Source organism: Heterocephalus glaber, unplaced genomic scaffold (assembly GCF_053883595.1).
Source record: "Heterocephalus glaber isolate CG9 unplaced genomic scaffold, H.glaber_assembly_v1.0 deba00000281, whole genome shotgun sequence".
Taxonomy (NCBI): Eukaryota; Metazoa; Chordata; class Mammalia; order Rodentia; family Bathyergidae; genus Heterocephalus; species Heterocephalus glaber.
The window spans coordinates 5,989,343-6,133,521 of record NW_028258139.1 but is presented as its reverse complement, the minus strand read 5'-3'; the positions used below and the strand labels follow the sequence as shown (position 1 = coordinate 6,133,521).

General features: G+C 35.5%; 1 long non-coding RNA gene across 6 annotated transcripts; it reads left to right on the top strand.

Moving 5' to 3' along the window:
* The first annotated feature begins 77,183 nt into the window (after positions 1 to 77,183).
* On the top strand, positions 77,184 to 143,053 carry LOC147830197 (uncharacterized). 6 transcript variants are annotated; one of them, XR_015440679.1, is made up of 6 exons: positions 77,196 to 77,352; positions 78,289 to 78,481; positions 107,506 to 107,612; positions 130,291 to 130,382; positions 133,563 to 133,652; positions 134,309 to 143,053. It is a non-coding gene; the product is annotated as an uncharacterized LOC147830197 (long non-coding RNA). The 6 variants fall into 6 exon arrangements; XR_015440681.1 differs by lacking the exons at positions 130,291 to 130,382; positions 133,563 to 133,652; positions 134,309 to 143,053 and adding exons at positions 108,249 to 110,222; positions 115,366 to 121,446 and having other exon boundaries at positions 77,184 to 77,352; XR_015440683.1 differs by lacking the exon at positions 107,506 to 107,612.
* Positions 143,054 to 144,179: the final 1,126 nt, after the last annotated feature.

The following is a 144,179-nucleotide window of genomic DNA, read 5'->3' as shown; positions in this document are numbered from 1 at the left end:
AGTTCATTGGTTGATGTTGGGTTGTTTAGAATTTTTAGGTCTTCTTCATTCAACTTTGGTAATTTATATATATCTAGGAATCTGTCCATTTCTTCTGTGTTGTCCATCTTATTGGCGTATAGGTTCTGGAAGTAGGTATTGATGATCACCTGGATTTCTGCTGGGTCTGTTGTAATTTCACCCTTTTCATTCCTAATTGCATGGATTTGTGCCTTTTCTTTCCTTTTTCTGATAAGGTTGGCTAAGGGTTTGTCAATTTTATTGATTCTTTCAAAGAACCAACTCTTAGCTTCATTGATTGTTTGTATCATTCTCTTATTCTCCATTGCATTGATTTCTCCCCTGATCTTTATAATTTCCTCCCTTGTATGAGCTCTGGGTTTGTCCTGCTCTTCTTTTTTTAGAAGCTTGAGGTGCAGCATCAGGTTGTTTAATTGGGCTCATTCTGTTTTCCTAATATGTGTATTCACTGCTATGAATTTCCCTTGTAAGACTGCTTTCATTGTGTCCCATAGATTCTGGTATGTTCTATTGTCATTATTGTTTAATTGAAGGAACTGTCTGATTTCTTCTTTAATTTCCTCTGTGACCCATTGGTTATTCAAAAGTGTGTTGTTCAATTTCCATGTTTTTATGAAATTTTTCCCATTTCTTTTGCTATGGATTTCCATTTTCATTGCACTAAGGTCTGATAATATACAGGGGATAAATTCAATTTCTTTGCACTGACTTAAACATGTTCTATGTGTGAGTATGTGGTCTATTTTGGAGAATGACCCATGTGCAGCTGAGAAGAATGTGTATTTTGATTTTGTGGGGTGGAAGACTCTGTTAACATCTGTTAAGTTCATTTGTTCAAGAGCTCGATTGAGTTCTAGTATTTCATTACTTATTTTTTATCTAGTTGATCTATCTATTTGTGACAGAGGGGTGTTGAGGTCCCCTACTACAATTGTATTCGTGCCTATATGACTTTTCATGTCCACTAGTATTTGTTTTATATAATTGGGCACACTAGTGTTTGGTGCTTAGATATTTATGATTGTCATCCCTTTCTCCTGGATTCTTCCCTTTACAAGGATGTAGTGTCCTTCTTCATCTCTCTTCATCAGTGTTGGTTTGAAATCTACTTGATCTGCAAAGAGGATAGCTACTCTTGCTTTTTTTTGGGTTCCTGTCACATGGAGTATTGTTTTCCACCCTTTAACTTTCAGTCTATGAGTTTCCTTTTGAATTAAGTGTGTTTCTTGTATGCAGCATATTGTTGGATTTTGCTTCTTGACCCATTCTGCCAGTCTATTTCTTTTGATTAGTGAATTGAGACCATTAACCTTGATGGTTATAACTGAAACGTATTGACTTGTCATTGCCATGAGTTTTCCTTTTTGTTGGGTTCTCCCCCTTTACATTTAATTTCTTGTCATACCAGATGAGTTCATGCTGCTTTGCTTCCTGGGGTTGTGATCCTCAATGTCTGTTCCTAGGATATTGTGTAAAATTCTTTGGAGTGCTGGTTTGATATTCATGAAGTTCCTCAGGTGTTCTTTGTCATGAAAATATTTTATTTGTCCATCAATTTTGAAAGATAGTTTTGCAGGGTATACCAATCTGGGTTGGAGGCTGTTTTCTTTTAGGGCTTGGAATATATCACTCCAAGCTCTTCTTGCCTTGATGGTTTGTGTTGAGAAGTCTACTGTGATTCTGATGGGCTTTCCTTTGTATGTGATTTGTTTCTTTTCTCTAACTTCTTGTAGAACTTTGTTCTTCTGTTGTGTTTCTGGAATCTTAACAATGATGTGCCTATGTGTAGATTTTTTTTGATCAAGGCTCTTTGGAGTCCTATATGCCTCACTTATCTGTATGTCAAGTTCTTTCCCCCTCCTTGAGAAGTTTTCTGCCATTATTTCTGTGAAGAGATTTTTTTATGTCATCTGTACTCTCTCCTGTTTCTTCATTGACTCCAATCAGTCTTATGTTATTCTTCTTTGCATCATCTAGCAGCTGCTGGATTGATTTCTCATGTTCCCTTATAATTTTGAAGCAATTTTTTCCTGGTCATTAATTGCAATCTTATCTTCTATATCTGAAATTCTGTCCTCACATTGGCTCATTCTGCTGTGTAGACTTTCAATGGAGTTTTTCATGTCCTGGAAATCTATTTGCATCTGTTTTATGGATTCCATTTTTTTCCTATGTTGGAATTCCATCATGTTCCTGAGCTCCTCTCTAGATTTATTAATCATGTCTTGCAGTAGGGGCACAATTTCTCCTGTTATCTGAGAAATTATTTCTGATTTCTTTTTTTCCGGATCCCCTTTTGTTGCCAGTTCAGTGGGTCCAGGTGGTTGAGTATCAGAGTGTTCCATCTCCTTTCCCTTTGGGGTTGCTGTAGGTGATCTGGAAGTCTGGTTTTGAGACTTATTTACCTGTTTTCTCATTTTGACTGGAGGATGGGTTGGGGTGCTGTTGGCGCCCACATGGATTACCTCTTCTAAGCTGGGAGACTTGGGACAGGGGCAGGGAGTGGTGGTAGGGATGCTAGCCCAAAAGCCCTTTCCTCTGGGCTTGGAGCAGCAGGAGGGCTGCTGGCTGGGAAGCCCCTTCCTCTGGACCAGGAGCAGTGGGATGGCGGCTCAGAAGCCCCAACCTCCGGGAGTGGCAGGACCCAGTACTGTGGTCTGGTTGTCCGGTGTCCTCTGCATCTTTGTGGTGTGGAACCAGGTGGCTGTACAGAGGAGCAGGGGGTGGAGGGTGTCCAGTGGATTGCTGCTAGGGTGCAGGCTGATTTGGCGTGTTCCACGCGACCTTGGTTCAGTGTCTGCAGACCTGCCTGTCTGAGTGTTTTATTTTCTTACTATAACATATTTTGATACAATCTTAATCTGTTATTTATATTGGTAAATGTAGTAAGTATTATGTCTATATACAGGTCATTCAAAAATTATATATCATCATTTTTAAAACAAATACTAACGGACATGAAAAATCAAATAACGATTAATACAATAGTAGTGGGGGACCTCAATACCCCACTGTCACAAATAGATAGAACAAGAGGCTAGGGATTTAGCTCAGTGGTTCTGCTGCCTGCCTCACAAGTGCAAGGACCCAAGTTCAATCCCTGGTACCCAAAAAACAGAAACAAAACCAAAAAACAAATAGAACAACTAGACAAAAATTAAACAACAAAATACTAGAAATCAATTAAACTCTTGAACAGATAGACTTAACAGAAGTTTACAGGGTGTTCCATGCCACAAAATCAGAATACACATTCTTTTTGGCTGCACACTAGCTGTTCTCCAAAGTAGACCACATACTAGCTCAAAGAACATGTTTAAGGAAGTGCAAAGGAAGTGATCTTATCCCCTGTATATTATCAGACCATAGTGGGATGAAATTGGAGGTTCATAGCCAAAGAAACTGCAAGAATTTCATAACAACATGGAAATTGAACAAAACACTTCTGAATAACCAATGGGTCACAGAGGAACTTAAAGAAGGAATCAGATAGTTCTTATAATTAAATGACAATGACAATATAACATATCCGAATCTTTGGGACCCAATGAAATCAGTTCTATGTGGGAAATTCATAGGAGTGAACACTCATATTAGGAAAACAGAGTGAGCTCAAACAAATAGCCTAATGCTTAACCTCAAGCTTCTAGAAAAGAAGCGCAAGACAAACCCAAAGCTTATGCAAGGGAGGAAATTATAAGGATCAAAGCAGAAATCAATTCAATGAAGACTAAGAGAATGATACAAAAAAAATCAATGAAGCAAAGAATTGGTTCTTCAAAAGAATCAACAAAATTGACAAACCCTTAGCCAACCTTATCAAAAAAAGGAAAGAAAAGGCTCAAATCCATGCAAAATGAATGAAAAATGTAAAATTACAATGGACCCAGAAGAAATCTAGAGGATCATCAATAGCTACTTTGAGAACCTATATGCCAATAAGATAGAAAACACAGAAGAAATGGACAGATTCCTAGATACATGTGAATTACCAAAATTGAACAAAGAAGACCTAAAAATTCTAAACAATTCAATATCCATCAATGAAATTGAAAATGTGATTAAAAACTTACCAATGAAGGAAAGCCTGGGTTCTGATGGCTTCACTGCTAAATTCTACAAGATATTAAGAGAAAAACTACTGCCACTACTGCTTAAACTCTTCAGTGAAATACAAAAGGAAGCAATACTCTCAAATTCATTCCTGGAAGCAAGCATCACCTTGATCCTCAAAGCAGAGAAAGACCTAACCAAAAAAGAGAACTATAGGCCGATCTCACTAATGAACATAGATGCAAAAATCCTCAATAAGTTACTGGCAAATAGAATGCAGAAGATCATGAAGGAGATCATACACACTGACCAAGTGGGATTCATATCAGGATGTAGGGATGAGGATGGTTCAACATACACAAAACAATAAATGTAATACACTATATTAATAAAGCCAAGGACAAAGACCATATGATCATCTGAATAGATGCAGAAAAGCATTTGACAAGATCCAACACACATTCATGATAAAAATCCCTCACAGAAATTGGAATAGATGATCTCTATCTCAACCTGATTGAGACTATGAAAAGCCAACAGCCAATATCATTCTAAAAAGTCAAAAATTGAAATCTTTTACACTAAAATCAGGAGCAAGACAAGAATGTCCACTCTCACCACTCCTGTTCAATATAGTTTTGGAAACATTAGCCACAGCAATTAGACAAGAGAAAGAAATAAAAGGAACAAGGATAGGAAGCAAAGAAGTCAAATTGTCATTATTTGCAGATGACATGATTCTCTATATAGAAGGCCCCAAGATCTCCACCAAAAGTTTTCTAGACTTAATAACTGAATTCAGTAGAGTAGCTGGATACAAGGTCAACACATAAAAATCAATAGCTTTCCTGCACATGAACAACAGATTCACTGAAAGAGGAACTGGAGAAACAACTCCCTACACAATAGAATAAAATAATAAGAATAAAAGTAAAGAATAAAAGACCTAGGAATCAGCATAATTTGAATTGATTTTTTTTCCACCATTAACTTTATTGGTACATTTTAGGTATAAAATACATTTACCTGCATCACTGAGATCTTGTTCCATCACATGAGTATCATGGTTCTCATTTTTTTCTCCCTTCCCCTGCCCTCCCTTCACCCCCTCCACCCCTCCCCAGTTGCAAAGATCCCGTTTCCACTTTTTTCCTTTTCTCATATTTTTCCCCTCTTTCCCCTGCCTCCCCACCTCCCCCATCCCCCTAGACCTTTTCTTCCTATTACACAGTATCAATTACACATTTTTAAAATTAAAATATCAAGACCTAGGAGACATTACCACAGATTTTACAGAATTTAAAAGGATATAGAAAGCATATTTCAAAAATCTGTTTTGAAATAAATTTGACAACTTCTAAGAAGTACCTTGGAAGACAAATTAATGAAACTAACTCTGGAAGAAGTATAAAATTTGAATAGTACCTATTAAAGAAAGTATATTCCTAGTTAGAAAACCTACCTATATGACAACAGCAGGCTCATATAAATTTTAATTGATAAATTATATCAAATATTTAAAGAAGAAAAAAAAGGAACTCTTCTCCGCTCATTTAGGAAATCAACATTGTGTTAACCCTAAAACTGGATAAAGATAATAGAAGAGAAAAATATGAACATAGATAGAAATTTGTTTAACACAACAAACTATTAGAAGTCATATCTGGCAGTATGTAGAAAGTGGTTTTGTTATAGGGAAAGGAGAAAGCCATATGATCCTGTCACTAGTTGGAGAAAAAGTATTGGACTAAATTCCACAGCTGTTCATGGTAAAAACTATCAGGAGACTAGAAGTAGAATAGAATCTTCTCAAGAGATTAAAGACATGCACTCCATACTTCCATTGAGAATGCCTTATATGAATGGAGAAGAAGCAATGCTTTCTCCTTAAGGTGGGGAACAAGGGCAGATATGCTTACTCTTTATCTGTCCATTAAACTTTGAAACCTAGGCCCAACCAAAATAGTCTGGCAATAAAGTGACACAATTAGGATAGGATTGGCAAGACAGAAGCAAAATCTTTCTATGTAGATGAAATGATCATCTACAGAGAAAATACTAAGAAGTCTCTAGGAGCCCCTAGAACTTGTATTTGAATTTAGCAAGATTAGAAAACACAAGGTATATATAAAAATTCAGGTCTGTGTACACTTGCTATAAATGAAGAATTGGATATTGAAATTTAAAAGTTATGCAGGAGTACAAAGGACCTAGAAAAGTTAAAAAAAGAAAAACCCACAGTGTTGGAAGACTTTTAGTACCTAATTTTCAGACTTCTTCTAAAGCTACGGTAATCAAGGTAGTGTTGGTGTAAGAAAAGACATATAGATCATTGGAATAAAACAGAGAATCTGGAAATAGAACCACACATATATGGTCCACTGAGTTTTGAAAGATTATTTAACATTAGCATTTTATAGAATATAAACTCAATTCAAGAGTGGAGGAAAAGATAGTGTTTTCAGCAAATGGCACTAGAACACATGTATATAAAATATTAACCTCAACCCTTTATTTCCATACATAAAAATAACCTGAAGGGATCTATGAACCTAAATAAGCCTAAAATTATAAAACTTTAAGAAGAAATTATAAGGGAAAATGTTTATGAATTTAGGGTAGGCAAGAACTACCTAGTATACAAAAACCATGATGTATTAAAAGAAAAAAATTGATAAATGAGATTCCATGAAAATTTAGAACTTTAAATGACATTTTAAAAAGATGATTGGTTTGACATTAAAAGATAATCTAAGGTAAATTTAATGAATAAAATGAAGTGGATGCTTATATAAAGAAGGTAAGACAAAGCTCACATTTGGAATCTAATTATAACAAAAAAAGTTATTTAAGCAATTGCAATGGTAAAATGGTTTTATGGTTATTTTAATGGCTATAGTCAAGCACTATATAAGCTTCTCTATAGCAGGTAATTCAGATTAAATATTTTCTTCTCTTAGATGGGGACATGAGTTTGTGAGAATTTATACACAGTGCCATGCATTTTGACTTCCTCAATTTGTGATGTAATAGTTTTTAACAAGATTATGTAAAGAGAGCCAGCCTGAGCTTTAGATAACTAAAACGTGTCAATCTCAAGTTTCTTCCAGATATAAACCCTACTGGGGCATTCAGTCTATATAAAGTTTCGGAGGAAAGAAGTTCCATAAGATGCGCTGCGGAGGCTTAGTTTTGTCTGTTCAGGAAGATGGGGGCGGGGGATCAAGAATAATTCACCGGCTTTGCGTTTACCACTTTTATCAAACTAGGAAGATCTACATGGGAAACATCTGTGAGTGTCCCTTCCTCAAGGAACTTCAAGTCAGATGAGAAAACAGACATGCAAGTGGGTGATATTCCTTCTGTGGCTTGTGTTTATCCACTTACCTAAGCCAGAAGCAAAAAGCATTACAGATGAGTCCATTTTGCCCTCACATTTTACACCCAAACTCACATCAGTTTACACAGATGACCATTCTTTGATGAAAAATGTGCCATTATCAAACCCTTAGTGTCCCTATTATTCTTTTCCTTTTTACTATCATTCCATAACTTGTTGTATCAGGTTCTATTTTGTACTCTGAAAATGTCTCCATTCATTTGCTCTTGCAGGCTATTACCCCCACCAAGCGGTCACCAGTTCTCCACAATAAAAACGAGTAACTGATTTTTAAGTGATATGCAAAATTACAAATGTTAAGTGCACAGTTAACAGATTAAAATATGAACATATTCTTTTAAGTTTGTCAACCATATTATTAAAATCATATATACTCACAGTGATATTTTTATGTTTCTTACATTGTTTGATGTTTGTTAAAATTCCCGAACAGACTTCAACACTAATTTTTGTCTGCTTCTTTTCTTATTTGATGTTTATCAAAATTCCCAAATAAATTTATTGACTTTCCATTTTATACTATTAGATTTTATTTTACAGATTTTTGAGGTGGTACTCTTACATACATCCTAGGTGAGGATAATGTATATCTTCTTGTTATATTGAAATTTATTATTTAGGGAATATCACTCTAAAATTTTTCTCAAAGGAAAAAGTATCCATCCATCTAAAGCAATTGCTACACGAGCTTCTGTGGTGACATCTACTTAATTACCTTGGTACTGTACTTGCCATCTGTCATAAGTAGTGCTTTTTTCCTTACAGTATATTTTGTCTGATATTAGTGTAGTGACTTTGTTTCAATTGGATAAGTTTTCAAAGTACCTTATTCTAGTCTGTTATTTCAAAGTCTCTGTGTCTTTATATATGTACTCAGTCTCTAGTAAGAAAAACATAGAGTTTTCTTTGACATTATTTAATTTTAATTCTATCTAGTCTGATATTGTTATATTTTGATTGGGTATTTAGTCCAATAAAATCAAGTGAACCAAAATATATACTAATATATTTGGTTTAAATTTAAAGTCTTATGATTTTCCTTTTGCACCATACTGTTTCCTTTATTTTTCCTTATTTGTCTTTAAATGAATTTATATAACATTTATTTTTATTGTTGTTGTTTCAAACTTAAACATATTCTTATGCATTCAGATAGTACACTCCTATGTTATATTTTCCCCTCTGTTGGATTTTAGCTATAAAATATTTGTAAACTTTTAGTGTTTAGCTTATATTTTACTTTTTAAATTAGATGTTTTAAAATTTAAAAGATTGGAAATCAGCAAAGTTATGTTCTGAGACCACAAAATATTAAGCTAAAAAAAAATAAGTGGACTATAATTGAAAAAATCCATTAAATATTTGTAAATAAACAAAAGACTTTAAAAACTTTATGTTCCAATGGAAAGTCTGAAGATATATTTAAAAATGTTGTGAATTTAACAAAAATAAAATCTATCAAAGTTAATGGAGGGCAACAAAGTCAGTGTTTATAGAGAAATTTGAAAATGGTTTTAGAAAAAGATCTAAAATATACAATGTTGATAATTTTAGCTTCTGTCTTAAGAAACTAGTGGAAAAAGAACACAAAAGGCTAAAGCAAACAAGAAGACTAGCTTATTAAGGATATATTTATATCATATATGTATATATATATATATAATACAAAGAATTCTTAAAACTTTAAAGTAGGAAAATAACTCAAAGAATAAACAAATATTTTGAACAGGCACATGATCAAAGACTACAGATGGCAAATATGTAGGTGAAAAGGTGTTCAACACCACTTGTCAATCTGAAAATGCAAATTAAAATTTGAGATACTACCACATATTTACTATAAAATCTAATAACTCCCAAATCTGATATCACTGTGTAGTATGCAGTATAGTAGTAACTCTCATTCATTGTTGGTATGAATTCAAAATAGTTCCCAATCTGAAAAACATTTTAGCAGTTTCTTACAAATTTAAACATATTTGTAAACATTCAGACAATTGGACTCCTTTATGCAACTTCTTTAAAAACTATGTCTACAAAAAATCTACATATGAATGTGAGGGAGTTTTATTCATAATCATCAAAAGCTGAGAGCAACTAAGATACCCTTCAATAGATGAATGAATAAATGAAGTATGGATATTCATAATTGAATGCGATATAAAGTATAATGTCTAATACTCATAATGGAATGTGATTTAGCAGTACAAATAAACTTATTAGGCCATGCAGAAATATGAACCAGCCATAAATGAGGTAGATGAAAAGCCAAAACCTTTTCTGAAAAGATTGCATACTGTGTAAACCCATTTATATGAAATTTTGGAAAAGTTAAACAGATTAACAGTTATCAGAATCGGGGGAAGGATTTAAATTGGCAAATGCAGGTGATTTTTTAGTCACTGTGAGACTATTACAAACTTATGAAACAATCTCATAAAAAGGAATCAGAGAGATAGTGCTAACCTAAGATTTTGTAAACAATGGGGTCTGGAGGGTGAAGGGGTTAGAGGATAGTACCAAGCACTGTATTTTAGTAGAAAAACTTCAGCAAATGGTGCTAGAAAAACTGACTATCCACACGCAGAAGACTAAATCTCGACCCATATCTTCCACCATATACTAGACTAAATTCAACATGGTTCAAACTTCTAAATAGTAAAACACCAACAACCTGCTGGAAGATAAAATAGGCAAAACACTTAAAGTCATAGATGTAAGCAAAGAGTTTCAAAACAAATCTAACTGCCCAAGTAATAGTGCCAAGAATGAACAAATGGGATCATTTCACATTAAAAAGTTTCTACAAAGAAAAGGGAAAAACCAACAGAGTAAAGAGACGACTTACACGATGAGAAAAAACATTTTTGCCAGCTATTCCTTGGGCAGAGGACTAATATCTAGAATACATGAAGAACTCTAAAAAATTAAACTCCCTAAAATAAAAAATCAAATCAAAAAATGGGCAGTTAAAATGAATAGACATTTCTCAGAAGAAGAAGTACAAATAGACAATAAATACATAAAAATGTTCCACATTTCTGGCCATTCGAGAAATGAAAATTGAAACAACACTGAGATTACATCTTACTCTATAAAGAATGACTATCATGAAGAAATCAATTAATAATAAATTCTGGCAAGGCTGAGGGAAAGGAATCCTTCTACATTGGTGGTGGGAGTGTACATTAATACAATCTCTATGGAAATCAGTATGGAGAGTCTTCAAAAAAGTAAAAATTGAAATTCTATTCTATTTTATCACAGCTATTATCCTACTAGGTGCATTCCTCAAACACTCAAAGACATCATATTACAGTAATACAAGCACACCCATGTTTATAGAAGAAAAATTCATAATAGCTAAATCTTGGAAATGGGATATAGGTCCATCAAAAGATGAATGAATAAAGTGTGGTGTTTATACACAATGGAGTGCTACTTTACCTCCAGGAGTATGAATTTGGGTCTTATGGAGGAAAATAGATGAGCCTTGGAGCCTTGGAATACTATTAGGTAAAATAAATCAGACATAAAATTTTAAATATTGAGAAACCCAAAGTATAAATAAAACAAAGAACAAAGTAAAATACACTAATAAACAGGGAGTGATATCTTTTGTGAATAGGAAGAGGATGAAAAAATAGCTAGAAGGAAGGGAAATGAAAAGAGTTAAGATGTGTCGTGTACATGCGCCAATTACCCACAATAATTGTATTGGTTTCTAGTACAATTCCATAGCTAGAGGGACCATGGCTCCTTGTGAAATGGCTCATCCAAGACTGGGCATAAAGTAGACAAGATGAGTCTGTAGTACTTTTCTTGTGCCAGAAAGCAACAAAGTATGAAACATGTACACCTACATATACACACAAAATACATACAGAAACATGCACACAGTTACCCTAGTATGTGAAGGGAACATAAGAGCCAACTGAAAGAGTTCCCAATGACCAAAGCTAAAACAATTTGAACAAATGCAAATAACACAGATTACATCCTGTATTATAAAATGCACATATTAGATTATAACAACCTATGGTATAAAATAAATGCCCCTATGTGTATACATATATACATAAATATACTTATGAAATTAATTAACAGGAAAGAACAGATATATCTACAATATAGAATTTTGGATAACATATGTAAATACTCTACCCTCAGGAGATGGGGCAGAAGTTCCCTTTCATTCAGCGTGGGCTGTGCACATGACTTGATTCAAATGTGGAAAAGAAAAGCAACTTCATAGTTCAGGAACCCAACAAACTTTTCCTCAAGCATATGATCAAGTTAAACATGAAAAGTGATTTGTACCCTTGATGTGTTTTGATGAGAATGTCACTTCATATCTGTGATCATTCCCCCAAAGCTCCAGTCAAGCCATGTGACAAATGCTAATTAAGGGACATGTCACAAAATATCTCACTTGTACTCCCTACACTTTCATACCATTAAAAATAAGGATAGCCTGAGCAGGTAAAGAGCCTAGGAGTACCCTGCTGATACATATTGTCTAAACTTAACACAATACTTTAGATGAGATCCTGGAACAGAAAAAGAAAATCAAGAAACAAATGTCAGGAAATCATAATAAAAGTATGGGCTATAGTTAACAGACCAATTTTAGCCCACAGAGGAAACTGTATGGGCTCATAAGGCATTTTCTGTTATTTTAAAAACATTTTACCCTGGCTTATATCTATTGTAAGATATGTTTATTAAAGAAAAAGAAATTTTAGTCAATAGATTAGCTACCTAAAGATACTTGATAGTATAAAAGTGCATTCATTTTCAAACCATTAGTGTTTTTTAATGAACATAACTTTATATGTTAAAATATTATATTAAAATAATTGACAGGTCTTATGTGTTTGGATGACTCAATTTAAGATCCATTCTGGTATCATTTTTTTTCTATTGATTGTTTTTATAAACTACCCATGAAATGGATAGTTTGAAATACTAAAGAATTGTCTTTCATATGCTATCTATGAAGAATCATAAGAATCACTCACACATTTCAACCCTGCTCTCATTTCAGCTCTGTATTTATTGTTATAAAATAAATTGCAGATATGCAAATTAAAAATGCACATGCTGAATAAAATGATGAAAATGAGCATCCTTGTTGTGTTCCATATCTTACAGGGAAAGCTTTTAATCTTTTCTCATTCAGTGCGATGACAGTGGTTTATGTGGCCCTTATGTTGAGGTACCTACCTTTATTTGTTTATTCACCTTTTTTATTATGAAAGGATGTTGAGTTTTATAAAATTCCAGTTTTGCACTTATTTAGATGATGGTTTGTGTCTTTTATTCTGTTGACATCATGTGTAAAATTCATTGATTTGTGTATGTTGAAAAATACTTGCATCATTGGTATGAATCCTGCTTGATAATAGTGAATATTCATTTGAGTATTCTGTTAGACTCAGTATGCAAGTACTTTGTTGTGGATTTTTATTTCTATGTTCATCAAAAATAGTGGCCTATAGAAATATGTACACATATATTTTTATATTTTACATATATATGGGAACCAATTCAAAGGGATCACTAAATATGACTATGAAAATGAAGTGTAAATGATATGCTAAGATATGAGATTAAATTGAATCATTTAAAATGCTCAATTAAAGTGAGAGAACACAGAGGAGTGGGAATGGGTTTGACAAGGAGAAGAAAGTACAAATGCAAAGAATAGAAACAGCTATAAGGAAGTTAAAGCATTAGTCTAATTTGCCATTATCATTGTAAACATGAGAGATCACAACAGACCTCTCTCTTAAAAGACAGAGAATGTCAGAAAAAATGAATAAATAAGATTCAAATATATGTGGTATATGAGAAAGAAGAGCTAAAAAAATAGAAATAGTCTGAAAGAAAAAATGGCTCAAAATATGAAACCCAAGATGATAAATATAAAGGGACAAAAATTCCTTGGTTTTAGTTGTGAAGAAGTCATTGGTGAAGAATTTTTCAGGAACAGCTGGTGGATGGGGAGGTCCTTGGCCACATGGAGCCCTGGCTCCATCCCTGTGCTCTGCCCACAGCTACCCTCAGCATGATGGGGGCCTGCAGCAACCGCACGCCCCCTCCCCGCCTCTGTCCCTCCTGGCTATGCAGATACCTGGTTCCACACAACAGAGGCATAGGGGGTCATAAAGACCATTGTCCTGAACTCCAGAAGATAGAGCAGAAGTGAACATCAGAAAGAGAGCCTTGCTCAGGCTCCTTGATGAAAAATGAAGCCCACTGGAAAAGTGAAGAGAATCTCTGCAATAAAGGCACAGCAGACCACCATGCTTGGTAAGTTGGAGGGATCATCACCTCCCATCAGAACCTGGACTATCTTCAGGGGAAGGGCAGCTGGAACCTGCAGTAGAACCTTGCAGAGTTCAACCCTGCAGGAGGACAGGGAGCTCAACTTGGGACTTGCAGCCAGAAGTCTGCCTGAATCTCATAAGTCTGCTACTGGCTTACTGAGACTCATTAACTTATATCTGCACACTGCTGCCCACATTGTCTATTGTGACAGCAGAGACATACCCTGAAGGGGACCCTTCATTTTTATTTTTTTATTGGTTATTTGCAAATATTTTTGCTCTTATTTTTAATTTGTATTTTTTCTACTTTTTCCAAATTTTTATTTTTCTATTCTTTCTTTCTTTTCTCTTTGCTTTCTCTCTGTCTCTCTTGCTCATTTGTTCTCTTCCTGTCCACATTGTTCTTCATCTCCCTTTTTGTTCTGGTTCTGCCCCTAATTTGAATTTTTTCTTTATCATTCTTCTCTTCTCTTTTTCCTCCTCTCAGTTGTCATTAGTTTTAAAGGAAAGTAAATAGTTTCTAGCCTCCCTATTGCTGTTAGGTCATTCTGTTCTCATCTTTGTTCTTTCATTCTGTCTTTTTCTCTTATCTTCAACAGTTTCTTAGAGTTTGTGTGATCTTTCTGTGTCCTCTGGGTTCACTGGTAACCTTTCCCTATCCTTCTGCCTATCTATCCCTCCATCCCCAAATCCTTCTAACTTCCCATCCTGAAGGGTAAAGTTGCTACATTGAAGAGTTTATTCACTATATACATATGTTGGGCTGGTCCTTGATTTTGATTTAATTCACACAGTTAAAGGTGATAGATTAATAACTACCACAAATTGTCATTTTCTAAGCTGTGCTTGATGCTATGGTGTTGCTGACTGTATCATTTGAGCTAAGGAGTTGTGATTGCCTTCCTGGTATAATGAAAATGAGATAGCCTCAGAGTCATTAGAGAGTCAAAAACCTAAAGACCAGCTACATCTGGAAGACACCTCTGAGAACCAATCATTCCCTAAAGGATCTAAATACAAGCAACAAAGATACTTACAAGAAGCAATATTGAAATATCAACCCAGGAATTAAACCAAGGATAGTACCAAAAACAAAATCGAGAAGAGATTTAAGCAAGGCACAAACCCAGACTTCCACCCCACCAAAGGCAAATTCTCTTGGAAAGGAGGTGGAAAATTCTGATAATCAACCACCTGGACACCCTGAACTGATAGCACAGGAAGTAATAAAACAGATGAATGAGGCTCTAGAAAAATTCAAAACAGAAATAATTTCCCAGATAACTACAGACATGGTGATCAGAGTAAAAGACATGATTAGAGGCTCTAGAACAGAAACAGATAAAAAAAAATAGATGAGCTCAGAACCAAGAAGGAAACCATGAATGCTCAGCATAGGAAAGAAATGCAAACCACGAATGGCCAACATAGGAAAGAAATGAAATCCATGAAACAGATTCAAACAGATATCCAGGAGATTAAAGACTCTATTGAAAGCATACACAGCAGACTTGGCCAATCAGAAGATAGAATATCAGATACAGAAGACAGGATGGCAGTCAGTGGCGAAGAAAAGAGAGATCTCCTAAAAATAGTAAGGGACCATGAGAAATCAATCCAACAGATCCTAGGTGATGCAAAGAAGAATTATATAAGACTGATAAGAGTCCATGAAAAAGCAGGAGAAAGTACAAATGACATTAAAAACACTGTTCGCAGAATTAATGACAGAAAACTTCCCAAACAGAGCAAAAGAATTTGACATACACATAAGTGAGGCACATAGGACTCCAACTAGCCATGAACAAAAATAAACTACACTTATTCACATAATAATCAAGATCTCAGAACCCCAACAGAAAAACAAAATACTACAAGCAGTTAGAGAAAAGAAACAAATTCCATGCAAAGTAAAGCATATCAGAATCACAGCAGATGTTTCAACACAAACCAAGTCAAGGAGAGCCTGGAATGAGGTATTTCAAGCCCTAAAAGGAAATAACCTCCAACCTAGACTGATGCATCCTGCAAAACTATCTTTCAAAATTGATGGTGAAATAAGATACTTCCATGACAAAGAACACCTGAGAAACGTCATGAATACCAAACCAGCACTTCAAACAACTCTAAACAATAGCCTAGAAAGAGACAATGAAGTTCACAACTCCATGAAGCCCAATAGAGGGAAGCCACCAGGCAAGGCAAGAAACTAAAGGGAAAGGGACAAAAATTAAAAATAAAAGAGCCAATAACTGTAAAACATCAGGACGAGGATAAGTCAATATCAATTATAACCATCAGTATCAATGGCCTCAATTCACCAATCAAAAGAAATAGACTGGTAAAATAGATTAAGAAGCAAAATCCAACAATATTCTGTATACAGGAAACACACCTAACTCAAAAAGAAATTCATAGATGGAAAGTAAAAGGATGAGAAACAGTTCTCCACATGACAGGAACCTGTAACAAAGCAGGGGTAGCAATCTTATTCACAGACAAAGTAGATTTCAAACCAAAACTAACTAAGAGAGACAAAGATGGTCACTACATCCTTGTGAAGGGAACTATCCAAGAGGAAGAGATGACAATCATAAATATATATGCACCAAATATGAATGCCCCCAACTATACAAAACAAATATTAATGGACATGAAAAACGAAATAAGCACTAATGCAACTGTAGTGCTGGACCTCAATACCCCACTATCACAAATAGACAGATGATCTAGACAAAATGTCAACAAAGAAATTCTAGAAGTGAACCAAACTATTGAACAAATGGACTTAATAGATGTTTACAGAGTCTTCCACCCCACAAAATTGGAATACACATTCTTTTAGGCTGCACATGGGTCATTCTCCAAAATAGACCACATGCTAGCTCATAGGACATGTTTAAGTAAATGTAAAAGAACTGAAATTACACCCTGTATATTATCAGACCATAGTGCAATAAAATTGGAGATCAATAGCATAAGAAACTGCAAAAACCCCACAAACACATGGAAATTCAATAACACTATCCTGAACAATCAATGGGTTACAGAGAAAATAAAAGAAGAAATCAGATAGTTCCTACAATTAAATGACAATGCCAGTAAAACACATCAAAATCTCTGGGACAGAGTGAAAGCAGTTCTATGAGGGAAATTCATAGCAGTGAATGCCCATATTAGGAAAACAGAGAGGGCTCAAATAAACAATCTAATTCTGAACCTCGAGCTCCTAGAAAAAGAAGAGCATAACAAACCCAAAGCTCATAAAAGAGAGGAAATTATAAAGATCAGAGCAGAAATCAATGCAATAGAGAATAGAGAATGATAAAAAAAGTCAATGAATCAAAGAGTTGGTTTTTTGAAAGAATAAATAAAATCAATAAACCTTTAGCCAACCTTATCAAAAAAAAGGAGAGAAAAGTCTCAAATCCATGTAATTAAGTACCAAAAATGTGAACTCACAAGAGAACCAGCAGAAATCCAGAGTATCATCAAAACCTACTTTGAGCACCTGTACTCTAATAAAATGAAAAACACAGAAGAAATGGACAGATTCCTAGATACATATGAATTGCCAAAGTTAAATGAAGAAGATATAGAAATTCTAAACACCCCAATTACAATGAGTGAAATTGAAAATGTAATTAAAACTTTACCGACAAAGAAAAGCCCAGGTCCTGATGGCTTCATTACTGAATTCTACAAGACATTTAAAGAAGAACTAATCACTATTACTCTTTATACTCATCAAGTAAATTGAAAGGGAAGCAATACTTCTGAATTCATTCCTTGAAGCAAGTGTTACTTTGATTCCAAAACCAGAGAAAGACCCAACCAAAAAAGAGAACTACAGGCCAATCTCCCTAATGAACATAGATGCAAAAATCCTCAACACGGTACTGGCAAACAGAATACAGAAGGTTATCAAGAAGATCATACATCCTGAACAAGTCGGACTTATCCCAGGGATGCAAGGATGGTTCAACAAACATAAAACAACAAATGCAATACACTATATTAACAGAGCCAAGCACAAAATCCATATGATCATCTCAATAGTGTAGAAAAACCATTCAACAAAATCCATCACCCATTCAGGATAAAAATGCTACAGAAAATTGGAATAGAAGGTCTTCATCTCAACCTGATTAAGGCTATCTATGAAAAACCAACAGCCAATATCATACTAAATGGTCAAAAACTGAAAACTTTCACAGTAAAATCAGGGACAAGACAAGAGTCCCCACTATCACCACTGCTGTTCAATATAGTTCTGGAAACAGTAGCCACAGCAATTAGAAAAGAGAAAGACATAAAACTAGTAAAAATAGGAAAGGAAGAAGATAAACTGTCACTATTTGCTGACAATATGATACTTTACACAGAAGATGCAAAAAACTCCACCAAAAGACTTCCAGACTTAATTGACAGATTCAGTACAGTAGCTGAATACAAAGTCAACACTCAAGAAACAATAGCCATCTTGTACACAAATAACAGACTCAATGAGAGAGAAATTAGAGAAACAATTCCTTTTATCATAGCATCCAAAACAATGGAATAGCTAGGAATCAATCTAACAAAGGAAGCAAAAGACCTCTACACAGAAAACTACAGCACTCTGAAAAAAGAGATTGAAGAGGATATAAGAAGTGAAAAGACAGTCTTTGTTCGTGGGTAGGAAGAATCAATAGAATGAAAATGGTCACACTTCCAAAACTGCTATATAGATTTAATGCAATGCCGATTGAAATTCCAACAATATATTTCACAGAACTAGACAAAAGAATCCAAAAATTCATTTGGAACTAGAAAAGGCCTAGAATAGCAAAAGCAATTTTAGCAACAGAGACATGGCTGGGGGTATCATAATCCCCAACTTGAAACTATGCTACAAAGCTACTGTGTTAAAAACAGCTTGGTACTGGCAAAGAAACAGATCTGAGGATCTGTGGAATAGATTAGAAGATGCAGAAACAACTCCAGACATACTCAGCCACCTCATCTTTGACAAAAGAACCAACCACCCTCATTGGAGGAAAGATAGCCTATTTAATAAATTGTGTTGGAAAAACTGGATTTCAACCTGCCAAAGATTAAAACTAGACCCATATCTATCACCATGCACTAAACTAAGATCAAAGTGGATTAAAGATCTAAATATTAAAATAGAAACACTAAACTTGCTGGAAGATAATTTAGGTAGAACTGTTGAAGAGATTGGCATAGGCAAAGACTTTGTGAACAAAACCTCGGTAGCATGGGAACTAGCACAAATAATCTACAACTCATCTTATTAAAAAGTTTCTGCACTGCAAGAGAAACCATGAACAGAGCTAAGAGACAACCTACAATGTGGGAAAATATTTTTAGCAGCAGTACCTCAGACAAAGGACTACTATCTAGGATATACAAAGAACTTAAAAAAATCAGCCCCCCCAAATTTAAAGACCCAATTCAAAAATGGGCATCTGAAATGAACAGACATTTCTCACACAAAGAAGTAAAAGCGGCAAATAAACATATGAAAAAATGTTCAACACCACTGATCATTTGAGAGATGCAGTTGAAAACAACAATGAGATTCAACCTCACCCCAGAAAGGATGGCTGCTACCAAGAAATCAACCAATAACAAATGCTGGCGGGGGTGTGGGGAGAAAGGTTATTGGGAGTGCAGACTGCTGCAACCACTGTGGAAATCAGTATGGAGATACCTCAAAGAACTAGGGTTAGAGGTTCCATTCGACCCAGCTATCCCTCTGCTGGGTATCTTCCCAAAGGCATTAAAAGAATCATACCACAGCAATATATGTGCTGTGGTATATATGTTTATAGCAGCACAGTTCGTAATAGCTAAAGCTTGGACACAGTTCAAGTGCCCATCATCTGGAAACTGGATAAACAAGATGTGTGTGTGTGTGTGTGTGTGTGTGTGTGTGTGTGTGTTTATAAAATGGAGTACTACTCCGCCATAAAGAAGAGAAACTAGAGACATTTATAGCTAAATGAATGCATGTTGAGGCCATCCTCTTAAGTGAAATAAATAGGACACACATGTGTAAATACCAATAGCTTCTCTAGTGTGAGAAACTGAAAGTATAAATAAGGATTAAAGTGATTAAAATGAATAATTGATAATTTGAAATAGGAAGCAAAGATTCCAAGTGGTAGTGAAAGTGGGAGGGGTAGAGGAAAGGAAAGAAGGGAAAGGAAAAATTATGAGAAAAGAAAAAATGGAAATAAAATGTTTGTAAATAGGATAGGGTGGAGGGGGTGAAGGAAGGACAGGGAATAGGGAAAAAATAAGGACCAAATATATCATGTATAGGTACAAGCACCCAATGATAAATGTAAACATATTGTATACCTAAAATGTACCAATAAAAATTTTAAGCAAAAAAAAAAGAAGTCATTGGCGATGTATCTGTTTATTAGAACATTTGTCGAACTGTAGGTGAAGATGTTGGAATATAGTGGGTTGAGAAGCATAAGATCACTAAGCCAAGTAATGAGTTCTTTATTCTTCTGAATTTTGAGAGTGAAAAGTAAAAGTTGAGATAACAATATGAAGATTTCTTGTGGCAATATGTTGCATATATTTTTAGCTTTCTTTATGGGAAATGATGCAAGCATGTAGTATATGTGCAAGAAATGAGTATTACTGAGATTCCAAATTCAGGACAGAGAGTGATATGAAACAAGATGATGAAATCAGGAGGGTCTTAATAGACATAGGAAAATTTTTATGAATTATGTTTAATGATTGCGGGAATTCATTTGTTGACATTTTATATTTTCTCAATGGAACCTGAGGCATAGAGACAACTGGGTAGGGCAGCATGGAGTGGTTATGGAGGAGTGCTGAGGGCTGCCATAGCCACTGTGGGCATCTGGGCATAAGAATGGCAAGAAAGAAGGAAGTAGTATCATTCACTTTGCTGACTGGCCAGTGAACAATGTCTGAAAGACATTATTGTAGTAAAGGCTCAGAGAAGTGAGTGTTTGCATTGATAAAACCCTGGGGTTTGCAGGTTGATCTGAATGTAGATAAACGATTGGATATTTGGGAGTGTCTGACAATGGGCTGACTAAAATTAAGCATCTTTGTGAGACTATTGCTCGGACACAGCATAAATGTGAAAATAGAAATTCTGTAGCAATTACATACCCAAATGTTGATGAAATAACATGTTGCATGATAAAAACACAGTAAAAGAAAAGTTGACAAAGCTTAGATTGGGGATCAGTAACTGGAATCTAGGATTTCTGACACTGTACAATTTTAAGTAATTTTCTGTTTTATTTTTTATCAGAATAGAGGATAGCTCATTGAATTTCAGGAGAATAAAACCCTTTGAGATCAAGGTGAAAGCTTGTTAGAAGAAAATAGAATGTGAACTTTGAAGTAGATGTGATATCCCTCAGTGGTTATCGAAACATAAGGGTCAAACTGGAAGTGGGAAGTAGAACTGGTGGTTACCACTGAGGGACCAGAAAAGGGGAAACAATGGTCCAAGAGTACAAAGTCTTACCTGGACAGAAAGAGTAAGTTCTGATTATTTATTACATAGCAAAGTGACTATAGTTAATAATAATGTATAATTCTAAAGTTCTAAAACAGTGGATTTTAAATGTTCTCACAATAAAAAACTATAAATATGAGAGATGAATATGTTAATTAACCTGATTGAATCATGCTACAGTGTATATATGCATCAACACATCATATTATACCACTTAAATATATACAATTACTACTAGTCAATGAAAATATAAAAGAGGCAATGATAATTATACCGCATGGCCTTACAGTCTAGAGAGGAGTGAGGTATAAGATTTTATACAATTCAATGCTGTATATGTCAGAATATTTAAAAATTATTGATATTAGTGATGACTTTTTGAATAAAAGATTGTAGTGAGTTTATGAATATCCTGACAGGTAGTTATAACTAATTTCTAAAAACAATAAGTTATAACCACTTAGAATTCAAGAAAAGAGGTCTTTCTGCAGGCCTTAGATATTGCATGTATTTTAGGTACTCAATCTGTGAAGTCCAAGGTTTATTGCCTGAATTCCTGCTCTAAAATGCAACATTAGTTTCTTAATCATGATTATCTCATTTTCAGATGATAGCCGCATGTTACAGAATCAAGGTGCTTAAATGCCTTTAATTCAAATGATAGCATATAGATATATTTTTATATATTATGACATACATATTTTCCAATTCTTGATGAAATTTTTCTTCTGCTTTTGTAGTCCTCTGCTTTCAGGTTAAAAAGTCAAATTTTAAAATGCTTAAACCATGTTTCTAGGATGTGTTAGTATTATGAAGCCATGATAATTGAGTGAGATATATACAACATACCATGTCCTTCTTTTAAACACCAGTTGTTACTGTTTTAATAAGTGATGAATGTATAAAGAGAAGATGTACTAAAAGTAAGCTTGGGTCATTGAGATTACACTGTATATAATCTGAAGAAGGTCACGGTCCCTCAGAAGTGATCTGTTCAGCTGGCTGTGAGAGAGCAGGGCACACACAGAGTTGGCTCACATGGATGGATTACCTGTGCAGGAAGTATCCCTGCTACCCCAAGATGGTCAGGATCCATCAAGCTCATCACACTGCTGTCCTGGCTTCTGCTCTGTGAAGACAGAAGCCCACACTCTGATGTCCACTGCATGATTACATCCTTATGCTATGTTCAGCAACCTGGATCTGTAGATGGGTTTCTTCTCTTCCTGTAAATGAGTTTCCATCAGGAGTGCTTCATTTTATGGGTAATGTGTTAGAATTATAAGGCAAGATCAAGCTAGTTTTGATCAATGTAAACATTGTAGAAAGGTTCAAGCAAGGTAAGTAGCATATCCAGCTCTTCTCGAAACTACCATACTTTTTATGGGGAGAGCAATAAAAATCTATTCATTTTTGTACATCTACTCACATTTATAAGAGCACTTTAAGATTTTTTTGGATAAGTTTCCACAGTACTTAAAAAAGAAAAATAAATCAGACATGATGTTAGATACTTTAAACCTTCAGGTTTCAAATCACTTAATATAGGAAAGGTACCCTTGAATTTTTGAGATTTTTGATTGTTGTTTTCAGATTTTAAGATCTCAGACTTGCTTCCCAATTGCTAATGGCTAAAGGAAATTAAAAATACATTTATGTGTCACTGTCTAGAATTATTGCTTATGAAAGAATTTCAAGTGAAATGTCCAAAATTCTATCTTAGTAGAGAGAAGTAGAAAGAAGTTAGTGTTGTGTAAGATAAGCTGAGTGCTACATTTCATTTACTTTATATCTTATTGAACATATTATAAGTTTGTATTGTATAAATTATTTCCCCTAGCCCAGCACAATGTAGAATAGTAAATAAATGAACATGTAGATACATAATCATATATTGTAGAAAAATTACTTGTTGTTCAATAATATTTTCTAATAGTTTCTCATAAGGAGAGAAAATTAGGCTGAGAAATCTAAAAGCAAATTAAGGAAACAAACAACTCAACTCTATTATATGGTAAATTCAATGTGTGTTTCATATTTCTCTGACTCAAAGCAAAGATAGCTTTTTAAATATTTTGTCATCATCAATAATAGAAATCATTATTCTTTTATTTAAAAATTTTGCATATTTCTGTAATCAAATGACCCAAAAAAGTTCTACATGGGGCCATAACAAATTCTTACAGCACTTTTTCAGGTAGGTATGAGGACTTAATGTTTTGATTTTGATTTTTTATTGTGCTATTTTTCTTTTTTATTTTATCGTTTCATTTTTTATTAGCATATTTGTAGTACCTGAAGTTTGCATTCATCTTGAAGAGTGAGTCCATGTATAGCTTGTTTATTTTAAAAATCCTCTTTCCCTTTCCACCCACATTCCTTCTTTCAGCCCTAAGTCCCTTTCTTGTTATTATTATTCTTGACTCATATTTATGACATATAATATTTATATTCATTTAGGTTACTAGCTCCCTGGACATGGCATATATTAATTCTTTCTTCCACTTCCTCTCACCTTCTCTCCTAGTCTTTGGTCTCCTGGGCCCTTTCTCATTTGTAAGGGATATTATGTTATTTTTCTTATTTTCTGATAAGCAACTGCCTTTCTCACAGTCAAGCTGGCCTTGTGGTGAGAAGTGAGCATGTGCACCGTATCAGCTGATGAGCATTACAAAAAGCCTCTCATGTTTTCAGTGAGTCTCCTGCATTTGCTAGATGCTTCCCCAGTTGAGTGCTGACAGCAAGGACTTACCAAAATAGCCTTTTTGTCACCTAGGCTTCAGAGATGCTTCAGAGCCTAAGGAGGGGCATTAGGTCAATATTTGATATATGGAGGGTCCAATTTGTTAAGCTCCTGTTAATATTTTTAAGCTGCTGTCATATAAGAAAATGCAACTACATTCAATTTTTTACTACTCAATTATTGACTTTATGGCCACTGAGTGAGTGTAAAAACCCTTCAGAATAAATGCAGATATAAAACAGCTTGCAGAATACTTTCAATTTGGATTAAAAACCTAATGGCTGCTTGAAGAACTGTCAATATGGAAAAAAAACTAAAATTGTTTTCAACAAATAGTACAGAGCTTGAGACTCAATTGACTCTTGCAAATACTGTAATGAACTTGAAGAACATACGCTATTGTAAGACAGATCTAGGATAAGCAATGATGGTTTTAAAAGACAGAGATTAGGGTTCCATAGAAGAAAGGAATTCTAATGGTGGAGTTTTCATTGTGTTTACCCATAGCAGAGCTGAGCACCGTAATAAGTATCTTGTTGCATTTACTAGTTTTATCTTTTCAACCCCTCAGTACCTGCAAGGAGAAAGGGGTTGGTAGGGTAAGAAGACAGGAGACAGTGGATGAGAGGGAATGGCAGAGGGCCAGAAAGAAAGCCTCTAAGTAGGGGCAAAGCATGAGTCACAGCAAGGCAGTGCAGCCTGCCTAGGGCCACTTAGCTGAAGAGTTAGAGGGCAGCATTTGAACCTTGGAAGCCCATACTTTGAGACACAAAGTGAACATGCTTCTTAATTTCTGCTTTATACTGAGTGTTCTAAAGCAAAGCATATACTTTGTAAACCAGGGTATAGGAAATATTTACAAAGCCTGGCCCAGTATTAAAAAACAACACATTTTCTCTTCAAGATGGAGTGACAGTTTGCAAGGGGTGGCTTTCTTTATGCACACATCAGGGGACAGACTGGAATTGGCATCAGTAGCCACTGGAGAGTATCCTGTGATCCTGGTCCTCCCTTGCTTCTTGGTAGCATGCTTCTTGCTGTGGTTTTGATTTGTAAATAGTAGGTGGCTATATTCATAAACACACACACACACACACACACACACAAAAAATATAAGAAAGATATATTCATGTTTTGTGCCCAATAATGAGGCTTAAAAGTTTGTCTAGAGCTCTATGAAATGGAAAGAAAATTTCATATGAACTTTGCCTCAATTTTGTGTGTGTGTGTATTTGTGTGTGTGTGTGTGTGTGTGTGTGTGTGTGATGTGTGTGTTTCAGTTTAGGCATCTGAACTTATTTATGCATGCACTGTTTCTTATACTTTTCCATGTAAGGTTCTTTGCATATACTGTACTCCAGTGTCAGTTTTCCATTTGCTTATTTCCACCCTTCTCTCCATAAAACCGTCAGCTCTGGCCTGGCAGGGCTCACTTTTGTTATTGCTTGTGTCCCTAACACCTAGTGAACCATCTGGTACACTGACAGCATGTGTGATGAACACATGCTTGTAAAGGAATTAAAAATTAGGATTTATTGAACTTCTACATGTAATTCTATAAGTGTAGAAATTGAAATAATGGTTCCTTCTCTGTGAAAATTTACAGTGAAAGTATGAGTGAAGTTACAGTAATAGCTGGTAATATTGATAGAGTATGCACTGGGAACAAAATGTAAAATGTGCTTGTGCCTATCTGTGGCAGTCAAGGGAGGTAATTTTTAAATAGTGCTGTTCTTGAGGGGCACATGTCTCTTTCACTGTGTTATCTCTGAAGCATTTTCTACTGTGCTGATATGGAGCATTGGTAGAAGCCATTCCAACTTGCCTGGATAATACAAATGGATTAATATATATATATATATATATATATATTCTGTTATTGGCTAATTAGGTTAGGATAATACACAAGGTAGAAAGCAAAAATAGATGATGTAGATTCTTTTTATACATGTATTTCTAGAACATTTGCAGCCAGAAAAACTGAGAAATCTCAGCAACTAAAGATGTGACCATGTTTATTCATACAATGTGGAGCATCTTTGCCAGACCCTTATCAGAGTTTCAACTGAATAGGAAGAGGGAAGAATTAACATCTCTGTGCATATTTTCAGTAAGCACTACCATATGGATAATGGTAACTTTACCTGGTGTTAACCGTAAACAGTTCATTCCACAATGTGCACTCAGTCTTTTTAGACTGACCACATTTTAGAATTCACAGCCAGAAGAGCAGTGGAGTGCAGGTTGGTGAGATTGAAAGATTAGGTCTTCATACTTGGAGTCCAGGCAGGCTTGCCTCTGCTATGCGGGAAAGGAGACTCCTGCTGAGCACTGGGGATATTCAGAGTGGTGGTGGTAAAATGTGGAAGGGGTTCTACCTTTGTGCTTAAGATGTTTCCCAAAAAAGTGAGAAACGAGAGAACACATGAGTTCCAGCCTTTCCTGGATAATGAAGTGCATCTATGCCTAGAAACAAAAGAGTAAACGCTATTACTCCTCAAGGTCTTTTTGTTTCTACAATCCTTTGTAGTCTGCAAAAATCTTTACAGTGAAGAAAACATAGAATTGCTGGAAATCTAAAAATCTATTTTTTTTTATTTTTTATTTTGAGACAGGGTCTGGTTAAGGTGCTAAGTTGCTCTGGTTGAGCTTGAACTTGTAATCCTCCTGCCTTACAGTCCAACAGTGCTGGGATTACAGGCATGCACCATCAGGTTCATCTCCTCTAAAACTTTTTTCTGAAATTAGATATAAACTAAGGGACTCACTGACTTCCAGAAGGCTTTTTGTTTGTTTTGTTTCTGTTTTTGCTTTAAATAGTGGATATATAGAAATTCTGAGCATAAACTAAACATAAGCTGGCATTCTGACCTATATCTTCCCAAAGCATACAAAGCCCTAAGGCAATCAATGAGAACTCAGAGTGCCATGAATTTATGTAAGTTGCTAAGAAACCACTTAGAAATTGTTTATTTCTTGGCCTAAATAAGCCTTGTTCTTGCTCAAATTTTCCTAGACCACTCAACCTATTCTTCTTAATAAATATACACAGCCTGCCATGATACCATTATTCAGATTCCACAAACCATATGCAAAACCTACTAATCTCAAATATTTTAAAGATTAACACTTTGTATGCCCAGCTTTTGTGAAGGTTTATTTACGTATTTATTGATCTGGAGTGTATTAAATCTGTGAAAGTAATAGCTAAATTGCCTAGAATCTAATTCAGGGAAGATTTTTAAAAAATGAAAAATAGAAGTATATAATTAGCCACGTGGGATATATTCTAACATCCCCAGTAGATCTCTAAACCCTGGACATACCATATTTCCCCCAAAATATGTAACTATAGGAAAGTTTAAGGTGTATATTAGGCACAATTAGAGATAGACTACAGTAACTGAAAATTAAATAGAACCATTGTAAAAATATACTGCAATAAAATTGCTAGTACACTACTCTTGCCCTGTGGGGTTGTAAGTAAAAGTAAAATAATTTTTGTTAATATAAGCACTGCTATTACCACAATCGATCTAATAATGGAGATAGCTACTAATTGACTAACTGGTGAGTACAGATTAAAGTGTGGATTTACTGGATAATAGAAAAATTCACACCTGAGCAGGATGGAAAGGGGAAGGGTGAAATTAGGTACTTGCAATGCTATATAATTCAAACTTGTTAGCTGTTTATCTCTGGAATTTTCCATATATTAAGTTCAGACTCTGTTTCATCCTGGGTAACTGAAATCCAATAGTGTAGCTGGAGAGAAGTTAGCCTTTTCACGTTCTAAATGCACACAGGAGTTTAGGAGGAGCACCTCCTGCAAGCCGGGGCAGGGATGATCACCTTCTGGGAATTCTTGCTAGCCACTGAAGAAGAACAATTCATACGGATCATCTGACCCTGATTTTCACTACCGTGTACTGGCCCCAGATTATTTCAACTGGATTTTTCTGTTATTCCTACTCTTATTGCATAATAAAAAGATTATTATAGAATATATTTATTTGGGTTTTCTATTGTGAAGTTTGGCCATTGTATTTTTTTCTCAGTATGCTATTTAATCCTTTAAATGCTCTATGATGAATATAGAAAGGAGGGGGTCCATTGTTAAGATGGAGAATCCAGGCTCAGGCAGATATTCTGTGCCTTTTTCAAGTCATGTTTGGTACATGAAAAAGGCAAGCGAGAATCTAGAGCTTTTTTCACAGATCCCAGTCTTCTGCACCATACCCATCTCCTCTTCCAAAATCCTATAAATATTCTATAAGCCCTTTTATCACCTATGAATGGGATTATCCTCTTGCATTGCTGTTGGTACTTTAAAATTTCTCAGAAAGAGGTTTGAACTGGTCACTTTTCTGTTCTGGAAAGCCATTTGTCATCTATGTAATAGAGATGCCATTTTTCACCTACATATAAAGTAAATAAAGAAAAAAATTGAAACAATATGGTCTTTGTATTAGAGAGACACCTCAACATCACATAGAAATATTGGTGTAGTTATGGTTGTAAAGTCCCTCAATTTGCTTTTCCAAAAGAGTTCTCAAGTATAATTAAGTTACCAAGTCTAAGTTATAGAAATAGATTTTAAATAAGTATTTATAGCTAAATGGATGCATATTGAGGCCATACTCTTAAGTGAAATAAATAGGACACACATGTGTAAATACTGAATAGTTTCTCTGGGTGAGAAACTGAAAGTGTAAATAAGGAAGAAAATAATTAAAATGAGTAATTGATAATTTGAAATAGGAAAAGGTCCAAAAGGGAGGGGTGGTGGGAGAGGAAAGGGAAAGGGAAGAAGGGAAAGGAAAAAGTATGAGAAAAAAAAATGGAAATAAAGTCTATGTAAATAGGGAAGGGTGGTGGGGGTGAAGGGCGCCTAGGTAATGGGGGAAAAAATAAGAACCAAGATGCATCATGTTCAGGTACAAGCACCCAATGATAAATGTAAATGTATTGTATACCTAAAATGTACCAATTAACATATAAATAAAAAAAAGAAAAAAGGAGAAGATAATGTGGAAGTTTGTAGTAGATAATTTATGCAACATTTGGAAAGGTTCCTTCCTTCCTTCCTTCCTTCACCCCTCCTCCCTCCTTCCTTCCTCTCATGGTTGCCTCCTTCCTTCCTTCCTTCCTTCCTTCCTTCCTTGGTGAACTCCCATTAACAAAAGAATAACAGTTTATTATTTCATTAATACCTTTATGATATATTTGTAATTTCACTCCAACAGTTTTTCTCATCCTGTCCCCACTTCACATAATGTGCCTTTCCCAATACAGCAAACTCTTCTCCCAAAGAACCCACACTTTTTCCTGCCCCTAGTTTTTCATACTTCGTTATCGTTTCCAGCATACTTACCATCTCACTAACATCCAATCATATGCCTCAAAGTTTGGCTTGTTATTAACTCCATGGCCATCTTTTTAGCAGAATTAACTTCTTTTCTGGTGGTACTGGGAGTTGAACACATGGCCTTCACAGTGAGCTACATCCTCAATCCCATTCTTAATTTTTATTTTGAGACAAGATCTTGTTAATTTACTAAGTTGTCCAGGCTGGACTTGAACTTGTGATTTTCCTGCCTAAACCATTCTTTTAGTAGAAATCAGTTAGTCACTTCTTAATTGAACTCATTTCAACATAAATAACAGAAACCAATTTGAACTAGAAGATCAAAGGTAGGAGGATTATTGTAAAAGTAATGAATGTGTGTTTTATCAATGCAGCAAGATTTTAGGAGAGGTCTAAAAATAAGAAGTTAGTTTTAGGGATCCACAGTATTCTCTCTCCATCTCTCCTGTCTTCTGTCTGTGGCTATTTGTTTTGCCTGTCACACAGTGGGTAGGATGGAGTTGGCCATTCCATCTCTGCACAAAACAACAGATCAAATTAGTTTGGGATCTCTTAGTTATAACTTCAGATTCCCAGGGAATCTGATTGGACTAATTGGACTACTATGTCTGATTTGATCAGGTCTAATTAGCTAAATCTATTAAAAGCACATATTTCTTATGGACCAAGAGAGAGGTGAGGGAGATGGTTAGTGGAACATGGATTTATAAGCTGTCCTAAATGTTTTCCAGGGGACCTTCAAAGGAAAAATTGTTATTTTTCTCTACTCAAGAGAATATAAAATGATGGTTTTCTTTGCAAGGCTTTGATATTCTTCTACTTAACATAAACCTCCTCTAATCTAATCTCTGGAATGCTAATACTAGATCAGCAGGATGCCAAGAGGGGTTAACTGTAAAATTAAGACAATTAGATGCTTTAATCCTTATTATTGCTACCATTGGCATTGTTGTCTTTGTCACTGCTGTGCATCATCATCCTTACAGTCATTGCTACATTGATTGACCTGGTTTCCAGCACACAACCATCTGTGCCACCAAAATACTGAATTAAATATATTTACAAAGTGTCTATTAACTTCAGTTAGTAAATAAAGATATGTAACTTTTATTTAAGCATGTAGATTGTTTTAAGACATAGATATGATGCTGAGAAAAATAGCTAATCTTGTTTAATTTTGAAGATGATTTGAGCTAAAGTATTACTGAGAACATTTTTTATTATATATGAAGGTATAAAGGTATAATGGTATAAAGGATGATTGATTTCCTCATTTGAATTTTGGAGCATTATTTCAAAGTGAGGGCCTGAAGGAGGGCAACTATGTGCAACAATGCTTTTGAAAGGTCGAAAACCCTCATCCCTACATGCCAAGCTACTATTCATCTTATCGGCCCATTGTAAATTGTGAATAGGCTACTTAAGCAAGGACTGAATTATTAAGTGGCAGTAATTTCTTTCAGTCACATAGGAGACAAGAGTGAATGCTCTCATCTAAAATTATGCAAGTGATAACACTGTTGTACTGGCAAATGTTGTGCATCCAGCTCACGTGTAAGGATGGGACAAAGAGGGAGGACATTGTGACATGGTTCTTAGTTTATTTATAACTTTAAATGTTGACTATAAAGAGATTCAGATTTCAAAATGTGAGCTGGCCATGGAATTTATCTTTGTGATGGAGCAAGAATCTTCGTTAGGGAAAGGCAGCTAAAATTGTTGAGAATCAATCACGACATCAACTTCATCATGAGTTGAAAGGAATTAGGTTATTAATTTTACTCCTTCTACTAAGGTTATCTGTGATTTATAAACTTCCACTATATTCCATGCTGTGTGTGAGTGCTTTAAATGTATTATTTCTAACACTTTTTTAGTCCTGCAAGAGACTCTATCAATCTTTATTTTGCATAAAGGCAAAAGGAAGTTTGGAAAAGTTTAATGATTTGTCCCCTGTAACTAGCTAAGGATAGGATGAGGGTTGGGAGTCCAGGCATAGTCCTGTTCCCTCTCCTGTATTTCCAAGCTCAAAGTGACTTCACAGGCAGACAAGCTATTCCATTGCTCTTTTATATTCAGATCTCCAGATGGATTTTGCTGGTCCTGTTGTCTTGTTACAGAGATTGCATGAATACACTGGGCTCCACCTCGGCTAGTGGAATGGAAATGAGCATCAGCTGTGGTCAGTGTGACACATGATGATTATCCACAAGTATTAGGAAGAGTCACAGATTCAGAGCATGAGTCCTTGCATGAGTACAGTACCCATGGCTGAGCATGTCTTCCTAATCAGCTGTCACTGCATGGCCTTTTCTTGTTGTGGTATCAATGGGACTGAGAGGGAGGTGCACTATTCCACCTGAGATGCCTACCACTGTTTAGAAGGACAGGAGTGCTCAACATTCATGAATTTCAGATTAAATATGACATAAAATTTCCAGCATTTTTTAAAAATAAGAAGCTAATGGACACTTGGGCGTATACTTGCATTCTGTTTTTTATGGACTTTGTCCTTGATGAATCAGCACTGATTTACATGCACGTTCATTTTCCATTATTATTATTCCATTCCTTTGATCATTTATTGTGTGCTTTCATGTCACTGTTAATGAGAAAATTTTATGAGGAGATTTGGTCTTAAAATTTATTCTTTCATTTAACCAATGGGTGTAGATTTAAAATCTCCTTTGCTAGCTCCATAGTTTAGACAGTAGAGAATGAACACTCTCACTGTATAACTTTGAATTGCCATGATCAACTTTATCTGTTTTCCATCAGTCTCAATAAGAGATGTCTTGCTTCTTCAGTTTAAAGCTCATCCTTCCATGGATGCTTTTGTCCTCAACACTCTTCCCCTCCCTAACTTTTCCTATACCTCCCAAGTTATATCCTGTATTGTCTCCATTGTTCAGCCTCGTGTTGCTATTGCTGTACAAAAAAATAATTTTACTCATTCTCAAGGCTGTATACTCACACAAGAATTGTTTTTTTTCTTTCTTTCTCTTTCTTTCTTTCTTTCTTTCTTTCTTTCTTTCTTTCTTTCTTTCTTTCCTTTCTGATAGTACTGGAGATTGAACTCAGGGCATTTGCACAAAGATGCATCCCAAGTTATTTTATTAATTTTTAATTTTCAGATAGGGTCTCAATAAGTTACTAAGCTTCTCAGGTTGGACTTGAACTTGCAAACCTCTTACCTCCGCCTCTCTCAGTGCTAGAATTACAGGCATGGGCAACATACCTGGGTAGAAATTGCTGATCAGTATTTGATTGTTGTATCCCAGAGCTCCTCAATAAACACTTATTGAATTTAGTGAATGGATTATATACAACAGAATAAAGGCAGGTTAGCATCTGATTCGGGGGAAATGCCTTATTAATTTATGTGCAAAGTATTAGTTTAATCTCCAATAAGCAGCTATTTACACAAAAACTTAAAACACTATTATTTAAAAATACAGTTTTCTAGAGCTTTCAAGGTAGAGTGATTACTTGAGCTCTTCAAAGGCAGACTTGTGTCCAATTTGTACTTGTGTTCCCATTTTCTAAGCGGTTTCTTACCACAGAGTAGGAATTCTTCAGGGAATTATATTTTTATTATTACCCCCTTTTAGATATTCTGCTTGATATGACATTCATTATGAGCTCAAATGCAAAAACTTGATTTATCTTTCCCGCAGGTACTGTTTGGCTATGTAAACCATGCTGCTGTATGATCTTCCCAATACGTTACAATCAGGTACTGCAGTGCCAATGAGTCTGATCTGCCTGTGTGCAGGGGACTGCCCATCACCATGAGAGTCTCACTGCACCACATCCCCCAACTTCACTTCCTTCTGTGCCCTTGAGTCTATTTAGTATCTCAAGGCTTCAGACAAGTGTAGGATCTACATCCTCACTCTTCCTTTATTTATGATGATAGTGCCTACCCTTCCAAAGGCTTATTTATAACAGGCCTCTGGGGATATAAGCAAATATACAACTAGTTCTCCAAATCCCTCACCTTCAGAGAACAATTTTCAGGAAGTCCTTACGGGATGTTAAGCTCTGTAGCACATGCTTTATGCTTTCCTAGATTTTATTTACTAGCCCCTCACTCACAACAGCTGGTATGAGATCTTTCCAGGGCAATTTTATATCTGCTTTCCCATACCCTATGTTAGCATCTATTTGTTTTTACCTTTAAGTGTGGGTTAGTGTATAGTATCATTTTCTATATTGTATTTCTATTTTTATATTTAATTTGCTAATTAGATTTCCACTAATCCTTTCCTTTTCTGTTCTTTTCAGAGATAATGTTGATCTCATAAGTGATTTTCAAATATTTCCCCATTTTTTTTCCCTTGGTGGAGCTTGTAAGAGATCAGTGCTATTTCTCACTTTGCATTTTTTTCCTTTTTAATTTTTATTAGTATGTGTTTGCAATTCACACAGTTTACGGTCATCTTGGGGAGTGGTTACATGCACATATTATAGCTTATTTTTTCTAACCCTCTTCCCTTCCCTCACCCCTCTTTCTCTGCTTCCCATGTCACCTTTTTCGTACTTGTTGATACTGTTTGTCTTAGCTCATGTTGTGGCATAGAACGTTTACACTGATTGGAGTTATTAGGGTCCCGCACTTGGTACATTCATTCTTCTCATTTACCATTTCCCTCCTCCTCACCCCTTGTTCTTTTTCCCTTGCACCACTTCCTTATCGGACAAGATCTGTCCCCTCACCCTTTCTATCCATCCTTTGTTATTTTCTTTGTTTGTACTTTGCCTCATTCAAATGAGAGACACCATACAGTATTTAAGCTTGTGTGTGTGATTTATTTCACTTCATATTATATTTTCTGGGTACATCCATTTTCCAACAAATACTTCACATTGGTCATTCTTTATAGGAGAGTAGTATTCTGTTATAGGTAGATACTACATTTTGTTTAACCAATCATCTGTTGATGGGTATAAAAGCTGCTTCTAGGGTTTAGCTATTATGAATTGTGCTGCTATAAGCATACCTATGTATCACTGTTAAATGATGACTTAAGCTCTTTGCGCAAAGATACCTAGCAGAGGAATAGCTAGGTCATATGGAATTTCTAATTTCAATTCTTTGAGAAACCTCCATTCCAATTTCCGTAATGTTTGTACTAGTTTGCATTCTCATCAACAATACAGAAGGGTTTCTTTTTGCCACCCAGGCCTAACATTCTGTTTGAGAAAAATTTAAAAACAATGGTTTGGAATAGAGTATTCAGATTTCTTGTTTTTCTTTTTTTTGTCAGTTTTGGTAAATTATGTTTCTTTCATTGCACATTAATTGGGAGGTTATTGGCATAGAATTTATCATGTTATTGTTTATTACCTTTCTAACTGTCTTTAGGTCTGGAATGACATTTACTTTTTCAATCCTTATATTGATAAGTACTTTCAAATTTTAGTTTTCTTATCATTCTTGCTATAAATTTATAAATGTTATTGATTATCCCAAATAATTGACATTTGACTTTTGATATTTTGAGGCATATTTGTTTTCTATTTTATAAACTTCTGCTTTATTTTTATTATTACCCTTTCTTATTTTATGTTACATTTGCTATTCTTTTTTCTAACTTTTTAGTATAGAAGGTTATATTATTGATTTTTAGCTTTTCATTATTTGACACTATATATGCATTTAATACAACAAATTTCTCACTGAAGTGTTTTATTTGTGTGGAACAAGTTTTGATATGTTGTGCTCTTATTATAATTTTGTTGAAAATATTTCTATACTCATTGTTTTATAAATCATTTGGGATTTAAAAATTACTCAGAATTGCATGGTTTAATATTTAACAAGTTTGAGATTTTTATAGTTGTATTTTTGTGGTTAATTTGTAGCTTAATTCTACTCTAGTCAGAGCCATATACTGATGAAATAAATTCATTGCAATTTTATGGCCCAGCATATGGTAATTTTTGTTAAAATTTAATAAGCGCTTCACAAGGCTGTATATCCCATCATTGTTCCTTGTTGAATTGTATGTAGAAATGAGGTCAAATCTCTTAGTTGTGCATTCGTCTGTATGTTATGTGATCCCTCGATGCATCACTCAATTTCCCAATTGTGTTACTCAGATTTTCTGTACCAGTGAAAACAAGTTTTCCTGTTCATCAGTTTTTGTAATTATCTGGAGACATGAAAATCTTCCACTGTGATAATGGACTTGTCCCTGATCCTCTGAAATCCCTAAGTTTTGCCTTACTTATTTTGAAACTATAGATTTAGAAAATTAAAAATAGAATGACACTATGATCCAGCAATCTGTCTATGAGATATAGATCTAAGAAATGGGATCAGTATGTCAGAGGGATAACTACTCTCCCATGTTCACTGCAGAAATATTCACCTTAGCCAATAGGTGAAAATGATCTGGTTTCCATCAATAGATGTAGCAAAAAATAGAGTATATAAAAGCAGAATATTATTCTTATAAAAGAAGGAAATCCTGTCATTTTTGATGATATACATTAAGCTAGTGGGCTTTCTATGAAGAGAAAGAAGTCAAGCATAAAAAGTGAAATAGTCCATGATCTCAGTTATATGTTCATGTAAAAATGTTGAATTCATAGATGCTAAAAGGATGGTGGTTATCAGGAGCTATAGGGGATGTCAGATTGGGAGATGTTCAAATGTGCAAAATTTCATCTACAAGGGAAGAATAATTTCAAAAGATTTATTACACAAATTGGCAAATATAATTAAACAATGTATTGTAAACTTGAAAATTGCTAAGAATATAGATTTTAAGTGTTTTCACCACACATAAATAATGTTAAGTTTGTGAAGTTGTGAGACTAGGAACTATTGCATAATACTCAAAAGAAGATCTGTTGCATTGGGGAAGAAACTGTTTTAAGATCAAAAGTAAGCAAATAGAATATCTTGTTAGAGGTTTATAGAGAACATTTTGCAAAGTTTGAATTATTCTTTAGGATATAATCTACTAAGATGGTAAATTTAGGAGAAATTGGTCACATTTTTTGGATTTTCTGTATCATTTTAATGGCATTAGGATGAGAGCATGTATACACCAATATAATCACCTATAATTAAGGAAAGAAGTGGTCTGAGGAGAAATTAGGGAAGGTTTTATATTAGAAAATGATAAGACTATAAGGGAATAGACATATGCAGTAATTGAATAGGTTATTTTTGAGCCATTGAGTACAAAAATTTCCTAACTAATGAAGATATTTTGTCTTCCTTATTCTTGTAGTTATAGTTTGTGGAAATAAGTTATATATTTGTGAATCCATGCTGTTTATCTATCTGACTTGGTGTCCTTACTTTTGGGGAGGAAACCTGAACTGAAAAAGAAAAGTCATGATTATAATTACTGTATGACAGCAGAGGTTAATTTTAGTTCTCTCCTTGAAAGGGATGGTGCTGTATTATATGTATTAATTAATTTTTTCTTCCCAAAAATCCTAGGTATTAACTTAGAGATGAAGAGAGCAAAGTGGAAAGAAGTTAAAATTAGCCCAAGGAAGCCTAGATGTCACCTCTGCATGAAAATGTCTTACTCAAGACAGAATACCCAAGACCTTCCAATGGTTATTTGTTTTCACTTATTTATTTACATTTATTAATTGTATTTGTTAATATAAAATCTCTTCTTCATCTATGGTCATAAAATATTTTTTTGTTATTTCTTCTGTATCCACAATACCTATAACAATGCCCAGCACATACCTGGCATGCAGTACACACTCAATAGCTATTTGGTGACTGGATAAATAAATGAATGGCCAATTTGTAAATTGACTTGATGTACAAAAATTGTGCTATCTTGCTGCTATGATAATTTACCTTGTTAACCACAATTGGCAAGGAAGGAAAAGACTACGGAAAGGAATTTAGAATATGAAAGAAACGGGGATCCAGAAAGATTATTCCTCTGATTGCTCACCATAATGATGAGTTTATTGCCCAATCAGTATAGTAGCTTCTGTGGTCAACCTTGTTCTCTTTTACACTAGTAAATTTCTCTTGACCAAAATTCAGAAGAAGCAGGTGCAATTAACAAGTCAGAATGATAAGTGGAAGTTTGCCACAAATACACTTTTTGAATGGGCAATAGTTATCTTTTTAGTCTTTTGCATGTAGAAGTGGATTACTGGAGAGATTGCATAGTTTCCTAAGAGAAGCATGAGACTCTGGTGGCAAGCAGTCCTCCCAGCTCCGTAATTTACTGAGTGTGTCATCTTTTCCAGGCTACGTAATCGTCTTAGTTATGTCCTTGTAAATTGACAGCGCACAGCACGTCTGCCAAATCTTCATGGTTGTTTCACAAACTTTCTTCACCTGATGAATTGAGTGTTTTTACAACCTACAAGAGAAATCTCAGGAAAGGCTGAAGTTGAGATATAACTTAGTAAAGAATACCAAGGGGCTAAATTGATGATTTATATAGAAAATGGGAAAATCTGAACTTGCAGTATCATACAGAGTATTCCAAATGAGAAAAAAGAGAAAACAATGCTTTGATTTTTTTCTCCATCTTTCTCCCTAAGGAAAGTAAATTCTCATAAAACTGCAAATGGAAAATAATATATCCTGTCAGGGTTGGTTAGGTATTGGGCACTTCAATATCTTCTCAAAATAAGTATTTTAGAGCATTTCTTATTGATTTATTTCTTGCAAAAATACTATGTTTGATAAAAAGACATTTGCTATGTTGTCTTTTGTCATAAATACAAGTTACTTTTGTTTAGTTGCATTATGCTTTCTATTTCACTTCTATTTCTTATGGTCTTTAATGTCTGAGTTTTCTAAGTTTCATTGCTTGTGTCCCTGCATTCAATAACTCCATATATATATATATATATATATATATATATGCTTAAGTATTATGTGTATCAAAATTGTGCTATATATTGGGATAGCATGAAAAAAAATGTAGCTTCTGACTGACACTTAAGACATCTAGAATGTAGGTCAAGCCTCACAAAGCACAAGAAACTTCTAAAATATGAGGTTCCACAGTCATCTCATGAGATTTACTATTCCTTTTATGCTTAAAAACAGCATAATATTTCATCTTAGGCTTTAGTTTATTTAGGGCCAGAGTTTATAACTTAATCTTTTCTGAGGAGATTTTAAATTATCAGAATGTTAATCCACTTACATGTAACAGGGAAAATGTTAATACAGTTGTATTAGTGATTGATACACAACCAATGAATCACTTAGCTCAGTTTCTGAGTGCTGTAGCTCCTCAGTAAATGATAGCTATTACTTTAAATTCTGCAGTCCTGACTGCGGAGATCAATTCTCACTTTTCTATGTGCATGCATGCTTGTGTGTGTGAGTGTGGTGTGTGTGTGTGTGTGTGTGTGTGTGTGATTTGAGTTCTGTTTGTGTGTCTACATCATCTATGTATAGAGCAGAAACAACTGGCTGTGTTGACTACCAGTTTTAGAGCCTCTCAGGCTTCGATGTGTATATTTGGCCTTTGCTGCTGGGGAAAGAGGGCTGCCATTGACATGCATGGCACTTCCTGGACGTTTGTCCAACACGACTTCACTTATGAGTATGGCAGCCCTGTTAGTGATGTGTTTCCTGGATTCTCTCAGGAAGCAAGGACACATGATAGTTTTTTGCACAGCAAAGTAGCCAGGAATGCTTGTGCTTAGTATGATGTGATTGAAGTTTATAGCAAGTATGATAAATATTCTTTAGGCAGAAAATACCTTATAGAGCCTAATTTTTTATATTGGCTTATGAAAATACATGATTATATACATATAGAAATTATATTTTATAAATTATATCCTGTTGTATATCATGTAATTTATTATATATCATATATCATATATATTTATCTTTTCCACATTGACAGGAAGAATTCCCATAGCAAAACATTATATTAGGGGAAAAGAGCAGTTTAAGTACTGAAATGTTTTAAGAGAAGTACTTTTCTGTTTAAATAAAAATGTATGGTTTTTAATGGGATTCAATGGAATAGAAATTTGTCCACCTTTTTGGTTAAGAGGCAACTATAAAATATCATTCCAAATTAGCATTGGTAGATCAGTCATTCCCAACTTCATAGTTTTAATCTTGAAGCTCTTGTCATGGTACATTCAATCTTTGGTTGCAAATTCCCTAAGGATAAATCTTGTATCTCCCTTTTTGTAAAAGTGATAACAAATACATATATGCTTAATATGATTAATGATAATAAATAGTTGTTAAGTTAATGAGTAGTTAAAAGATAGTTACTCAACTAGTATATATTTTGAAAATAATAGTCTCTGTTCAAAAAACTCTATTCCCTTTACTGATGATATATTAAATGAACAATTAAATAGAATTTATGATATGTAAGATAATATTCTATGCACTTCACATGTATTAACCTTTTAAATTTCTCCAACAATTTTTGGAGGGATATATTTTAACTAACCCATTAAACAGAAGAAATCTAGGCTCATGGAGTTTAAGTTCTCACCAACAGTAAGTAGAGAGCTGAGATTCCCACCAGGTGTTCAGTGCCAGGTTCTGTTTCTCATGCAGTGGAATTTTCTTGCTGCTGGCTAATGAAAAGGAAATCTCTGGAGACACTGACTTCTGAAATAGCATCTACCCTCCTTAGAAGGACAATCAAATTTAAAGGAATTTTGTTTGCATTGTTTCTTATAAGCCAGTCACATAATTATTTCCAGTACTTACAGATGAGAGAGATTGAATATTTCTGCTATAGATTTAGGTCATACCAAATATATCTATATACAGCTCAGTTCCAGAAGGCAGATGACCTTCCTTCATTTCACTTGGACTGCAAAAGTCAATCCTGTCTCTCCTACAGAGATATGGCCTCCTGGTGCCTGGAGTAGAAACTGCTCTGGAATATTAGTGTAGGAACCACTAGGAACAAGATAGGGTAAGAGAAAAAAATGCTCACTCTCCTGGTTACCAGGGTGTATTGAATGATTTTTTGACCAAGCCAACATTAGCTGTTGCCAACTCATGTGTTCAAAAACATGTTGCTTTGCCAGTAAGCAAGAGGAAGGTTTTTCTGAGGTCTCTTAATATTTTTAAGCTACTAAATGAGCTAAAAGCTAGTTAATTCATTTTCACAGTACCTTACCAGAATTATCCAAACAAGTCATGAGTGTTTCGTATTTTATGAGTACTTGTGGGAGAAACCCTTTATTGATAGAACTGCTGGTAGGTCTTTGAGAATAGTTACATGCCTTTTCCTGGGAGTCAAATCAAGGACTTACGCATCCTAGGCAAGTGCTCTACCACGGAGCTGTATCCCAATCCCTCCTATATATTTAAAATCTCTTTTTACAAATAATTTTAGCTCCTTAATTGTAATGTTGTCCATATTCATATATATATTTTTATTTAGAAAACAAGACACAAATGCCTTTCTTGGCCTTTAATATATTTATAAAATAATTTTAATGTGATTTTTTTTTCTTAACCTTTCCTGAAGCTTCTTTTTTGTGACAATAATGTGATTTACTGCCTTAAAATTCAATGACATCTGAGAAATATCACATATTTACAGCATTTTCAGTAAAAATGATAACTCCTAGTATTATATTCTATAAATTAATTATTGTGGAAAGTACATTGTGTATACTATATAAAACAACTTTTGTCTGAGGAACAGCTAGTAAAAATTTTTTCCCATTCTGTGGGTGGTCTCTTCACCCTGTTGGTGATTTCTTTTGCTGTGCAAAAGCTTTTTAATCAGTTGTTGATTCTTTGTAATATTTCCCGTGTGATCAGGGTTTTGTTCATAAAGTCTTTGCCTACATCTATAGCTTCCTACTTATTCTCTCTAAACACTGAACAGATTTAGTGTTTCTGTTTTATTAAAGGTTACCATTTTATCCTATTTGTTGACAGAGAAATTAAACTCAAAAGATCAAGGCTTTGCAGCTCGAGAGTTGTAACTACAGAGGTTCATTTTGGCCTTTCATTTAATAGACTTCCCATCTCACACTTGAACATTTTGAAGTACTTTAATATTCCATGCCTCTTTTTATTTTATAAAAGTAGGGTGAGAGATAAGATATACTTTCGTTATGAAAACATTGAGGTTTTGTAAATGTGAGTGAATTTTCTTATGTGAACAATATTGAAGAAGTAGCTAAAAATCAAACATTCTGACTAAAAGAAATTCACCATCGTTAGTCACTAGAGAAATGCAAATCAATATCACAATTAGAAAAAAACACAATTAGATACTCCATCAGTCCTATTAGGGTTGTCTAAATTAAAAAGTCAGAAAATAATTATTGGGAAGTATGTGGATAAATTTAAACTCTCTTACTGTATGGATGTGGATTTAAAATGATATACCCACCTTTGAAAACAGTTGGAAGATTCTCAAATCATTAGACATAGAGTTACTATATGATCCAGAAATTTTAAGAGGTATTAAAACATATGCTTACACAACATCTTTTTTTTAATTAAATTATTTTATTGGTACATTGTAGGTATACAACACAATTACATTTCTCATTGGGAATTGTACCTTTACATGATGCATCTTGGTTCTTATTTTTTCCTCATTCCTAGCCCTCCCTTCACGCCCTCCACCCTACCCTATTTACAAAGACTTTATTTCCATTTTTTCCATTTCTCAGCATTTTTCCTTTCCCTTCTTTCCTTTCCCCTGCCCCTCCCACTACCCCTACCCCTACCCCTTTAGACCTTTTCTTCCTATTTTACATTATCCATTATTCATTCTAATCATTGGTACATTTTAGGTATACAATATAATGACATTCATCATTGGAAATTTGCACCTTTACATAATCTCTCTTGGTTCTTATTTTTCACCCTTGCCCAGCCCTCCCTTCAACCCCTCCATTCCTCCCTATTTACAAAGATTTTGTTCCTATTTTTCCATTTTCTCATATTAATCCCATTCCCTTCTATCTTTTCCCCTAGCCCTCCCAATTCCTTCCCTTTTGCCCCTTTTCTTCCTATTTCACATCGCCTATTATACATTTAGCACTTATTTACACTTTCAGTTTCTCTCACCAGAGAAACTATTCAGTATTTATTCATGTGTGTCCTATTTATTTCACTTAAGTGTATCGCCTCAATGTGCATCCACTTAGCTATAAATGTCTCTAATTTCTCATTTTTTATGGCTGAGTAGTACTCCATTTTATTAAAAAAACACATTTTCTTTATCAGTCTCCAGTTGATGGGCATTTGGGCTGTTTCCAAGTTTTAGCTATCACAAACTGTGCTGCTATGAACATGGGTGCACATATATCACTGTGGTATGATACTTTTAATTCTTTGGGGAAGATCGCCAGCAGTGGAATAGCAGGGTCAAATGGGACTTCCAGTCCTAGTTCTTTGAGGTATCTCCATATTGATTTCCACAGTGCTTGCACCAGTCTACACTCCCACCAGCAGTGGAGCAGGGTTCCTCTTTCCCCACAGCCCCAGCAGCATTTGTTATTGCTTGATTTCATGATAGCAGCCATACTTTCAGGAATGAGGTGGAATCTCAGCATTGTTTTCATTTGCATCTCTCGAATGACCAGTGATGTTGAACATTTTTTCATGTATTTACTTGCTATTTCTACTTCCTTGTCTGAGAAATGTCTGTTCATTTCAGATACCCATTTTAAAATTGGGTCTTTAAATTTGGGAGGTCTGATCTTTTTAAGCTCTTTATAGATTCGAGATAGTAGACCTTTGTCTGAGGAACTGCTGGAGCAAATTTTCTCCCACATTGTGGGTTGTCTCTTCACACTACTGGTGGTTTCTCTTGCAGTGCAGAAGCTTTTTAATGAGAAGAGATCCCACTTGTTGATTGTTTGTGCTAGTTCATGGGCAACTGAGGTTTTGTTCATAAAATCTTTTCCTACACTGATGTCTTCAAGGGTTCTACCTAACCTCTGTTCCAACTGGTTCAGAGTTTCTATTTTAATATTTAGATCTTTAATCCATTTTGATTTTAGTTTAGGGCATGGTGAGAGATACAGGTCTAGTTTTAATCTTTGGCAAGTTGAAGCCCAATTTTTCCAGCACCATTTATTAAAGAGGCTATCTTTCCTCCAGTGAGGGTGTTTGGCTCCTTTCTCAAAGATGAGATGGCTGAGTGTGTCTGGCATTGTTTCTGCATCTTCTAATCTGTTCCATTGGTCCTCAGGTCTTTTCTTTGCAAGTACCATGCTGTTTTTATCACAGTAGCTTTGTAGTATAGTTGCAGGTTGGGGATTGTGATACCCCCTGCCATGTCTCTGTTACCTAGAATTCCTTTTGCTATTCTGGGTCTCTTCTTGTTCCAAATGAATATTTGGATTGTTTTTTGAAGGTCTGAGAAGTATGCTGCTGGGATCTCAATTGGAATTGCATTAAATCTATATAGCAGTTTTGGAAGTATGGCCATTTTCACTATATTAATTCTTCCTACCCAGGAGCAGGTGTTGTCTGTACATTGTTTGATATCATCTTCAATCTCTCTTTTCAGAGTGCCATAGTTTTCAGAGAAGAGGTCTTTGATTTCTTTCATTAGGATGATTCCTAGGTATTTCAGTTTTTTGGATGCTATTGTGAAAGGAATTATTTGCCCTATTTCTCTCTCAGTGAGTCTGTCATTTGTGTTAAGGAAAGCTATGGATTTTTGTGTGTTGACCTTGTATCCAGCTACTTGACTGAATTTGGTTATTAAGTCTAGAAGACTTTTGGTGGAGTTCTTGGGGTCTTCTATATAGAGTATCATGTCATCTGCAAATAATGACAATTTGACTTCTTCATTTCTTATCTTTATTCCTTTTATTTCTTTCTCTTTTCTAATTGCTGTGGCTAATGTTTCCAGAACTATATTGAACAAGAGTTGTGATAGTGGGCATCCTTATCTTTTTCCTGATTTTAGTGTGAAGGATTTCAGTTTTTGACCATTTAGTATGATATTGGCTGTTGGTTTTTCATAGATGGCTTCTATCAGTTTGAGGTAGAGACCATCTATTCCAATTTTTTGTAGGGTTTTAACATAAATGCATGTTGGATTTTGTCAAATGCTTTTTCTGCATCTATGGAGATAATCATATGGTTTTTGTCCTTGGCTCTATTGATAGAGTGTATTACATTGATTGATTTTCATATATTGAACCATCCCTGCATCCCTGGGATGAATCCCACTTGATCAGGGTGTATGATCTTCTCGATGATCTTCTGCATTCTGCTTGCCATTATCTTATTAAGGATTTTTGCATCTATGTTCATTAGTGAGATTGGCCTATAGTTCTCCTTTTCAGTTGGGTCTTTCTCTGCTTTGGGGATCAAGGTGATGCTTGCTTCCAGGAATGAATTTGGGAGTATTGCTTCCTTTTCAATTTCATTGAAGAGTTTAAACAGTAGTGGCAGCAGTTCCTCTCTAAATGTCTTGTAGAATTCAGGAGTGAAGCCATCAGGGCCCAGGCTTTTCTTAGTTGATAAGTTTTTAATTACATTTTCAATTTTATTGGTTGATAATGGGTTGTTCAGCATTTTTAGGTCTTCTTCGTTCAACTTTGGTAATTCATAAGTATCTAAGAATCTGTCCATTTCTTCTGTGTTGTCCATCTTATTGGCATATCGGTTCTGGAAGTAGATATTGATGATCCTCTGGATTTCTGCTGGGTCTGTTGTAATTTCACTCTTTTCATTCCTAATTGCATGGATTTGGGCCTTTTCTTTCCTTTTTCTGATAAGGTTGGCTAAGGGTTTGTCAATTTTATTGATTCTTTCGAAGAACAAACTCTTGGCTTCATTGATTTTTTTGTATTGTTCTCTTAGTCTCCATTGCATTGATTTCTCCTCTGATCTTTATAATTTCCTCCCTTGTATGACCTCTGAGGTTGTCCTGCTCTTCTTTTTTTAGAAGCTTGAGGTTCAGCATCAGGTTGTTTAATTGGGCTCGTGCTGTTTTCCTAATATGCATATTCCCTGCTATGAATTTCCCTCATAAGACAGCTTTCATTGTGTCCCATAGATTCCGATATGTTGTATTGTCATTGTCATTTAATTGAAGGAACTGTCTGATTTCTTCTTTAATTTCCTCTGTGACCCATTGGTTATTCAGAAGTGTGTTGTTCAACTTCCACATGCTTATGAAAGTTTTTGAGTTTCTTTTGCTATGGATCTCCAATTTCATTGCACTATTTTCTGATAATATACAGGGGATAACTTCAATTCCTTTGCACTTACTTAAACATGTTCTGTGTGTGAGTATGTGGTCTATTTTGGAGAATGACCCATGTGAAGCTGAGAAGAATGTGTATTTTGATTTTGTGGGGTAGAAGACTCTGTTAACATCTGTTACGTTCATTTGTTCAAGAGTTTGATTGAGTTCTAGTATTTCATTACTTATTTTTTGTCTAGTTGATCTATCTATTTGTGACAGTGGGGTGTTGAGGTCCCCCACTACAATTGTATTAGTGCATATATGATTTTTCATGTCTGTTAGTAGTTGTTTTACATAGTTGGGTGCAGTAGTGTTTCGTGCATAGATATTTATGATTGTCATCTCTTCCTCTTGGATTCTTCCCTTTACAAGGATGTAGTGTCCTTCTTTGTTTCTCTTAATCAGTGTTGGTTTGAAATCTACTTGATCTGCAAAGAGGATAGCTACTCCTGCTTTTTTTTGGGTTCCTGTCACATGGAGTATTGTTTTCCACCCTTTAACTTTCAGTCTACAAGTTTCCTTTTGAATTAAGTGTGTTTCTTGTATGCAGCATATTGTTGGATTTTGCTTCTTGACCCATTCTGCCAGTCTATTTCTTTTGATTGGTGAAGTGAGACCATTAACATTGATGGTTATAACTGAAATGTATTGACTTGTCATTGCCATGACTTTATCTTTTTGTTGGTTTCTCCCCTTTGCATTTAATTTCTTGTCATGCCAGATGGGTTCATTCTGCTTTGCTTCCTGGGGTTGTGATCCTCAATGTCTGTTCCTAGGATATTGTGTAAAATTCTTTCGAGTGCTGGTTTGGTATTCACGAAGTTGCTCAGGTGCTCTTTGTCATGAAAGTATCTTATTTCTCCATCCATTTTTAAAGATAGTTTTGCAGGGTACATCAATCTGGGTTGAGGCTGTTTTCTTTTAGGGCTTGGAATATGTCACTCCAAGCTCTTCTTGCCTTAATGGTTTGTGTTGAGAAGTCTGCTGTGATTCTGATGGGCTTTCCTTTGTATGTGATTTGTTTCTTTTCTCTGACTGCTTGGAGAACTTTGTTCTTCTGTTGTGTTTCTGGAATCTTAACAATTATATGCCTATGTATAGCTTTTTTTTTGATCAAGGCTATTTGAAATCCTATATGCCTCACTTATCTGTATATCAAGATCTTTTCCCCTGTTTGGGAAGTTTTCTGCCATTATTTCTGTAAAGAGATTTTTTTATGTCATCTGCACTCTCTCCTGTTTCTTCGTTGAGCCCAATCAGTCTTATGTTATTCTTGTTTGAACCACCTAGCTGCTGCTGGATTGATTTCTCATGTTCCCTTATAATTTTGAAGCAATTTTTGTTTTCCTGGTCATTAATTGCAATCTTATTTTCTCTATCTGAAATTCTGTCCTCTCATTGGATCATTCTACTGTGTAGACTTTCAATGGAGTTTTTCATGTCCTGGAAATCTATTTGCATCTGTTTTATGGATTCCATTTGTTTCTTATGTTGGGATTCCATCATGTTCCTGAGCTCCTCTCTAGATTTATTAATTATGTCTTTCACTAGGGGCACAATTTCTCCTGTTATCTGAAAAATTATTTCTGATTTCATTTTTTCCAGATCCCCTTTTATTGCCAGTTCAGTGGGTCCAGGCGGTTGAGTATCAGAGTGTTCCATCTCATTTCCCTTTGGGGTTGCTGTAGGTGATCTGGAAGTCTGGTTTTGAGACTTATTTATGTGTTTTCTCATTTCAACTGGGGCTGGGGCTGTTAGCGCCTGCACGTGTTATCTCCTCTGTGCTGGGAGAGGTGGGACAGGGGCTGGGAGCAGCGGTAGGGATGGTGGCTCAGAAGCCCTTTACTGTGGGCTGGGAGCAGTGGAAGGCATGGTGGCTGGGAAGCCCCTTCCTCTGGACTAGGATCAGTGGGATGGCGGCTCAGAAGCCCCTACCTCTGGGCCAGGAGCAGCGGGACTCAATACCTTGGTCTAGTGGTCTGGTGTCCTCTGCATCTTTGTAGTGTGGAACCAGGTGGCTGCCTGTCTGCAGTGGGGTGATTTGGCATCTTCCGCATGACTCGGGACCTCGGAAGGGTGTGCACAGACCTGCCTGTCTGCAGCAGGCTGATTCGGCATATTCCATGAGATTCAGGACCTTGGTAGGGCGTGGGCAGACCTGCCTGTCTGCAGCAGGGTGATTCAGCGTGTTCCGTTTGACTCAGGACCTTGGTAGGGCATGCACAGACCTGCCTGTCTGCAGCAGGCTGATTCGGCGTGTTTTGTGGGATTCAGGACCTCGGAAGGGCATGGGTATACCTGCCTGTCTGCAGTGGGGTGATTCGGCATCCTCCGCGCTACTCAGGACCTCGGTAGGGCATGCCCTTACACAACATCTTAAACATGAATGTTCAGAGCATCATTACTCACACATCCACAAGGTGGAAACAACCCAACTGGCCCTCTACTGATGAACAACCTATAAACAAAATGCAACATATTTATACATGTGTAGTATTATTCAGCTATATAAAAAATACAGTATTGATTTTACTACAGCACTTTATCACTAGTGGCAATCTGATACCAAATAAGCCAGTCTCAGAAACACCACATATTGTATGATTCTATTTATTTGAAATTAGCAAAACAAGGAAATATATAGGGACAGCAAGTAGATGAGTGGTTGCTTAAGGCCAAGGGATGGGGCTCTTGAGATGGTAAAATGAGGCAAGGAGAATTAAAGGGCACAGTGCTTCTTTTGTGTTTATTAAAATCTTCTGAAATTGATTGTGGTAGTGATCGAATAACTTGGTAATATATTAAAAACTATTGAGTCATACACTTAAATGGCTTAATTTTACTGTGTGTGAACTGTGTTCCAATGAACTATTAAGAATATATATATATATATATATATATATATATAATTTAAGGGACATGCAGGTGAAGATGGGGAGAACTTTCAATCAGGTGCAGTAGCTAAGCTGCAGAGTGAGGTACATGGGGAGGCAGGGCAGGTCATCAGAGACCTCTTCCTCAGGCTTTATTCTGAGAGAATGAGAAAGAATTCAAAGATTTTGGATGAGGGAGTGACTTACTTCACTTAAAGTCTTATATACATGTTGCTACCATGAAAAGGGGCTGGAATGAAGGCAAGAGCATGAATAATTAATCCAAGAGAGAGATGAATAGGCAATGGAGACAGAGATGGAGGAGTGTGATCATATCTACAATACTGGATGGCTGGGTTTTATTGGTGAAGTCAGCCATGAGGAAGACCGGAAGATAGAGGATTCTCAGGATTCCCGAACAGGACAAGCTCAGTAAAGACTCTTCCTTGAGAGTGCCTTGTCAGGCTCCTAAGATTCCAGGTGTATTTCCTTTTCAGCTGTCATTTTTGCAGCTACTTATAGAATTTATCCTTCTATTTGTGGTTCATCTGGGAAAGGAATTTAAGAAGCAAGAATAGATGACCTGAGTCAGAAGGTACATGGAAATGGGTGATAGGCAGTGTGTTATCTGAGTAATAATTAGTAAGGAATAGTGCAATATATTGGCAGCCTTCATTTCCTTTCTGTGGCATTTTAAAACCTTATCAGGAAAATATGTTTTTAGATAATCATAACAGTACATTCCTTCAAGTTAATTTCAAACCATTTTTAGGAAATATAAAGTGACACACATATTTTTTAGAAGCTTATAAACTACTTTTACGTAGATCATTTTAATTAGTAATTCAAAGAAAACCTCTGGCTGGAGGAAATTTAGATGCCATTATTATTATTCCATTATGCAAGAAAGAAAATTAAGACTTGGAGATATTAAGGGACTTCAACTGCTTAATGAGAGAACAGGATCTGAAGTTTACATCTTCAGGCTCAAATTCCATGCCGCCATGGCCTTTTGGTGGTATCTTACTGCCTATCTTCTCATCCTGTGTATTTTTATTAGCCAAATATGTGTTCTTTTAAAACAAATGACAGTAGTAAATGTATAAAGTTGCTTTTTTAATTTTTAAAGTATTCCAAGTGGTCCTTAAATATAACCACTCCTCATCTATTTACTGTTACTCCATTTAAAGAAATTTGACAGCTTTGTAAGTGTTCATGTTGCAGCTATATTTTGCTTTCCTTGGGAAAGCAGTAATTAGATCTGTTGTTGACTATATTTGTTTTTCTCTGTCCATTTTCACTGGGTAGGCAGAAAAATGAACTCTTGTAATGAGAAATAGTTTTCCATGGAGATTAAGCTCCATTGTTGTTTCATAGATATGGAGTCAAGAAAAACATGTTTTACAGTTTGAGGGAGGTCTCAGAGGCAAGTGAGTGGGAGAAAGGTCTTCCTAATTTGTTCTTTAACCAATTACAGTGCTCAGCATTTTGAAGATAAGGAATGCCGGAAGGTTTCTATTTGAAAACTCCTTATGAAGTTGTATCTCAGGAGTGAAAGTTAGAATTTCAGACTTATATTTTGAGAATCAAAAATTCAAATATATACTAAAGCACAGATCGTGATGGGCAGATCGAGTGGCAAGTAGAAGTGAACTAGACCTATGATATATAGTCATGCACTGCATAATTACACTTCAGTCAAGGACAGATAGCATATATATGAGTATAACGGAGCTGAAAATTTCCTCGTGCCCAGTGATGTTGTATCCATAGTAATGTCACGGCACAATGTGTTAGTCACTTTGAAATGGCACTCGGAGGGCAGGCAGACCAAGGAAGAGAGCTGGACTCAGAGAACTGAAGGGAGAAGCAGATTTATTCACTAGCTAGAGGCCCAGCAGAAGTCACCTTCCAGAGTCTGATCCCTGTTTCTCCATTTGTTCTCATATTTATCTGTTCTTTAGCCGGAGTGGGAGAGAAAGTAGAATTATGCAGAAGTAGAACTTAGCAAAGTGTTGGGAGGTGGAGTTAAATGTTGTTTTTACAGTTTATCTTTAAGATATAGGGAGGTAGGCAGCTGTGTTTCAGCAGTTCATCTTCTGGGCACAATGACCTTCGTGGGCTTAGCAGGAGGGGCAAGCCTTAGACTGTCAGCCTTGTGACCGTCAGTCTCTGCCAAACTTTGAGACTGTCAGTCTCTGCTCTGTCTTTTTTGTTTGTTTGTTTTTCCATTTCAACATGTCTGTAGTCATGCTGGTGTAAAACATACCTACTACACTGGCAGTCATATAAAAGTGTAGCACACTAAATCACATACAGTATATAACACCTGATTACAGTTATGTTCCTGGCTTATTTGTTCACATACTATATTTTTATTTTAACTTTATGGACTACTTCTGCTTATTAAAGAAGAGTTTACTGCAAAGCAGATGTGATGCAGTGTGACTTGGGCAGCAGCCTTATATATCTTGTATTTACCATGTCTCTGGGTTGCATCAAGAGTCACGTCAGGTGACTGACCTGTGATATTTCTACCATGAAACTGCCTGATGATGCATTTCTCAGTGTCTCCCAGCTCTGCATAAATGTGTATTCATTCGGAGATAGCCAGAACAGACCTCATGGTAATGAGAGTGCACTTATTACATGCAGGGTACAAGTGGAGCTGACTTGGAAATATTTGCCCCTCACTGGCTCGACATCCAATCATCACCCATATCTGATGCATTATTTTCCCTTTTTTTGTAAATTCTTGAGGCCCATTCTTTTTTGTTGGACTCTAAATACCTTTGGACTCTCTCCATTCTGGTCATTCTTTCCTGTTACATTGATTTGTTGTTGTTGTTGCTGTTGTTGTTTTGTTTTGTTTTTTTTCTGATACTTGGAAAAGTCTCTCTCTCTCACCCCTTTCAACAGCAAAGGTGGCAAGAGGATAAATGCTTGGATTATCTGCCTAAGTGACCCTGGGAAACACAATTAATTTTTGAGGTTTTAGTTTCCTCCTCTTGAAAATTTTGGAAGGACAGGAAGAAATAATGTGAAATTATACAGTTAAAGAATAGAATTTAATACAACTTTTTCTGGATACTTGAGATTTTGACTCATAATACTGCAAATCTTTAAGATTAAAAATTATTTGTTTGTTTAGGACACTGAGCTACATCCTAAGCACTTTTTACATTTTTACATAAGATTTTCCTAAGTTGTCCAGGCTGGGCCTGCAACTTGCAATCCTCTTGCCTCAGTCTCCTATAGCATTGACTGTGTGGATCTCCATGCTGGGCTCAGTATACTTAGTTTCCATAGTTTAACTGATATCAAATTTGGTGGAGTTTTATGTTGGTTCTTTGCCTCCATAACATGTTGAGCAGATTTGCTTGAGTTCACTGTCATCCCAAAGTACCAGACACACTGACAGAGCTTCCAGTATGAAACACTCATGTGGAATACCTTTCTGCTTTTCTTTATCTCTGCTCTTTAAACTACTTCAATCCCATGACCCAGACTGTTAGCCGGTACGGTGACTGCATCTCAAAGAGACTGTTCATGTGGAGAAATTACAGATGCTTAACTGTGGTAGAATTAGAAAGCTCAGAATATTAAAGAAATAATGCATGAGGAGCTGGTGCCACTAGATGATTTGCTACGTGTTACAAGAAAGTACAGGCACAGGCATTCTTTATATCTTTACTACAGTGATTTCACTGTAGTAAATCACTTCCTCTCATGCTGTGGAACACTTCACATAATGAGCATCTTTCCCTGCAGAGTAAAGTGGCATCAATTGAAAAATATCCCATAATTGAACTTTTATCTTCAAAAAAAAAGTATTTGCATAACTCCTCAAGGCAGTATGTGCTTAAAACCAATGTTAGTTTTCCATCTAAACAATGAGTGATTTTTATCATTTACTCATGAAAGACAAGGATGTACCAGAGAAAGTTTGGGATCCATAAAGAGTTGTTGCTTCATAGGTATTAGATCAGTGAGTGTTTTAAAGTTGTTTTGTGCACTGCAAGCTGATTCCCTGATGCTTTTACATGCATAGAGTAATTTATCTGAATCTCTCTGTCCTCAGCAAACAGTATCACCGGTCTGTTGCTTATTTGGTACCAAATGGAATTCATGCAAATCCCTTATCTGCATAGAAATCTAATGATTTTTAGTGTAAGTGCTTCTAATTCTTTGTAGTGTTCCTTATACTGGAAAAATACCTGCCTAACCAAACATACTTTTCTTCAGGATTGATTTTTCTCCCTAAGTCACCATGAAGCAAATCATATTGTAGCAGAGCCTATTTCTCTGGGCATTATGGCAGGGCTGCTCTCAGAATCACCTTGAGAGGCGTCTTGCTTTCAAAGTTCCTAGGGAATCACTAGTGCAGCAAATTATTCCTTCAAAACAGTATCTCTTATCCACAGAGCTTCTGGAAAACAGACATCAGTCTGGTCAGTGCTGTTCTTCCAGCTGCTGTAAACAGCCAGCCTGGGTGGGTACTAATTTCTCTATCATCTTGGAGAGCTGCTCTCAAACACTGAGCAGGCATCAAGGAAGAAAGAGATGTGGACCTTCTTCAAACTGGAGTTATTAGTGTGCTTTTTTTCTCCTTATCCTGGAATATTGCATGATATTCCACAATAAAGAAGTAATATGTCTCAGGAAAATAAAACACACATGCTAAAGGCTAATCCTGTGTTTGAATCCAGGCATAATTTCTCCTATTTTATCTTTCATTTTTCCTCCTAGTTGTTTTTCTTTCCCTCTTTTTTTCCATTATGCTTTGTTTCTATTCCCGCCTCTCCTTTTTCCTCCTCTCTCTTTTCTATATTAGCAAATTGACACGCTATTTGCAACACATGAGAAAATTTCTTCATCATTTTTTTTCCAAAGACATTTAGCAAAGTGCACGTTCTTTTGTTTTGTAGAACTGATCTGCAATGGAAATACATTCTAATAAAGAGACGAATTCTGGAGACACTGTCTTGAACTCACATAGTCTTTGAGGGCATTAATAATTTTCTGGAAAATGCTAAAATTTCTGAAAAAACTGCAGTAAAGATGAGTAGTATTTGGAATTTTATAAATTTATTTGACCTTGGAATAATATTTTTAATACTTTTAGGAACATTAGACGCAAACAGTTTTGTTGGTGCACTGTGAAAAAATTTTACCGTAGCTCAGTCTCCTTGAAAACAACAAAACAAGGATCCATCCATCCTGACCTTTGCCACACCATCCTGACCTTCAACTCACTGCCCAGAAAAGGTGCATATGGCACCACATTACAGTGTTGCTTTGATTTTTTCTTTAGAAATTTGAAATCTTTTCCTCAAATTGAGCTGAAATCCTGCTTCCTAAAATGTATATTTATCTCATGCTTCAATGTTTATCTACTTCAGCTAAATCTATAAAATTTCTTTCCATGTGGAAATTATTCAGTCATATAAAAGCTATTATGGCATTATACAGAACCATTATATTCTTTCACTGAATGAACTCTCCTCTTCGCAAAGCAGTGCTTATTTCCTCCTGTGTCTTACATATGGCATGATTTACAGCTTTTTCCACCACATTTGTCATTTTCCTTGTATAAAAGCATCATTTTTATAATTGCATATTTTCCTCATTTATAAACATTTTACTTAATCTATCAATTCAATTAAAGAAATATTAATTGAATGCTTTCTAGATGATAAACATTCTGTTTAATTTGTGGGCACTGGCATTAAGAAGTTCACATACTACGTACAAACAAGGTGGTGTGTTAGAACAAGTGTTTCTATTCTAGTGCATGTAGTGAATATATGGTCTTCCCATTTAGGGTCTATTTTCATCTCTTTCAGTGTGTTCCTTTATAGAAAAGAATGAAAAGCAAAACCCATTCTGTCTTACTTGTTATCAGCAAGACTTTTTGATGAAACCTAAGCATCAACAAATGGATTCATTCTGTGAGATTAAAATGTAAAAGTAAAATGTAGGCCTTAGAACACCTTCATTTGCTGTGGGGGAGGGTTATGACTGTAGGTTTTATGTTTTTATTTGGCTTGTTTTACTTTGCTTTCTTCTTCTGACTTTAGTATTCCACTCTCTGGCTTCTCATTTCTCAGAATCAGGAAGAAAGGAGCCATACTCAGAGTTCCAGTACTGGCCACAAGCTTCATTGTGGATGGAGAGGAAGATGAGTATACAGCATGCCATATGACGATGCATTCTGGTGTTGGCTTTTGATCCTTGTATTTCAGTTATTGTGATGTATTTTATTCAGAAGCTCCAGTACTGGGCTCCTAATATCTAAAATTTGCAACTGTGCCATAGATGGTAGTTCTCCTAACTGATTAGTTTTGTTAGCTTTTTGTTAGCTTTTACTTCCCAGCCTAGAGCCTGGCAATTCATCTCTTCAAAAGATTTTGTGAGTACAGACGTAGTAAATCACTATATTGTTCCTGAATACTGTAGTGAATTTTGTTTCTGTGACAAAATCTCAGTTAATCAAATATTTTCTACCAGAGTAGTTAATGGACAATATCTGGAATAAAGGAAGTCTAGAATCATTATTAAACTACAAATGAAATGATAGCAATGAAGATTTATATGCCATTGAATAATGATAATTTGATTATCTATGATACACAATGGAAAAGTAATTCAGATTATTGCAACAATGTATCCAGAATGAATCTCCTATTGAGAATAAGGATTTAGGAGATCAGTTGGTTTCCAGATTAAAAATGAAATCTCAGGTGGACCTGGAGATTCACAAGTGTTAAAAAAGATATCCTCGTGAATGAAGCTAAATGGTGGCATAAATACAGATTCTGTAAATTATCAGCCAGACTGACTTCCTGAAACCAAGGATGATGTGGCTAATATAACTGTTATGATCCAAATTATTAAAAAAATTAGATAAATGCTGAGTCTGCAATGCAGGAAACTTTAAAGAGGGGAAGGATGGACTATTAAAAATTGTACTACCAGAACAGAAAATGTTGACAGCTCCCAGCATAGAGGAGGAGGCTTCTGGGTTGATGTGCCACTGCTCCCAGCACAGAGGAGGCTTCCAGGTTGATGTGCCAGAGCTAGCAGTGCAGAGAAGGAGGCTTCCAGGGCAACATACCACCACTCCCAGCACAGAGGAGGCTTCTAGGTAGACTTGCCAAAGCTCCCAGTGCAGAGGCAGAGGCTTTGGGTCAATGTGCCACAGCTCCCAGTGCAGAGTAGGAGGCCTCAGGGGCAATCTACCACTGCTCACAGAACAGAGGAGGCTTCTGGGTCAATATGCTGCAGCTCCCAGTGCAGACAGAGTAGGAGGCTTCTGGGGCAACCTACCACTGCTTCCAGCACAGAGGAGATGAGCCAGGTAGGTGAAAGCAGCACCCTCATCCCCCACTGAAATGAGAAGACATGGGAACAAGCCTCAAAACCAGACTTCCAGATCGCCTACAGCAACCCCATAGGGAAATGAGATGGAACACCATGATACTCAATCACCTGGACTCCATGAACTGGCAAGAGAAGAGGATCTGGAAAAAATGGAATCAGAAATAATTTCTCAGATAACAGCAGAGATTGCACCCATAGTACAAGACATGATTAACAAATCTAGAGAGGAGACAGATAAAAAAATAGAGAAGATGAGGATCATGATGGAATCTGAACATAGGAAACAAATGAAATCCATAAAACAGATGCAAACAGATTTCAAGGAGATTAAAAACTCCATTGAAAGTCTATGCAACAGAATGAGCCAATGTGAGGACAGAATTTCAGATATAGAAGATAAGATTGCAATTACTGATCAGGAAAAGAAAAATTGCTTTAAAATTATAAGGGACCATGAGAAATAAATCCAGCAGCTGCTAGATGAAGCAAAAAAGAATAACATCAGACTGATTGGAGTCCATGAAGAAACAGGAGAGAGTACAGATAATATAAAAAATCTGTAAACAGAAGTAATGGCAGAAAACATCCCAAGCAGGGGAAAAGAATTTGACATACAGATAAGGGAGGCATATTGGACTCCAACTAGCCCTGTTCAAAAAAAATCTACACATTGGCATATAATTGTTAAGATTCCAGAAACCCAACAGAAGAACAAAATTCTACAAGCAGTTAGAGAAAAGAAACAAATCACATACAAAGGAAAATCCATCAGAATCACAGCAGACTTCTCAATGCAAACCCGTAAGGCAAGAAGAACTTGGAGTGACATATATCAAACCCTAAAAGAAAATAGCCTCCAAACCAGATTGATGTACCCTATCTTTGATTGATGTAAACTATCTTTCAAAATTTATGGTGAAATAAAATACTTTCATGACATAGAGCAGATTAGGAACTTCATGAGTACAAACCAGCACTACAAAAAATTTTAGACAATATCCTAGCAAAAGACAATGAGGATCACAACCCCAGGAAGCTAGGCAGAATGAACTCGTTGGATACAACAAGAAATTAAATGCAAAGGGGGAGAATCCAAGAAAAAGAAAAAGTCATGACAATGATGTCAATACATATCAGTTATAATCATCAATGCTAATGGTCTCAACTCAGCAATCAAAAGAAATAGACTGGCAGAATGGGTCAAGAAGCAAAATCCAACAATATTTTGCATACAAGAAACACACTTAATACAAAAAGAAACTCATAGACTGAAAGTTAAAGGGTGGAAAACAATACTTCATGTGACAGGACCCTGAAAAAAAGCAGGAGTAGCTATCCTCTTTGCAGATCAAATGGATTTCAAACCAACACTGATTAAGAGAGACAAAGAAGGACACTACATCCTTGTAAAGGGAACAATCTAAAAAGAAGAGATGACAGTCATAAATTTCTATGGACCAACACAAGTGCATCCAACTATATAAAACAAAAACTAACAGACATGAAAAATCATATAAGCACTAATACAATAGTAGTAAGGAACCTCCATACCCCACTGTCACAAATAGATAGATTGGCTAGACAAAAAATAAACAAAGAAATACTAGAACTTAATCAAACTCTAGAACAAATGAACTTAACACATATTTACAGAGTGTTCCATGCCACAATATCAGAATACACATTCTTTTTTGCTGCACATGGGTCATTCTCTAAAATAGACCACATACTCACTCATAGAACATATTTAGGTAAGTGCAAAGGAACTGAAGTTATCCCCTGTATATTATCAAACCACAGTGCTATGAAATTGGAGATCAATAGTAAAAGAAACAGCAAAAGTTTCATAAACTCACGGAAATTGAACAACGTGCTTCTTAATAACAAATGGGTCACAGAGGAAATCAAAGAAGAAATCAGACAGTTCCTTCAATTAAATGACAATGACAATACAACATATCAGAATCTATGGGATATAATGAAAGTAGTCTAAAGAGGGAAATTCATAGCAGTTAATACTCATATTAGGAAAACAGAGTGAGCCCAATTAAACAACCTGATAATGAACCTCAAGGTTCTAGAAAAAGAAGAAGAGGACAAACCCAAAGCTCATACAAAGGAGGAAATTATAAAGATCAGAGAAGAAATCAATCCAATGGAAACCAAGAGAACAATACAAAAAAAATCACTGAAGCCAAGAGTTGGTTCTTCAAAAGAATAAACAAAATTGACAAACCCTTAGCCAACCTTATCAGAAAAAGGAAAGAAAAGGCCCAAATCCATGCAATTAGGAATGAAAAGGATGAAATAACAATGGACCCAGCAGCAATCCCTAGGATCATCAATACGTACTTTGAGAATCTATATGCCAATAAGATAGAAAATATGGAAGAAAGGGACAGATTCCTAGATATGTATGAATCACCAAATTTGAATGAAGAAGACCTAAGAATTCTAAACAACCCAATATCAATGAATGAAATTGAAAATGTAATTAAAAACTTACCAATGAAGAAAAGCCTGGGTCCTGTTGGCTTCACTGCTGAATTCTACAAGGCATTTAGAGAGGAACTACTGCCACTACTGTTTAAACTCTTCAGTGAAATAGAAAGGGAAGCAATACTCCCAAATTCATTCCTGGAAGCAAGCATCACCTTGATCCCCAAAGCAGAGAAAGACCTAAGCAAAAAAGAGAACTATAGGCCAATCTCACTAATGAACATAAAAGTCTTTAACAAGATACTGGCAAATGGAATGCAGAAGATCATACAACCTGACGAATTGGGATTGATCTCAGGGATGCAGGGATGGTTCAACATATGCAAACCAATCAACATAATATACAATATGACTAGAGCAAGGGACAAAAACCATATGATCATCTCATTAGATGTGTAAAAAGCATTTGACAAAATCCAACATGCATTTATGATAAAAACCATACAAAAAATTGGAATAGAAGGTCTCTACCTCAACCTGATAAAAGCCAGCTATGAAAAACCAACAGTCAATATCATATTAAAAAAAAAAAGCTGAAAATCCTTCACACTAAAATCAGGAAGAAGACAAGAATGTGCACTATCACCACTCCTGTTCAATATAGTTTTGGAAACATTAGCCATGGCAATTAGACAGGAGAAAGAAATAAAAGGAATAAAGATAGGAAATGAAGAAGTCAAATTGTCATTATTTGCAGATAACATGATACTCTATACAGAAGACCTCAAGAACTCCACCAAAAGTCTTCTAGACTTAATAACCAAATTCAGTAAAGTAGCTGTATACAAGGTCAACACACAAAAATCAATAGCTTTTCTCTACAAGAACAGACTCACTGAGAGAGAAATAGGGCAAACAATTCCTTTCACAATAGCATCCAAAAACCTCAAATACCTAGGAATCAATCTAACAAAAGAAGTCAATGACCTCTTCTCTTAAAAGTATAGCACTCTGAAAAGCGTGATTGAAGATGATATCAAGAAATGGAAAGACATCCCTTGTTCCTGGGTAGAAAGGATCAATATAGTGAAAATGGCCATACTTCCAAAACTGCTATATAGATTCAATGCAATCCCAATTGAAATCCCAGCAGCATACTTCATAGACTTTGAGAAAACAAGCCAAAATTCATTTGGAACAAGAAGAGACCCAGAATAGCAAAAGCAATTCTAGGCAACAGAGACATGGCAGGGAGTATTACAATCCCCAACTTGAAACTATGCTACAAAGCTACTGTGATAAAAACATCATGGTACTGGCAAAGAAACAGACCTGAAGACCAGTGGAACAGATTAGAAGATGCAGAAACAACCCTAGACACACTCAGCCATCTCATCTTCGATAAAGGAGCCAAATACCCTCACTGGAGGAAAGATAGCCTCTTTAATAAATGGTGCTAGAAAAATTGGGTTTCAACTTGCCAAAGACTAAAACTAAACCTATATCTCTCACCATGCACTAAACTAAAATAGAAATGGACTAAAGATCTAAATATTAAAACAGAAACCCTAAACCAGCTGGAAGAGAATGTAGAGTGAACTCCTGAAGACATTGAGGTAGGAAAAGTATTTATCAACAAAACCTCAGTTGCCCATGAACTAGCACAATCAGCAAGTGGGAATCTCTTCTTACTAAAAGGCTTCTGCACAGCAAGAGAAACCAACAGTGTGAAGAGACAACCCACAATGTGGGAAAAATTTTCACAAGCTGTCCCTCAGACAAAGGTCTACTATCTCGAATCTATAAAGAACTTAACATACCAGACCTTCCAAATTTAAAGACCCAATCCAAAAATGAGCATCTGAAATGAACAGACATTTCTCAGACAAAGAAGTAGAAATAGTAAATAAATATATGAAAAAATGTTCAGCATCACTGGTCATTTGAGAGATGCAAATGAAAACAATGCTGAGATTCCACCTCACTCCAGAAAGAATGGCTGCTTCCATGAAATCAAGTAATAGCAAATGCTGGTAGGGCTCCAGGGAAAGAGGAATACTGTTTCACTGCTGGTGGGGTTGTAGAATAGTTCAACCACTGTGGCAATATGTACAGAGATACCTCAAAGAGCTAGGATTGGAAGTCCCATTTGACTCAGCTATTCCCCTGCTGGATATCTTCCCCAAAGAATTAAAAGAATCATACCACAGTGATATATGTGCACTCATGTTCATAGCAGCACAGTTTGTAATAGCTAAAGCTTGGAAACTGCCCAAATTCCCATCAACTGGAGACTGGATAAAGAAAATTTAGGTTTTTAAAAAAATAAAATGGAGTACTACTCAGTCATAAAAATGAGAAATTAGACACATTTATAGGTAAATGGATGCACATTGAGGTGATATTCTTAAGTGAAATAAATAGGACACACATGTCTAAATAGCAAATAGTTTCTCCGGTGTGAGAAACTGAAAGTGTAAATAAGGACTAAAAGGTATAATACATAATGTGAAATAGGAAGAAAAGGGGCAAAGGGGAAAAGGGGAAGGGGAAGTGGAAGGGGTAGGGGAAAGATGAGAAGGGAATGGAATTAATATGAGAAAAGGAAAAAATGGAAACAAAGTCTTTGTAAATAGAGAGGGATGGAGGGGTTGAGGGGAGGGCAGGGGAAGGGGGAAAAATAAGAACCAAGATGGATTATGTAAAGGTGCAAATTTCAAATGATGAGTGTCATCATATTGTATACCTAAAAGGTACCAATAAAAATATTATCTTAATCTCTTACATGCAAGGTGAAATAGGAATTATCATCCATCAACCATCATCAGTTTTATCAAATTGGGCCCTTTATACTGTAAATGTAGCAACAATTTTCATTCATTAAAATGTAAACTAGTTTGTAAATGGGTTTATATTCAGCCTCCACTAAGCTTATGTTAGCAACACCATCTGAAGACTTCCTGAATGTTTATCGTTTTATTTTAGCAGAAGAAATGAGGCTGTGAGTTCAGATCCACAAACATTGTAGTTTTTGTATCAAGGCAATTATAAGCATGATGAGATGGAATACTCAAGAAAAAATCACCAGTTGAGAGATGGTAACTTCTGAGATTGATTCCAACTGTATCAGTTAGGGTCCACTGGAACAGAGTCAATATCCATGATACACAAAGGATTTACAAGGTAGACTTATCTTGTAAATGACCACCTGCAGAATCAGGAGTGCAAAGACACAAAAAGGTCATCTGTAAGCTGAAGAGCTGGGGATCCAGTCAAAAGTCAAAGGACAAGACCTCCCTGTAGAGTCCCATGTGAGTCCAAATGAGGAAGCCAAATGTTCTGCCTTGAAAGGCTGAGGAGTGCACTGGAAGCCTGGATACAAAGCTGGCAAAGACTGACACTCAGAAGAAGTGCCAGGGATACTTCTTTCTTTTTTAAATTTTAAAATAAAAACATTTTGGAACTAAGATTTGCATTCTATACAATTTACAAAGCTAAAGTATATTTTAACATATTGACAGAGTTGTACAACCATGACAACAATCAAATTTATTTTATTTTATTTTTTATTTATATATTAATTGGTACATTTTAGGTATACAATACATTTACATTTATCATTGGGTGTTTGTACCTGAACATGATGTGTCTTAGTTCTTATTTTTTTTCCCCATTACCTATGCGCCCTTCACTCCCACCACCCTTCCCTATTTACATAGACTTTGTTTCCGTTTTTTTTTTCTTTCTCATAATTTTTCCTTTCCTTTCTTCCTTTTCCCCTTCACCTCCCAACACTCCTCCACATTTGGGCCTTTTCCTATTTCAAATGATCAATTATTCATTTTAATCATTTTAATCCTTATTTACACTCTCAGTTTCTCACACTAGAGAAACTATTCAGCATTTACACATGTGTGTCCTATTTATTTCTCTTAAGAGTATGGCCTCAATATGCATCCATTTAGCTATAAATGACTCTAGTTTCTCATTCTTTATGGCTGAGTAGTACTCCATTTTATAAAAAACTCCACATCTTCTTTATCCAGTTTCCAGTTGATGGGCACTTGGGCTGTTTCCAAACCTTAGCTATTACAAATTGTGCCGCTATAAACATAGGTGCACATATATCATTGTGGTATGATTCTTTTAATTCTTTTGCGAAGATACCCAGCAGGGGAATAGCTGGGTCAAATTGGGCCTCTGGTCCTATTTCTTTGGGGGATCTCCATACGGATTTCCACAGTGGTTGCACCAGTCTGCACTCCCACCAACAATGGAGAAAGGTTCCTTTCTCTCCACACTCTAGCCAGCATTTGTTATTGGTTGATTTCTTGATAGCAGCCATTCTTTCTGGGGTGAGGTGGAATCTCAGTGTTGTTTTCATCTGCATCTCTCCAATGACCAGTGATGTTGAACATTTTTTCATATATTTATTTGCTGTTTTTACTTCTTTGTCTGGGAAATGTCCATTCATTTCAGGTCCCCATTTTTTAATAGGGTCTTTGAAATTGGGGGGTCTGATTTTTTTCAATTCCTTACATATTCTAGATAGTAGAACTTTGTCTGAGGTACAGCTGCTAAAAATTTCTTCCCATATTGTAGGTTGTCTCTTAGCTCTGTTGGTAGTTTCTTTTGCAATGCAGAAGCATTTTAATAAGATGAAGTCCCAGTTGTTGATTCTTTGTGCTAGTTCCCATGCTGCTGAAGTTTTGTTCATAAAGTGTTTTCCTATGCCAATGTCATTCAGAGTTCTATCTAGCTTATCTTCCAGCAAGTTTACTGTTTCTGTCTTGATATTTAGCTCTTTAATCCACTTCAATATTAGTTTAGTGCATGGTGATAGGTATGGGTCTAGTTTTAATCTTTGGCAGGTTGAAATCCAGTTTTTCCAACACCATTTATTGAACAGGCTATCTTTCCTCCAATGATGGTGGTTGGCTCCTTTGTCAAAGATGAGGTGGCTGAGCATGTCTGGAGTTTTTTCTGCATCTTCTAATCTATTCCACTGATCCTTGGGTCTGTTTCTTTGCCAGTACCATGCTATTTTTATCACAGTAGCTTTGTAGTATAGTTTCAAGTTGGGGATTGGGATAACCTCAGCCATGTCTCTGTTGCCCAGAATTGCTTTTGCTATTCTAGGTTTCTTTGGCTTCCAAATGAATTTTTGGATTGTTTTCTCTAGTTCTGTGAAGTATATTGTTGGAATTTCAATCAGTATTGCATTAAAACTACAGAGTAGTTTTGGAAGTATGGCCATTTTCACTATATTGATTCTTCTAACCAGGAACAAGGGATATCTTTCCATTTTCTTATATCCTCTTTGATCTCCTTCTTCAGAGTGCTGTAGTTTTCAGTGTAGAGGTCTTGTGCTTCCTTTGTTAGGTTGATTCCTAGATATTTCATTTTTTTAGATGCTATTGTAAAGGGAATTATTTCCCAAATTTCTCTCTCAATGGGTCTGTTATTTGTGTATAAGAAGGCTATTGCTTTTAGAGTGTTGACCTTATATCCAGCTACTCTACTGAATCTGTCAATTACGTCTAGAAGGCTTTTGATTCAATTTTTTGGGTCTTCTATGTAAAGTATCATATCGTCAGCAAATAATGACAATTTCACTTCTTCCTTTCCTATCTTTATTCCTTTTATTTCTTTCTCTTGTCTAATTGCTATGGCTAATATTTCCAGAACAATATTGAACAGGAGTGGTGATAGTGGGCATCCTTGTCTTGTTCCTGATTTTAGCATGAAAGTTTTCAGTTTTTGACCATTTAGTATGATGTTGGCTGTTGGTTTTTCATAGATAGCCTTAATCAGGTTGAGATAAAGACCTTCTATTCCTATTTTCTGTAGCGTTTTTATCATGAATGGGTGCTGGATTTTGTCAAATGCCTTTTCTGCATCTATTGAGATGATCATGTGGTTTTTGTCCTTGACTCTGCTAATATAGTATATTACATTTGATTTATGGATGTTGATCCATCCTTGCATCCCTGGGATAAATCCAACTTGGTCAGGGTGTATGATCTTCTTGATGACCCTCTGTATTCTGTTTGCCAGTATCTTGTTGAGGATTTTTGCATCTATGTTCATTAGGGAGATTGGCCTGTAGTTCTCTTTTTGGGTTGGGTCTTTCCCTGGTTTTGGAATCAAAGTAACACTTGCTTCCAGGAAAGAATTTGGAAGCCTTGCTTCCCTTTCAATTTCCTTGAAGAGTTTAGAGAGTAATGGCAATAGTTCTTCTTTAAATATCTTGTAGAATTCAGCAGTGAACCCATCAGGACTTGGGCTTTTACGTGTTGGTACATTTTTTATTACATTTTCAATTTCACTCATTGTTATTGGGGTGTTTAGAATTTCTATATCTTCTTCATTTAACTTTGGCAATTCATATGTATCTAAGAATCTGTCCATTTCTTCTGTGTTTTCCATTTTATTAGAGTACAGGTTCTCAAAGTAGGCATTGATGATCCTCTAGATTTCTACTGGATCTGTTGTGGCTTCACCTTTTTCATTCTTAATTGCATGGATTTGAGCCTTTTCTTTCCTTTTTTTGGTAAGGTTGGCTAAAGGTTTATTGATTTTATTTATTCTTTCAAAAAAACCAGCTGTTTGATTCATTGATTTTTTGTATTGTTCTCTTAGTCTCCATTGCATTGATTTCTGCTTGAATCTTTATAATTTCATTTCTTGTATGACTTTTGGGGTCATTATGCTCTTCTTTTTCTAGGAGCTTGAGGTTCTTCATTAGGTTATTTAACTGAGTTCTCTCTGTGGTCCTAATATGGGCATTCACTGCTATGAATTTCCCACACAGAACTGCTTTCATTGTGTGCCACAGATTCCTGTATGTTGTCCTGGCATTATCATTTACTTGTAGAAACTGTCTAATTTCTTCTTTAATTTCCTCTGTCACCCATTGGTTTTTCAGGTGAGTTTTATTCAATTTCCATGTGTTTGTGGGCATTTTGTGGTTTCTTATGTTATTGATATCCAATTTTATTGCACTATTGTCTGATAATATACAGGGGATAACTTCAATGCTTTTACATTTACTTAGATTTGCCCTATGAGGTAGCATGTGATCTATTTTGGAGAATGACCTGTGTGCAACTGAAAAGAATGTTTATTCTGATTTTGTGGGGTGGAACACTCTATAAACATCTCTTAAGTTCATTTGTTCAATAGCTTGGTTCAGTTATAGAATTTCTTTGTTAATTTTTTTCCTAGATGATCAATCTATTTGTGATAGAGGGTGTTGATGTCCCCCACTACAATTGTGTTAGTGATTATTTGGTTTTTCATGTCCATTAATATTTGTTTTGTATAGTTGGGGGCATTCATATTTGGTGCATAAATATTTAAGATTGTCATCTCTTCATTTTTTATTATTCCCTTCACAAGGATGTAGTGACCATCTTTGTCTCTCTTAATTAGTTTTTGTTTGAAATCTACTTTGTCTGCAAATACAATTGCTACCCCTGCTTTTTTCTGGGATCCTGTCACATGGAGAACTGTTTTCCATCCTTTACTTTCAGTCTATGAATTTCCTTTTGAATTAGGTGTGTTTCTTGTATACAGCATATTGCTGGGATTTGCTTCTTCTTTTTTCACCCCATTAACTTTATTGGTACATTTTAGGTATAAAGTACAGTTACTTTCATCATTGGGATCTTGTACCATTGCATGAGTCTCTTGGTTCTTATTTTTTTTCCCTTTCCTTGCCCTCCCTTCACCCCCTCCACCCTTCCCTATTTGCAAAGACTTTGTTTCCATTTTTTCCTCTTCTCATATTTTTTCCTTTCCCTTTTTTCCCTTCCCCTACCCCTCCCGATTCCTCTGCTCTTTTAGACCTTTTCTTCCTGTTACACAATATCAGTTATACATTTTTTAAATTAAAATATTAAGACCTAGGAGACATTACCACAGATTTTACAGAATTTAAAAAGATATAGAAAGCATGTTACAAAAATCTTTTTTGAAATAAATTTGACAACTTCTAAAAAGTAACTTGGAAGACAAATTAATGAAATTAACTCTGGAGGAAATATAAAATTTGAATATCACCTATTAAAGAAAGTATATTCCTAGCTTGAAAACCTACCTATATGACAGCAGTAGGCTTATAAACATTTTAACTGATAAATTATATCAAACAATTAAAGGAGAAAAACGAAGGAACACTTCGCCCCTCATTTTAGGAAATCCACATTGTGCTAATCCTAAAACTGGATAAAGATAATAGAAGAAAAAAATATGAACATAGACAGAAATTTGTTTAACAAAACAAACTATTAGAAGTCAGATTAACTTCATCTCCCTAATGAGTGTATAATTCAATCTTTTTATTGTACTGATTAGTATTTTTCTGATTCTAGAGTTGCACACCATTCCTTGTGCTATACTGGTTATTTATCATCTTCGTATGTCTACATTTTAATTGGGTTGTCTATTAATGAGCTCTAAGAATTCTTTATATATTCTGCTCATAGGTTATATGCATTGTAAATATGGTCTGTTTAAGGACACTTTTCATTTTAATGATGTCATTTAAAGTTCTAAATTTTGATGGAATCTCATTTATCATTTATTTTTCTTTTATACATCATGTTTTTTGTATTCTAGGTAGTTTTTGCCTACTCTGAATTCATAAACATTTTCCCTTATAATTTCTTCTTAAAGTTTCATAATTTTAGGCTTTCTTATTTAGGTTCATAGATCCCTTCAAATTATTTTCATGTATGGAAAAAAAGGGTTGAGGTTAATTTTTCATACCAGGTGTTCTAGTGCCATTTGCTGAAAACACTGTCTCTTCCTCGGCTCTTAAATTGAGTTTATATTCTATAAAATGCTAACGTTAAATTATCTTTCAAAACTCAGTGGGTCATATATGTGTGGTTCTATTTCTAGATTCTCTGTTTTATTCCAATGATCTATATGTTTTTCCTTACACCAACACTGCCTTGATTACCGTAGCTTTAGAAGAAGTCTTAAAATTAGGTACTAAATGTCTTCCAATACTGTTTTTATTTTTGATTTTGTTTTTAACTTTTCTAGGTCCTTTGTACTCCTACATAACTTTTAAATTTCAATATCCAACTCTTCATTTATAGCAAGTATACACAGACCTGAATTTTTATATATACCTTGTGTTTTCTAATCCTGCTAAATTCAAGTACAAGTTCTAGGGGCTCCTAGAGATTTCTTAGTATTTTCTCGGTAGATGATCATTTCATCTACATATAATGATTTTGCTTCTGTCGTGCCAATCCTATCCTAGTTGTGTCATTTTATTGCCAGACTATTTTGGTGGGGCCTAGGTTTCAAAGTTTAATGGACAGATAAAGAGTAAGCATATCTGCCCTTGTTCCCCACCTTAAGGAGAAAGCATTGTATCTTCTCCATTCATACAAGGTGTTCTCGCTGGAAGTATGGAGTACATGTCTTTAATCTCTTGAGAAGGTTCTGTTCTACTTCTAGTCTCCTGATAGCTTTTACCATGAACAGCTATAGAATTTAGTCCAATACTTTTTCTCCAACTAGTGACAGGATCATATGGCTTTTTCCTTTCCTCTGTTAAAATGATGACTTTTGGGGGTGGATGTTCCAATGCTGAACCAACACTGCCATCCCTATAACAAAACCACTTTCTACATCCTGCCTGATCTGGGTTTTGCTGCTTAATTCATTCTGTCAGTCTGTTTCTTTTGATTGGTGAATTGAGGCCATTAACACTGATAGTTATAATTCAGAGATATTGACTCATTCTTGCCATCATGTTTTATTGTTGCTGGCTCTTTTCTTATTTTTCTCCCTTTCCCTTTAGTGCCTTACCTTGTGTGGTGTCTTCTCTCCTTTGGCCCTCATGGAGTTGTGACTTTCATTGTCTTTTTCTTGGATATTGCATAAAATTGTTTGGGGTGCTGGTTTGGTGTTCACGAAATTTCTTAGGTGTTCTTTGCCGTGAAAGTATCTAATTTCCCCATTGATTTTGAAAGACAATTTTGCTGGATACAACAGTCTAGGTTGGAAGTTATTTTCTTTTAGGGCTTGAAATACTTCACTCCAGGCTCTACTTGATTTGAGGATTTGTGTTGAGAAATCTGCCGTGATTCTGATGGGCTTTCCTTTGTAGGTGATTTGTTTCTTTTCTCTAACTGCCTGTAGAATTTTGTTCACCTGTTGGGTTTCTGGGATCTTAACTATTATATGCCTAGGTGTAGATTTTTTTGGTCATGGCTGGGTGGAGTTCTATATGCCTCACTTATCTGTGTGTCCAATTGTCCACCTCTGTCTGGGAAGTTTTTTACTATTACTTCTGTGAATAGTTTTTTTATGTCAATTGTACTTTCTCTTGTTTTTTCGTGGACTCCTATCAGTCTTATGTTATTTTTCTTTGCATCATCTAGCAGCTGTTGGATTGATTTCTCATGGTCCCTTACTATCTTTAAGAAATCTCTGTTTTCATGGTCCTTAACTGCAATCCTGTCTTCTATATCTGATATTCTGTCTTCAGATTCTCTTAGTCTGCCTGCTCTGCATGCTTTCAATGGAGTTTTTAATCTCCTGAATATCTGTTTGAATCTGTTTCATGAATTCCATTTATTTCTATGTTGGGTGATCATGGTTTCTATTTCTTTCTTGTGCTGGGCATTCATGGCTTCCAGTACGTTTCTGATCTCATTGATTTTCTTGTCTGTTTCTGCTCTAAAGCCTCTAATCATGTCTTTCACTCTACTCACCATTTCTGTATTTGTCTGGGAGATTACTTCTGCTTTTAATTTTTCTAGAGCCTCATTCATTTGCTTTGTTACTTCCTGTGCTATCAGTTCAGGGTGTCCAGGTGGTTGATTATCTGACTTTTCCACTCATTTCCCCTCGAATTTCCCTTTTGTGGTATGGAAACCTGTGTTTGTGCCTTGCTTAAATGTCTTCTCTTTTTTGCTTTTGGTACTGTCCTTGGTTTAATTCCTGGGTTGATATTTCAAAATTGCTTAATGCGGGTATCTTTGTTTCTTGTGTTTAAAACACTTCTGGAATGATTGCTTTTCAGAGATGTCTTCCAGATATGGCTTGTGTTTAGGTTTTGAGGCTCTAATGACTCTGAGGATATTTTATTTTCCTTATACCAGGAAGGAAAGCTGATTAGATCAATCACAACATGTTAGGCCAATGTTACATGTTACAATCAGCAATACCATAGCATCAAGCACAGCTTAGAAAATGACAATTTGTTGTAGTTATTAATCTATCATCTTTAACTATGTGAAGTATAATCCCCTGTGCCTCTGTAGTGAGGGAGCAGGTAGCAGAAGAGCTGTAAGGCGCGGTGGAGGGAGATATGGAATTGGGCCTTGCAGCAGGGGCTCCATGCAGCTCCTGGAACCTCACCATGTCATGGACAGGAACCAGAACACAGCCGTGGAGCCTCAGGCTGCTTGGCTGACCCGCGGAGAGAAGCTCTGGATGAAGGTGGGGCTCCAAGCTGTTCTCGGGACCTCACCGTGAAGTGTATAGGAACCGGAACCCACAATCAAATTTAAATTTTTAGTTTTTAATCCCAAACCAAAACACTACCCACTAGCTGTCATCCCCCAATCCCCCAACCCCTACACAGCCACCGAGCTACTCTCTACTATCTTCATATGTTTTCCTGTTTGGGGAATTAATTAATTAATTAATTAATTTCAAAATAGACCATGATCATAGGAATAATAAAGACCTTAACATATCTAAAGAAAGAGAAATCATGGAAAGTGAGCTCTTACACCCTATTAGACAGAAACTGGAAAGCGACAGCAGAAACGTATTTAAAATACAAAAACTTTTCTCACTCTCTTCTGTCCTATTATGTCTTTTAATTCATACTTTCTATATTAACTTTTTATATAAGAAAAAAACCTGCAGTGTTCAAGTTTTGTGCTTGATTTACTTCAATTAATATTAAAACTTCAAGGTGCATTCTTTTTCCCTCAGAGGCCTAGATTTTATGTTTCTTTATTGCAGAGTACTACTCCATTGTGTATAAATACCTGTTTCTTTATCCATTCATCTGATAATGGGCTTCAAGGCTATTTCCAAGATTTAGCTATTATAAATTTTACTCCTATAAACATGGCTTCACATAAATCACTGTGGTATGATGTTTTTAACTCTTTTGGGAAAATTCCTAAAAGGAGAACAGCTGGGTTAAATAGGGTTTCTGTTTTTAGTTTTCTGAGGAATCTCCATACTGATTTCCATAGTGATTGTATCAATGTAAATTCCTACCAACAATACAGAAGTGTTCCTTTCTCCCCATAGCCTTTCCAGCATTTGTTATCGGTTGATTTATTGATCGTAGCCATTCTTTCTGGGGTGAGATGGAATCTTAATATTATTTTAATTTTTATTTCTCAAATGGCCAGTGATGTTAAACATTTTTTCATGTATTTATTGGCCAATTATATTTCTTCATCTGAGATGTCTATTCATTTCAGATGCACGATTTTTGAGTGGGTCTTTAAATTTGGAGGGTCTAAATTTTTTGAGTTCTTTATATATTCTTGATATTAGTACTTTGAGGAGTAGATAGAAAATTTTCCTCCATTTTGTAGGTTGTCTCTTCACTCTGTTTTTAGTTTCTTTTGCAGTGGAAATGCTTTTTAAATGTGATCCCATTTGTTGATTCTTGGTATTATTTCTTGTAGAACCAGGGTTTTATTTAGAAAGACTTTGGCTACACCTATTTTATTCTATCAAGGCTACAAACCTATTGGTTGGTGCCACACACACCCAGGTTGGGGCTTCCTTTTTCATAAGTCAATTACCCAGTCACACCCAGAACTGTGCCAAATCAATCTACTAGTCATTTTTCAAGTTGATGCCACAACTATCACACCAACCTTCTAATTCCTCTGAGTGAATGATTGATTGAATAATTCATTAATTATGCTGCAATTTCCCTCATTATCACAGTAGTAGAATGCTGGATCAAAAGAGTAAGTATTAAATGACACATAGGCCATTCAATTATAACAAGATAATGTTTTTAACAAATAGTGATATGAAAATTTGATATTTGCATACAAAAGAAACATGAAATAAAAGTGCATATTCCTCTATTATCTAGTATAAGATGTATAAAAACAAGGGAATGTAATTGTAACTACACAAAGTGACTTGAGATGAGCATATCTAGAGCCTAGCAGAAATGTGTACTTTCCTAAAAACATGCAATCTACTTTGGCAGAATCATACATGAAGAGATTGAATGTTATTTCTTACGAGAAAAGTCTGAGGCCTAATGGCTTCCGTGCTGAATTCTACAAATGTTTAATAAAGAACTAAAAACAATTCCAGGAATTTGAAGAGAAGAAGATACTTTCAGACACATCTTACCAGCTAGCATTATCAGATACTGAAACCAGACAAGGACACCAGCACCACCACAATAACAGAACAACACAACACAAAACAAAAAACTGAAACAAATAAAAACAACAGATCTATTTCTCTTATGAAAATAGATGCAAAAATCATAAAGGAAGTATTAGGAAATTCAATTCAACAAAGCATTAAGTTGATTACAACCCATGATCAAGTATGATTGAACCCTGAAATACAAAGACAGTTCAATATACATAAGTAAGTAAATGTCACATACCACATTAACAGAATGAAGGATAAAATTCATATTATCATCTGTATAGATGCAAAAAAAGTCCTCTGACAAAATTTAACATTACTTGACTATAAAAATTCTCAATAAACAGGTAGGAAAAGAATATATCTCAGTGATAAAGGCCATATCTGACTACCCCAATGCTGCCATCATACTCAGGGTAAAACTTCCAGGCCTGGAAGCTCAGAGTTACGACAGGGCTAAACATTGTCACCACTTCCACACAATATGATAGTGGAGGTCCTAGCCAGAGCCACTACACAAAAACAAAAAATAAAAGGAAATAAGAATTAAAATTATGTCTGTTAGTAAATGGCATGACTTTACAAAAATTCTAAATATCTGAAAATATTAGAACTAATAAATTTAACAAAGTTGCAAGACATACACATACAAAATCAGTTCTATTTCTCTATGTTATAATTAAATACTAGAAAAAAATCCATAAGGTTTTTCTCTTATTCAAGAACATTTTCTGTTATGGAATCTGAAAACTAAAATTTACCTTCCTTGCAGCAGGTTCTCTAGATCCATGAATTAGGTGCACTTTATTTAAGACTTAGGAAAGGTAATTAATTGGAGCAAACATTATATTGCAGTTTCTTTTGATATTGTCAATCATCTGCAGTTGTTCCTGTAGTGTTGCCTCTAGTTTTCTGAACAGCATGTTGAGAGTTTCAGTGTCTTATCATGAGCAGCGTTGTGAATGTTGGTAAATATGATGGTAGTCTGGGCTGTGGATTGTATTTAGTGACTCTTGATAGTCTCCCTTCAGTTCTCTGAAGTTTGGAGAATGTTTCAAGAGCCATAGAGTAAAGCTTGCCAGTGATCTTAAATAGTAATCCTTGGAGCCACATGGAATCACATACTTACATGGGTTCTGTTTGCTGCAATGATTCTGGTTGTCATGGATGTGAGAAATGGTGTTAATAGCTTTTACTACCATTTCTACAGGCAGCCAGAGGAAGAAGTGATAGAATCTGTCAAGTCTTCTTTCTAGCCAAGTTTTTAACCAAGTTTTTATGTACATTAGATAAATACTGAGTTCTATTTTTAGAGATTTTTTTCTGTACAGTCATTAGTCCTGTATTTCTATTTTGACCTAGCTTGTTTAAACAATGGACTCCATTATATGTTGGCTAATTTGTCCTATGAACTATCTTTATATAACTATAAGTTCTAATTTAATAAAAATAGAAAATGAATTACTTGAAGTTTGTTCCTTCTAAATGCTAAGTATTATCCCAGTTTGTTTACAATTTATTTATGACTGTCTGAGAAGCATAGGGCTGGAAGTATTTATGTCTCTCAAAACTATAGTTCATGAATTCTTAGCACTGTATCTGTTGCTTTAATGTAGCTGACTAGTAATATATATATTGTTTTTTACATGAATCAGAGCAAAAAGCCCCCACCATTCCATTACTAGGACTGACTTTGGTCTTTCATTGCTTACATAATGAGAAAGTATAATGCAGGCTCATGGCCAGAATAGCTTTATTTCTAATTTGATATTGAAGAGCTCACATTTTCTTCCCAAACAGCTTGGTATAAAAGTTACATACTATAAATTGATGTATTTTACACTGGTAATATAATAACCCTGAATGTATGAGTTCATTTTTGTGATCTTAGTGTTTGCTGCTATTTAATCCAGGTTACATGCCATTCTACCTCTAATATCTTCTTCAGTTTTTGTTACTGGATCAAATACTATGTTTAATCTTTGTATTCACTGGTCACCCACATTATACAGAAAATATATGCTCATAGTGGATTTTCATTATATAATGTCTTTGGATATATTCTCTTATAGTTTCCTTTTTTCTCACTTTATCCTCACATTAACTCTTTAATATACCTGGATCAGTCATTCTTTGTTATGTCCATTTTTTATATGGAGATAGTAAAGTGCATGCATATAAAGCAACTTATGGAAGGTCCTATAATTTAATATCACAGAGCCAGAACTTGGCCTTCTTCTTACTCCTTAGGTGAAGGTTTAAATAAGCTTTTCCCTCAGCTGAATAAAGGAAGAAATTACATGGAATAGAAATTAATATTGTCTGAAGAAATTCACCTTTTCCTCCTAAAACTTAGTGTGTTTTTAAGTTACAGAGAAATGAGGATGGTTACATAAAACACTCTTATTTTTCAAATACATACATATGTAAAGATAGGTAAATATAGGTATATAGATATAAATATTGTAAAAGTTAAAGAAAAGTCTTTCACAGTGAAATTATGTTTCGATATGAAGACATTGATGGATCAAGTAGCCATTAGTTGGTGTCTTTTCCCAGCACATGTGTGCTGTTATCTAAATTTCATAGTGTCTTTCTATTATTTTCTTTTACTCTCACCATTTTTCTTCAAGCATCCTAAATATTTGATTCCATTAATTCAGTTCAACAAATATCTATTCAAAATTACTATAGCTCAAAATAATGCTGGTTTGAATTATAGGCTAATATGTATATGTGTATGTGAGAGTATCTGAACGTGTGACATAGATATATAAATTTAAAAATTTTTAGATTTCAAATTACCTTAGAAAGAGTGTTTTATTTGTGTTCTTACAGTGCTATTAATATGACCTGATGGCTTTTCATTAGTTTCTTAACTTGTTTCAGTTATTTCTTCATGTATGCAGCAATTCTGAATCTTTAACTTCCTTTCCTATCATGATCATTTACTTGAATACCTTCAAATTCTTAGATTGTAACTCAATTTCACACTCTAAGTAGAGGTGTTTGGATTGAATTACTGGTTTGGAAGAAGAAGTGACCATTCAAGGAGAAATTAAAAGCATGGCATTGATTTGCAGATGTTACTTTCATCTGTACACTGCTCCCTAGCTTTGCAAATCTATTAACAGATTTTGCCGAGAATAATAGATTTGAGCAGAATGCAGGGTGAGCTCAGATCACTCCACACACACAGAGGCTGTGCTTCTAAAAGGAGAAATAAAAGGATCAAAATGTCCTGTGGACTGGACTGCTTGATGTCTACATAAGGAGATCGATACAGGACAGTGCCGTGTGGTCATAGTCAGGTGAGGTGGGCTGTACCATCTATTACCCTGAATCAATGAGCATACATGCATAACTGCACAATAGTCCATGTGCACATTTACTGTTCTTCAGCACATGGACTCTATGCTGATAAACGTTGGGAAACATTGTGTACAGTTTTCCTTCCTTCTTCACAGACTCTTTTCTTAACTTCCTGGCTTCCCTCCATTGTTTCCTTCTTTCTCTTTCTGTGGGAACATGCAATCCTTTTGACAGCAGGGTATAATGTTCCAAAATTTGTATGTCTTGCTTTCTTAGCTATGATGTTAGCTTTAAATTCTGTCTTCCTGAGAATGCAAACACGTGTATGATTGGTTTTCTTAACATGATTTAGCTTCCCAGTAAATTTATATTTGTCCTCAAAATATCCCTATATCTTTACTTTTATTTATTTTATCTAGAATGGTAATAATCCAAAGATGGCTGGAGACTCATGTACTCTTACACACAGAGTGCAAATAAGCCATAAACATGTCTTCTACTCCTCTGCTATTTCCTCTGCTAGACTGCCCCTTTCTCATTTACAAGCAAGGGTAACTTTTGCAAATGTGCACTCTTACAGAACTATTTTTAAAAACTGATTTTGAAAGTTCTAATGATTCTTTTTATGGATGACTTATGCTTTATTCTCTGAGTTAGGAAATTGTAAATACATTTCGAAAATGCTTTGCTGATTGAAAGTGCATTGCTGAGAGAACACTGATTGGTAGAATTGTTGTAGGGTGCTTTTCCAAAGTGAGCACTCAGCAACTGCCTGTCATCCCCACTTTGTCAGTGCCAGCTGGGTTCTGCGAATATAGTATATATACATTTGGAGGCACAGTTCAGGTACTACAATAGCAATTCCATAAAAATAGAGAGCTGAAGAATATTATTTTGCTTCTAAATCTACTGTAAAGCAGAAGTAAAATATGTTGATGTTTATTGAGGACTTTCTAATCCAAGTATTATCTCCAGTATTATTAAAAACTTAACCTTTTGAACATTGACAATATGTCAGTCAGAGTTCTAGTCTTAAAAAATATACAAATAAACAAGCAAAGTCTATGTAAGTAAAGGTAAAGTGGAAAAGTAGAAAAAATTACATGCAGCATAATTTTATGAAGAGAAGTATCTCTGAAAAATAAGAAATTTTATAAAAGTTTGGATTATGACAACAGCAGTGTTGGTGGCTGTAAGAGATGTTAGATCAGTAAATCGGAATATATCAGGGAGTCTGTTGCTATGTCGGGGCAAAGATGTCCTGGAAACCACAAGTGCAAAAGACTTAAGACAGAAATGTGCAGAAAGGGGGCCAGTGTGGCTACAGTAGAACAGCAAGGAGAGGAAAGAACGCTGGACGCTGAAGCGCTTTACTAGCCACATAATTATATTAGATTGGTGGGACACTGTTCAATGATTTGGGAAAAGAAACAATTTTCTGGTTTGCTGTAAAGATTTTTTTGACAGTGCAACCATTATATGTATGAAATGCTTCTACATAGTAAAATAAAATGTTGTCTATGTGCAAAACAGAGGCTGGGGAGTGGATAAGTCTGGAGTCAGAGAGATGACACCAAAGGCTACTATAGCAATACAGGAACAAACAGGAGTGGCATGGACTGTGGGCATGAGGCATGGAGGTAGCAAAAGAGGTTATATCGTCTGCTGGATATAGTCTGAAGGTAAAGAATATTCAGCTGAAAGTTGTAGGTGACAATTTAAACTACTTCTTATATATTTCTAAGGGATTTTTTTCTATACTAATGTCATTTAACAAGATAAGAATGACAAAGAAAAGAGTGGTTCTGGAGTTGGTGAGGGCAAGAGAAATGACAGGGAGCGAAGAAGGTTCTGATCTGATCAGATTATCTTTCCAGGTTTCCAGGCAGATATGCTGAGCAGGTACATAGGTAGACTGTTCTAGAGTCCTTATGAGAGATTACAGCTAGATATAAGCTCTGTAATCATTATACTGTACTATATTAGTGTATAGATGAAACGTGAAGCTGTAGAACCAAATAAGATTTTATATAGGATAAGTTTAGACTGAGAAAATGAGTCCTGAAAATCCTGCCTTGCAGGATTTCACCAGTGTTTTTTGTTTTTTGTTTTTGTACTGGGGGATTGAACTCTGGACTTTGCACTTGCAAGGCAGGTGCCGGAACCACTGAGCTAAATCCCTGGCCCCAGGATTGCAACAGTGTACATCAATATTTGGAGGTCAGGAATGGGAGCATAATGCACAGAAGGATGAAGAAATATCCAGCAAGGCAAGAAGAAAAGACATTACTAAGAAGGCACTGACATGAATGGCAAGTAAAAATTTGTCCCAAGAGTAAGGACGGTCAAGTAGCCACTGCTTCTAGAGGTCACTGTCTTCGCACTAGTGATCTGTTTCTGAGGATGTGAGATCCCTGCCAACCTTGATAGCACCCGAGTTAATAGAGAAGTGGGGGCCGTACCTTGGTTGAAGTGAGCTTAAGAAATAATGGGTTTTCTGCAATAGTAGGTTATAAAAAGACGTGGGTTATTTCTTCTATCTTAAAAGTAAGAAAAACCTGGGTGAAATGTAAATAATGCTGTTTATAACTGAAAACAGATGACATAATTAAGTGCAGTTGAACTTAATTTGAGATAAATGAAGCATTTCATAAGGAACAACAAACCACACCAGCTACCTGGAGGCAAATTGTGGCTCCGAGCCACTTTGTGGGTGGGTGTCTGGATGTGACAAAGATGACAAATATCAGAGCTTGCTGGACTGATTAGAGGCCAACCATGCTCCCGGCAAAGAGAAGGTCTGTCAGTACAAACTGGCATCTGGAAAAGATGGAAAACGGCAATAATTCAATTAATTCATCATTCTTCCTTCTTCATAATTATATTAAAGGACTGGCTGCCAAAGGAGAACTAAAAATTAAAGTGAGAATTGTAGATGTGTGGATTCTGCATCTCCGATACAAAGGTGAATCCATAGCTGATGTGTGGATGAGCCATTACCTGGCTTTCACACTTATAAGATCTGAAAAGTCAGCTGCCCCACTACAGCTTTCCACAAGACTGGACTAAGCTACAGGAAGGGCTTCCTTACTGAGTTGTGCTTCAGTTCGGGGTGATTTTGACTCCTGTTGAAATACAAGTGTTTATTTTATTAGATTAGTTGACAGACATTAAGAAACTGTACTCCCTCTAACACAAAGCAAAATTAACAAAGCAGGTGCATAATTCAGTTTTTATTATTTTTCTAGGCAAAATATTATATATACAAAAATTACAATATGTTCAAAAGGCAAGCAAATGGAACCTACAATCAAACTAAAAATATACTTGAAGGCATGCCAGTGAAATACCAAATATTGAAACATATGGGAAGAAATTTTCAATGATTAAGCTTAAAAGTTGATAGGACAAGATGCAAAGAATGGGAAGAAAAGCGGCAATGTAAGTCAATAAAAATAATCTTTTTTTTTTTCTTTTGGTACTAGGGATCGAACTCGGGTCCTTGCGCTTGCGAAGCAGGCGGCGGAACCACTGAGCTAAATCCTTGGCCCCAATAAAAATAATCTTTAAATAACAAAATGGAGATTTTAACAGTGAAAATTACCTCAAATTGAAAAACAAAATGTATAAACCAGATGAGCTTAGCAGAAGAATGAGAATTGTGAAAGGGAAGATTAGTAAATTTCAAGAAAAATAAGTAGAAATGATTAAAAACTGCACAAAGAGAACTAAGATCAGGAAAAATATCATCTCAAAGGATCCTCAAAAAATGTGTAGTAATGTCAATCAGTGTAGCATACATAGGACGTACAATTTGATATAATATACCCTAAAAGGGGAAGACGGAGAATGCAGCAGAAAATATATCTGAAAAATGAGTGACCATTTTTTTCACACTTGATGAAAAACATAAGCCCATAGGTCTGGAAAGCTCAGCCAACTTTAAATTAGATAAACACACAAAAAATCCCATTTAGAAACTCAACGTCATACTTCTGAATACCAAAGACAAAAAACTTAAAGAAATAGGAAAAAGTGGGAAAAATCTCTTTAACTGCAAAGAATTTGATAAGAATTATAGTAAATATATCAAAAATACTTCAGCAGAGGAAGAGAATTGGATGACAACTTTAAAATGCTGAAAATAAAAATATATCAAAAACAATCACACATACAAAACCAAAAATGTAGAATATTTATGTAATGAAAATAGCTGTTAAAAATAAGGACAAAATATAACTACATCCAGACAACATAAACTGAGTGAAGACACTGCTGAAAGGTTCATACTGGAAGAGCTGGCACAGGAGGCCCTCTGGCTGGTGCAGAATGATCTCGGTTAGGTATTCAAGCTTACAGGCACAGGATAATGAATACTAGAAATGGAAAGTTAAGTGTATAAAGATAGAAGACTAGTCTTTTTCTTTAGTAATTTCTTTAAAGGCTATTTACTAAAAAATATAACAATATATTTTGGAACTTATACTTAAAAATAAATTATTTTTAATAAATAGAAAAAGGCCCCTTTTTGTTATCTTTTGAGACAGGGTCTCACTAGGTAGATCAAGGTGAACTTGAATCATGTAGCCCAGACTGGCCTCAAACTTGCAGCACTTCTCTTACTCCAGCCTCCTAAGTACTGCAAAAGAACTTACTGCTTTGGTGGAATTATATTCTTGAATATTTCTTATGTTATAATTTACTATAATGTTAATTCAAGATATATATGTGAGACATTAAGGTTGTATATTTTAGACTCCAGAATAACTAATAAGAAATATTTAGATTTACATTTAGAAATCTAGCAGAAAATTTGAGACATTTTTTTTTTTAAAGTATGAATGTGAATCAAAGGAATAAAACACAAGGGACAAATAGAAAACAAATATTTGACAGAAGACTAAGCACCAGACCTATAAATAATTGTATGCCCTAAATACTCTAATTAAAATCAAAGATTGAAAGGAAACAAGATCAAGTTCAAATTTTATACTTTGCATACAAGATAAGAATAGAAATGGAAGAAGAATGATTGTAAGATTATAATAATACTCCTGTGGCCATATGATATCAGACAAAGTCAACTTTAATAAGAGGAAATTGCCAGAGAAAACAAAGGACAATTTGTAATGATTGTAAAATTAATTGGCCAAGATGACATTGCAGTCCTAAGTGTGTAAGTATTTAATCACAGTCATTTAAAGTACACAGATGACCAGTTTTAATATGGCCAAGTAATCTCTTATCAGACTGATTGTCCACAAATAGCAACTATAAACTCTAGGTAAAATATATACAAATGACTAAATTAATGCAGTGGTGAGAATCCAAAAGCAGAAAGATTCCAATGTCTACGTTTGCATGCAGGGGATAGAAATGAATGAGATTTGTTTCACTGGCCAAGGGGAGGCACAAAGGACACTGCACAGAGCAGCTTGGATCCAATTGGAAACCTATAGTCTTTTCAGTTTAAAGGACCAGAAAACAGAATTTGAGGAAATGAAAAGTCCTGAAAAATGTAGAAAAATAATCCCAGAACAGAGAGAACCAGAGACTAAATTCTTTGCATACACTCTTGCTAAACATAAAGGGCTGGTTATAAATCATGCTAGTTCATGACAAGCTCTGCACATTTCAGCTAAAGATAAACAGCAGTGAAATCATATTTAAGCTGGCACCAAAGGTCCTACATTTTGAGTCTAACATACCTGTTCAACAACAACAACAATAACAACACAACACATACTTTCAAGGACTATGAAAGAGTGGAAACCAGATTCTACACAGCATATTCACAATATTCAGAATAAAAGTCCAACATTAATTAATATGCAAGAATAAACAAATAGAAGATCTCCAATTTTCAAAGGATGAAATTAAGATAGTATTTGTAAGTCTCTTCATACAAAATAGGTAATAAATGTTTGTAGAATGAATGTCTATCCTAGAATGAGATGAAAATTATCTGAGTTCTATTTCCAAATCTGCTACTAAATCATTTGTGCGGTTTTAAGAAAATTATGTCATTCCCTTGTCAAAAATATGAGTAAATTAATAAAGTTATTTGTAATATTCTGTGATAGATATGGTGAGTTGAGGCTCAGCATTCATTTCCTCATCCTAATAGTGCAGTTTTCTCACCATCCAGAATAGAAATGGATTTCAATTCATTCAAATAAGACAAGTGTAAAATGTAGAAGGAATAGAATAGAATTTGATATATGTGCGAGTGATAAGTGATTGATAAGTGTAAAATGTAGAAGGAATAGAACAGAGCAGAATATATCAAGCTGCATCATATCTATCGATATAGATAGTCATATGGATATACATGTAATGTGCTATGAAGTAAAATATATCTTACAACCAAAGATTTTTGAAAAAGTAGTCTTTTATATGTCTCCTTTCTTTACCATAGGGAATGGAATGCTAAAAACTAAATTTACCAAACTGTCTTGTAGCTGGGATTCCAGATAAACTTGGATTCAGGGTTTGGGTCCTGACGTGCGATTTCAATGACAAGAGGGAAGCCAGGATTTTGATGCTGTCCACATTGTACATACTCCGGTTCTGTCCAGCAGGGGCAGACAGATACTTAGTTTTCTGTGGAAGGGTTGAGTCATAACCATTTTGAGTGTGAGGATATAAAGCAAGCAATATGCAGCCCTGGGTGCCGGTCAACAGCTCACATCCTGCAGTTGTGACAGTGGCTCATGGGATCATGTTGAAGTGGTGTGATCTTGGTGCGGAAAGTTCCAGAGGCCGAATCATGTTCCCTAGCTCCTAAGCTTCAGAGACCTACATCCTCTTCCCTGGCAGGGGGCATCAGTCTGGAGTCATTTCTGGAGGGAAAACATTCATTTTAATCCCTTGTGGTGACAGTGATGGTGTCGCTGATGACAGTGATAATGACTAAATTTCTAAAGTAACCAATCTTTCAACCATAATAAAGTAAACACATCTCCAATTCTCAAAATGCAAGAGCAAGACTGCTACTTATTATATAGACAAAAAGAAATGTTCAGGAGTGAGTAGAATGTTTTGCTGAAAGGGTATTTTTAGCCAAATGACTGCTAATTGCAATAGCAAGAAGATTTTTAGATGACTTTTGAGTTGAATATACAGATAAGAAAGGAGAATCACAGGTCTGATGAAGGACATGATGTTGGCTACTCATATGCTGCTATGAAATTTTGCTGGCTTATGAACTGCTTCAGCTGTAACAGACAGCATTTTGAATTAAATCCACAGGTCTAGCACATTTTCTATTATGTCTTTGCACTTGTAGAAATTAAAGCTGCCAAACTGGCTTTCGTTTCTTTTTTAACTTAAGTCTGGTCAAAAGATGTATTCTAGCTACAATTTTTTTTTCTGTATCACATTATATTTCCAGCCAAATTATTAAAGAATCCTAAAAATAGAAGTTTTTCATGGAAAATGCCAGTTTAATGCAGGAAAACCCAAGAAGAATATTGAAGTGAATCCCTTCAGTGGATGGGAATCAGTTCACAGGAGTTCACAGGGAGCGTGAGGGAAGTTGGTGCTGAGGGAATGCACACGTTCTGGAAGAGCCCAGACTACCTGCCACAGGTCGATCTTCTTATCAACCATATTCAGAACTTTTACTGTTACACATATTGCTCATAATTATTACTGTGGCTGAGAAAATGGAAGACAGATGGATGTTAAAGATTAAAGCAACCTAGATAAAAGTGATAAAAAATGACAGCGTGATTTCATTGGCTGGAGGATAGGAGATATGTGAAGGTTAGGTCTTCTACTGTGAATATAAATTTTTCTTTCTGAGTAGATCTTTTTATTTATTTAAATATTTAAAATATCAGTGTTTAGTAGTTCTCAGAAATTGTTTGTAATTACACTTTTAATGCAAGAAGTAAAATCTGAAATCTAAACATTAAGAAAGATGAAAGCAGGAATTTGAAATGCTGAAGAAAACATTTCTTGGCTTGAGATTGATCCAAATTTCTTATGATCTTGAAAATGGATATTTAAGTTGCTGATGTTTCCTTGTTTAGTTGTCAGGGAAATTAGTTTCACTGTTCAGGGCAGGAAAGAGTTTACTGTAAATAGAGAAAGTTGTTGAATAGCAAATTAACCCTAATTATAATCAGATGGACTTGCTTATTTAAACATTAACTTCACAGTCCATGGTATATTTTTAGTGTCTAACATTTATTTTGTATTTACTTGCTCTTACTCTTTGCATTTCATTGTGCTATGAAGTAAAATATATCTTACAATCAAAGATTTTTGAAAAAATAGTCTTTTAATATGTCTTCTTTCTTTACTTTAGGGAATGAAATGCTAAAAACTAAATTTTACCAAACTACCTTGTAGCTGGGATTCCAGATAAACTTGAATTTAGGGGTCAGGTCCTGACCTGCGATTTCAATGACGGAAGGAAAGCGACTATTTTGATGCTGTCCACAGTGCACATACTTGGGTTCTGTCCAGTAGGGGCAGACAGGTATTGAGTTTTCTGTAGAAGGGTTGAGATCGTATATTATTGTATTTTTGATTTGCATTTCCTTACTAGCTAAAGATATTGAGCATTTTAAATATATTTACTACCTATTTGTATTTCCTCTTTTGACAAGTAGTTATTCTGACCGTTTGCTCATATTAAAATTGGATTACTTGGTTTTGGGGTTTTTTTTTGTTCTTTTCATATTCTGGATATTAATCCTCTCTCAGAGAAATAGCTGGCAAATATTTTATCCCATTCCATAAGTTGTCTTTATCCCATTCCATAAGTTGTCACTCTTTTGTTGCTGTGTAGATTTGTAGTTTGATATAATCTCATTTGTTAATTTTTGGTGATTTTCCTGTGCTTTAGAATCTTACTCAGAAAATAATTTCCCGTACCAATATTATGAAGTGTTTCCCTTTGGTTCCTTTTAGTAGGTTCAGAGATTTGGGTCTTACACTAAGGTCTTCAATCTATTCCAAGTAGATTTTAGTATGAAATGAGAGAGATGAAGCCCATTTCAATCTGGTCCAAGTAGAACACCCAGTCTTTGCAGCACCATGTGTAAAAGAGGCTGTTCTTTCTGCAATGTATGTTTTTGGCACATTTGTTGAGAACCAGATGGCTTTCAAAGCATGCATTTATTTCTGTTTCTTTTTTATTCTGTCCTATTTTTATGCATCTGCTTGTATGCCAAAACATGATATTTTGGTTACAATGTCTCTGTAATATGTCCTGAAATCAGGTATTGTTATTCCTCCAACTTTGCTCATTTTACTCAGCACTGATTTGCTTCTTTGGATCTTTTATGCTTCTATATTATTTTAGGATTTCTTTTACTATTTCTGTGAAGAATGTCTTTAGTGTTTTGAGGGGGATTGTATTGCCTCTGTAGATGACTTAAGGTAATACAAATAATTTGACAATGTTAAGTCTTCCAATCCAGGAACATAGAACATATTTTCAGCATTTAGTGTCCTTTCCAAATTCCTTGTACAGTACTCTATAATTTTCATTCTATAAGTATTTCATTTCTTTAGCTAAGTAAATTCCTAGGTTGTGTGTATATGTGTGTGTGTGTCTATTGTGAATGTGATTGCTTTCATGATTTCTTTCTCAGCATATTAATTATTGGTGTATTAAAAAGCTACCTATTATTATGTGTTGATTTTATACCTGGCTACTTTACTGAATTTTTCAGTTTTAAATTATTTTGGAGGAATATTTACTTTTTTATGTATATAGTCATATCGGCTGAAAGCAGGGATAATTTTACTTCCTCTTGTCCTATTTGCATACCTTTTTCTTTCTCTCTGTTGTCCAATTGCTCTGACTAAAATTTTTTTAATACTTTATTGAATAAAAGCAGTTGGAGGGAACTCCTTGTATTAGTTTTGATCTTAGGGGAAGTTAAGCATAATCATTTTCTATTCATTTTCATTTAAACATTCATTTTTCTAAAACATTTGATGACAGGGACACATTTCTAAAGCATTCATTGGTTTCTTTTTAATGAGTAGTTTTGGTCCTATGTGTGGATATTCACATACATGAATTTAAATAAAATAAAGCATCAATATTATTTTACCTCTTTTGAAAATACAAATGGAAATTTCATTGCATAGTGTATATTCAGAAGTATATTCTTCTGTGGTGTTTATTGCTTTGTCTTCTTTCCAAACGTTGATGTTAATAATTTATAACAACTCAAACAAGTAATTGAAAAAAATAGAAAAAAGCCTCTGAACTAGCAAAGTTATTAATACACTTTAGAAGTAAAATTTTTGTAAAATAACACCAGAAAAAAGCCTGGAGGTACAAAAAAAGTAATATTACTAATAAATGGGAAACATCACTTAGTTGGATTCAACAAAGTTAAGAAATATTTTTTACTTTGGTAAATATAAGCTATATTCTTTTTCAAATTTCTCATAAAGCTTTCTAATCAGAAGTAGTGTCTTGGAATGAAATCTTATAGAAAGAAATTCAGATCAGTATGTCTCATAGGAATTAATTATAAACAAGCATGTTTAAGTAATTAGTTTTAGTATTGCAGAGAGAAAATTTATGAATAAGTATTTGTATGACATTTAAATTGACTGTTAATTCTACATTAATGATCATGATAATTAAATTACATGTAAATAGGTTGCTTTTTAAAACATTTAAAACTTAAATTATTTGGATTTATGTTTTTCTGCTTGTATGTGTTATTTCATTAAATTGAAGTAGAGTTGAAGGAAGAAATAAGAACTGATTAAGCATTCTTTGGCCACTGCCAAGTATTAGTAAACTGAATTAATTATATATGCAGCTTCTGAAAACACCAGACTCTATCAGATACCTGCACTATGAAAAGATAAGCTGAAATTATTTACCTTTGCCATCAATAGAGAAAGAAGGATTAATGATTCTTTTATTATGTATATGATTAATCAGACTCATAGTCTAGAAGCTTGATAAAAATTGCATAAGTTGCAATCACATTCTTTTGCAATTATCTAAAAGAAAATTCAGCTTCTATATATATATATACATATATCTGAAATACAGGAATATTTCTTTTACAATTATTTTTATCTTGTTTTATTAGTACATGTTTGTGGGTAGCTGGAAGATGTACTTGACATATCTTATTTCTTTTTATGTCACCTTATCCTCCGCCCTTCCATTTCTTAGTCCCATTCCCATTTCACAAAGTTCTACCTCCTTATTTCCTATCCTTTACTTTGCTTTTTAATTTATTTATACTTTGGATTTCTCAGATAAGAGAAACTATATGATTTTTAAACTTGCATATCTGATTTATTTTACTTAATATTATGGATTCAAGGTTCATCCATTTTCCTATGAATGATTCAAGTGTATTCTTCTTTATGGTAGAGCACTCCATGGTGTATAAGAACCACATATTCTTTATCCATTCATATATTGATGGCCACTTTCATAATGTAACTATTATAAATCGTGCTGCTATAAACATGGGTACGCATGTTTCACTGTAATACAATTCTGAAAGAATGTGTGTGGTGTGTTGTAGGTAGATCATATAGTTATCAGGGAAAATTTTCTGAGTGATTGAGGATTGGAGGACTAATTGACTCAAAAATTTATTTTTAACAGAGGTACAAAGTTTGAAACAATTATTTTTGAATCAAAATGTTTAGATCAGTATTTAATGTAATGGTTCACATGTTAGCATTTTTGTTCATGTTTCATCAACAAATGGATCAATCCGGCACATATTTTGAATTGTTAGAGATGCTGAGACATCAATATGTTCTGCAGAGAGGGCAGTTCTTAGATTCAATATGGAATAGTAGTGGTGCAATGAGTAGGAATGAATTTAAGTAAAATGAAATGACTTTTTAAGATTTTTACTGTGAGAATTTCCAAGCATATACAAATATTTTGAGAACAGTGTAATAAAAACACAGGACGTCACAGCTCATCACTTCTAATTATCAATATGAATAATTTTGTTGCATCTTAATCTCTGACAGAGTTTTGGATACATGGCCTCAAAATATGGCACCTGCTCATTGGAGAGCACCACAGAGGAGAACAGTCACTCCTACTTCCCTCGTATCCCTTCTCCACTGAAAGAGACAATGCAAAAATTCCCTCAACTTCCTCCAAACAGCCCACAGTGTCTTAATTCCAGAGTTGCCCTCCATATACCATGAGCAAATAAGCACCCATATCCTTGAATCCACAAGAACAGAAAAAGTAGTTTTACTAAATACTAAAATTAGTTTTAGTACTGCAGAGAGAAAATTTATGAATAAGTATTTGTATGATATTTAAATTGACTATTAATTCTAAATTAATGATCATGATAATTAAATTACATGTCAATAGGTTGCTTTGAACAAACAGGCCAGCTAAATCCTTCAGTTTATGACTACTAGATCATAATACCTGGGTCCAGCTATATTCTTCCAAGACTGTTCAACCTTCCTTAAACCTAGCATAATGACTCATAGACTTCTCTATTTTTTGTGAGGTTTGTTGTGGTTGTTGTTGTTTTGTTTTTGTACCAGGGATCAAACTCAGGACCTTGCACTTGTGAGGCAGGCTGTGGAACCACTGAGCTAAATCCCTGACCTGACTTCTCTATTTTTTAAGGCTTCACTTTTGAAGGCTCTTTTTTCATGTAAAAACCTTAATAAATGAATATAAATGGTTTTCTTTTGTTAATTTGTTTTTTATTGTAGGTGCTTCAGCAATAAACTTCGTGAAAGGTGAGAAAAAATATTTCTTTTTATTCCTCTTGTATTAGTAAATTTTGTATTACTACAATAAAATACCTGATGAAGAGAACTTACGAAGTAAAGAGCTTTATTTTGCTTACAACGCTGAAGGCTCAAAGTACAAACAAGGTAGACAGCTTAGTTCAGATCTCATGGCCTGGGTGACAAAGGTTGGATTATGTGTTGGGAGCAAGCAGGTGATCACACCTGAATTTAGAAGCTGAAAGAAAAGGGGAATGACCCAGAGTGCCACAATTCCCTTTGGAAACACACCTTCAATAACAATAACCCCAGGATGCTCCACATGGTCCACTTCCAGAGGTCTACAGCCTTTCCCAACAGCATTACTCTGGGGGACCAAGTCTCCAACACAGGAATATGTGGGTGACACTAGCAGTATTTGCACCGTAGCAACCCTGCCAGCCAGACCTCCCCTTATCTTTCTCTCTTGCTATTTTAACATAGTTCAAAGACTTTAATACACAAATACTACAGTGTCTATCACTAAGAAATAATAGTTCTTTTAATCATAACTACAATGTTATAATTGGACCTAAAAGTAAACCACAATTCCTTAATATTATTTAATCTCCAGTCCATCTGTAAATATTCTGAACTGAGTAGAAAAAATATTTCATGATGTGTTGCTTTTGATTTACATATATTTAAAATCTCTAAAACAATCTGTTTCAAGTTTCTTCTTATTGCCATTTATTTGTTAAAGAAACTAGATCAGTTCTCTGGAAGAATTTGGTACATTTTCCTAAGGATGCTGTTCCCTCATTAAAACTTTTAACAAGATCCTGTAACCTTTTTCTGCAAGCTAGCAGTTAGATGATTGGGCAGCAACTTTCCAAGGTGGTGCCGGGTTCCTCCCACAGCTTTACACTAGGAAGTCTGCAATTTTCCTTATAATGTTTAAGTTAATCACATGATCCAATTCAGAGTGTGACAAACACATTTAAAAATCTCACTGGGATCTCTTGAAAAATGTAGATGATTTTTTAAAAAATGTGATTACTTGTATCCAAGATGGACTGGAGTCTTTTGAAACACCCAGGAACACAAAAGCAGGGTGGTGACATAGATCTACCAAAGACAGGAAATGCCACGCTGCAACTGCTTAGTCTCAAAGCCATTCTCCATGTTCAGCCCAGAAGAAGTAAGTTTGAGTATTCAGAACACACATATGGAGGAAGATGCTTTCTCTATGGAGATATGGAGCAATTAATAAGGTCTCACCCGGTAAGAAAGTAGGGCCAGCTTTCTCTTAAGGAAATTTGTCAAACTCTGAAGTGGTGTAGAATAGCAGACTGACAGACAAAGCATTACCCCCTGGCAATCAGAGCAGGGCTTTAGCAGTCCTCTTGTTGTAAGAAGTAAGAATTAAACTTCAGGGCCCACTCTGGATAGGGCAGTGCCTACAGACAGTGCTGTCATTTGGAAGCTTTGGTAGAATTCACATGAGTGCACGGAAGCATCAAAGAAGATTGAAATTTACCAAATATACAACGAGGCTTTGATTAATCTTAGTCTATGATTGTATCAAGTGATCCCTCACCTTGTGTGGGCTTAATAAAGCAAAAAGTGTACATTTGTGGAAAAAAATCTTATGACATCACCTTGCTTATACAATTAGTTGTCAGCGCTGGGCCTGGTGGCACATCCCTGTAATCCCAGCACTTGAGAAGCTGAGGCAGGAGGCCAGCCCCTGAACAATATATTGAGATCCTGTCTAAAACAAAAACCAACAACACCCGTCCAATTAACAAATGGAGTCAACTGGCACTGAATCAACTACAAGACACATAAATAATGTGAGCTGTACTGAAAATTTTTTAAAAGATAACTAGAAAACAGGATAGACAGTAATATATCCAGAGATAATTCAGTTTTAGGACTATTACTAAGGAGTTAAATGGCCATAATTATGATATACAAAAAATGGAAAGCTGATGAAAATATCAAAAGATCACTGTATTCACCGGAAAACCAAACTCATAAAAATGTCCAAAAACAAAGTATTAGAATTTAAAGATATATTAAAAGTATGTATTCAGCAAATGGAGGTAACAGATTAAATGTGAGCATATATTATTTGTGAAGAAATCAGACATGTAAGGAATGTCCGTATGGAAGCACACAGAAAGAAAACAACATAAAAAATAGAGTAAGACTTTGTTTCTTTTTTTTCCTTTTCTCATATTTTTTCCTGAGATGGAGGGGTGAAATGGAGGTCAGGGGAATAGACAAAAAAAGGAATCAAGATATATAATGTAAAAGTACAAATGTACCAATAAACTTAATGAATCAAAAAAAAGTAGAGTAAGAGCTATGTAGGGAGATGCTAAATTCCATAGCTAAGGTTTCAGAAAATGACTCAGCAAAAACAAAATTATGCAGGAGAATAGAGATGATGGTTTAAAATATTACAAAAACTGATGAAAAATATTCACTAGAGTGAAGAAGTTCTGTTATTGCCAAGAATAGAATAGTTACATAATTTTGTTACTGACATCAGATAAAGTAGTTGCATCCTAACAAAGGTGATAAAAGGCAAAGAAAAAAAGCTTCACAATAGGTAACAAAAGAAGGCTTGTTGCTTCCAGAAGGACAAAACTAAATATAAAGCTTTTTTTTCACTAATAATCTTGGAAAGCTAGGAGACAACAGAATGACATCACTAAAGGATTGAAAACTGTGACTACTCATGAAGAAATCTATTCCCATTTAAATCATGAAAAAATTAACACTTTAATAGGAAATGATGTTTTCAGGAAAATGAATCTGACAGGTTGATGTACTGAAAGAAGTAAAAAAATACTAAAGGCAATAATTCAGGTAGAAGAAAAATGATTGCATATAGAGAAAAATGATTGCATTACACAGAAATGCACGAAGAAATACAGAGCAACAGAAAAAAGTGCCTGCACTATACATAATGTGTGTAAAATCAAAATATTTATGAAATAATTATGTAAATTTTTGGAGGAGTTAAATAGAATTAAAAATTCCAAGATTGTAATGTTATTAGAGAAAAATATGTAAAATTTCTTATAGCTCTGCTGTGGTTCAGATGATGTATGTTCCCCAAAAGTCCCCCATGTTCAGAGATGGGGCTTTTAAAACTGATTGGGTCACGGGTGGACTGTACTCATCGTGGATTAATCCACCAATGAATTCATAGTTAAATGTGTTGATGGGAGGTGGATGTGGTCAGAGGGGTGGGTCATGGAGGACTGACCAGGAAGGCTGTGTTTTTGTCTCCAGCTCCTCCCTTCTTACTCTACTTCCTGACTGAGATCAGGTTAGCAGCTTTTCCCCAGTATATCCTTTTGCAATTGTTTTTGCCCTGCATCCAGCCCACCATGGACTGAATCTGCTGAAATCCTTGAGCCAAATAAACCTTTTTTTCTTTAAATTGTAGGTATAGAGTATTTTGTCCCAGTGACTGAAAAGTGACCAATACAAGCTCTAATAATTACACTCTGGAAAAATGTATAGAGAAATAAACATTGAATTATAAATACTAGGATTTAATTAATGGTAGGAAAAGGAGAAAGTGAATTGTATCTTTAGATGCTGTATAAAATCAATTGAAATTTAATTGTATATCTGCTTATGGGAGGCATAACTACAAAGCTTTTAGAAAAATTGAGAGAAAAATATGTTCATAGACTTGGGTTAGGAAAAGAGAAACATCATTTTTCAGTTTAAGCTGATATTTTTAATTCTAATTTAGACAAAATACAGTTAATATTTTATTTTTACATTTTGCATTTCATTTATTAAGCTGAATCATTTATTTCTTAAATGTTGTACAATGCGGTATGTATTTTTATAGTTTCAAAATAGCTACTCTATTCTTAATGAATATTATTAAGGTAAAATAATTAAAAATTTATTTGCACTTTAATTAAATTAATTAATTAATTTTTTGTACTGGGGATTGAACTCAGGACTTTGTGCTTGCCTGGCAGTCGCTATGCTGCTGAGTTACATCCCTGGCTTTTATTTTTAAAATGAATAAATTACTACTATTGCATTTTAAAGACACTTGAAATAACTTTTCTTTGTGTTTGAGCTGCTAACTTGCTATATAACTCTATTTGTACAAGGATTTCTTATATTTATAAGACCATTTTTAAGGTTGCATCTTTAGCACCTAATTTCTTGTGTGTTTCTTATCGTCCTTCTCCTGTGGTACCTGTTCAGCACCTAGATTTCATGCCTGAAAAATATCTCCTGGGAAAACCTTTAAAGAAGCAATTAAAAATAGCTAAGAAGTTGTAGGAACAGTTGCCTTTAGGGGTACTTTTTCACAATTCAGTATGAAATTTAGAAGTGACTGTTGATAGAGTGGTTGCAGGTAAGAGATTTTACTCTTTTATGGAAATTGGCCTCTGTTCACTTAGGAATGCGTCAGTCCATCAAGATACACTTGAACCCTCACTTTATACACTGCAATGGGAGGTTCATTCACAATAGGGCTGTCTGCAACCTGTCCTTAGGGGCCCATTTCCCTTGGAAACTACCAAATCAAGCAAATGTGGAATGTTCTGTGTGACAAGTCGAATTCTCTGATATCCCTAAAGGGGCCCTAGTATGCACTTGAGACTAGGTCCTCATTTTCAGCCCCAAGATTTCAGAAAGGGGGGCTTCTTAACGTTCCAGGTTATATTTTAAAAGGAAGTTAGTTTAGGCAGTTTGGAAACTTCTCCAGGTTGCACAGGACAAGGTATAATCTAGCTCCTTCAAAGACTTTTTTTACAGTTAAAAGTTTGGGATTAGACTCAGGCTTATTATAGTTTCAAGAAGACCTTTCAGGGGAGAGGAAGACAGTTGTCTCCTCCTTCTTTAAAAGCAGAGAAAAATCCATTTCACTGACTTTCTTCTATGAGGTGTCTGGCTCCTTGGGTAGAACTATTGACCTGATTGACATTGTCACTCCAAAGGTAAGGACTAAGATGAGAGGGAGTGACCCATGCATTTATGTTTTAATGTCAAGTTTTATAAAGAAATTTGTGATCTGGGGATGAAATTCAGTGAATGGGCACTTGTCTAGCATACACAAGGCCAAGGACTCAATACCCAGTATTAAATCAATCAATCAATCAATCAATCAATCTGTCTCCAATCTAGCCCAGTCTTTGTGGACATTTAGGACAATTTTAGCAAATAAGAATATAAAAAACACAACATCTATTACTTTCTCCACGTACAGAGACTGTAATATTAACATCACCCTACATTCTACATTAAGATAAAACCTAAGTGAAAAGCTTCTTTAATTAAACTTATGTATAAAGCACTTTAAAAAATCAAACAAATTATATAAAATAGTGACGGTTATTGAGGGAATAAAATCTTTTAAAAGATTTTTTATAAGTATGGACTGATGTTTTAATACTCTTTTTATTCTGGCAGAGACAGCTAATAACAGGAAAAAACTGACTTCTTTAAGATCAGAAAATGGAATATGAAAGACAGCACACAGGTTTGGGGCCTATAAGGTTGAAAAGATTTACTACTTCTGGATAACAAACAGTAAGAGGTAATAGTGAAAATAGGCTTGAATGAGCAAGGCCCTATGTGGATTAATAGACTAAATCAAGAGATACAATTCTATAGTATAGACCAGTTAAAGCTGATTTTTCTTCACCTAAAAGCTATTACTTCTAATGTCATGGAAGTAGCCACAACTGAACTAAAAAAATGCCAAAGAATGAATAAATATGGGACAAATGAAGAAAAAGGGAGAAATGAAGAAATAGGGAAGTCCATGAGCCAGAGATCAATGCCTAGGGAAAAACTGCAGGTAGAAGACTTGTACAAGGAATTAACAGGAAGCAAAGAAATTAGATGTCTTTTAATTCTTTTTTCTCTTACTAAAAAGCCATGTTACTATAAAAGAATACACCCAGGTCTTCAAACTCTCACCAGCAGAAGGAGTTGTAAAAGGAATTGGCCTCCACCAGGGACAAGATCTCCAAGGCCCATATCAGATATGGCTGTGGAAAGTGAAGGATAAGAAACAGTCCTGCAACCAGTCAAAGCAGAGTCAAAAAAATAATGAACAAAGGACTCTCCTAAATACAGCAGGACTGGACATTAATCAAAATTCTTCTCACATTCTTCTGGTTTAGAACAGGTACCTCACAAAACCCGGTCATCAAATCTTCTCATCACTGTGACACAATAACTATGGTGTGTTCCCTAGACTTCCCTTTAGTCAGCTGTAGTTTTGGTTATGATAATCCTGGTCATGCATCCCTATTGCATGTATGGTATCCACTATCATATAGATACAGAAAGTCCTCCAGTTGCCTAATGCACTCATAGGTGGGGTTATTGGAAGGTGATTGAGCCATAGAGCCACAGTAGCTCGCTTGCTTTTAGGAGGTGAGATGTGGTCAGAAGAAGCAGCCCACTGGAGATGTAATTTGGAAGGCATTTCTCGCTTCCAGGGTTTTTGCTTCTCTCTCTCTCTGCTTCCTAGCAAGTGTAACATGACTAGGTTTCATCTACTAGTCCCTTCCACAATCCCGCTTGTTCCTTGGAATCAGAAAACCATGGATTGTAAATGTGAACCAAAATAAACTTCTCCTTCTTTAAATTGTGCATGTCAGGTATTATATTTCAGTGATGATAAGGTGACTAAGACAAATTTTTCCAGAGAAGTGAGGTCATTGCTATGACTACTACCTGCCATGTGCTTTAAAAGCCTTTGGAACTGGTTCATGGGGGGATTTTGGAAATTCTGGCTAGTGAAGCCATATAATGCTGTAATTCAAGCTTAATGAGAGACTCTGGTCAGAACTCAGACATTAGAATCCTGATAGAAATTTAGGCTGTAAAGACCAGGTTCAGAAGGCTTCAGTTGGGAATATGAACTCCATTGGCAGTTTGACTCAAGGCCATGTGTGCTATGCTCTGCTAGAAAATGTGTCTAAATTTTGCTCATGTCTTGATACTTACAGATGAAATTTCAAGGCATCCCAATGTTCAGGCTGTAGCATAAGTCCTGCTTTCTGCTTTTAGCAAGATCTGTAGTGAAAATCAGGAGCGAAAAGCTCATTTGAAGAGCTTTCAATTTCTTTACAAAGGAAAAACCTCTAAAGTTGCAACAAAGAAAAGTATGGCTCCTGAAAAGATTAGCATTAAAAAAAGCCACATACTTTGTATCAGGACCCTAAAAAAAGATGACTTGAGAGAATTTTAGAAATTGGGAAGACCTCACCCATCACAAGCTCAACGGTGCAAAGCTGTAAAACTTTTATTTGAAGGAGAGCACTTGAGCTTCCTACTTGAAAAAGGCTGCCTAGAATATTGTTTTGTTTTGTTTTGTTTTTTAGATTTTGTTCCCAATGCCTAGGGATCCAACACTCAGAATCCTCTGCAATCATGATCCAAGGGTTCCTGGCTACAGCTCAATCTAGTGGCAGACCTTGGCATCACTCTTGTGTTGCTAGTTTTACGGGCATGAAGAATGGAAGAATTATTGAGTAATGGAGGCTTACACCCAGATTTCAGAATAAAGCCTGGGAGGCCAGGCAGTGAGCTCCTGAGAGGACATTGCATGAAGCCATAAGAGTGAAGCCAAAAGTGCAATGGAAGCTCCAGAAAATTAGAAAAAGAAGAAATGTGGAACATCTGAAGAAAATGGCAGCCAATGAGAAAACTCACCCAAAGATGGCAGCCATGAGGACTGTACAAAGCAATACTGTAGGGCAGGACTTCCTAAGCCCTTTGGAGTTGCCATCTTTTTTCTGAGTGCTGAACACAGAGCTACAATATTTAATATTTGCCCTGCTGGATTTTGGTTTTGTTTTGGTACCAATCCTTTCTATCCCCTTATTCCAACCCTTTAAGAATGGGAATGTTTACTCTCTCTCATTGTATGTTAGCAGTGTTTACCTTTCTTTTTCATTTTTATAGGGTCTCACATCTAGGAGTCTGCATTGAGTTTCAGAGGAAATATTGGACTTGTGCCTTTCAGCAATGCTGGAAATATTAGGACTTTGGAAACTTCTCAAGATAGACTAAATTCATTTTGCATGAAGGGATGTGTATAAGCCTTTTGGGGGCTGGGATGGATTGATATGGTTTAGAGTGAGAATGTCCTCCAAATGGCTCATGTTCTCATAAGCAGGGCTTTTATAAAGTAACTGAGTCATGAGTTGACATAGCTGATTTACTATTAGAAGATGGGGTCTGGTTTGAAGAGGTGTGTGACTAAGGGCATGACCTGGAAGAGTAATTTCTTTTCCTGGGCCCTCACTTCCCTCTGCTTCCCATTTGCAATGACATGAGCACATTTTCTCTGCTAGGCCCTTCCACCATGCTGCTTATGCCTTGGAGCCAGCAGACCATGGGTTGTAAATATGAGCCAAAATAAACCTCTCCTACTTTACATTGTGGATTAGTTATCCTGTCTCGGTGACTAAGACAGTACCTATATGCAAGAGGTTTTTTTATTTCATATGAGTGTGAGCCCAAAGAATGGGGAAGTGCTGAAGAAACTATGTCACACTCACTTGAGTTTGCCATTTGACTATCTTCCTTGAGGAGAGATGATAACACATGTGTGAAAAAGAATGCACATAGGCATTTGGTGGCCAGAGCAGCAATCTGCCAATTTGTATTCTTTCCTCCATAATACACAATTGTCCCTGAAAGTGACAGGTTTACCAGTATTTAGATACACAATATATGCATCAAATTAGTAAACTGCAATCTTGATCTCATATTGCAATATTGCTTTTCATAGATTTTTTTCATTATTTTCATTTTTTCAATGCAAACATAATTAAATTTAGATTCTATTTGCTTTTTCAATGTTACATTGCAAGGAAGATGTTTTGAGATCGGATGAAACTGGCTAGTTGCTATACAAGACAGAGTTAGGTAAGAATAAAGGCAGATGAATTATAAAGATAAAAAATATATTAACACTCTATAATTTATAGAAAAGGCTGTTTCTGAAGGCAAGGAATCTCTGAGAAAATTCCTGTTCCAGAAGATTAATTTCTTAAATTAATATATCTATTGTTTATCACCTGTGTTCCCTGAGGACTTGAAGAGCTTCCCAGAAAGCGTAGTTAAAATGCAAAAAGACTGAAGGAAAATTGATGTTTACCTGGTATGGTTCTTTATCAAAGCAGTAATCAATATTATATGAAAGGCTATGAAAAATTATATCAGAAATGTGTAACATGCTAGTGTTTTATCTACTTTGTTCATTTATGCTTTCACAAAACCTGAGTGGCATCTGCAGTGGTCAGAAGAAAAGAAAATGGATTTTCCAGATTTATTCAACTGTTTCAAAGTCACTAAATCTGAAGTCCAATTTATGTCACTTCCCTTCCTTACTTCAAGAAGTGCAGGTACCCTCTTAATTGTTTTCCTGAAGTGGGCAGAGGATGGACCAGAGCAGGGTATGGCAACAGGAGATGGGAAATCGAGGGTGAAGAATGGAGATGAAATGCATTGTCATTGCTTGTCAAACTGTGTTATGGTCACAATGTCTTATGCTTTATCTAGATGTCCCCTCAAAGCCTCATACACTCATATGTGAGCCTTTTCAGAGGTGGTTGGATCTAGGGAGTGTGATACTGGGATTAAGAGTAGGTGGTAGTAAATTAGTCCACTGATTAGAGCTAGCATATTTCTGGGTGTGGCTGAGTGGATATAGTGAAGACACCTGGGTATGGGTGGCACCACGCATAAGGCTTGTAGCCTGGATGTGATGAAAAGCCAGCTTGCTGGTACACATTGCTCCTTTCTTCCTGCCCTTCCATGGACTGTTTCTCTTCTGCAATTCTCCTCTGCCATGTCACCCTGCCTTGGAACCAGTCAATTGTGGACTGAAACCTTGACAAACTTTCCTCCTTTAGCTTGTGCATTTTGTGTATTTTGTCTCAGCAATGAGAAGAGTAACTGAGACACATTGCCAGCTACTGCAGTATACACATCTACCCATTTGTTTCTTCAGTGCTTAATATCCAAAAGCAATTAACTCTCTCATACCATCTCCAAAATGACTCATTATTGAAGGTAGGTAGGTTGATAATAGCATCACTAGGAAACAGAAATATAGATGAAAGTTGAGTTAGCCAATATCATTCTACTGGTCAGAGTTGTTCAAAGAAATAAAACATTAAAATAAAGATGTAAGTATAGACATATAGAAAGATATTTACAATGAAGCATTGGTTTATGCATTTATGAAAGCTAAAATCTCTCACCGGGTACCATCGAAACTGAAGGCTCAGGAAAATGATTAGCCCAAAAGCCTGGAACCAGCCGGTTGGTTGGTGGTGGTTTGCTCCTCTGTCTCTCTCTCTCTCTCTGTCTCTCTCTCTGTCTCTGTTTCTTTCTCTCTCTCTCTCTCTCTCTCTGTCTCTCTCTCTACACACACACACACACACACACACACACACACTGCATTGTGGCAACTAACTTTTCTACCTCTCCTGATTTTAATTAGTAAAGGTGTAAGAAAAAAAAAGAATGAATTTCTTCCATGTAATGAACATTGTATGTTTCCCTGCTTACATTTACCTTTCTGACCACTTCTGCCTTTTAGTTGTCTTCCTGATAATGGTCTTTGAAAATTATTGTCTTGTACCAATGAGGCCACAGCCCTTCCCCTTTGTCTGTCAGGAGCCTCAGAACTTTCTTTCCTTCTGTATCATCACAGTCTTTCAAATACACCATTCAAAGCACATGATCACTTTTCTGTAAGAAGCAATCTATTTGCGATTCCTGTTTTAATCTTTCACCTTCCTGACTTCAAGGCAAAAATAAAAGAACATAAACATTTAAAAAGCAATTATAATGATGGATTGGTAAACATTATCTCTTCAACTTTTTTTTTTCTCATAGGATTTTTAAAAATTCATTAATTTTATTGGTACATTTTAGGTATACAATATGATGGCATTTATCATTGGGGATTTGTAGCTTTACATGATATATCTTGGTTCTTATTTTTCTTTTTGAAAGCACAATTTCTAAGCTATTTGTCAACATTTCTCTACTTTTGATTTTGATGCAATTGTGTACTTGATGTATTTGTTTTATCAACATATTCTCTTCATAGATGTATGCTAGGTTTGGAGATGCACTCTGCTTTTAATGACAGTCATACTCAAGTTATTCCAGAGGCCTATGATATAGCTAAGACTGGGAACTGAATGGTAGAATTTGTTGGGAGTTTGGGACAGCCAATGAATCTGATGATTAAAATCCTATGAAACATATTTAGAAATATGTGCAAAAACAGGTCTAAAGGGCTCTAATGAGGCTACTCCTTTTAGGTCAAATCTACTTCTAATCACTAATTTATTAAAATCTTGGTTTTGCCAACATAAAGTACTTTCATGATGATCATGATGATGATGATGAGGATGAGGATGATGATGGACATTTGGTCTTTGTTATCTCACTCAGGTCTCTGAGATATCCTTATCATAGTTTGTCTGTATTATTCATACTTTATAAGTATGTCTCTTCTTGAATTGCTAGATTCTTGAGAGAGGGTGACTTCTCTTTTGTCAGGTAGAATAAGTCCTCATCCATTCAAGGCAACTGTTCTTTGGGCCATCTAATGCATTCCTCTACCCCCAAACTTTGTAAAATACATGTGCCATTCCAGACTTCTACTTGAAACTCTGGAATTGCTGTTCAGTGTTGAAAGAAAAGTGTATAATTTCCTCACAATGGGAAAGTAGGTCACTCAGGAGTTCACCCAGGCTGATTATTTTTCCAGTCCCAGGTACTGAACCTAGGGACTTGCATTTTTAGTATTTTAAACATCAATTCCATGTGCTATTCCTTGACATATATTCTTAAGTCATGAACAATTGCCTGTTCACAATGTGCTATATACAGATTGGTCTTCTTGTGAAATATTATTTTGTTCATTATCCAACTAGATATCCTTACTTCATTGTTTAAGACTCAATTATTTCATCTGCCTGTTCTTCTTCCCTCTCTCCCTTCCTTCCTTATTCCTCCCATCCATCCATCCATCCATCCATTCATCCAATCTTCTTAACCATTTTCTCTTCCACTAATATCTCCAATGATGTGAATAAACACATAGGTCTTATATGCCTTCTTATTCCAGATAAATTTAAGCATCTGTTCTTCCCTGATATTGCTTTGTCTTGTTACACATATTACTACATTGATTGTTATATAGCTTTTGTGTCTCAATTTTTTAGCTCCTCCAGGAGTTGTGTTTATAATTCCATCACTTGACAGCATAATATTTGCATGCTAGCAGTATGAATTTTTTTCAGACTACTTCTTTCCATTTTTTAGTATATATGGGTTCTAATTTTTAAAATTCATCCTTTCAAAGCCTTTGCCTTTGGATACCTCCCATAATGCCAAATTCTAAAATGGAATCTGTTCAATAAATATTAATTGGATGAAGCATGTGTTATAAAGAGAGAGGTGTCTTTTTGATGAGTACAGTTAAGCCAAAGATTTGCTGAGTTCCATTTTTATCTCTGACACCTGTGATAAAATCACCTCACAAATTTTTTAATGTTTACTTTTCTCAAGTGGAAAGTTAGGGGATTGTGTTGCTTCATCTCTCTCATCCGTTCTATGATTGTATTAAGTGACATGATATAACATGGAGATTAACTTTTGTTATCTATCTCCTCATTTGAAATCTAAAAAGCATTTTGGAAACACTTCAAACACACTCAAAAGAAACATTTAATCATTGTGTAGTCCTAGTGTCTCTATTCATCCTAACGGCATTGCCAAATATAGGGACTAAATGTAAGTGCCACATGAAAAAAAGGATTCTTTTGATAACAATAATAGAAATTAAATTTTTAATAAAATAATAGAAATTAAATTTCTACTAAATAACTTTGCTAAGTTGCAAACTTTCCAAGTTTTACTGTCTTCCATTGTGAAGTAGGATTAGTATGTAAATTAAATTAGACATGAAAATTTCCAAAGGAAATGCCTAACACAGAAAAGCATGGAAATTTTTTTTTTAATTACCACATTGTCAATCAAATTCCAGAGAATTTCAATATATTAGCTAAAACAGCGAGTTTGCTGTTTGTGGGGTTGTTCTTAAAATTTAGGTTATTGTCTGTAATTTTCCATCTTCACCCCACCCGCATGATTACCATCCTAAGCTGAGGCACCTGTGAGGAATGCCAGAAAGAAAAAGAAAGAGAGAATATTAACTTGGCTTGTCTACCAAAGTCAAAACCACCATATGGTAACAGAATAGAGTGGACCTCAGGAAAAAATAGAGCACAACAAATGGCAAGATATCCTGGTGAGGCGTGGCTATCACTCAGGAAGAAGAACTGAATATGTTTCCATTATTTACATCAGTTCTGAAGCCTTCTTGAGTGCTTTTACCCCTATGGAAGGTGTTAACTGTCCAGGAATTTTTGCATCATAAGAATATGGGCAATCTCCTAGGTTATCATGGTTGTGGTGCCTATACTCTGTTCCCTTGGATAGTAACAGCAGTAAGAGCAGCAGAACCCCTCCCTAGGAATCTGCTCACCATGTTCAGATTTGGGTAGACTTATTCCAGAATCACTGGAATCTACCCAACCCCAGCTGCTGTTGCTAATCCTTACTTTGAAAAAACCTTAGAATATTATATGTATGTGAATGGAGATTTATAGGTTGCAGGATATAGGGACACTCCAAATATTGCCAGATATTTTATCACCACATTGTGGAAAGTCCAAAATGTAAGGGATGAAATTGTCTTCTGGACATAGAAATCAGATGTCAAGGATACATTTTCAGAGTTTTCATCTTGTTTCTTACTAATGATGCATGTGAAAGCCAGATCGCACTGTGTAAAATGTAGTGTAAAAGTATAATTGAAGTTGATTCACAAATTACTTCCTTGAAAGAGCTATCTTTTAAATGATGGATGTAAAAAAGCAGGAATATTCTGGAAGAAAGAGACAAGAAAAACCTATTAATGATATTATTAGAGTATAACAGTAATTGTGGATGCCTCAGAGGACTTTCTATTCTAGAGCTTCTTGCAAATCTACCTATAAAAGGAAATATATTGGGGCTGGGTATTTAGCTCAATAGCACTGCACCTGTCTTGCAAGCACAAGGTCCTGAGTTTGATCCCAGTACAGGAAAAAAGAAAAAAGAAAAAAGAAAAAGAAAAGAAAATGTACTACACCCATTGTATATGAGAGAACAAAATGTAAAACTATTCAAAATAATTTTGCATTATTAGTGTATTATACTTTTGCAGTTGACTAAATTGTAAAGTGAAAAGCCATTTTTTCTAATATAATTGTTTTCATTTTAAATATCAAGTAAAATTTTTTGAAAGGCTAAAAGAGTACCTTAATGGGGAAGGTAGTAGATATACGTATCTAAAAAATATTTTAACTTTCAAATGTTTTTTAATTTAATAACAATAAATTTAGTATATAATAGCATCATAATTTAGAAACTTCCATTAAGTTAGACGTTTTAAAAATATTATTATGAAGAGAAGATTTTCCTTTATTCACATATTTTCTCTGTTTTATCTCTAGTCAGTTCTCTAAGTTAATTTAATTCAAAGACATGAAGTAAGTATTACTAATATCCATGTATTGATTGACATGTACGTTAATTTAAAAGAATCCAGTGGATATTATTTTTCCTACATAGTAATTTAAAATATCTCTTCACCAGCTTTGGAATTGTTCACCAACATTGGCATAAACCAACCTTGGACTAGAATCCTTTGAGTAACAAAATAATTAAGTGTAATCTGCAAACATTGGCCTGGATGTGAGTTTGAGTAACATGTGAGATCCCACACATCCACTGGTATATTTTACAAGTGACTTACAGCCTTACCATGCCTCAGTGCAAACACCCAACTCACCAGCCTCATGACCATGACAGAAAATAGTAACACAGAAGTGAATGAGAGACATGGCAAGAGGATTTATAAATCAAAGAGGCTGAGTTTGAATTTTAAATGGGTTTTTAGAATTAAATATTTTATTTTAAAAATTAACAAATATTGTTTGTAGAGAAATGCTGTTCAAAATTTTAACAGACCACCCTTGTCTAGAATTCAGGGTCCACATATTTTTGGAGAGTGGTGAGAGTATTTTCACAGGAACTAAAGCTACTTCAGTGAAAAATGGGTTCAAGATCCTCATCCATTGTGCTGTGAAGAGGGTTGTCAGGGAAGTAAGTGGCCCCAAGCTAAGTATTCTGATGCCAGTCAGTACATTTATCTCAAAAGAGAAATTCAACTCAGAATATTCTGTTAGTTAAACAGGTGTCTGAGGGTCAGTGCCAAAGTCTTATCTTGAGGGAAGGTGGGTGAAGTGATGCCTAGGGGTGGAGGGTGTGGTTGAGAGGCCATTGTGAGGTCCTGATGTCTCAACCTTCCGTGTGTGTGTGTGTGTGTGTGTGTGTGTGTGTGAGAGAGAGAGAGAGAGAGAGTGTGTACTAGTGGTAGATGTGAAGGAGGGGAAAAGAACTCTATCAAGGTAAGTGTTCCCCTACACAGCTTTGTAAGCTGTAAAACTGAAGAATCATGGGGAAATGCATTTAGCTTTGGATCCTTTAAAAAAGAGAGCAGTAAAACCCAAAGAATGTGAATTTTGAGAATTTCTAGGATTCAGTTTATTCTAGACCTCCAGGATTGGGGGAAAAAATAGCACAGTGGTTGGTTGTGATGGTTCATCTTTATTGTCAACTTCATTGGACTGAGAGACACCTAGGACATTAGTAAAGCACTCTTCTGGGTATGTCTGTGAAGTTGTTTCCAGACATGATTGGCATGGTGTTGATAAACTGATGGGGGAGAACCACTCTGAACTTCTGGGTGATGCTGTTTAATTAGGCTAGGGGCTGGGAACTTGGATGAATCATACGTGGGAGGTAGAAATCCACCATGTACTAGATTCATTCTGCCTCTTTTACTGCTGCCATCATCTGTAAACATCAGATTTCAGCTTCTTCAGCCATTCAAGGAGTGATCACATCAGTGCCTCTCCAGGAGCTTCCAGGCCTTCAGCCTTGGGCAGGGGCTGCATTCTTGACCATTCTTGTTTGGAGGCTTTCAGCATCTTGGACCGAAAAGCTACTGAATCCTCTGGCTCTCTGGGATGCAAATGTCCATTTTGGAGAATCAGTCCTTTAATAATTATATATTCCATTTATTTTGTTCCTCTAGAAAATCTTTACCAATACAGTGGTGTATTCTGAAACTTCAGACCTAGAGCTGGTTGTGGCACTTTTAAGCCTCAGCGTTGTGTGTTAGGGAAGCTGAATTCTGGCAAGGAGGCGAAAGTAAAAGACATCATGTAGCTCCAGGATTTGATGAGTTTTAATCTTTTGAAAAAGTTACAGAAAGATTCTGAGAAGGGAAAAATGAACCCTACATACACATTCCTCAGTATAGGTTCTCAGAAGCATTTTATTTAAAGTATTAAATACAGCGCAACCTTGTTCTTTATTTTTTATCTCAATCTGGTTAGACACCACATATTGTTCACATATCTGAACTGAAGTATATAACTTCTAGGTATTCAAGTTAAGTTGCTTTAAGTAATTGGTATATGATATTGACAAAGAAAGGAAAATTCCTGAGGCTGTGTTCCAAACTGAAAGGCTAGCAAGCAAAGGGAGGCAAGAGAGGGTCAGCTCTCTGGAGGTGGGTGTTACTGCAACTGTCATGAAGGCAGGAGGCAAGTAGGTGTCTTTTTCTAGAAGAACTTCCATAAGACAGCAGGGAGTGTGTGTAAACAAACATCTCATTAGGGTGATGTCTTGATAAGGGTTATTCTTTAAGATGAATTAAGTGGTTAGTGATATGCAAAATTATAATGAGGGAGAAAACTCGGTAAGACTATACTTTAAATTTGTGTTAGAAGAAGTTGATGTTTGTTGGCAGTGGTGATCCTAATAGAAAGGAGAGAGCAGCATTTGTCTTGGGGAGCTAGGGCCTGTCCTGGATCTTGCAGCTGGTCTGTGGTGTTATCTTGTTAAGTAAAGTCATTTCACAGAACACATCAGATGGCATTCTTAACTGCCAGGCAGAAAGGCAAACAAAGACCACTTCATAGTCAAGTTGGAATGCGGGCAAGAATGAGACGTGTGGAACCAGTGGAGTGACTAAGCACCACTGTTTATCATTTGGGGCTGCCATGTGTTGCTCACAGTTGTGGGGCCCAAGGAGTCCAAGATCAAAGCTGTGGCCTGGTTCACTCTGTGTCTGGTGAATGTAAGTCCTGGCATACAGACAGCTGTGTTCTCATACAAGGTGTGGTCAAGTGGTAGAAGGTGGGAGCCGGCTCTCTGGAGCCTCTTTTGTAAAGGTGCTAATATTGTCCACAAGGACTCCATCCTCATGCTCTAGTCATTTCCCAAACGCCTGTCCCTTCATGTATTAGGGATTAAATGTCAACATATCGATTTGGAAAGACACCAACATTCAGACCACAGCGACCCCTGTCTGAGTGAAGATGCTGTTATTTACCAAATACAGCATAAAGCCTGCTCTAGGCTCTCACCTCCTAGATACAAATTGTGTAGATGCCTGTAATAGAAATGCCCTACTGACAGCAAAGTCTAGAGCAAAACCTTGATTCCTGGCCTCTTCCCTGTAATCGTCTCATTTCAAGTCTAAAACCTGCAGCAAATCCTTCCTAACACCCTCTTCCTACTTTCTCCATGGTTCTTGGTGGTGTGAAATCTCCTGTGTTATAATAACTATCCAGCAACAGAGCTCTACTCAGCTATAGATCCTTGACTGATAAACACTGGCAATAGGAACCTTCTACAAAAGAGGTCAAATACTCTCCCATGATCTTTAAGTTGTGTGGATACTATGAGGACCTCCCAAGTACCAAGAGGCCCCCAAATGTAATGATTCAGCTAAACACTAAAGAATTGTGACACTTAACACACAACTGATTAATATCACACGTTTTTAAATACTTCGTGTATATTAACACAATTACCCCCTATCATATTCCAACAAAGTAGGTTTTATTTACAGAGGAAAAGAATTAATTGCATCCAGTTTAATGCTTAATGAAGAAAATGTTACTGTTACATTCATTTATTGAATAAGCCAATAGGGCACAACTAATTCAAGAAACTCATTTACGGCCGGATATCTCATGTGTGGTTGAGTCTTGTTTCAAATCTAAAACTTTACTCCAGACACCATGCATCTAACTATTGTCCTTTAGTTCAATTTATTTATTTATTTACTTACATAGCAGGGATAGAACCAGGGCCTTTGCTCAGAACTACATCCCCACCCTTTTTATTTTTAATGTTGCGACAGGATATTGTTATGTCACTAGACTGACCAGGTTGGATTCAAACTTGTCATCCTCTTGCCTTTTGATCAGTTCTGTGTAACCATTTTGGTGAAGGGCAGGATTTGGTGAGTACCTTGTCCAATTTCATAAACAAATGTCTGAAATCCTGTTCTATGGAACTTCAAAACTCATACATTTATTCATTTAATTTTCCCTTTTTGCTTCTGTTATGCTTTGGCCTAGTTACTTTTTTTTTTGGTACCGGGGATGGAACTCGGGTCCTTGTGCTTGCACAGCAGGTGGTGAAACTACTGAGCTAAATCCCAGGCCCTGGCCTAGTTACTTTTACACCATTGTCACTTAAAAATTTATGCACCACACCTAATGCTTGAAAGAACATCAAAAGGTAAAATTGGTGACATGGAGTTCATCATGTATTCTACAACAAAAGGAGAATTTAACTGATACCTAAATGCTAAAGACAGATGAATTTGATAATTCATTTTAAATTCCTATACTTATTACCTTATAATAAGATAATAAGAATGTTTTGTGATAATTTTGCTATTTTGTGGCTAGAGAGATTGCCAAAATAAATATATAGAATAGCTTCCTGAAAGTATATGGGAATCACAAATGCCTAGATTGATGATCGCAGTGGTTTTAGATAGAGTTTATTGTAAAATTATTGTGAGGAAACATTTCTCATATTATGTGGTGCATGGTCTCTTCTCCATTTATGAAATATATTTCTCTTTTTATGCACTCCTACTACCAGTAACACATACCGGATTGAAGTAAAAGTCATATGCATAGAAAGCCTGAGGGAGCGTTGACATATTTAAGGAGGAGGACATTAAATGCCACGTCTTATAGAGGGCACTGGACAGATTTGTGGCTGAGTTCTCATTTTAAAAAGATGGGAGTTTTCTCAAATGTACTGTACGTTGTTTAGTGTGTAGATTTCAATATTTTTTAACAGAGGAACTAGGAATTATTCTCAGATGAACACCGAGCTGGGATTTTCAGATGAAATTTTAGCATAAGGCAGTTTTCTTGCACTGGTTGACATTTTTTCAAAGACTTCTTCATTTAAGCCTGTGGGATACCCTGGGGAAGGTAGCATTGGAGCTGATCATGAGTGTTATCTATAAGAACATTTGATTCTCCAGTGTTTTTCTTCATATATATTTTTTCTTATTACAACACCTTGTATTACTTTTGTTGGTTATGAATATTAGTGCTTAATTACTATATATTTATAATAAAGATGTTATAATAAGACATCTTTTTCTATACTTTCCCATATTCTCTCCTCATAGTACTGAGAATTAAATCCAGGGAGTACTGAGCTATAGTTCCACTTCTTCCCTCCCCCCAAACAATATTTTATTAACTATTCCCTTTTCACAGGTATCTTTCCAGAACTTTCAACACTATATTATTTCTTTCAAATGAGAAAATAATGTTTTCCAAGAAGTCCAGTGCTGTGATATGAAATATTTTCCTCCAATTGTATGGTAAGATATATTTTTAGCATTGTATTTTCTAAAGATTTCAGCAACATTTTCCCCATTCCAAGGTCTTCTCAGCTCCGACCTTGCTGCTTCCCTGCATCCTTGAGTTGGGATAGACTTGTTTCTGCTTCAACTCACAGAGCAAAGCAACAGTGATCTGTGTGGCTTTGGAGGCTGCCAGACAGTGCCAGGCAGTGGCCCCCTTGGTTCCCTTGCGGTGTTTCCTGGAGGGGATTTCAGCTGCCACTTGGGACACGCACTTCCCTGTTGGCAGTGCATGTGGAGGTGCTGGTTCTTAGACACAGTTATTCCCTGCCAGGCCTTATTAGTGAGTTCTTTCCTTTCACCCCAATTCCATGCATGCCATCAGCATCTCAGAGGGGTAAAATAATTATCAACTGTCTCTGATTAAACTCCTGAATGACCTTCTCCACCACAGTAAGAAAATGATTGCTTTGTCATACCATCAAGTTTAAAGCAATTTGCTATACAACAGAGGGAACTGGATCTGTTTGCTGATCAAATTAGTGAAGAGTTTAAAACAATATTTAAGCTTTTTTGGCATGTACCCTCTAGTAAACTCATAATTTTATGTTTCTTCTGAATCTATTTTAAATTTGCTGGATTTGCTCATTCCAGAAGCTGGGCTCAGTCATGCAATCTCCAGTTCTACATTACACTGGAAGGGCTCACTCCTGTGAACAGAGATGAGAACTCAGCGGCAACTCTCTGACTCACAGATCAGGCTCCCCGCTGTTTCATTGCTTCTTTCAAAGGGATCATTTAGGCAGTTATGTCAATGCTTCATGTGACCCTACCCTGTTCCATTTTGGGCAGAACTAGTGGTGTGCACACATTCTCTCTGCATGACTCATCTGACCTGAAAAGAAGACTGCCCTTCTGACTCATTGTGCCTTCTTTGCTCAGAATCTGGACTTAAGAAAAGTTTTGAATGTGATCATGACTGACAGGATGTATTGATTTTGTGCCTTTCGCCTGCCTGAAGAACAATGGCAACTGCAAGTCAGGCTTTCTCTGGGATGTTGAAAGAAAGGCAAAGGAATCATACTGGAGCCACGGTCACCATGTATGATCTGGACTCAGGTCAAAGGAGTGCCCCAAAGGCATTTAACAGTATGATCAAGTTTCCTTCTGTGGGACCCTTGGTTAGGAGTTAGACAACTAGCAATATATCCATCTGCCAAGTAAAAGCATATGTGAAAGGGGTGTTGCAACTCCCATACACAGCTCCCCTTAATATTCCAAGCCTAAGGGCAGGGCTGATTGCTGGTCTGGCCCTGGAGCTCTCATTTAGCTAGAGGCTCTCAAAGCATAATTCAGTCAGCTCTGATGGAAAATAACTTTATAATACACCAACAGTTTTAAATCATCTAGACTTTTGGATGCCACAGAATTATTTTAAAGATATGAGCAGATATGTAGGTAAACAACTAATGTGAAAAATGTGAATGCACAAATTATGACACATTGTTTGTAATAATTTCTGGGTGCATATAAAATAGTGGTAAACTAACTGTTAAATGATTTCATTCAATGAAACCACAAATGTTTAATAAGATTTTTTGTTAATGCGTATATAAATGAGAGTCTAACCATGAAACAGAAACTATTCTCAATAGGCAAATACATTTAAGACCAAGGTAAACATAAATGGATCTAGTTTTACAGGTCATTGTAAGAAGTGAGGAACTGAGGAGCAGATACAAAGATCTGTAATATCTGGTTGAAAAAAAGAGGGGGAAAAGATGTTTCTAGCACCAAGGAATGGGCCACCTAGGTCAGGGAGCGAGTGCTGCATATTCTGGCTTTGCAGGTTTCATGAGCTATGACAAGCAGAGAGAAGATATGCCACAGATTCCCTGTCTTTTTCGCTCTGATCCTCTGATCAAATGTAGTTGTAAGCTTTCTGACTGAGGAGCAGGCAAACACAGTACATAAAAGAAGTCCTTGAAGCACCCACACGCGCGCGCACACAGACACACACACACACACAGACACAAAGATTGGTTGCAGAAACAAAGAATGAATTTAAAAACCAAAGGTCTAGGACCAGCACACCAAGGGCAATGCAGTGAGGCAAAGATCTCTGCATGGGATGCTGTGATATACACAGCAGGGTGTGTTCTTGCACACGCTTGAATGATGACGGAACCTGTGATTTTTAATGATGGATTATTTTTAAATGATTTAACTCTAAGGAAATTGTAACTCTATAAATTCAACGGGAAAATAATCTCAAATCAGGATTATTAATATTGGTGAATTTTCATTGACAAAGTTAGATTTCAAAAAATTTCACCAGAGCATATAATTCACAATCAAGTCTCTTCATAAAAAAAAAAATACCAATTTTTCCTTTTCTGTTTTTTCCTGGCAATTTAATTAGCGTTCTTTCTCATCTACTCGCTGATTTTCTTGTTGCTGTTGTTACTGGGGATTAAGCTTGGAGCCTTCACAATGAGCTGTGTGCCCAATCCATTGTTTTCTTTTTTTATTTTGACACAGGGTTTCACTGTCAGTAAGCTGCCCAAGCTGGGCTTGAACTGGCAATCATCTTACCTCCAACTCCAGCGTGTATCTTCCACTTCCTTCGTAAGATAAATTATATGCATTTATGTATGTTTGTGTCAAAATGTACTGATTATAATTTCTGATATTGAATTTTCTTTGATGACCATTTTATTTCTTGAACAGGCAGTGGGATTACATGGCAATCTTAAATTATCAGAATCACAACAGTAAATCAAATATTCAGGCAAATATAATTAGACCTGTCTTCTTTACACAGGCTTCCTAGTAAGACAGAAGGTAGCTGTATATGTGAGCATCTTGTGATGTACCATGCTATGTATAAAAAGTAATAGAGCTTGAAATGCAACATTGTTAATCATGTTGTTGAAGAATTTTTGAGGCCACAGACCAGTTAGTGAACCATCTTCTGGTGCTATAAACCTGTGTATCACAATCTGAGAGACAATACCTATAGGCACCTACCACATGCTCACTTTTTTTTTTTTTTTTGGTACGGGGATCAAACTCGTGTCCTTGCTCTTGGGCAGCAGGCGGCGAAACCACTGAGCTAAATCCCGGGTCCACATGCTCACTTTTAATATCTTTTACTTTAAGACTCTAGTAACCAAGGATCCAGAGTTCACACTGAAAATGGAAAGAATCTGTGTTTAGAAGTCATCGCCAATTATTTGGGGTAATAAGTTAAGAGCTACATAGAAATATGAAATAAAAATATTCGGTTGGGCAATATAATACAAGGTCACAGACCATGCCCTGGAGAATTTTAATAAATCTACTTTTCTCCGGAGACTCCTGGTGTGGGCTTCTCCTTCTGCAGCAGGCATCTTCAGCCTGCCCTATGATATAGGTGCTTACAGCTGACAACTCACCCTCTCCAGTAGTCTCCTTAGTGTACCGATATCTGTAACTCCCAGGGTCACATGATTCCCTGACCCAAGGCCCTGTTGCCACACTGTCCATAAATATGAGAGCCAATGCAGATTCTGGAAGAAGAAAGTGAATTGTAGAATTCCAGATTCAGAACCTCCCTAAAGGGTAAAAACACGGGCAGGTTTCATTTGAGGCTAGAATGTTGATCTTTTATCATTTTTTATTCATTAAATTTATTGGTACATTTGATGTATATAATATGACAACACTCATCATTGGGAATTTGTACCTGTACATGATGTATCTTGGTTCATATTTTTTCCCCATTCCCCTGCCCTCTCTTCCACCCCTTCAGGCCTCCCTATCTACAAAGGCTTTGTTTTCATTTTTTCTTTTTCTCATATTTTTTATTTTCTCTTCTTTCTGATCTCTTATCATTTTAACCCTTTTCCTCCCACATTTTCCCTTGAGAACACTTTAGAAAACAAATGAATCCAAATATCTATTTCAGATTTTGCTTCTCAGATACCTGACATAAGACACAATTTAAAGGAGAATTTTATTCTTTATTAAGCATCAAGAGAATCACGAAAACTTTACCTTCTAAATCAAGAGAACCGTCATTCCCAGGTTCTGATCCTTTCCCAGCAGTAAGGGTGCGTTAGCTTTTGAGTATATCAGAAAGATGAATCTTATACACTGTAACATGGTCATGAGAGAGACATTCCACCACCTTTTACTTGTTGTGCTGGAGAAAAGCAGGCACTCAAAGTAAGTAGATAAAGTAAAGTTGTGAATATTGGGTGGTGTTGCTCATTACACGTAACAGATCCATAAAATGGTATATGTAAGAAGAAATCTGTTCAAAGTAATTATTACTGAAAAATATAAAAACATAAATGAAGGTTTGTAGGGGTTTTTTATGCCACGAAGTAAGAGAATATCTTTCAGAACCAAATTAACTTAGAGGTGGTTTTCAAGAGGCTAAGAGAAGTAATCTAAAATAAAATAAGCTAAAATGCATAATTTATAGTTAACCAGAAACAAGGACTCATCAAAAGAATCTAAAATTATTTCCCTTTCAATGCATAAATATATTCTAAAAGCTATTTAAGCATTTGCATAAACTGTTACATAGTTTTTCTTGAAAAAAAATGATGATAGTTAATTTTAATTACCAACATAATTTCAAAACAGAGGGCAAAGCAAAAAAAATTTATACCACCTTGAATTTTATTACTTTATTTTTCAAAGCTTTTTAATAGGTTTTTTACAGGTGTCTCTGGTGTATAGCAAAATTTAGAGGAAATTTTAATATGTTCCTTAATATCATACATGCCTAGCCTGCTCCATTGTCAAAATCCAGTATTGATTTGCTACAATCAATTGACACATAACCATCAGAGTTCATAGCTAAGAGGCCAAGGATTTAGCTCAGTGGCACTCTGCCTGCCTTGCAACACAAGGTTCTGTGTTCGATTTCCAGAACCAAAAAAACCCAAAAAAACCCAAAACGATTACAGAGTTCATAGCTAATATTAGATTTCACTCTTCCTGTATATTCTATGCATTTGGACAAAAGTATACTGTATAGTGAGAATATCTTAAGCCAGGTATTGAACATTTATTTGATAAAACACGCTTAGAGAAAAAAGAAAACCATTTTGATTTTTTTAGTTTTCGACTTCTAAAAATTAGGGAGCTTGAGAAAAATCTCAAAGAAGGTTGTGATTTTGGAACATAGACTGAACATTGGAGAAGGAAGCGTAGGGTGCTGCTTTGGATTATACTATACCCCTAGAAACAAATACATCATGTGTTTCATTTTTATTTATTTATTCTTGTTGTCTTTATGTTACAAATAGTCAGGATTTTGATTAGTTGACCAGCTGGTTGGTGTGTTAGTCAGCTTTCCATCACTGTAAAAAAATAGCTAAAATAAACTACTTACAAGGAGAAAAGATTTAATTTGGCTCATGTTTACAGGAATTTCATTCCATGATTGCTTGGCCTGGTGGCTTTGGGTCTTTAGCCACACAGTATATCATGGTGGGAATGCATGATAAGGTGCTCCTTCCTCTTTGATGGTGGTCAGGAAGCAAAAGAGAAAAGAGGAAAGGGTTGAGGTCTCAAATCCCCTTTATGGGTACAGTCTCAAAGACCTAACTTTCTCCCACTTGGCCTCATATTTTAAAGGTTCCACTACCTCCCAACCACTATTTCCCAATAATTTTATACCTGAGGATCAAGCCTTTAACACAATAATTTTGAGGGAACACTTCAGATCCAAACTAAAGCATTCTTCTTCTAAGTCCCCAAAGATCATGCCCATTTCACAATACAAAATGTTTTGAGTCCATTTCCAAGAGTCTCCATAGTTTTAATATATTATGTGTTCTTCAAAGATCTTGAGACTTAAGGTGTATTCACCAATGAACCCTTCTAAAACATAAATGCAACACATAATAAAAAAAGAATGGCAGTAGTGAATGACAGGAAAGTGTTTACTCCGTAACAAGTGGGAAGCAAAAACAAAGAAGGAACCAGGCTGTCAATATCCCCTTCAGGGTGATCATCCCAATGACCTAACTTTCTTCCAATAGGCTCCACCTCCTAAAGGACTCAGTACTTTCCAATAGCAGAAAAGGATTGTGACCAAGCCTTTAGCATATGGGTCATTACAGGACACTTAAGGTCTAAATAACAGCTGTTAACATTTTGTTCTCCAAGATTTTTTTTTAATTTCATTTTCATATTATATATGTATATTCAAATCTTGGTAAAAATGTACTAAAAATAAGGGGATGTATTTTCATCTAACTAATAAAATTGAGCTGATACAAATGGTTTTCATTTTTTTATTAGAAAGGGAATTTAAAATCAATTGCTCAGTAGTCACACTCTATTGAAATTCACTCTATTAAAAACATCAACAGAACATTAACTGTAAAAATATGTATGAATCTTTATATTCATAGTTTTCTAATATTGCCACAGTTAGAAAAATGGAGAACATTTTACCAAGTGAAAAGAGTGGACAAACAATGTCTTTTGTAGAAGATATTAAAAATAATAGTTTATGAGATATTACTCAGTACCTGACAGTTTTTATTGCAAAATTCATTGCTTCTAGGTTCTGACCAACCATAAGTGTCCATCATTGTCTTGTAATATTCATATATTGAATTGTAAAATAACCAATGCAGTTTAAAAATGAAAAAAAGTAAGTTTTAAGTATATCAGATTAAAAATATTTATGCAAGGAAGGTGACCTTTGATATGAACTTTTAAAAGCTATGGAGATCACTCTATGCACAGGAAGAACTTTTGGTAATTATCTGAGTCTGGACCATATTCTTAGTATAAAACAGTTTAAAGAAAGACAAAAAAATCTTTTTTGAGCATAAATATGGCCTCTCTGTTCTACTATTGATCAATTAACATTTTTTACTATTGTTTTCAAACCAGTGTATGTGGTTGTTTTTGTTTTTCTTTTAATTTAAGTTAAAACACATGCATTTGAGTTTATTGTATTCTTTTTCTGCTAGACTGGAAACATTTCTGATATGTTGTTAGTCACTTTAGTGTTGATCCCAGTGAGGCTGGGGACAACATAATCTCTTAGATACTGAGGTTTATGTCCTATAACAAAGACATAATATGAACTAAATGTTAAATGTTGTATTTAAATTTCTTCAAATTAGCTCCATCATTTAAAGAAGTTTATTGAAATTTCATGGGAACACTGTAAGAAAAGCCCTCTGGGGATAGTTTTAGTACAAGAAATATGTTCTTAGTTTATTGTAGGAATGAGTTTTAATTTAAAATACCTGCTATGAGCCCTAAGTAAACTCAGCATACACTATCTGTTGAAATTTCAGAGGATTTCAAGAGTGGCTTGGTAAATCATTGTATCTTTTTCTCAAAATGGTGATAAAGTTTGTAATTTTCTACAAAGTTTTATTATTACCAGCTAGAGAAAAGGAAGAAGAAAAGAGATTATTGGGGAAAAGACAGAAATTTTTTAAAAAATTGAGTTAATACTTTCAGAATTAGAATATATGCAACTTTGTAAGATTATGTTATTCATAAGATATAGCCTACCTCAGAATTTTTTTAGTAAAGATAATGAGAAAATAAAACATTACCAGTTGACAAAATCAATTTGTGACTACATTACAAAAGATTAATACACTTAAAATATAGAGTTCAAAATTGGTTACAATTTTCTGTGACTGTTTCCCTGGAAAAATTAAGGGTATTAAAAAAAAGATTAACATTGAACTGAGATGAACTACATGCTTTTTTCTTTTGTGTTATTTTCATTCTTTAGATCCAAGCTCCCACTGGAGGCCTGCCATTCCATTGGTGAGTGAGTGCAGATCACAGGGAGAAGTTGTGTGGCCCAGACCTACACAGCTTCAATAGGATCCCAGCTGGGGGTCCACCCTGACACCAGAAGCCCAGGCACACCCCCGCAGTCCAGAGGCCTGCCCAGAGAGGAGCTACATGGGCAAGAGGGCTCCTACTGGAGGCCTACCATTTGAATTCTAAGTGCAGACAGATCCCATGGAGCAGCTGTGTGGCCTAGAACAGTGTGGCTGCAGGTGAATCCCAGCAGGATCTCTGCCCTGACCCCAGAGGCTCAAGCTCACCCACCCAAGTCAAAGGCCAGCCCAGAAAGGGGCTGGAAGGCCACACAGGCTTTAGTCAGAGGCTTGCCATACCATCAGAAACACCCAGGGCCCTCCTGGGAGAAGAGTGGTACAGGCACAAAAGCAATAACCAGAGGCTCATCCCTATACCATTGATAAATGTGAGGAGACCCTAGCCAAAGCCTGTGCAGACAACAGAAACTGGGGTACACAGCCCCCAACCAAACACCCTCCCAAACAGTAGCTACATAGGTGCCCCAGAAAAAGGCATGCCTAGATATGATCCCAAGTGTGCTCAAGAATCCCAGAAGCCCAAGCCAGAAGCTCACACAGACAACAGGTCAGCACAGGGATCTAGAAGGCCACCACTTTGAACCTAGGCATGGTGTACTGGTGAGCAGCAGAGTAAAGGTTGCTCAGTGGCTTGTTGAGAATTCAAGACCACTGGGTGAGCAAAAAGTCACAACAAAAACACAGCAGGCTGCATCTGTTGAAATGAGAACACATGTAAATAAGTCCCAAAACCAGACTTCCAGATCACATAAGGGAACCCCAAAGGGCAACCAGATGGAACAATCTGGTACTTAATCACCTAGACTCCCTGAACTGGCAACGAGGGGGACCTGGAAAAATTAAATCAGTAATAATTTCTCAGATAACAGCAGAGATTGTGCCCATAGTACAAGGTATGATTAATAAATCTAGAGCAGACACAGATAAAAGAAATAGAGGAACTGAAGAATATGATGGAATCTCAACATAGGAAACAAAGGGAAACCATAAAAGAGATAGCCAGGAGATTAAAAACTCCATTGAAAGTTTACATAACAGAATGAGTCAATGAGAGGATAGAATTTCAGATATAGAAAATAGGATTGCATTAGTGACTAGGAAAAGAAAAATTTCTTAAAAATAGTAAGGGACCACAAGAAATGAATGCAACAGCTGTGAGACAATGTAAAGAAGAATAACATCAGACTGATTGGAGTCAAGGAAGAAACAGGACAGAGTGCAAAGGACATAAAAAAAACCTGTTCACAGAAGTAATGGCAGAAAATTTTCCAAATAGGGGAAAAGTACTTGGCGTAGAGATGTGAGGCACACAGGACTCCAACTTGCCATGAAAAAAAAATCTACACCCAGGCATATAATAGTTAAGATTCCAGAAACCCAACACAAGAAAAAAATTCTACAAGCAGAGAAAAGAAACCAATCACATACAATGGAAAGCCCATCAGAACCACAGCACACTTCTCAACACAAACCCTCAACTCAAGAAGAGCCTGGAGTGATGTATTTCAAGCCTTAAATCCAAACAATCTCCAACCCAGATTGATGTACCCTGCAAAACTGTCTTTCAAAATTGATAGAGAAATGATACTTTCATGACAAAGAGCACCTTAGGAATTTCACGAATACCAAACCAGAACTCCAAAAGTTTTTAAACAATATCTTAGGAAAAGACAATGAGGATCACAACCCCAGCAAGCCCTGAAGAATGAATCCATTAGCTACGACAAAAATTTAAACCCAAAGAGAGAATTCAACAAAGAGATAAAGTCATGACAAGGATAAGTCAATACATATCAGTTATAACCATCAATGTTAATGGTTTCAATTTATCAATCAAAAGAAATAGACTGGTAAAATAGGTCAAGAAGCAAGATCCAACAATATGCTGCATACAAGAAATGCACTTAATTCAAAAAGAAACTCATAGACTTAAAATTAAAGGGTGGAAAACAATACTCCATCTGACAGGAATCAGAAAAAAGCAAGAGTAGCTATCCTCTTTGCAGATCAAGTAGATTTCAAATCAACACTGATTAAGAGAGACAATGAATGCACTACATACTTGTAAAGGGAAAAATCCAAGAGGAAGAGATGACAATCATTAATATATGTGCACCAAACACTAGTGCACCCAACTATATAAAACAAATATTAATGGACATGAAAAATCATATAAGCACTAATACAGTGGTAGTGAAGGTCCATAATACCTCACTCTGACAAACAGATACATAACCTAGACAAAAAATAAGCAAAGAAATACTAGAACTCAATCAAACTCTTGAAAAAATTAACTTAACAGATGTTTACAGACTGTTCCACCTCAAAAATCAAATACACATTCTTTTCAGCTGCACATGGGTCATTCTCTAAAATAGACCACATAGTCATGCATAGAACATGTTTAAGTAAGTGCAAAGGCACTGAAGTATCCCCTGTATATTATCAGGCCATAGTGTGATGTAATTGGAGATCAATAGCAATAGAAACTGAAAGAATTTCATGAACACATGGAAACTGCCCAACACAGTGCTGAATAACCAATGGGTCACAGAGGAAATTAAGAAATCAGACAATTCCTACAAATGACAAAGCCAATACAACATATTGGAATCCACCAACACAATGAAAACAGTCTTATGAGGGAAATTCATAGCAGTGAATACTCATATTAGGAAAACAGAATGAGCCCAATTAAACAACATGATGGTGAACCTCAAGCTTCTAGAAAAAGAAGAGGGAGGACAAATCCAAAGCTCATAAAAGGGAGGAAATAATAAAGATCAGGGCAGAAATTCAATGCAATGGTGACTGAGAGAACAATACAAAAAAACCCAATGAATCCAAGAGTTGGTTCTTCAAAAGAATAATCAAAATTGACAAACTCTTAGCCAACCTTCTCAAAAAAAGGAATGAAAAGGCCCAAATCCATGCAATTAAGAATGAAAAGGGTGAAATTATAATGGACCCAGCAGAAACTCAGAGGATCATCAATACCTACTTGAGAACCTCTATACAAATAAGATGGAAAATGCAGAAGAAATGGACCAATTCCTAGATATGTGTGAATTACCAAACTTGAACGAAAATGACCTAAAGATTCTAAACAACCCAATATCAATCAATGAAATTGAAAATGCAATTTAAAAACTTACCAACTAAGAAACCCCCGGGTCCTGATGGCTTCACTGCTGAATTCTACAAGACATTTACAGTGGAACTACTGCCACTACTGTTTAAACTCTTCAATGAGATTCAAAAGGAAGCAATACTCCCAAATTCATTTCTGGAAGCAAGCACCACCTTGATCCCAGAAGCTGAGAAAGAGAGAACTAACCAAAAAGAAATATAGGCCAATCTCACTAATGAACATAGGTGCAAAAATCCTTAATAAGATACTGGCAACTAGAATGCAAAAGATCATGAAGGAGATCATACACCCTGACCAAGTGGGATTTATCCCAGGGATGCAGGGATGGTTCACCATACTCAAATCAATAAATGTAATACACTATATTAATAGAACTAAGGACAAAAATCATATGATCATTTCAATAGATGCAGAAAAAAATATTTGACAAAATCCAACATACCTTTATGATACAAACCTTTAAAAAATTGGAATAGATGGACTCTACCTGAATCTGACAAAAGCCCTTTATGAAAATCCAACAGCCAATAGCATACTAAATGGTCAAAAACTGAAATCCTTCACAATAAAATCAGGAACAAGACAAGGATGTCCACTATCACCACTTCTGTTCAGTATAGATTTGGAAACATTAGCCACAGCAATTAGACAAGAGAAAGAAATGAAAACAATAAAGATAAGGAAGGAAGAAGTCAAATTGTCATTATTTTCAGATGACATGATACTTTATTTAGAAGACCCCAAGAACTCCACCAAAAGTCTTCTAGATTTAATAACCGAATTCAGTAAAATAGCTGCATACAAGGTCAACACACAAAAATCAATAGCTTTTCTGTACACACACAAAAAAGACTCACTGAGTGAGAAATGGGTCATTCAATTCCTTTCACAATAGCATCCAAAAAATTGAAATACCTAGGAATCAACCTAACAAAAGAAATCAAAGGCCTCTTCTCTGAAAATTATAGTACTCTGAAAAGAGAGATTGAAGAGGATATCAGTAAATGGAAAGACATCTCTTGCTACTGGGTAGGAAGAATCAACATAGTGAAAATGGCCATACTTTCAAAACTGCTATATAGATTCAATGCAATCCCAATTGAAATCCCAGCAGCATACTGCACAAACCTGGATAAACAATCCAAAAATTCATTTGGAACAAGAAGAGATATAGAATAGCAAAAGCAATAGTGGGCAATAAAGACAAGGTAGGAGGTATCACAATCCCCAACTTGAAACTATACTACCAAGCTACTGTGATTAAAAACAGCATGGTACTGGCAAAGAAACAGACCTGAGGACCAGTGGAACAGATTAGAAGATTCAGAAACAAATCCAGACATACTCAGCCACCTTATCTTCGACAAAGGAGCTAAACACCTTCACTGGAGGAAAGATAGCCTGTTCAATAAATGGTACTGGAAAAATTGGGTTTCAATTTGCCAAACATTAAAACTAGACCTATATCTCTCACTATGCACTAAACTAAAATAGAAATGGATTGAAGATCTAAATATTAAAATAGAAACACTAAAACTGACTGGAAGAGAGGATAGGAAGAACTCCCGAAGACATTGGTGTAAGAAAATTTTTTATGAACAAAACCTCACTGGCCCATGAACTAGCACAATCAATCAACAAGTGGGATCTCTTCTTACTAGAAAGCTTCTGCATAGCAAGAGAAATCAGCAATCATGTGCAGAGTCAACTCACAACGTGGCAAAAAATTTCCACAAGCTGTCCCTCAGACAAAGGTCTACTATCTAGAATCTATAAAGAACTTAAAAAAATCAGACCTCCCAAATTTAAAAACCCAATCCAAAAATGAGCATCTGAAATAAACAGACATTTCTCAAAAAAAGTAGAAATAGCAAATAAATCTATTTACTAATGGGTGTGTAGGCTGTTTTCAAGATTTAGCTATTATGATTTGCATTTACATTTCTTGGTGGAATTTGGTATGTGCACATAGCACATCTTAATTATTGTTTTCATCCCCTGCCCCTTGTTTCCCTCCCCACTCCTTCCATCTCTTTGATTCCTTTCTCATTCGAACACAATCTATTTCCCTACATGCAGTTATCTGTCTTTAATTTTGCGCTATATTTTGGGTTTCTCATACAAGAGAAAACATGTAGTATTTAAGCCTGTAGTATTCCATTGTGTATAAATACCACATTTTCTTTATCAGTTAATCTGTTGATAGACATTAAATTTGAAATTTGATGAGAAAAATTAATCTACACCTCCATGAATCTTAGAGGAACTTTTAATACCCATGCAAGACATCTGCACCTCCACCTTTCAGAGTCAAATATTAAATGTCATGCAATGAAGTATAAATCAATACTTTGTATCTAGCAAAATAATGATTCAGAAAGGGAAGATGTATTCAGACTTACACAAATGAACAAAAAGAGAATTGTTCATGAGCAAATTTAGTTTTTTAAAACACAGAAAACCCCACAAAAATCTCCAAAAAACATTGTAAAGAGAGCTCTTCATGATGAAATGAGAAGACATTACAATAATTCTAATCTTTATACACAAAGAGTACTAGTGAAAATAACTGCATAGGTAAATTTTTTTTAGTATAAGTGTATTTTTGTTTATAAATATTATCCCTCCTATGTGATTAAAAAATAAGCATCACAAAGCAAAATTTGAGGATTCTTCATAGGCTTTTATAAAAAACATCATTTGTATGACAGTGTGAGGACAAAAGTAAATTGAAGGGATATTGGAACAATGTTTATTTTATGAAAATTTGAAAATAACTTGACACTAATCTAAACTAAATTATTTTTTATTATAGTACAAGTTGTAATCCCATAATTTTGTAATAATATATAATTTGTAATTATATATTAAATTGTAATAATTTATAATTATATATAAGTATATACTTATAGTACTAAAATGCAATAATATAGAAATGTTATATATTTTTATTATAGAATTTTACACTTGAAATGATCAATTAACAACAAAAGGAATGTATGAGAGAAACCTGAAAAAAATACTTAAATATATAGAAATCAAATAACTAAATGGTGCCAGGCATGGTGACACATGCTTGTAATCCCAGCACTTGGGAGGCTGAGTCAGGAGGATTGCTGCAAATTTGAGGCCAGCTTGGGCTATATAGTGGGTTCACAACCTGCCTGCACTGCATAGTGAGACTCTGTCTCAAAAACAAACAAAAACAAATAACAAAATGGTGACATAAATGGTATGTCATCAGTAATTGAACATGAACATATTAAACACTTCATTAAAAAGATAGTGACTGGCAAAATTAATAAAACTGATTCAATTACATGTTGTCTACAGAAAATCCTAAGAAGACATGAATACTTTCAAAGAAAGTAGAAGAAAAACATATATAATCAGGATACAAGTGAGATACGTGGTCATTAATATCATTAATGTCTGGGAAGAACAGACTTTCAGATAAAAATTGTTACTAGAATTTAAAAAAAGATGCTCAAACATTTACATTTTTAGAAATAATTATACATACATATGCAACTAAAAACTGTTTCCCAAAACTCAAAAAAGGAAAACTAGCAGAATTAAAGAAAACATTAAATCAACAAAACTTGACAATTTCAACATTCTAATTTTAAAAATGGAGAGAAAAATCATACTAAAGATCAAAATAAAACAGAAGATTTAATCCATTGTAAAACAAACTTGAGCTATCAGACATTTTTGAATACTTCGTCTTCCATCTCAAAGCCACTGAATTAGAAGCAACTGAATTAGAAGCAACAGAAAGAAGAAAATGTAAATGACTAGAGTGGAAATAAGTGAAAAGATGAAATCAATGAAGGTAAAAGTTAATCTTAGAATAGAAACAAATGTGATCAAACTTTAGTTAGGCTGAATAGGAAAAAAGAGGAACAACTCATGAGAAACCCAAAGTATAAATAAAGAACCAAAGAAAAGAGACAATGGGAAGTGGGAAGATAGATATTTTGCAAATGGAAAGGGGACAAAAAAATGTTGGGAAAGGAGGAGGGGCGGGAAGGTGACATAAAAAGAATTGAGATGTGTCATGTACGTGCACCCAGGACCGGCCATGGATGTATTCCTTATCCACCACAAGTATGTACTAATTTAAAAAGTCAGAAAGGGAACACTACTACCAACTCTGCAGAAATAAAGATACCGTGAACACATGCACACCAACAAATTAGATAGGAAGAAATTCTTAGAAAGATACAAACTTTCTACATCTACTCATAAAAACTGGAAATTCTCAGTAAAACAAATAGAAGCAGTGAATAAAACTAATACAGCAAGTTAAGACATTGAATTACCAATCAAGAAATTTCCCATGAGGTAAAAGTAGACTGAGATAGTGTTGATGGTGAATATTACCAAATATTTAATAAATTATCCTCACTCTTTTAAAGAAAACTTCTCCCAAAACAGAAGTGAACCTGACTCATTGCAGTAATACCCAGATATAAAAATGTTACAAAGAAATTAATATTGATAATCACTGTGAATCAGATGCAAATATCATCAATAAAAACTAGCAAATTCATTTCTACAACACATAAAACAATTATTTAAAATAACCAAGAGAATTTTATATTAGAAAAATGAGATTTATTAATATAAACAAATCAATAAATATGATTAATGGATTATAAAGGAGTATAAAGTTTATAAAGCATTAATAAATTCTAAAGCAAAACCCCATGATCATACTAATGGACACCTCTGGCAAATCTTGTATATTTTGTTGATAAAACAAAGGGGGAAAGGGAATGAAACCGGCTTCTTTAACTAGATATGACAATCCTGCTTACCTAAGGTTCATTTTCTAATGCTTTCTTCCCCTGCTCTTCTCTGGACAGCTAATTTTTGTCACTTATTTTTTTTAAATGTTAGCATCTGTCTCCTACATTCTGGGTTCAGGCAACATTTTCCTGTAAGTGGCAGCCATTATCAGTCCTGAGTCTCACTCCCTTGACCTTCTCAGCCTCCATAGTCTCTAGGGTCTACTTTTTTTTGGTACCGGGGAGGGGAGCTAACTCAGGACCTTGCCCTTGCTCATCAGGCGCGGGAACCACTGTGCTAAATCCCCGGCCCTCTAAGGTCTACTTTTTAATCAACAACCCAATCTTAACTTTTGGGACAGAGTCCAACTAGAAGTGGCATCAATACCAACACAAATATCCAAGTCTTTCACTAATCAGTCGCCACCTCCTATCTTTAATATTTCTAATTCACTGATGCAAATTCTTTCTAATATTCATGTAATCCTTCTTGTCTTCCATTCTCTTTGAATATTACTTAGATTACATGGGTTACTTTTACCCTAAATTGCTTGCAATTACCCTGAAAACTCTTACATCTTATTACTCTAAAAATAAATATATAAAGATAAAAATTGTGTCTGAGCCTGCCTGGGTTATTTCACAGCATTGTGAAATGGGTTATATTTCAAAGATGCAGCAAGAAAATAGGACATTATGTCACTTTTAGATGCTTAGATGCATGAACAGCGAAGAGGAAGATTAAAGGGACTTTGAGATAAGACCAGTTTTCTCAGAAAGCAATAAAGTGGAGGCAATGCTGTGAGAAGGGTGGGCATGTATCAGTGAGTTTAGAGATTGTAGACTGATTTCAAAAGAACACACCAAGTTATTTGGATGAGCGATGTAGTGGATATAGTGGATGTCCACAGTCGTGTTGTGCTGCAGAATGAAACAGTGTTAGAGAAAGTGGGAGTGTAAGCAATTGCTTGATGGTCACTGAGACTTGTGCCTGAAGCATGCAGGAGTGTGAAACTTGATGCAGTCATTCAGAAAACATCTTAGAGGATAATGGGATTTAGGGGAAAAGAAGGTGAAGCTTGAAAGATGTTCATTTTAAGTTCAAGAAACTCATTGGCCATTGGCAAGGACTTTTGAAATTCACTCTTAAGAATTGAAATTGTTCCCAAAGAATCAAGCACAAAGTTTTGGTCTAAATCCCAAGTGAACATATAGGTACTGAACCTATAATTCATTCTGGCTCATTTGACAACTTGATAAGTAGTGGCTTGACTTTGCTGTGGGCATCCGAAGTGCTAAGGAACATCCTTAGGAATCCAAGAGAGATTATCTTAATGTCTGTTATGCTTGCTATGGTACTTTTAGATTTTTAGTTAAATAATTTCCCTTGTTAGTATCAGCTTAATTTAATTATTCAAATTTAATCATGATTGAGTCACCTGAGGTCTACATTGTAGTTGTTTCACTGCAACTATGTAAAGCCAATTTGGGCCCTTACTCAAAGGTTCTATGTTTTCTCTGTACTGTGCCACAAAGTCACTTTGTGATAGAGGACAATTCAGTCATTCCCTTTGCCTTCAGTTTTAAGAAGTGAAAAATGAAGAATTTCTTTTGTATAATCCCTATGACCTTTTGTTTTTTGACTATGTCTCCATGTATTGCTGAGTTTGTGAGATTTTTTGTCAGTGTGGGTATGTGTGAGTATCTGAGTTAAAGAGAGAAGCTTTTGCCAACTCTGAGAAACAACTGATCCATCATTTCTATATTTACGTTTATATTAAGTGCAGGCAATAGGAACAAGGGGTGCACAAGGAATCAATTTTAAGTGTCTGACACATGCACACAAATATTTAGGCTTCATTCTGTAATAGTACTTGTAAGTGAATGAAACATTAGTGATAGTTTCTTTGTTGACACTATCATAATGAGTTTGCTTGGTCTATTATCTGGTTGAAAAACGTGAATTATTTTGAAACATGAGTTTATGATGTTAATATTGTTTATTTGATACACACTGAAATAAATTTTTTTTCTCTCCTGACAATTTAAATCTCAATATTTCTCAGTAAAGGCTTTGGTGATTGCTTAAAGAACGTGCTATTCTGACTTCTAATAACTCCTTTGGGAGAACACGGTAACAATAGCAGAACTATGGTGACTCTCTTTGATTTCTCATGGACCACAAATTATGTTATCATTTGTCTAATAAATAAAATACTCAGAGTTGTATAACTGAAATATTTGAGGAAGTAAAACTACAGATTTTACAGACATAGTTTTGTTAACACTATAATCTTTACAGACACAGTTTTGTTAACACTATAATCTTGACTCAGAAAGGCTATGATACTGTTATCGAAAGAAACTTTAGACAATATGAACATGATCTCCCATTTGTCTTCTCCTCACTATGTGCAAGTGTGCACCTGAGTGTATGTGGGTCCATGCCTCTGTGTGTGTGTGTGTGTGTGTGTGTGTGTGTGTTTACATAATGCAGCATTTGGAGTATGACCTTCAGGTCACCACCTCTGTGTCTCTGCAGTAGCCAGTTTTATTTACTAAAAATGAACATTCTGAGCAAGTGAAAAATAAAAAAGGGCCAGAAGCTCTCAAATTCAGAGGGACCTTATTACTGGAAGGTCAGTAAAATCTCCAATTTTCTAGTTAAATATAATATGGGGTAATGAAACTCAGCAATTTTGGAGCTCTTGTATTCTCAGACTCTGACAAGCAATCTTTGGCTAAAAGTCTGCATTTTCCACCTGATGATGGATGGTAGCTGTCTTTTCTTGGATCTTCCAGGAACAAAGCTTGCCAGCAGTAGATTGAGGGAATTTTGTACAAAATGAAAGGCTGTTCTGATGTATTCCCCTTCGGTGTTGGTTTGTTACTCTTATAACCACTACTTTTCCTTTCTCCAAAAAATAAACAAAGAGAGAAATAGAAATCACTAGAGGACCCTAGGAGCTTGTGAAAACCCCAGTGACTCAAGCAAGAGGAGAAATTTTCTTTCAAATCTATGTATATATGTGTACACATATACATATATATATATACATACATATACACTTAAAATGGTTTTTATAGGTATATATATATTCACATATGTACATTTTAGGAATGTATACATATATGTGAGGGTGATCAAAACAAAGATGAATATTTAAATAAAATCAATTATTAGGCACATTACTATTAATCTCCTCAAAATTCTTCCCCCTACTCTGAACATACTTACTCCCTCATTCTTTCCATTTTCCCAAGCAGTGTTGGAAGTCCTCTTTTGCAAATGGCTACCAGGTTCGATCAGAAATGCGGTGAAGGTGCTCCAAGTACCACCCTAAAGGAAGGCAGACTTTTAAGAGGTTATGGTGCACCCTCAACCACCTTACTCACTGAATCTGGCACCATGAGACTTCTGGTTTTTTCCCCAAAGAAAAAATGACTATAAAAGGTAAATGTTTTGAATTAATTCAGGATATCAAGGAATCCACAATAGTGCAATTAAATCCTTGCAAAAAAAGACTTTCAGAACTGCTTCAGAAAGTGGCAAGAATGGTGGGATAAGTGTATTCTGGGTAAGGGGAAATGTTTTGAGGGGGCTTCATGGCAACAAGCCTTTTATTGTAATAATTTTTTTATTTGGTATTCATCATGCTCTGCTCATACTTTATACATTTTCTGTTTCTCAGGTAGCCCTGAAGAATAGAGATTATAGTCAAATTATTGCTTTACTCCAGGTTCTTCCCAAGTTCCTGAGATTCCAACAACAGTGGTCCTTCCTTCAGGTTAATATTCATGTTTGATGTGCATGGAGCTTGCATTCTTTAATAACCCTTCTCCCTCTGAATCTTCAGTGAATCGAATTAAGGATATGCAAGATGAATTAAACTGCCTGTCACGGAATTCTCTGGGCCCTAAAGAATATCCAATAAGCTATCACTTTGGTTAATAGCACTAGAAAAGTACTGGTTCTTTTTCACTAAGGTAGCTTAAGGAAGCAATACTTTTAGTCAACTCTGGATGCCCTGAGCTATGAGCATCCCAACTACAGATCATGCTCTCCAACACAGTTTCAATCTTTACTTTACAATCTTTTCATATTTTAAGATATATGTTACAGGCAGCTGGAGAGCTGCTGGAGCATCTTAAGGCATGGCCGGCTCTCCTGCAGGCTCCTGTAATGGAGGAGCACCAGGCTTAGCATCAACCCAGAGAGCAAGCTCTGGGAGAAGATCTCTGCATAGGCTGTCTCATCTCATGGGAATTAGAGCCAAATCCCGCCCCGTGTCTCTTGCTTCTATTCCTTATTGGAGTCAATTGATCATTGCCTATTTGCCAAAGGTTCTCTCCACTGTTTTGGGCATGAAAGTGAAACTGTTAGAGCTATTAGACAATTAGAGAAAAGAAAAATCACGGAAAACAAGAGAGCCCCAAGGAGCCTGAATGTACAGACAGCAATCAGATCTCCTCTGGTGAGGAAAATCAGGTCCACATTCTACAACAACCAGTCCAGGGTGCTGAGCTACACACTCAGCAGCAGCCAGTCTGAGAAACCAGGTTACAAACTCTAGAGCATGTGGCTCCAAACAGTCAGGTCAGGACTTGGACTTCATAACTTATGGACATGAAAAAGATAAGGAAAAACTTTTTTTGATCAATTTTTGGTCATAGAATTAGTTTCATGAATGGGATGAAGTTTAAAATTTCAAAATTCAAACATACTGACAAAAAATTTAAAAATTTAAATTTCCTATAGGAAGTAAAGAAATTAAATTTTTAATTTGAAAAACCAAACAATTCTTTTCTTGGAAACTTTATGCTCACAGAGGAAGGCACAACTATTATAGACTTTGAATCTAAACTTCTTAATCTAATTAAAAATTTCATTAAGCATTTTTGCATTGATCCTAAAGCAAGTATGCTTAATGGTTGCAATTCAGCCTGTGAATTTTCTTACAAAGCTGGAATAAGTAGGTGTTAGTTGTAGAAACTTATTTATTACTTGTCTGATGTTCATATACATTTTTTTCCATTCTAAAGGATAAAAGCAATATAATCTGAATATTTCTCAGGTAATAATAGCTTAATATAGTATCTTAGGAAAGGTTAAGCATTAATGTGGTTTAGCCTCCTGCAAGGCAATATAATGACTGATTAGAAACGTAAATTTTCCTCTAGTAGGAGTATGCCATTGGCACTTGCTCTACTGAGATAAGCATAATCATGACCAGATGCCATTAAATGTTGTGACAAACTGTTTTTGGTAGTAATGGTAAAAGGACCAATGTGAGCCTGTTAATGAAGGGAAATACTTGCCAATGTTTTAATCCAGTTAATATGATTGCTTCCCTAATGCAAATCTAATATTTTCTCCAATCTGCACTATTCACTTTTACCATAGTACAATTAAATGTCATTATTCATTGTTTCCAATAAATTTTCCCTGATAGCATATGAAATTTTTAATAGCAGAAACAATGTTAACCTTAACAGCAAGTACTTTAACACTTGGACAGATTAGATAGTGAAATTTCTCTAATTAGTTGCAAACCTGTTGTTCTGAGTTATGTTGGCAAACCCTATATTTAGGAATACAAATCTTTTCTATTGAACAACTCAAAATATTATAAAAGTATGTTATTCTAAGCCTGTGATCTGTATCCCAAATGAGAGATTACTTATAAAACTTAATACATTCTATGAGGATATAGAAAATGCTATAAGGCCACATTTTAACCTTAGGTTTGGCTACTGCTGTGATAATAAGCACCGCATGATATAACCAGCACCACCAGTCAGGGCTTCCAGCATAGGGGAAAGAAAAAGCAGATTTGCTCCCAGATATTCTGGGAGAGTCTGAGGTAAGAAGAGAGAGCTATGGGTCTGCCCTGGTTCCTTACATAAGAGCAAAGGAATCCAGGACTTAAGAGCATGTATGAGGTAAAGGGAGAGAGGGAGATGGAGGACAGGGAGAAGGAAGGAGGGGCAGATAGTCTGGTTTTTAATTTTCATAGAGTGGATTCCATGATTTCTAACCCACACTGAGGAAAGATCAACATGCTCAGATGATAGTGGAGCTAAGATAGGGTTTCTACATTAGGACCTGTCATTCTGTTCTCACAAACATGGCGGGGGCAATGAATTCACATGAAGGTTCTGAAGATAGTTTTCTTGCAAGAGAGCTGGATGACAGCATCTCACATCCTGCCCACTTGGCCCATCCAACTACTGTCCGAATTTGTTGATTGTCACAGGGTTAGGATGAATAAATCAGGAGCCTGATAATATGTGTTTACTTTCTACTTGGAAACAAGCAAACAAAGACTACACTTTTCCAAATGATTGGGAATTTTTAAAAATATATTTATTTATACTTTGTCATATAATACACAATATGATATGATGGTTATGAATATACAGGTGTGTGTGTGTGTGTGTGTGTGTGAGAGAGAGAGAGAGAGAGAGAGAGAGTTTCAGGAAATTAATCTATTCATCTAATATAGTGACTTTCTTTTGTTTTATTTTTGTGGCAAATGTACCTAAATGCTACTCTCTTTGCAAATTTTGAGTATATAGTGTAATATTATTAAAAAAGTTCTCATGTTATGCTCTGAATCTCAAGATTTATTCATCATACATATTTTCACATTTTTTACTTGATTTCTCCCATCCATGGTAAACACCTTTCTAATTTCTGTTTGTATAAATCTTATTTTATTATTGTTTTTGAATTCCACATTTGAGTAAGAATGTGAGATAATTTTTGTTCTCTGCCTGGGTTATTCTACTTAGCATAATATTGTCTGGTGGATATGAATGACCATATGTCATGAACATGAGTCTGCTGATGTTTTCTGTTTCAGGTAGTGTCCTCATAGAAAAGCCTGGGACGCTGATCTTAGTATATGGAGCAGAGTCCCTTACATCCACATTGGATTCTTGGATTCTCAGTCAGGTAAAATGTGCATGTGCGTGTGTGTGTGTGTCTGTGTGTGTGCACACACATGCATGTGTGTGTGTGTCTGTGTGGGTATGTTAAACCACTGAGAGTTTGAGCTTGCTTATTACAGAACATAACATGGTGACCAGCTAGATGAGATGGCCTTCCCTTCTACCTAGTGAATACATGTGACAGAGATCCTGAGCTCTGAAAAATTCAATCCATCATTAATGTCTGCCAGTTTCAAAGAGCTTTATGCTAGTTCATCAAGAATACGGAATAGTTTCTCTGGTGTGAGAAACTGAAAGTGTAAATAAGGATCAAAAGGAATAATAGATAATGTGAAATAGGAAGAAAAGGGGCAAAGGGGAAGGGGAAGTGGGAGGGGTAGGGGAAAAGAAAGAAGGGAATGGAATTAATATGAGAAAATGAAAAAATGGAAATAAAGTGTTTGTAAATAGGGAGGGATGGAGGGGTTGAAGGGAGGGCAGGGGAATGGGGAAAAAATAAGAACCAAGAGAGACTATGTAAAGGTGCAAATTTCCAATGATGAATGTCATTATATTGTATACCTAAAATGTACCAATGAAATTAATAAGAAAAACAAGAATACTCCAAAAAGAAAGAACAACTCTTCAGCCATACTTCTCTCTAATGACTTCCACAGGCTGTGGGAGAGAACAGTGACTTTGAAGGAAGTTTAATCATTATCATCAATAGGTATATATTTTACTACCTAGAAAATCTTTATTACCTGTAAGGAACAGGAGGAAATGGAACTTGTCCTAATTTTTATCTTGGTGCAAGGGACAAATGATTTCTGGAGAGTATATTTAGATGAACACTTAAAGATCGAAATAAAATGGCTTTCTTATTCTATCATGAGTTCTAGTTCTTCAGTATGCTGTTGATCAGTGGTGATTCATTTGGGTGTAAAAATGTAGTGAATATATCATTATATCAAGAAGATGAACTATTCAAAATATGTGAAAGAAAACTACTCAGTTGTACAGTGTAAAAAGATTATGTAATATTTTCTATCTTATTTAAAACTAAACATGCTAATTTATTAAAACTGAGTGTATTTTACCTTGAAATGTTCTAGATTTTATTAGCTCGGTAGTCTCTTGTCTATCAGCTTGCAATAGCCCAGTGGTACTGGAAATAATGAGAATATCATTATTAGTAAACATTGAGATAATGTTTTTCCTTTGAAGAGAAGGTAATGATACATATCACCTTATTTCACAAGGTTTTTCATTGAAACTTTAGAGAATTTTAATAAAGCTGACAACTTTTCAAAAAATAAAAATGCTATGAAATGAGATTTTAGGAACTTTATTTCTTCACATCTCTTTTATCTCACTGCAACCATCAAGTCCTCACAGAACGCCTCCTGAGTGAGGACATTTATTGCTTTTTTGTTTGTTTTGATTTTGTGTCTTCAAAGTTACTGTTGCAAAATATCAGTAGGACTAGGACTTCAATGCAATTACTGAAATATTTTTAAAAATTAGATTTTAGTCAACAAATATTTTGAAAAATGTAGACTGTATTGCATCAATATCCTGAGATTTGCAGGTTAACATTGTTGAGTTTTCTCAGTTTATACTCTAGCCATAATCTTTTCCTGCTTACACTTCCATTTCCTGGGGTCTTTCTGGGTGATGAGAGTGAACCTAGGAGCTTCATAGATGTAACAATTTAGGCAATTTAGGAATTTCCTACGATTCAGAGAGCTCAAGTCCCTTTCATCACAGTGGCTGGTGCTGGGACTGAGATTTGGAATCCTCTAGCTGTAAATTTTCACTGCTGCTCAAAATCAGTCTTATTAATTGTCTGCATTACTGATGCCCAAGTCTAAAATCACTCTACCATTCATTAAGTGACTCACTTTAGATATTTTTTAAATGCTTTAAGTACTTCATGTTTGAGCTACAGTATTTTAACATATATAATGGATTTATAAAATATTCAGTTAATGTTACATCTCAGTTATATAGTGAAAATACTGGCTCTGCAAGAGGCATTGCATGCTGAGGAAAAATAAGAAGAAAATGAGGAATAATGTGAAGAGGAAGAAAAGTTTGTGTAGTTCCTTTCATTAAACTTACTATGAAAAAAAAACTTACTATGATAAAAATAATTTATTCTTTTGTTTTAAAAGATTGTTTATTTTAAAATTTTAAAATTCTCATTCTCTTCTTTTTTCTACATACGAACCAGCAGCTGTCTGAAAAAATAATGGTGGTGGTGGGGGGATTCATCCTGTGAAGACCTCCAGGGTCTCAGGGATACTCTGTGGTCTCTCTCTCTCTCCCCTTTCTCTTTAGTTCTCTGAGTCTCAATGTTTTTTCCCTTGCTGACACCTTTCATTTGGTTCACACTTTAGCTTGTCCTATTTCTGGTTTTGCTATTGGCTGGATGTGCTTCTGATTAATCAACCTGGCCTGCTTCTGTAGGTTTTCCATTCCAGAGTTCGAGCCTGTTGTCTGGCCCACTCTCTGGTGAACACCCTTTCCAATGTAGGACTTCAGTCCCTTCCTGGGAAATGCATTACTGGTCCAAGGCAGCTCTTGGCTCTGCATTTTGTATCTTGGATAGTCACTCCACATGGTTGAACAGATTCTATGTAACTAGCCTCAGGTTGTAGGTGAGGTGTAGAGGAGTTGTGTCAGTGAGTGGAGGCCCCTGCTGTAATACTTTTACAGAATTTTCAAAGGAGACTAGGAAAATAGATGCATCAAACGGGGGTGTTAATGAGGGCTCAAAAGATTTGAGGTGCTCTTAATGTGACTCTGGTTAGCTACAGCATTGTCCTCTCACTTCTTGCATATGCCATCATTTTTCATGACTACATAATCAGATTCTAAAGGGAAACCACTGTGCATTACTAGGAAATAATATAAAATATATAAAACTGTTTCTCACAACACCTACTGTAGTAATTTTATAATAATATTTACATTTAACAGTATTTACATTTTAAGTTATTATATGAACCCAGGGAATATGACTTGTCTAGCTTTCATTCTTCTTTTTGTTTCTGTCACATGACTTCAGTTTCTCATGCATGTCCCACTGCCTAACAACCTAACAGGAGCCGAAGAAAAGAGGCAGAGCTTCCAGGAAGCATTAGTGACTTTAAATTTTTAAGCTGCAATTTTTCATAGGAACTATCTTTTTCACTTCCAGCATCTGAACCAATGTTCTGTGCTCCATGGGGTCTTTGTTATACATCAGGCTGAAATTTGCATCCTTTCAATTATAATTAACACCCACCAGGTAAGAATAATAAAAACTATACTCTTAGTTATCATAAGCTATCTCATGAATTCAAACTCTGACTTTCAGAGTAGGTACAAGCATGAATGTAAGAATGATGATTTTCCTGAAGAAGACAGACATGGATCTATGTCACAGCAGGGATAATGCACCTTACACTGGCCATAAGAATTAATAGAATATTATCAATAGTGAACTCCGCTTGCTTATATGGTACTGTGGTGGGAAACTTGTAACTCGTAAGTTTGTGTTTGCTAACAGGTACTTTGAATGAAGAAAAGTAATTAAATTGGCAAATAATGAGGAATAAAAATAGTAAGAAACAAGGCACCTTTAATAGACAATGTTTAATAAGGCATCAGATTTTATATTTTTATTACCTAAAAAGAAAAAAAAATATATATATATATACAAAATGATGGGAAAAACAGATGTTAACTGGAGAATAGTATTAATAAATAACATTTCATTTAAAACTAAAACAAATTCCTTCCTTCTTTCCAACTTAGCTTTTGACATTTTTATGTTTAGATACTAGTATGTTACATATAATTGCTTCAGATAAAATAGTTAAATGACACATATGATTCTTACTGTATGTACACTGAATAATTAACTTTATCTGATGAGTGGTCTGGCCTTTGTCTGATTTCTAGGAAGCGCCTATATAACTTGGAATTCCCTGAGGGATTGAAGCATCTTTCTTATTCATGGTTCTCCTTTCATCACATCTAATAGTTTCTGCTAACAAAGTTACTCAGGGGGCTCCAACCAGAAAGATCAATCTTGTGAGTAATAAATTGGGGCTTTGGGACAAGTGACTCAACTTTTGGGTATGGGAAGAAATGGAAATTGAGTTCATTCATGTGAACAATGCCTGACTCAATCATGCCTGCATAAGGAAGCCTCAGGAAAAACTCTGGACATCAGAGAAATTTGAGTGAGTTTTCCAAGTTGGAAATAATCAGTGCTGTCCTACATAACTTCTGAGACATGTGGCCTGAGACATGGAAACATCACAACTGGAACTCACCCTGAACATCTCTCCCTTTTACTGTTACTAAATTTCCCCTTTTTCTCTCTCAGAACTGTGAAACCATTCACAGGATCAAGCACTGATTGAACAGCCTAGGGGATGTTTATAATTAGCCAAGAATAAAAGTGGGAGACAGACTTGCAATTCAAGTTTTCCTTTTTGAGTCATTAGATATTAAACTCAGGATCTTCACACTGAACTAAATCACCAGCCTTTCTTGGTATTTTAAATTTTTAGCAAGCATCTTGTTAAGTTGGTAAGTTGCTGAAGCTGGATTTAAACTATTGATCTTTCCTGCCTCAGCCTTCTAGAGTCCTGGAATTACAGGCATGTGCCACCATGCCTGGCTGCAATCCAGCTTCTATTTTTCTTTCTGTTTCTTGCGTATTATCTTCCTCTTCCTCCCTCTCTCCTTTCTCTCTTTTTCCTTCACTACCTCCCACCCCCGATTCTTCTCCATCTTCTCTTCCTCCTCCACCTCCTTCTCTTTTACTACCCAGTAGAAACAGAATATTAGCTCAGGACTTTCATATAGAGGTATACCTCCAGCCTTTTAAATTTTTTAAAATTTTGAGATCTGGTCTTGCTAGGTCTCTAAATTGCCCAGGTTGGATGTGAACTGAGGCTCTTCCTGCTTTGGCCACCCAGAGTGCTGGAATTACAAGAGTGTGGTACTATTCCTGGCTGCAACTGAATTTTTTGACCCGTGAAAGTCTGGAAGTTATAGATATAGGATAAAAGAAATGAGGAGGAGGAATAAGCTAACAAAAGAGAGTTATATTCATTTCTTTTCTGAGAATGGGTGGAGATTTTCTGGGATCTGGGGTAGCACCGATTTTCATTCTTTTAACATTTTCTCTGGCCATCATATTGGCAATTGTCCACTATCTTTGCACTATCAGGGGTGTACTTAGCATGCAGATGGGATTCTAATAAAGTTCAAGTTTGGCTGGTGTCACTTTGGCAGCCTTCTTGGATCCAGCTGGTTTGGGCTGGGCTGCCTAAAGAGTGACCTCTGGTCTACAGGCATCCTGTGCCAAAGATAAGCAAGGTTAGGATGGAGTAGAAACTCAGCTACCTTACCTATGCAGCACAGGATTAGGGTAGGCTAACAGTTGGCTCATACTTGTATATGTTTTCTAGATAATCAAGCTGTAAGTGTAAAGTATCAGGACTTAGAACCCCATATCCTGCAGTGCCATCCGTCAGCATGCTGGGTACTGAAGGAGAACAGGAACTCTCAAAAGTAAGGTCTTCCTGACTACTCTGTGTTTTCCTATCTGCCTGACACTGCACCAAACCTCATTCATTTTGGCCACCACAGAGTATGCCAATGACTAGGATGAGTTTTGCAACAGAGAAAGAGTTTATTTGTGGAAAGTCTCCAACCATGGGAAGACAGGGGAACATTAAGCTAGTCTTCCTAAGATAGGGTTCAGAGTACTTATTGGTTAAAGAGTCCAGATGGTGTAAGCATGTGTGGAAATGAGAAAATATGTACCAAAAGACCAGTATATGGACACATCATCGAATTTCATAGCTCTTCCCAGGATGCATGGTCTGGAAATGGTGGCATCACCATGTTCGATAGGAAGAGTTCTTGTCCTCTGAAAACAAGAGGTCTTGAGCTGGACAAAGCTAGTTCCAAATCCATGAAGGAGAACTTAAGCGCTAATTACCCAGGTGACCATGCAGAGATGTTACTTGCAACAGAGCTGATAGAGACCCACATCTTCATTGTTCAGCTAAAATCAGGGATGAAAGCAAGTAACTAGGAGCAAGTGAAACTACAGGGTTTATTTAGGTTTACCTTGGATTCAAATAAAAGAACACACTGTTTGCCTTTTAAACTTTAAATAAGGAGTGAGAATTGCTCAAGTCTCTTGGCAGAAGATAAAAATATAATAATTTCATTATGGTGATTTGGTTACGCATCAGCTCTCTTTCTCAAAATTAATACTGAGCCTTGCTTCACTGCTAATGCACACAGAACCCAATATTATGGCACCAGTTTTTCCAAAAGAAAGTGCTTTATTACACATCCGTGCAATAAATAATCAGGAGCTGTAAAACCAGATCTGCCTCACCATCAGTTGGCATAGGGGAATTTGTAAGGAGGGAGAGGGAACCAGTGTCTGCTGATCCTATTACAGCAAAGGGAAATTGTAGATGGGCCTCGTGCCTGGTTAGTGGCTGCTCCATTCTTTTGGGGAGTTGTTACCATGTTGTCCATGGGGACCACTGAGTTTGTGACATCCAAGTCACTGACCTAATTAGTGGGCTTCTTCTTTGCGTGTCCATACTTTAATCTTACTGAGACATTTTTTCTGACAAAAAGATATTAAACTTTTGTTAGTTAAGGAGTTTATGTCAGGTGTGTCCAGGTCCTAATGGGTTTCAAAGTTATAGAACCCATAATATTTCTTCTTCAAAGAGGGTCATACGAAGTAAAATTCTTCTTTCCCAATGCAAGCCATAAAATTTTGAAAAGTTGCTGTTTGACTGTCTCCTTTCCCCTTTGAAAATCCTCTTGCAGCAGAGGTCTTACTTCCTCCAGGTCCAGGCCCAAGGAGCGGAACACAGACAGCTTCAGCAGAATCTGAACAGAGAAGCCTTGCTGGTCCTCCTCCTTCTGTTACACCAGGTCACACACTTCTGTCCAATTACATTTCCATGAGGCTGTCAATTCTACATCAAACCCAAGCACAGACATGTACAGTTTTTCACAGGTTTTTGGGTCTTTATTTCTGAAGTTTCTCATGTAACATAAAACATTGATTACATAAATGTGGTCTTTTTTTCTTGTTAACTTGTGTTTAGTTATCAGATTTTGATCTTGTCCATTATGATGGGTGAGGAAAGATGTTACACCTTTCTGCTTCTACATAAGTATAGCATTTTCCTAAGTTCTAGGGGATTCTAGAGTATTATTGGACTTCAAAGACTCCATGGAAATCCCCTATCTGTAGCCAGATGCTGTGAAATGAGGGTGACTGTGCATCAGGAGTCATGAACAGGCCTGGTCTTTTAGAGAGCTGTGCTTTGACCTCCAGTTTGATTCACTCTGGGAACTTCACAGAGCTTATAAAATAATGAGGAACAGGAAGAATTAGTCCATCAATGATGTGCTGCTGAGTGAAAGTGCAGTGTGATCGCATCATGGTAAGAGCAGCTCTGGTTCTTTTTTCCATCAAGTTTATTGGTATGTTTTAGGTATACAGTACAGTTTCATTCATCATTGGAATCTTATACCTTTACATGATGTATCTTGGTCCTTATTTTTTCCCCTTCTCCTCCACTCCCTTTACCCCCTCCACCCTTCCCCATTTACAAAGACTTTCTTTCCATTTTTCTCCTTTTCTCATATTTTTTTCTTTTCCCTTCTTTCCTTTCCCCTCCCCCTCCCACTTCCCCTACTCCTTTAGACCTTTTCTTCCTATTACACAATATCAGTTATACATTTTAATTACAATATCAAGATTTAGAGGACATAACCACAGGTTTTACAGAATTTAAAAGGATATAGAAAGCATATTACAAAAAATTTTTGAAATAAATTTGACAACTTCCATGAAGTAGCTTGGAAGACAAATTAATGAAACTGACTCTGGAGGAAATATAAAATTTGAATAGCACCTATTAAGGAAAATATATTGCTATCTTGAAAACCTACCTATATGAAACAACAGACTCATACACATTTTAACTGATGAATTGTATCAAACATTTAAAGCAGAAAAAAGGAACAATTCTCCCATCATTTTAGGAAATCAACATTGTGCTAATACTAAAACTGGATAAAGATAGTGGAAGAAAAAAGTATGAACATAGATAAAAATTTGCTTAACAAAATAAATTATTAGAAGTCAGACCTGGCAGGATGTAGAAAGTGGTTTTATTATGGGGATGGCAGTGGTGGTTCAGCATTGGAAGATCCACCCCCGTAAGTCATCATTTTAACAGAGGAAAGGAAAAAGCCATATGATCCTGTCAGTAGTTGCAAAAAATGTATTGGACTAAATTCTACAGCTGTTCATGGTAAAAGCTATCTGGAGTCTAGAAGTAGAACAGAACCTTCTCAACAAATCAAAGGCATGTACTCAATATTTCCAGTAAAAACACCTTATATGAATGGAAATGATACAATGCTTTCTCCCTAAGCTGGAGAACAAGGGTGCATATGTCTACTCTTCATCTGTGCATTAAACTTTGAAACATGGGACCAAACCAAAATAGTCTGGCAATAAAAAGAAACAAATAGCATAGGATTGGGAAGGTAGAAGTAAAATCTTTATATATAGATGAAATGATCATCTACAAAGAAAATACTAAGAAATCTCTAGGAGACCCTAGAACTTGTATTTGAATTTAGCAGGATTAGAAAACACAAGATATATATAAAAATTCAGGTCTATGTATACTTCCTATAAATGAAGAATTGCATATTGAAATTTGAAAGTTATGTAGGAGTAAAAAGACCTAGAAAAGTAAAAAGAAAAAAAAAAAAACAATGTTGGAAGACATTTATTACCTAATTGTAAGGCTTCCTCAAAAAAAAAAAAAAAACAACTTCCTCCAAAGCTACAGTAGTGAAGGCAATGTTGGCATAAAGAAAGACATATAGATCAATGGAATAAAACAGAGAATCTAGAAATAGAACCACACATATATGGCCCACTGATTTTTGAAAGATTATTTAACATTAGCAATTTATAGAACATAAACTCAACTCAAGAGGACAGGAAAAGATAGTGTTTTCAACAAATGGCACTAGAATACCCAGCATCCATATGTAAAAAATTAAACTCAACCCTTTATTTCCATACATAAAAATAAATTGAAAGGCTCTATGAACCTAAATATGAAAGACTAAAACTATAAAACTTTGAGAAGAAATTATAAGGGAAAATATTCATGAATCTAAGGTAGGCAAGATTTTCCTAGGATACAAAAAACATGATGTAGAAAAGAAAAAAATTGTGAGAGTCCATCAAAATTTAGAACTTTAAAAGACATAATATAATTAAGAAAATGAAGTAAAGGCCAGAGGTTTAGCTCAGTGGTGCCACTGCCTGCCTCCCAAGTGGAAAGTCCGGAGTTTGATCCCTGTTACCAAGAAAAAAAAAAAAAGAAAACAAAAAAAGAAAAAGAAAAGTAGCCCTTAAATAGAACATATTTATAATACATATAACCTATGACCAGAATATACAAAGAACTCTTACAGCTCATTAATAGACAATTCAATTAAAAAGTAGACACAAAAAGATGATAAATAGCCAGTGCAGCAGAAGGAAATGTGTACAAACTAGAATCAGAAAAATTCTAATCAGTACAATAACAAGGTCGTATTATACACTCATTAGGGAGATTAAGTTAAAAGTTTTAAAAGAACAAATGTCAGCTTAGATGTGAACCAGTTAGAACTTTCTGTTACTGTTAATGTGAATGCAAAGTGATAAAACCATTTTGGAAAACAATATAGAAATTTCTTATATTACTGTTAAGAACCAACAGTTCTGTTCTTAAGTTTTTACTTAAGAGAAATGAAAACACATGTGCACAATAGATTTCTACATACAAGTTGACTATCCCTTATCTGAAATTTTTGAGACAAGAAGTGTTTCAGATTTTGGTTTGAAATCCACTTGATCTGCAAAGAGGATAGCTACTCCTGTTTTTTTTCGGGTTCCTGTCACATGTAGTATTGTTTTCCACCCTTTAACTTTTAGTCTATGAGCTTCTTTTTCAATTGTATTTCTTGTATGCAACATATTGTTGGATCTTGCTTCTTGACCCATTCTGCCAGTCTATTTCTTCTGATTGGTGAATTGAGACCATTAACATTGATGGTTATAACTGATACATACATATTGACTTATCATTGTCATGATGTTTTCTTTTTGTTGGATTCTCCCTCTTTGCATTTCATTCCTTGTCGTGTCCAATGAATTCATTTGGGTGGGCTTCCTGAGGTTGTGATCCTCATTGTCCTTTCCTAGGATATTGTCTAAAATTTTTTGGAATGGTGGTTTGTTATTCATGAAGTTCCTAAGGTTCTCTTTGTCATGAAAGTATCTTATTTCTCCATCGATTTTGAAGGTTAGTTTTGCAGGGTACATCAATCTGGGTTGGAGACTGTTTTCCTTTGGGGTTTGGAATATGTCACTCCAAGTTCTTCTTGCCTTGAGGGTTTGCTTTGAGAAGTCTGCTGTGATTCTGATGGAGTTTCCTTTCGATGTGATTTGTTTCTTTTCTCTAACTCCTTGTAGAACTGTGTTCTTCTGTTGTGTTTCTGGAATCTTAACTATTATATGCCTATGTGTAGATTTTCTTTTTTGATCAAGGCTAGCTGGAGTCCTATATGCCTCACTTACCTGTCTGTCAAGTTCTTTTCCCCTCCTTGGGAAGTTTTCTGCCATCACTTCTGTGAATAGATTTTTTATGTCATCTGCACTCTCTCCTGTTTCTTCATTGACTCCGATCAGTCTTATGTTATTCTTCTTTACATCATCTAGCAGCTACTGGATTGATTTCTCATGGTCCCTTACTATTTTAAAGAAGTTTTTCTTTTCCTGGTCACTAATTGCAATCTTATCTTCTATATCTGAAATTCTGTCCGCACATTGGCTCATTCTCCTGTGTAAACTTTCAGTGGAGTTTTTAATCTCCTGGAAATCTGTTTGTATCTGCTTTATGGATTCCATTTGCTTCCTATGTTGAGATTCCATCATGTTCCTCAACTCCTCTATTTTTTTAATCTATGTCTTCTCTAGATTTATCAATCACGTCTTGCACTGTGGGAAGAATCTCTGCTGTTATCTGAGAAATTATTTCTGATTTCATTTTTTCCAGATTCTCTTTTGTTGCAAGTTCAGGGAGTCCAGGTGGTTGAGTAACAGATTGTTACATCTCGTTTCCCTTTGGGATTGCTTTAGGTGATCTGGAAGTCTGGTTTTGAGACTTGTTTATGTGTCTTCTCATTTCAACGCGGGGTAGGGGGTGTGATGTTGGCACCCACGTGGCTCACCTCCTCAGTGCTGGGGCTGATGGTTTGGCGGCCTGGCAGGTTCACGTCCTCTGTGCTGGGGGCAGCTCTGCTCCTTGGCACTGGGGGTGGTCCAGCTCTAGTTTTTATTGCTGGACTTTGTTCCTCTTTTGAGTAGACAATTATCAAATGTTTCTATTTTATGTAATCTTAGGTCATAACTAAACTTACTTTATTAAAATATTTTAAATAATTACTTAAACCAATAACTGCAGTTAGGTAAGGTTTATTTTTCCTTTGTGATTTGTCAGAGCCTGCAGTACAATATTTATTAATATTATTTCTGTTTGAGCTAGAAATAGTCATGAGCTTATTATAAGGTTAATGAATTAAATGAATTAATAAACAAAATTCCAAATGCACAGTGTTTTTTGTGAAATTTTACCTTGAAGTTAATTCTTAAAGACAACTTCAATATAATAAGTTCAATTAATTTAACTTCTGGCAACAATTAGCAAAATGCTTATTTTTTAAATAAATGTTAACTAACTGCAGATGCCCTTTGTGGGGTCACTCCATTTAAATAAAATGAGTTTTTTACTGGCTTATTATGACATTTTAAATGCAATGAGATAGTATAGAAAAGGCAAAATTATGAAATTACATAAAGTCAGTACCATTCAGAGGGTATTTTCAGGATTCTATCCCTAGCTAGGGGCTGTTGATGTCTGACTATTGTCACATAGTTACTATAATATTTGAAAAAGTAATTAATTGCTAAAGAATAAAACCAAATATATATCTCAGTCCACATTGAGCTCAGCTCTATGGAATATTTTGTTAATATATTTTTTCCAAATTTTAATGTCCATTCTGAGCATTTATTGATAGTGTCTTATTTGTAAAATAGATTCCTCTTTACCATGATATGTTTGCTTCTTGCAGACAAGTAAAGGAAGCACAATAACTACTCTTGGCATAAATAAGTGTTATGTTCCAACTGTTTTGTGTCTTGTGTTAAAATACCTTTCTATTGGATCTCAGTTTATCTGCCAATGTTTTATTTTAAACTCACATTTCAGAGGCTGCAAAGTAAACTGTTTGAAATTGCCACCTAGTGAATGTACAAGCTTAGGTGTATAGTCCTCTGGGATTTGTTTCTTATCTCCTCCTATACTTAGGGTGGAAATGTGACTTGTGAATATTAATTTTAAAAAATAAATTATAAAAACTTTATTTAAAGCAAAATATACTTACATTTGACATGATAATTTGGCCTTACAGACCATGTTGTTTACCTGAAAACATTTGTAACTGATTATTTTTACTTAATGATCAATTCTCAGACACAACGGGAAATCCTTATTTGTGTAGCTAAACTCTGCTAAGTTGTTCATATTTTATTATCTTCATCAAATAAAGTATTTTTATACCTAGCAGTTTCCAAATTTCTTTGTTTTAATTGAAAATTAGCTTTCATTATTTTAATTTTTATGAACTTTAATTTACCATAGTGTGCCAGAAAAGTGGTTAGCATAAAAATAAGGCAGTTTGCATCATTCTTCATTTTCTATGGTATAAATATATCACCCCATGCAGATTTCAAACCGCTTGTGTGACATCACTGATGGTGAAAAGTTGAGAGGATATTCTAACAATCAGCTTTCAAGGCTCTTCCAGCCAGTTACAGCAAAGCACTCACTGTAATTTTACTACCACAGGATTTAGAAAGACAAAATTTGTAAACTGAAATGGAAACTAGTTCAGAGATCGACCTAGGCATTTTAGAGAATATTTAAACTACCTTTTGAACATTATACTGTCAGTATAATATGATAGTGTCAGTATTATAAAATAGGGCTCTTGGAAATTCAGTGACATTATCAAAAATAATTTATGTTAAATTAGTGTTGTAGATTTGAGTGATTAAAAACAATTTTATTTCACATTACCTATTATACATTTTAGTCCTTATTTACACTTTCAGTTTCTCACACCAGAGAAACTATTCGGTATTTATACATGTGTGTTCTATTTATTTCACTTAAGAGTATAGCCTCAATGTGCATCCACTTAGCTATAAATATCTCTAATTTCTCATTTTTTATGGCTGAGTAGTACTCTATTTTATAAAAAAAAAAACTTATTTTCTTTATCCAGTCTCCAATTGATGGGCATTTGGGCTGTTTCCAAGTTTTAGCTATCACAAACTGTGCTGCTATGAAAGTGGGTGCACATATATCACTGTGGTATGATTCTTTTAATTCTTTGGGGAAGATCCCCAGAAGTGGAATAGCGGGGTCAAATGGGATTTCCAGTCCTAGTTCTTTGAGGAAAAGGGGCAAAGGGGAAGGAAGTGGGAGGGATAGGGGAAAGAATAGAAGAGAATGGGATTAATATGAGACAATGGGAAAATAGGAACAAAATCTTTGTAAATAGGAAGGAATGGAGGGGTTGAAGGGAGGGCTGGGCAAGGGTGAAAAATAAGAACCAAGAGAGACTATGT